General features: G+C 45.3%; 6 protein-coding genes across 14 annotated transcripts in view; 3 read left to right on the top strand and 3 right to left on the bottom strand.

The window, feature by feature from the left end:
- adrb3a (adrenoceptor beta 3a) overlaps window positions 1-9,914 on the bottom strand; it is a 17,705-nt gene extending 7,791 nt beyond the window's left edge. The window contains exons 1-2 of the mRNA XM_023802150.2: window positions 9,440-9,914; window positions 7,815-9,305 (exon numbers count right to left, since the gene is read on the bottom strand). Coding sequence (XP_023657918.1) covers window positions 7,815-9,085 — 1,271 coding nt within the window. The 5' untranslated portion in view covers window positions 9,086-9,305; window positions 9,440-9,914. The remainder of the gene's footprint in view (window positions 1-7,814; window positions 9,306-9,439) is intronic.
- Window positions 9,915-55,716: 45,802 nt separating this feature from the next.
- On the bottom strand, window positions 55,717-63,832 carry LOC111838767 (annexin A4-like). Of its 2 annotated transcripts, none has more exons than XM_023802062.2 (13): window positions 63,444-63,832; window positions 62,157-62,240; window positions 61,301-61,388; window positions 60,035-60,129; window positions 58,570-58,683; window positions 58,322-58,412; window positions 57,992-58,071; window positions 57,570-57,626; window positions 57,372-57,465; window positions 56,906-57,001; window positions 56,282-56,340; window positions 56,037-56,159; window positions 55,717-55,897 (listed from the first exon to the last, which is right to left on the bottom strand). In XM_023802062.2, the coding sequence occupies exons 2-13, from the start codon at window positions 62,163-62,165 to the stop codon at window positions 55,835-55,837; spliced, it is 969 nt and encodes a 322-aa protein (XP_023657830.1). In that variant the 5' UTR covers window positions 62,166-62,240; window positions 63,444-63,832; the 3' UTR covers window positions 55,717-55,834. The 2 variants fall into 2 exon arrangements, with proteins under 2 accessions (XP_023657830.1, XP_023657839.1); XM_023802071.2 differs by having other exon boundaries at window positions 62,157-62,236.
- Window positions 63,833-67,946: 4,114 nt separating this feature from the next.
- Window positions 67,947-70,058, bottom strand: LOC111838355 (acyl-coenzyme A thioesterase 1-like). The gene is made up of 3 exons (XM_023801231.2): window positions 69,468-70,058; window positions 69,026-69,228; window positions 67,947-68,802 (listed from the first exon to the last, which is right to left on the bottom strand). The coding sequence occupies exons 1-3, from the start codon at window positions 69,985-69,987 to the stop codon at window positions 68,203-68,205; spliced, it is 1,323 nt and encodes a 440-aa protein (XP_023656999.2). The 5' UTR covers window positions 69,988-70,058; the 3' UTR covers window positions 67,947-68,202.
- Window positions 70,059-73,148: 3,090 nt separating this feature from the next.
- Window positions 73,149-108,751, top strand: LOC111838901 (AP2-associated protein kinase 1-like). 8 transcript variants are annotated; one of them, XM_072704708.1, is made up of 21 exons: window positions 73,149-74,372; window positions 82,884-83,002; window positions 83,283-83,391; window positions 84,946-85,088; window positions 85,439-85,560; window positions 85,637-85,718; window positions 86,079-86,211; window positions 86,860-86,963; window positions 87,334-87,413; window positions 87,564-87,721; window positions 88,361-88,575; window positions 91,691-91,884; window positions 91,981-92,192; window positions 92,426-92,518; window positions 93,278-93,373; window positions 96,293-96,397; window positions 97,166-97,252; window positions 98,325-98,477; window positions 98,736-98,822; window positions 99,402-99,472; window positions 106,155-106,371. In XM_072704708.1, exons 1-21 carry the CDS (start codon window positions 74,213-74,215, stop codon window positions 106,230-106,232), a joined length of 2,601 nt encoding a protein of 866 aa, XP_072560809.1. In that variant the 5' UTR covers window positions 73,149-74,212; the 3' UTR covers window positions 106,233-106,371. The 8 variants fall into 8 exon arrangements, with proteins under 8 accessions (XP_072560809.1, XP_023658113.2, XP_023658104.2 ...); XM_023802345.2 differs by lacking the exon at window positions 99,402-99,472 and having other exon boundaries at window positions 88,364-88,575; window positions 106,155-108,751; XM_023802336.2 differs by lacking the exon at window positions 99,402-99,472 and having other exon boundaries at window positions 106,155-108,751.
- Window positions 108,752-109,755: 1,004 nt separating this feature from the next.
- Window positions 109,756-113,856, top strand: nfu1 (NFU1 iron-sulfur cluster scaffold homolog (S. cerevisiae)). Its single transcript, XM_023802189.2, has 8 exons — window positions 109,756-109,878; window positions 111,066-111,172; window positions 111,608-111,743; window positions 112,116-112,182; window positions 112,342-112,456; window positions 112,671-112,734; window positions 112,813-112,987; window positions 113,096-113,856. The coding sequence occupies exons 1-8, from the start codon at window positions 109,820-109,822 to the stop codon at window positions 113,135-113,137; spliced, it is 765 nt and encodes a 254-aa protein (XP_023657957.2). The 5' UTR covers window positions 109,756-109,819; the 3' UTR covers window positions 113,138-113,856.
- Window positions 113,857-114,457: 601 nt separating this feature from the next.
- On the top strand, window positions 114,458-132,144 carry gfpt1 (glutamine--fructose-6-phosphate transaminase 1). Its single transcript, XM_072704660.1, has 19 exons — window positions 114,458-114,664; window positions 117,031-117,138; window positions 117,390-117,497; window positions 118,093-118,218; window positions 118,488-118,546; window positions 118,724-118,858; window positions 118,949-119,010; window positions 119,417-119,496; window positions 119,626-119,734; window positions 120,266-120,429; window positions 122,958-123,053; window positions 124,778-124,875; window positions 124,964-125,084; window positions 125,580-125,737; window positions 127,399-127,513; window positions 128,163-128,290; window positions 128,943-129,110; window positions 129,201-129,362; window positions 130,297-132,144. The coding sequence occupies exons 1-19, from the start codon at window positions 114,658-114,660 to the stop codon at window positions 130,339-130,341; spliced, it is 2,049 nt and encodes a 682-aa protein (XP_072560761.1). The 5' UTR covers window positions 114,458-114,657; the 3' UTR covers window positions 130,342-132,144.
- The last annotated feature ends 10,166 nt before the right edge of the window (window positions 132,145-142,310 follow it).

Below are 142,310 nucleotides of genomic sequence, written 5' to 3'. Positions count from 1 at the left end.
AACCCATACAATGGACTTCAATGGGGTTTCAGTCAAAACATTTTCCCTCTCATAAATTACTACTTACTAGGTCAGTGGGCTTTGAGGGGTTTTTCTGGTATTTAACTACCCAGAAAGACAATGACATCAACCACTGACGTGTAAGGAAGACATAAAATCCCGAACTGGAAGAATGTTTTTTTGTTTTTGGGTTGTTTTTACGGCATGTCGTGCTAACGGACGAGCGTGCACCTGTCCCTCTCCTGATGCTGGGTCTTTCCTCTCACACTCCCCTTTCAGCTATCCTGTCAGACCGTTTCAAACATGGTCCCACAATCCTCTCTCACCCTCACAAACTCAAGTCAAAGTATCTCTTATTGTCCATTTTGCATATATGATGTGTGGAGTTGTGCACACAGAGCTGAAATATCGTTCTCGTTGGTCGTAGTGGAATTGAAAAGCAATACAAAGATCAAAGATACTAAGACACATAAACGTAATATTGACATGACATTTTAAGACATAGACAAAGAGATACAGGTAACCGACCTGATTGGTGGGGAAAGATTGTGCAAATTGGTACAGAAGTTTGGCACAGAAGCAGACTGTACAATGAATAAATAGATTTTGATAGATTCACACTTGTGAGTCCTGAGCTATCCGTCCTTGTAAGAGACCCAGTCTTTAGTTACGAGGGGTTTAACTTCAGCAAATAGTTTGAGGAAAATGAACTGTTTTTAGGCCCCACTGTCGTGTCACGGTTCCCTCTTGCTGCCCAGGTTTCCTCGCCTAACATCTCGTAGCTGCCGTAATCAGGCGTGTTTGACGCAGTTGACTTCGCAACAGAAATTAGTAGTGAATACACGGAACGCTGCTCAGTACTCACGAGTCCGTCACGAGGTTTAATCTCATGGACCAAACTGAACACGATGGGACAACCTTTCAGGCAAATGGAAAGTTTGATTTTTGTTTTTTCGTTTTCTTTTTTAGCTTTCATGGACGAAAACTCCAGATGTAGGAACGGGTCAAATATTCTCCCTTTGGTGTTTTTGTACAAAATGCCTGTCAGATAGTCATGTAACGTTACACTGGAAACGCGCAAAGCACAGTCCACTGAGGATGTATGAAATTCTAGATGCAGGAATTCGCTGGGTCGACTTCATATCCTTGTTTTAAAACTCGTCGCCGCCATCGATTGATGTGCAGCCGGTTTCCTGTCACAAACACGTCGCGCTAAGTCCGCTTTCGGCTGGCTTGTCCTTCGAGCGGCTCGCCGAATCACTGACCCCATGCCATTGAAATATTTTATTTATACATTTTTTTTGTTGTTTTTGTAGCATTATGCAGGATTTTTTCCTTCACCTCCCTTTTCCTTCACTGGCCATATAAGACACTTGTGAATGTCTTGCCTGAAAGGTCTGCTAGTTGATTTCCAAATTCATGTTACCATCCTAAGCCACAATGGAACAGTTTAGACAGAAGGGGACGGTGGGCGGGGCAAACGTGACAGAAACCCTATGACACTGCAAGGGGTTTCACTCACACTACCTGGTTTCTCTCTGCAAAAATAAGAATCCAGGTAGTCGACTCTTAGGCAGAGCCACTATTTACAGCTTATCAACTGAGCAAAAATAATATCGAGAATAATATTGGGTGGCACCAGTGCTAGAGGAGACTTTACACTGACTTTTTTTTTTTTCCCCCACCCATCGACTTGTGAGACTGGTGCAAGCGCACGCTCGGTCACTTTCACAACTGGTGTACAGTTTCCCTGGGCAGCTGGTGTAAAGGCCTTTCAGTCACAGCAGCGGGGAACGGAGACGGGCCTCCAGCCCGAAAGCCGCATGCTCCAAAACAAACCGCCGTCGCGAGCGGGAGAAGCCCCACGCCTGCCTTGCCTTCCCTTCCCTGACGCAGCCCAGCCCTCTATCTGTCTTGCTTCAGCTGCTCGTTTGTTGTTCATCGGTAGCTTTTCCACCACTTTCCGCTTTTGATCCTCTGATTTATGACTAAAGCCGGTCGTTTCTCTCTCGGCCTCTTATGGAGACGCCGCTGTGCTTTCTGACTTCGGGTTTGTTTTTCAACGCGGTTTTAATCATGGGACGTTCGTTCTCATTTCCCAGCCTGTCCGTCCGCCATGCTCATTTTATCTCTGCCCTCTGAATCCACACGTGACGGCCGCGAACGGCACGGCAAACGCAGGGGCAGTGGCCAGAAATGCGAAATTCCTATCTGACCGCTAATCCCGGTGAAAACGGACTCTTGGCTCACGCTGTCTGCAAGGCAGCCACCCAATTGGGATTCGTAGATTGCTTCAAAGATGTGCCACTGTCCCACAACCCCCCCCCCCCCCCCCCCCCCGGGACACCCACCCCTGCTACCTCATCCCTCATCCTGTCCAGACGTCTGAGTAGGATAGAGGCCTCGAAGTCTGGGCCGTAGCAGCCGGCGTAAGGTGGAGTGTCCTTTCTCTTTAAAAATCAAAAAATAAAAAATAAATAAAAGTTCGCTTGCATGTCTTGCAATCTCCAAGACATTTTTTTCCAAATCTAGCTCAAATCACTACACCATGAGAACAATGTGCGGTCCCTTTGGGCTGATGAATCACAGACGTTACTGTAACCCTTTTAAGGAAGCGTTTTGGATGCCGCCAAAAGTCTCGTGCAGAAGTGGAATTGATTTATGCCTGTGATTGACCGCAGTGTTTATGGCAGGTAGAGGAAAATTAAAAGACCTATGGAATACTGAAACAATATCCAGAGCTCGTGTTTTTTTTTTTCTGCATTGACAAATGCGTTGCTGCTTACTGACGTTTGTTCTGACCACCCAGCGTCACTGATGTGTCTACCTGCAGTTTATTATAAAGTGATTCATTTGAATATGAGTCTTTCACGTGTCTGGATACTACACCAGTAATCTGGGCAATAAAACATAAAACCATACTGCTTTTTTTCAAACAACTTTTCAAACTTTATGAAAGCTGTCTGTGAGGACGTTGATTGATTTTAATGCAATTTTACACGCAAGCCTGCCTCTCTTTCTGTCCCTCTCCTCCTTTCTCTCTCTGCCTGCCTCTCTTTCCGTCCCTCTCCTCCTTTCTCTCTCTGCCTGCCTCTCTTTCCGTCCCTCTCCTCCTTTCTCTCTCTGCCTGCCTCTCTTTCTGTCCCTCTCCTCCTTTCTCTCTCTGCCTGCCTCTCTTTCTGTCCCTCTCCTCCTTTCTCTCTCTGCCTGCCTCTCTTTCTGTCCCTCTCCTCCTTTCTCTCTCTGCCTGCCTCTCTTTCTGTCCCTCTCCTCCTTTCTCTCTCTGCCTGCCTCTCTTTCTGTCCCTCTCCTCCTTTCTCTCTCTGCCTGCCTCTCTTTCTGTCCCTCTCCTCCTTTCTCTCTCTGCCTGCCTCTCTTTCTGTCCCTCTCCTCCTTTCTCTCTCTGCCTGCCTCTCTTTCCGTCCCTCTCCTCCTTTCTCTCTCTGCCTGCCTCTCTTTCCGTCCCTCTCCTCCTTTCTCTCTCTGCCTGCCTCTCTTTCCGTCCCTCTCCTCCTTTCTCTCTCTGCCTGCCTCTCTTTCCGTCCCTCTCCTCCTTTCTCTCTCTGCCTGCCTCTCTTTCTGTCCCTCTCCTCCTTTCTCTCTCTGCCTGCCTCTCTGTCTCTTTTATCCTGTGTTTAATAGCACACGGTAGGAGAGAGGATGTCAGTCTGTGAGCTATGAGCTGCACCAGCCTCTTTTCTTGTTCAGCATTGTTTGATTTTCCATTATTTACATAATTTTTACGTCACTCTTTCGTTACCTGAGCTACTTGTTGCAGTTCAGGTTAAGCACTCTGCTGTAAGGGCGCTTAAACAAGTGACCTTCTCGGACCCCAGCCAATTCTTAACCGCTCCTGCTTTGTTGTACAGTTGTGTGCTCATGGGCTGATCTCATTCTCCAGGCACATCTACCGAGCGAGACCCTGCTGCCGTCCAGCTGGTCTCCGCCGGATGTGAGATGTGTCAGCGTTCTGCAGTCGTGACGCGATCGGCACGTAAGGGTCGGTGGCCTTCTGAAGCTTCACTGACAAGTGAAGATAAGCACGGAGACCACCCCCCCCCCCCCCCCCCCCGATAACGTCGTCCTGTGAGTGTCAGGCAGAAGTTCTGTGCCTGACTGGAGCTTCCTGTTTGACGGGCCGCTCTCTGGCCAGGAAGACGGCACACCGAGGCTGCAAAGGGTGCTTCCCTCTGTGCCCACTTGCTTTAAAAAACGGGCAGGTGGGAGAGATTACATTGCGTCATTTAACAGATGCTTTTATCCAAAGTGACATTCCTTTGAGAAAGCAGGGCCAGAGCAGTTGGGGTAGAAGGGCCTCGCTCAAGGGCCCAACGGTGAAATCACTCTGGCGACTCTGGGCCCTTGCGATCACACGCACAGTGTCCGAACCTGCTGAGCCAGATGCCACTCCCTAGGTTGTGGTCGGGTTCTGGCCGGCCATTTTTAACAAGTTTCAGCATGATTAACAAGATTTATGCAGAAAACCACCACATGAAGCCTATTTTCCGGGTGAAATTCATATATTTCACTGTAAGGTGCACTGAGCTAGTAGAGCCACAAGATCTCCTACAGACTTTATCCTGAGCTGTCATCAGCACAACAATACTTGATAGGATTTTGTGTGTTTCAAGGGCACTGTATTCCAGTCCGGTCCTTGGGGGCTCACAGATAGTTCACATTTTTGCTCCTTGCCAGGCACGAACCTCAGAGGGAGCGAAAACATGGACCGACTGTAGATTGGATTGCGGATTGGGAACCACTGTTCTAGGGAAATGTGTAATTTTCAGGTAGGTTTTGCTATAAGCGTTTATCGGCCTCCTTTTAACAGGTCTTTAGTATCTCTTTATAGCAGGAAATATTAATTACAGCCAGCCCGACTGATGGCTCATATCAGTGTGCCAAATGGTAAATGGCACCATTACTTATTGGCACCAAGGCGCTTTTCACTATAAACAGAACCCGGGGTCTGTGCATCATTATCTCAAAGCTGTGAGTGTTTCAGGTGATCTCAGCTGCGTTAAACGCATTCAGCTGCTCCCCACACTCAGAGGGTCTTCTTTGGCCCGTCAGAAGGGTCAGGCTGCGATGTGACGCCCGGCTCCCTTTCTCTGGGGTAGGAGACGGCGCACGGAAGCGGCGAGCTCTTCTCCAGGCAGCGGCCCACACCGGCCGTCCCGGGGCTCGCGCTGAGGCTCAGTTTAAAAACAGCCTTTCCTGGTAAGTGGAAGTGTGCCGCCCCAGAGATAAAGCTTTATCAGCTGCTAGCAAGGGGTGCTGAGGGGAGCCGGCCGGCCTGAGTGGGGCCCTGTCTGATGCATAAACAGGATCGCATTTTCAGCAAAGCCCCAAGCAAGCACACAACATGAGAGACCCATCAAGAACACAGAAGGCAGCAATTTAGAAACTGGCTCAAACAGACCTCCCTCTCCCTCTCTCTCTCTCTCTCTCTCTCTCTCTCTCACACTATTCTCTCTATATAAAGTATTGATATGTATGTTTGTATATATAACATAATAACATAAGGATACATATAATGAAATATATAAATATGTAGTTACATATATGTAAATTTCTTATATATTTGTGAATATATAGCACATATTTATTTTCCACATTTTGTCGCAAATGCGCCGTACAGTATGTCATTGCATTTCTATTAGTGGTCTGTTTAATGGTATGGAGCATAGTTTTCTGTGACGTGAAATAATGTTTACGTGAAATACAAGCAGAACTCCAGTAATGTTAAGGAATATATAATATGAAAATGATTCATATATTGAAAGATACTTCTAAAATTTATTATAAGTATTATTTATTTATTTTAATAATAAAAAAAATCTCATGCTTTCAAAATTGACCATATTTATTTTTTTTGAGCTTTATTATACTTCACGTTATTTTTAATTTGAGGAAAATTAGATGACGCTTTCATTCTGCTGATTTAGCTGTTGCTCTATAATTTGGTGACACTGTAATCTCTTCAGTCAAAAAGTCTTGATATAGACAATTTGTGTCTTATGTACCAAATTGCCATATGTAGAGAACATTAACTATTGTAGTTGTAGTTGAATTTTTTTTTTGGATTTCTTTTTATATCCTTTAAATGGTTTATTTTTCAGTTCCTGAATTTTTCACTCGACTTCTCCTGCTTGATGGTTCAGCACTGAAACGCTGAATTTTAAACAAATGCGGAATGATTATCCGGAATGATTCTGACATTTTTGCAAATGGGAAAACCTTTTTTTTTCGTTGCCTTTAAGACTCTTTAAAAGTTTACGCTGGAGGTTTTTCTTGAGAACGGTGTTGCCAGAGCGTGGGTTTAAGAACATCACCCTGTCCAGCAGTTTCGGTAATTAATAATCACTTTTAAAGAAATGATAAATAATCAGGTATGCATTTCATTAACTGTTTGTGTAATACTTGCAAGTATTCATAAAATGTTGAGTACAAGCTTTCCTAAGGTTGAGCATGAACCATTGACATTGGAACCAAAAACATTTTTTGTACATGCTGCACGTCAGTCAGACGTCTGTATTTAAAAAGTTTCAAGTGGACCGTGAAAACTTGGAATGAGCGGATTTTTTTTGGATAAATTCACATTATCAGTCAAGTTTTCGGTCCAACTATTGTGTCACTATACTTGTCATTTGTCCGATGTTATGAAGTGCGTTCCTGTTTTGAAAAACAGCTTTGAGTGATTGTAAAGAATTTTAAATTGTATCTGATAGTCTACAGACATGTTATTAAAAGTTCGTTTTTATTATTACAAGTAAGTTTTTAAATTATCATAATCGCTGACTTTCAGAATACTTGGCTTTTAAATTAAATTTAGTTCTGAATATTTTTAAAAGGCATATAGATAGGCTATAGATCTGTGTACACACATAGAGGAGAATAGAACGATATACTGACATTAGCCCAGGAAAAAATATATAACTCGTTTTTATGAATTTTTAAAATTACCTCAGTTATTTTTTAAATGAGTACATTTTAAAACCATTTTCTGTCTTTTTTCCAATGTTATGCTTTGATGGGTTTTCGTCTTTTTATCACGTAGGATTTTTTACAAAGAAAAACTTATTAGATGAGTTTGCACACATTTACAGTTTGCAACATGCTAATAACAGCTGTTTTTATAGGCACGTTTTGTCTTTAAACTGTCACGTTGCCTGTAGTGTACGGCCCCGACCTCTCGCCGTTTGCTCCTTCTATGGAGGCATCTCACTACTGACATCCCCTCATTCCTCCCTGATTTGACACCATTTGTTTTTGCCAGCTAACACTCGCACACCTGCTGTGAGCGGGCTGACGAGGTTCGGGTCTGTTGAGCACGTCGGGGGAAAGGGACACAGCTTCCCACGCTTCTTAGAAACATTTCTGCCCCGTGACTTTAATGTAAAACACCAGCTTGAATTATTTCATACTTTATTTTTGTTGTCCCTGCATTTAAAATTTTTTTTTTGAACCATGGAAAAGGAAGCTTAATCCTGTGCTGTCACCATAATCGCCGTATTTACATGTAAAATACACCTGTGTGGCGTTTTCCTGCACTGCTCCTGCCACGGATGTTACCTGGCCTTTGGCTGAAAGGAGAGTTAATTCTAACCGCATGTAAGTTAAAGCTACGTCCTGCCATGAAATGGCATCTCCATATTTAGCGCATGAGCTATTTGTACTCTTATAAAGGTGGATTTCGAGTTGTCAGCCCGGCAGCGTGTGGCCTGTCTGCTGCTTGCAGCGTGTTTGGTTTTAAAAACACATACTGAGAGCTCAATTACAATATGGCTGAATATATGACTGAAAGCAACACTTACAATTCTGTCTCAGGCTCTGAGAAGTCGCTGAACTGCGTGCTGCCGTTGGAGTGTGGAGGTCCGGGGGAGGGCTCCTCACTTCTGTAGCTACTCTGACTGCTGCCCAGGCTGTCATCTTGGTCTGGCTTTACTGCCTTCTGGAAGGAGGCTCCCATCCCGATCTCCGCCTGGCCCAGGAAACATGGGCACCGGATCCGCAGCTCTTTGTAGAGGCTGTTCAGGCGGTGAGCAGGTATCCAGGGGCAGCCCAGGAGACTTTTGAAAGCTGCCCGAAACTCAGGGCTGCGGCAGTAGATTATAGGGTTCAGGCCCGAATTGATGTAGCCTAGCCAATTAAGCAGGCGGAAGATATCCAGCTGAGCCTCGAAGAACTTCCTCTCGAAGACGTTGATGATGTTAGCCACGAAGAAGGGCAGCCAGCACAGAGTGAAAATGCCCATGATGATTCCAAGGGTCTTGAGAGCCTTGTGCTCCTTGACCACAGTCAAGCGTGATGGTCTACGCTTGGCACTCTTCTTGCGTGTTGGGCCAGTGCTAGTGCAGACTGGAAGGTTGTTGTTGCCGTGATGGTTCTGGGGCGCCGGACACTCGGTCTGGAAGCGGTGCCGGTCCTTGTCTATAAGGCGGACCTGCCGGGAGGCGATGAGGAAGACGCGGGCGTAGACGAAGATCATGATGAGCAGGGGGATGTAGAAGGACACCACCGAGGAAACGATGGCGAACGGCATGTTGGTAATGAAGTCGCAGCATTTTGGATCCTCGTGGCAGTATTTGAGATCCGGTTCCGTGGCTCGCCACATCTGGTTCATGATGGGCACGAAGGAGATGAGCGCGGACACTGCCCACACCACGCAGACGATGATGCGGGCCCGCCATTTGCTCAGTAGCGTTTTGTACCTGAGTGGCCGGGTGATGGCCACGTAGCGGTCTACAGAGATCACGCACAGCGTCTCTATGCTGGCCGTGACACAGAGCACGTCCACCGAGGTCCAGAGATCGCAGGAGGTGGTGCTGAGCTGCCAGTGTCCCGTCACCACTATGGTGGCCCCCAGCGGTACCACCAGGATGCCCATGATGAGGTCGGCACAGGCCAGGGACATGATGAAGATGTTGGTGGTGGTCTGTAGCTGGGAGGTGCGTGTGATGGCGATGATGACCAGCAGGTTGCCCACCACGATGGTCAGGATGATGATCACCAACAAGAACAACAAGCCTGGATTAAATTCCACTTCGTTAACTGTAGAATTTGAAGTGCCATTCAAACTCTCCATATTTGTCAGGAGAGCTTTCTGTCTCAGTTCAGAAGCGATCCTGTACAGAAGCTAGTTTTGTACGTCCTCCAATGTTGTTCTTTTAAGTTGAACCCCACATAGAGAAAAGGTCTGATCATTTTTCATCGACTCATCTTCTGCTCACCCAGCCCATTCCTAGTCCATGGGGTTCAAACTGCCTGCAGATGAGTTTTACCCTCTTTCACGCTTCCTCTCTGCCCTGCAAGTAAAACAGGTAAAAGTTAATACTTTTCATTGGAAAATGTTCACTGTAAAATAATAGAATAGCGGTATATAAGTTGTTTAAATTAATGCTTAAGTTGCCTTTTAATAAAAGAGAAGACAAAGTAGTACCTTCCCGTGAATGTCAGATATGTAAAAGCAACATGATGATGTCGTCATTGCATTTTGAATGTCAAAAAAAGAGAAACAACTTTAAATCCCTTTCGATGACTGATGTTCCCACTGGAGGAGCGGAAAGCTCGTGCTTCAGCCCCGTGGAGTAGAGTAGTCCAGGTCTGCTTGAGGAGGACCTTCCTGCTTTATGGTAGCTTTGGCGGTGTGGTGGTTGGGGCAGCGTGAAGCAGCGCCCTGCCCTTAGTTCCCTGTGCTCTCAGTAACAGCTGTGACACTATCAGCACACACAGACCAGTAGCATTGCTGTACGAGCCGGGACTGCACACGCCTCGCTTCCCCCCCCATCTCTCTCTCTCTCTTGCTCGCTCTCTCTCTCTCCCTCTCTATCACTCTCTCCCCCCACAAAGGGTTGGAGCCCAGAGAGAGCGCCAGTCCCATTTAGCCATTGCTGGCATTATGCCCTCTCAGCCCGCGGGGGGGGGAGGAGCTCTGTGAAGAGTGGCTTGTTGAAGACCACGCACCATTAAAAAGACGAGGAGAGACAGGGTCTAAAGCAGGGGGCGGGGCCGTCCCCCCCGAACCCATTGACTGCCTTGTGCAAGGGAGGGGGCTATTTCAACTTGGAAGAGCCGCCGTTAAGTCGATAACATATACAGGCGATAAACAAAATAACCAAAGCTCTGCATAAAAACTTTGAAAGTAATTAGATCGCAATTACGAATGCAGCCGCAAAGGTGAGTTATATTAGGCCGACGGCCAATTAACAGCATGTGTCGGCTATAAAAGAGGCCCGGCGATGGGCGCCGCGATATGCGAGTTTCCAAGGCCACCGGACACACATGTGGGAAGCAGAATTGCAAAAATGCTTTAATGTGTCGAGTGGAATCGTCTCAGAAATCATGACATCATCTGCTACGTATGGAAAAACTGCACCGGCGAAGAGGAACAGGGTCACGAGCTGAATCTCCCCGCCGGGGGATGGGCAGCCAATGGCCAGACACGAAAAGCACCTCAGAACTGAATCGGCACCTGTGTGACCCAGTCTCAACAAAAACCGCCTGTCGTGAGCTGCACAAAGCTGGAATTTATGGCATTTCTGTCATCCTGAAACCACTTATATCCAAAGCCGGTCGGCTACGAAACAGAACTTTATGTCAGCAGGACAGCACCTGGACCCCTGAGCGATGGAAAAAGTAGTATTATGGTCTGATGAGTCACCTTACACCCTTTCCTTTACATCCCAGATGCATTCGCATTTGGAGAGAGCCAACAGGTATCATCAGGCCGTAATGTCTGCCCCCAACTGTAAAACATAATGTGGTGGGGGGTGGGGGGGGGGGGGGGTTCCTGTAATATGTGCTGCCCTCTTGCATAGCTTGTATGACAGCATTCCAAAAAGGATTCAAACTGTTACAAAGGAATATGTTGGCTACTGACTATTGTTAGGTGTTTACATTAGTTTGTCCCACCTCATGCAAAACAAATCCATAGAGATGACCTTTTGAAATAAAACTATTTATTGTAATCATTTGTCAATGGTTCGGTGACCACTGACTCCAGTGTCATATGATGGTGCAGCTCACGGGAGCAGCTGAAACCAAAGCAGATGTCACTTGACCATATTCGTGGAGAACTCGAACAGGCTGTTTGCTTCTCGTCGAACAGATGGCTATCTGTGTTTTCCTTAGGTAGAAGTTATGTAATGGAGCCACAGAAATAATGTGAAACCACAAGTTCTGTCTTGCAGTGTAGCTGGTGTTAGACAGCTCTCCATACAGTGTAGCTGGTGTTAGACAGCTCTCCATACAGTGTAGCTGGTGTTAGACAGCTCTCCATACAGTGTAGCTGGTGTTAGACAGCTCTCCATACAGTGTAGCTGGTGTTAGACAGCTCTCCATACAGTGTAGCTGGTGTTAGACAGCTCTCCATACAGTGTACCTGGTGTTAGACAGCTCTCCGTACAGTGTAGCTGATGTTAGACAGCTCTCCGTACAGTGTAGCTGGTGTTAGACAGCTCTCCGTACAGTGTAGCTGGTGTTAGACAGCTCTCCGTACAGTGTAGCTGGTGTTAGACAGCTCTCCGTACAGTGTAGCTGGTGTTAGACAGCTCTCCGTACAGTGTAGCTGATGTTAGACAGCTCTCCGTACAGTGTACCTGGTGTTAGACAGCTCTCCGTACAGTGTAGCTGATGTTAGACAGCTCTCCGTACAGTGTAGCTGGTGTTAGACAGCTCTCCGTACAGTGTAGCTGGTGTTAGACAGCTCTCCGTACAGTGTAGCTGGTGTTAGACAGCTCTCCGTACAGTGTAGCTGGTGTTAGACAGCTCTCCGTACAGTGTAGCTGATGTTAGACAGCTCTCCGTACAGTGTAGCTGGTGTTAGACAGCTCTCCCTACAGTGTAGCTGGTGTTAGACAGCTCTCCTTACAGTGTAGCTGGTGTTAGACAGCTCTCCCTACAGTGTAGCTGGTGTTAGACAGCTCTCCCTACAGTGTAGCTGGTGTTAGACAGCTCTCCGTACAGTGTAGCTGGTGTTAGACAGCTCTCCGTACAGTGTAGCTGGTGTTAGACAGCTCTCCGTACAGTGTAGCTGGTGTTAGACAGCTCTCCATACAGTGTAGCTGGTGGTACGCACTCGTGTTGGAAGATAAAGCTGTTTGCCCTTCTGATAATTTTATACTAACATCTGCCAGTATAAGATTTACACCATATGTGAGATTTGGCTGCGTCTGTATGCATGTTTTTTGAAGAGTGCACACTCTTCAGCGGCATGGTGGTCAGGAACATGTACTTTTAAACGAAATCCAAAAGTTACGCTAATGTTAGACCTCTGAACCAGATACAAAACCAGAATATTTTTTTTATAATGTGTCAATCTGTCAAGGTCCATGGCAGGGAAAATACATAACAACAAAAATAGTAATTATAATAAAACAATCTGCTTAAAACTTTAAGGAAAAAGATAAGTTTTGATAAGTACAAAAAATAATACATAAAAGGCCCTATAATGGCCATGACTATAGTGTAACTCATTTAAGTGCTTTGAAGCTGAAAGAGAAATAAACAGCTATGGACTACAGATGCCTTCAGACGACTGACCCTTTGAAAACAACATTCTTTGTCCCTGTGGTCATCAGCGAGCACAATTGTCATTTTCACGTTGTTGTTGTCTGCCTGGGCACCAAATGGGTTTTAAGAGAAGTCCTGGGATAAGTATTCCCTAGTTCCTCGTAACGAGTGCTGATACACCGGACGTTAACCCCCCCCTCCACCCTCCCTCCTCTTCCAGTTGGGCAGTCCCCCTTGCTTAAGATCAAAGGAACTCGAAGTTCTCCTGATGGGTATCTCTGAATGTCACGCAGGCCATTCACAATGAGGAGACGCAATCTGCCGAAAGCTTTGGATGCCAGCTGATTTGTAACACTTGCACACCGCCGTCGATTCTGAAATCCGTACATCACCGGCTTGCATTTGTGACTCACCCGTTGCCTCATCCAGATCATTGTTAGATTTACCGTGATCCTCCCACATCCAGCTCACACTTCCAATCAAGGGACCCTTTTCCTGTGACACTCACTTCCTCATGTCTGTTTTATTGGCTACTCGCAAAGGCAGAAATGTTTCTGTTAGTCAGAGCAATAAGGAACAATCGTAAGCGATATTGGCACATTTCCTAGGGGGACGCACCTCTGTCTTATGACAATGGAAATGTGGCAGCTGTAAATTTAATAGTCTGCTTGTCACATTAACGCCTGCAGGAGATTCTAGGATGTGTTTATGTCACGCACATCATCACACTGCAGACCCCAAGACACTGGAGACAGGAATGACAGGGGTCAGCATGGGATTTACGTATGTGGTGTTTATCAGTTCTTATAACGGGCAGTAATGGATATTTTTATTTGAGCTCTAGTTAGTTTCAGCATATAATGGAATTCCAAAGGCTGTGTCATTGTCACGTCATCAGAAATGTCATATGACACAAACACCAGGCATCTTGATTTCTTTGGTGTCTTGGATCAGAATGAGCAGTTTGAGCAATAAACTGGAATATCATTGTGATACTGAACCTGCCACAGAAATGTCTACTTACACACTCCCTTGCTCACTTTCAGCCTTACTTTACAGCAGGGGTGCCCAACTCCAGTCCTGGGGGGCCGGAGCCCTGCACATTTTTGGGATTCCCGTCATTTAACACACCTGATTCAAGTCCTTGTGCTAATTACCACACAGCTCTTGAGCTGAATCATTTATGGTGGAACAGGGAAAGAACTAAGCTACACAGGGCTCCCCCCCCCCAGGACTAGAGTTGGGCACCCCTGCTTTAAAGTAATAGTATTGGCTTTCATTTTAATTGTGTGTTAAATGTCAGTCATCAGCCCTGTGTGTCTACAGGCTTCACCCTCTTCTGCCTTTTAGCACTGAGACGTGGGCGAGTTCCGCGGGATTCTTAAGGGGATCCTGGCCGTGAGAATGTACCTAAGGTCAGCCATCGGCATTGCCAAGTCTACCCCCCCCCCCACACACAGTCCTGTTTTTTGTGTGTAAAGTGTGTTATTTGTCCTCCTATTGGTGGGGATTACCAGTGGGAGGAGGGGACTGGTCTACTCTTCACTCTTTGGAGGTGGGGCTTGTGTTACCGCCCCAAGTTGGCAGTCTCCTTGGGCAGGGGGCAGCGCCGTTTTGTCAGGCTCAGGATCCACCCCTATGTCGAGGTTTCGACGAAGCAGCCTGTGGCCGCAGGCCTCCCTCACGTCTAAGCTGGCTCTGCGCGAAGATGGATCTGGTGACGCTGGATGCATGGCTGCGGAGCATGCCGGGATCTGCCAGCGGTGCTCGTCTGCCAGAGCAGAGACCGAGCATCTGCTGCCAGCCTTGGATTATGACGCGCTGGGTACCCAATAGCCGGCCACAAGCGGCACCACCTGCTGTATGGCTGCTAATCAGGACTTTTTCAGGCTTAGCTTTTGTTTTTTGAATATTCCCTGCTGTCATGCAGCATTTTGACCACAATCTCTCCACATCCTGGCTGGGGGATAAAAAAAACGACATCAGATCCGTCATCGAGAGAAGAGACGCTGCGGGGATGGCTGACGGCTCAAAGTCAGCTTGGCAGCTGTTTATTTGTCTGCTGTGGTAGATGGGGAGCTGAGTAATGTCCAGCTTATTGGGTGGTGGCTGGTCAGGGGGGGGCGGGAGCTGGCGTCCACCGGCATGTTGACGGGGAATGGGCCGGTGCCGCGGCGGGGAGAGCCAGGCGTGGCAGGTGGCGTCAGGGACTGCGGGCGGGGGGCCAGCCCGCCGCATCACTCACTACGCGGGGGCCCTGAGCTGCCCGGCGCCGCCAACTCGCTGGCGAGGAGGAGCTGCTGTGGCCATCGTTTTGGCAGCAGTGTCGGAAAGTGAGGGTGCCCCCTCGCCTCGGAGGCCCCTGGGAGAGAGTCCAGGGTCTCGACTCTACAGGCTCCTCTCCAAAATGGCCCCTGGGGTTATTTCATGAGGGCGTTTACGGGGGTGTTAAAACTTAATACCTATGGTTCGAAGGTTGTTGGTTTGAACCTCAGCAGAATAATCATATCTCCTATGGGCCCTTACCCCCCCCCCCACCACCCAAAATACTCCAGGGGCACCTGATAAATGGTTTGAACCCCAAGCTTTGCTCCCATCTTGTATGTGTGGGGGTGGGCTTGCATAGATCACATTTGGGGACCAAAATATCCCCTTTGGGGGTTACCATTTGGATAACCTCAATTTTATAAAAAATCTGTGAATGCAATCAAAAAAGTAAAAATGCCAAAAGTGTTGTATTTTGTTTTTGTTAAGGTTAGGACTGGGTAGGGGTTAAGGGTGTCGTGATTGGGATTAGGGTTTTTCCCATAGAAATTAATGGAAGGTCCCTTTTAGATAGGTAACGTGTGCGTCCGTGTGTGTGTGTCTCTCAAAGGAGAGCATCGTGGGATATGTGGAAAAAAGAGTTCCAATGTACCTGTGCAAATGGAAAATAAAACTTTCATTTCATGCAAGATATACTGTCACGTGCAAGACGGAAAGGGAGACAGCCAGTGAGTGGAGTGCTCATTCACTGCTGAGGGCTGTGGTTTCCTGGTGCGTCACCTCAGTGGTGCCGGATGATTGGGGCGTCTTTTTGTACGACCTGTTGGTCTGAGCCAAGTAAATGGGGGCCAGTGGCTAGCAGGGGTGCTGTTAGAGATTTTGCCCCCCCCCCCCCAACCCAGACCAATCTAATTATTTTAAAAAAATTTCAAGGGTCCCTGACAGCTGGTCCAGGGGGAAACACTCACCCAGCTAACAGGGAACGTTCCCAGAACTTTAGCCAACATTACGTAAAGGTTGTCTGAAAGTTGTCCGAGAAAGTTCCTACTGTAACATTAATGTAACATTATTTCCACGTTCTACATTTTAATAAATGTTAGCATGATGGCATTATTACCTGAACATGCTTTTAACATAATTGAATATGTTGAAATATATTGTTTCATAATAAAAAAAACATTATTTTATAAAAGAGCTGTGTGCATTTAAGGTAAATACTCCACCCAGTCTTGAACTCTCAGAGGTGCAAGTGAGGCAGTGTTAGCTGGAGATCTACCAAGCCCATTATTAGCGTCTGTGTTATTATTCTGAGTTGTAGTAATGGGTTAACGTTCTGAGAACAAAAAGAATACTGGATGCTTTGAACGTTTTCATACCTTAATCACAACGTTCAGTTAGCGTTCCTGGAACGAAAATTGTTGACTGGGCAGGAGCCCTAACCTTGGGGGCGGCGGGGCGGCGGGGCGGGGGTCTATAAAGCCCCAGGGACTGTCATCAGCTGGCTGAGGTAACTCTGTGCCAGTTAGGTTGCCACTGACCCCTTGTGTTCCACCCGCATGATGATGAATCTTCAGCGACTCCCGCTTCGCTAAGTACACAAATACAAAAACCGTGAAAGTATGCATGTCAGTTCCATTGAGTAAGAGCTCCATATTTCAGCGCTAATGATCGTGCAGTGTGCGGCCTGCTCCTGCGTGCGCCACGTTGTGTGAAGACTCACGCAATCCACCCTCTAAGTGAACTGAGCACGGAGCTGGACAGGTGCTCTGCAAGCGCATGTCACTGCTGTGAATCAGGCCGCTGCTTGTTTTCATTGCTGCCTTTTATTCCAGAAATACTTCTGCAGTGAATGGGTTCGGCACTCATAGTGAAATCTTGTCCCGTGCCTATTTTTTTCCGTGAAATTAAATCAGATTGAATTGCAAATTACAGTCATTACCGCTATTATCCTTTTTATTGTTATATATTTATGTAAAAAAGGGGCTTGATATGACCAGAGACCCTTTTTCCAGAAGCCTAACCTTATATTTATGACTGCGCGTGCTCTGTGAGAGAAAACACATTGAACCTGTTCAGATTATTTAACTTGAGCTGCCCGTGGCAGGATTATTTTACTAGTCCTGTCCAGTCACATTTCACACTAAGGTGTAAGTCTAGCCTTCATCCTTTCAGTTAAATGAACCCCAGTATACTTCCAGTACTGGGGCAATGGGCTGGTCAGTGGTACTTGGCCCCTGTGAGAATGTCAGCAATAGCTTTGAGAGTCTTACCGGCTTTTCTGAACTATTATCATTACTATAATCACTGAGTGTCCTTACATCTTCGGTATGGAGCAAACACATATAACTCTTACCACTTTATGTAATGTGTTCATTTCCTGCTTTCTCCCACTTTTTGTGGTCAGCTTGGATTGCCAATTTCAATAATGTTGTACAAATCACACCTGCTACAGCCTTTGCACTATTTTTTTTACATTTTTTTTCTCTTTATCATTGACTCCTTGAATAAATCTCCTTGCATAGATGTTTGTGTTTCTATGATTTATCCCTTTCCTTCTCTGTTTGTTAGAAAATGCAAGTGCACCAGTATTACCCCGTGTGTTTAATTTTAGCAGGTATGGCTGTGGATTTATTTATTTGTTTTGTCACGACTTTACATCCCCTTCAGTGGTCAGCTGGACTCCAGCCAGCGTGATTATTCAACATTCCTGACGCCGTCGAGGAAGTCTCCTCTGATTACCCTGCCTAGTGGCTTACAATGTAAAACAATCATTGGCCTGTAGGCTCGTCCAATCAGAGATGAGAACCGCACATGTCTAAGAATGAACACGGACCCCGGCGTCCTCTGGCTGGGATTCGCACCCCCCCCCCACCGGGGCCCAGTCGTTTTCACCTCCTGTGGAAAAGGCGCTCATTTCCTTAGCTTGCCTTGGGAAGCCTTTAAAAGCAGAACCCCTGGGAGATTATGAGCGGCCCTGTTCCCTCAGAGCAGGAAGTCCAGTTTATGAAGTCCAGAGCCTCCAGGAGCCGCTCGATCGTATCTGCAGGCCTATAAATCATGGGAGTTATGGCGTGGCGTCAGGGACCCCCTCGCACGTTCCTCCAGTTTGCCAGGGGATTGTTTTTCTTAATATCCCTGGAAGTTGCCGGGATGCGAAGACCCAATTAGCAGCCCTCTCTAACCATGGTCAGCGCCATTGCCCGACAGCAGACTGATGTGTGTTTTGGTTTTCTGAGAACGACGATACAGCTGTTGCGTTTTGTCAAACCGGGGTTGACGTTTGCTACTGGAACTGAGCTGCCAACGCTCATTCCCGGCGGGCCCGGGGGAGAGAAACACCCACCTGCACACTCACCTCTCAGAATTGACCTCCTGTTGTGAAGTCTTTTGCAGCATGGTCCCTTTGTTTAAAGGTGCAGTGGTTTAGGATCCATAACCTGAAGGTTGTTGGTTTAAATCCCAGGCGAGGCCTGCTTAAGTGCAGTCGATTAACATGAATTGCAGTAAAATGTTTATCTGCATAAATGGGCAAAATATGAAAAATAGAATATAAAGAATATTAAAGTATTACCTGCATGTAACTCCATGAGAAAGGCTGGCTAATGGCTAATTTGAAGAAACGATCTGAGCTGTTTTGACCACCTAAAATCGCTATGCGGGGAACTTGGTTAATCACAGCATGATTTTCTAAATATTCAAAAGAAACCGTATTGCAACAGGCTTTGGTTAAACAAAAAAATCCCTAATGATGTTTCTTTTTTGGTTTGTCTTAAAGGTCTTTGAAGAGTTCTGTTTATTCTACAAGTGGAACCGTATGAAACAAACCCAAGCAAGTGATTTACACTGCAAGAAATAAAGCATGAAAATTATAAACATGAAGAAAACCCTAAAGCACCAGTTTTCAGTGGAGTTCACCTTTAAAGTATACATAGCTCTCCAGAGTCTCTGCCCTTCCAAGCTGTTGTTTGCCATTATTATTATAATTGTTTAAAGCCAGTTATACGCTGAATTGTTAAAACCATTCAGAAATGATTGAACACGTCGGTCAAAAGCATAAATCACTGCAAATGAAAATTTATGCCACAGATTAAGACAGAAGTGGATTTATTTCATTTGGATTAAATGTATTGATACAAAGGCGTTGCACTGGCATGCTGAAATCAAAAGGAAAGGCACAGCCAAAGCCGACGGCGGCCATTTTCAACAACCTCAGCCTGCCGCTCCAGCAGTGGCTATGACCTCATTGTGAATCAGGAGCTAATGTTCCCTTCGGTGTGTGGGAAAGCTTCAGCCAGCTGAGACGCGGGGCGTCCATGTCCGCTCGCTTCCCGAGCGCTTTCGGGCTGTCGTGACTTTCCTCACTTATCTCCACTTTACCAGGGATCTGTCTCATTTTGTCCTAAGGCCTTTTCTTTACACAGGAAATTCTCCATTAGCTGGAGGGGCTAATCAGGAGCACGAGAGGGTGGGAGGACACTAATATGGCAAAAGAGAGGCAATGCAGCCCATTCTTGCGGCGGTACAGAGGAGCCCTGAGGCCCTTTGCCTACCTGAGTTCTTAATCGTGGCCATAGAAGTTTGACCCCATTGGCTTGCCGTAGAGGTGAACTGGAGTTTGCTGACTTGGCACAGTGAGGAAGTTTCATGCTCAACGTTACAATGAAGTTTCCATTATGAGTCCCGGCCCATCGTGGGCGATGGTCAATTTATGAATATTTTCATTCACAATAGACTGAAACTGCTTAACATTGCTTTAAGGTTAATCACCTTGACAACAGCCCAAGCGTAAAGGGTAAACAGTATTTTGTTTTCTGACATGTTGCTTTATCTGTGGAATGCTGATGACTCCTTACTTCAAATATTTTAAAAAAAAATTTTCATGATTTTTTTGATGCTTTAATAATCGATCATAGTGTCATATCTAAAATCTATGTTACTTTTAAAACTAGATGTTCAGCAAGAAGCAAAGAATTTTTTTTAATTTCCCTTATCACTGCCAAACTCATTACATAATGTACAGTCTATGTGATAGGCTTGATATCAGACCCCTAACTAAAAATAAAGACCCTTTTCATCATTCAACGACTTTAAATTTGAGTTTTGGTGCACAAGGAACATTGCAATTCCACCCATCCATCTGTTCACCCATCCATCCCTGGTCAGGGTTGTAGGGTGGTGCAGATTTAGTGGAAAAGTTTTCAGACCCAGACATTGACTTCACTTCACCAGGAAATTGAAAGGAAAAAAAAACAGAAAGCGTCTCTCTTCCTTTTACTGTAAAGGGACGGGCACTGGCAGCTTCGTACTCATTTTCCCCTTTTAGGTACTATCTACTGGAATGATTACATCTCAGAAACAGACCTTGTTTTGATACCAGATGCCGTTTGAGATCATGCAGGAAAATGTGAAAAGTCCCAGCGGCTCAGTAGATACCCCCCGAAAATTTCACTACCCCCCCCACCCGGCCCCGCCCCTCCTCTCCCCCTCCATGTACAGCACAGCGCTCCATGACTATCAAGCTGGGGGGAAATCGCTGTCATTAGCATGTGAGTAGAACCACATGGTTGATTCCTAAACCAGCCGCAGAGAAAGCTCTGTGTTCTGGACAACCCTGTGGGTCTCGCCACGTCTGCCCGTGGGCCGTTCTCTTCAACCCAGGTGAAACCACGCCGCTGACGGGGCTCTGGGTCGGAATAGACAGGCGCTTGCTGGACACTGCGTGTCTCACGGTGCTGATGATTACAGAATACATGCAAATGATCTGGAGGCTTGAGGCCAAATGGTTTCCCTCAGGATATTTGCAGATACAAACACAGAGTAGCCTACTGTTACCAGCCCTTATGGGCATTCCAGAAAGGTAATGGTCATGCATTAAATAACGTTTACCATGGTGTGGCATTAGCAGGACAGGTTCTCTGTTCATATATATTTTTATGGTAACACTTCACTTAAAGCAATCATATAAATGCATTATAATACCAGTATAATGCATTCATAAAGTATTATAAACACAGCTATAACTATTTATAAAAAGGCATAACCCATTATAGCCATGTTCACTGTGAATGGTCTCATCTATAATGCACTATAAATACCTTCATAATACATTATATTGACCATTATAATTCATTATGAAGGTCTACATAGTGCATTCTAGATTAGACCTTCACAGAGCATTCATAATGAATGATAAACATGGCTTTATTGTTATGCCTTTTTTTTTAATATTTATAGCTATGTTTATAATGCTTAATGAATGTAATACAATATGTCATGAATGTGTTCATTGATAGAATAAGCATAGGCTTCATAGAAAGTATTACAGTTTGTATGTATATATTTGAAAGCTAACAAAGCCAACAGACAGGGACTAAAACTGTGACAGTAACAGGAATAGCTGAGCTGCCGGGAGGCTCGTTAAGCGTGACTAGACCTAGACAGCGTGGCGCTACACTGTGTCATTGTCTGACTGTGACTGGTAGCGGGTGGCACGCTGGCTCGGTGGGTAGTAGTGTTGCCTCACACTTCTGAGGTTGAGGTTCTAAATTCAATCCACGCTGTGTGTTTGTGTGGAGTTCGCATGCGTTGCCTGTGCTTCATATGAGTGCTCCAGTTTGGAAAATTGCAACCCCCTGCCCCCCCCCCCCCCACTTCATAATGAATGATGGATGTTTGGCGGTGGTGGAAAATAACCGGCCTTCGGCTCCTCGGGGGTGTTAGTGGTGGTGATAGGTGAGTAAGTTGGCAAATGTTTCGCGTTGCTCCTCGTGGAGAGCTATCAGACAGCAGCATCTTGCCAGGTACCTGCGGGGGCAGGGCAGGCTGTATCACCATTCATACGAGCTTTATCTCTGTCTGTCCCTCGTGTTTATCTTTCATGTTTGCCGTGAGACTCAGACTCGGGGGGGAAAAAAAAAATGTTCCTAGCTGACAAATGTTTAAGTCCAAATGGGGGACATTCTCTGCATCAGTGCTTCCTGGCATGGCTATATTTATCTTACATATCACCCTGAATCACCCATTACGGGAAGAGTGAATTCAAGTGTTAAGCAGTTGCTACAAAACAAAATAAGCAATTTTTGAACACTAGAGGGGGGAAGACCTTACAAAAGGCCGCCAGACTTTCAGATGACTTCCAAAAATATTCAAAAAGAGAAAAAGAGATTAAATAAGTAAAACAAATACGCATGGAAATTGGACCAGTCTAAAACGTGTCTGTTGTTAATTAGCGGTAATAGATAATTCATGTTGTTCAGAAAATGGTCGCTGAGTGTGTTGTGTAAAGCAGTTTGCATTGGACCTGTGCAAGTCAGAGTTCAAAGATGTTTAGCTGAAGCTGAATAGACAGTAAGAGATCTGGTGCTCAGAGAGAAGATGGATATGCAGATAGTTTTTCTTGGATGAAATCTGAGAATGATGTATAACAGGTTCTGATGTTTTCTGCAAGTTACCTGAGGTTGTTTTGAACCCTCATACTGTTACCAGGATATATTTGGGAAACAGACTGCCTCGACCAGTAGTGCAGTTGACTGCTTTGATCATCTCTGCTGGTGCATTTTGAATGTTTTGTTTTTATCCCTGATGAGTATTTATAAAAAAAAAAAAAGTGACAGAAGCTGGTTTGCAGGCTGGTTCCTGGGCTGTTTGTCTGTTAGTTTCTGTTATTCAAATAGCAGGAGTGAAATAGCCGCCGCAGCGATGTGTGTTTCCGTTAAGCGCTCTGAGCTCGGGAGTGACTCGGTCTGCAAGCCGGCTCTCAGATCTGACTCGGGGGCGGCTCCAGAGTGCCCAGCTCCCCGCACCAGCTCCGGGTGAGCGACTGTAGTGGGGCAGGATGGGGCAGGACTGGTTCATTTGGTCTGGCGCCAGTGCAGTGACAGCAGCAGAGATGGAGAGGGAGATAAAGGCATAGAGCAAAGGAAACGGCGTGGTGGAGTTTGGTGCCTCGGCAGTGACATGTGCAGCCCCCACCAAGGCCCGCTGAGCGCGGCGGCCATCGCTCACCTGGGATTCGTAGGCTGACCCAATCTCCAGTGTGTCAAAAAATGAGAATCATGGGGTGGCTTTGTGGCAGGAGATGGTGACGGCCCTACAAACCACCACCAAGGAGCGTCCTGGATCTGCAGCATGAGCTTCAAGCTTCTCAGTCCAGTGTGATCATGTGACTCACTGCAACTTCCTGTCAAACGGAAACAAGAATGGAGGCCAGGGCGGATTTGACTAGTAGGAGTGGGAATTGTCACTCATCGTGCCAGCTAGACCCCCCACGGTGCTGACTTGGCCGACGCAGCCTAGCAAGAGCTTCTGAAAACCATAAACCTCTGCTGCACATTTTTTACAGTCTTGGGCATGTTTCTGGTGCAGAGTGCCAAACATAACCAGAAACCACATATCTTAAAAATGTATAAAATGTATAAAACTTCTGTATATATGTAGAAAGACTAACCATATGCCAACTAGTTGAATTCAGTACATCTGTTTGCAGACCCAAGAGCACATTGCCCTGCTGGATTTCTAACGAGAATTACTGCGGTTGTAAGACCACAGCAAATGAGATATCAGACGTGCTGACAGCCTTAAAGACAGGTTTGCTGGCGTGGATTTATGGAAAAGAGGGGGGGATTAAGCCTACACATCTTCAAAGGTTCCCAAAGAAAACAGCTCTTAATTAATAAAACATTCATGTTTTTTATATAACGTGTTCCTTACAGGAAGAAATCGGCCAAGTCATGGCTCGGTTGTGGCAAGACGAAATGCTGGAACGGTCAGTGCAGCTTTTAAGCAGATGAGTTTGTGTGGATGTGTGTGTGTGTGTGTGTGTGTGTGTGTGTGTGGTCATCCATCCATCCACCTTCCTCCCGCTTATCCAGCATGGGGTTCCAGGGCGGCAGTCCCAGGCAGATCACACCTAGATCACAGGGATCTATTTGTATTGCATTTGTGCAGTTTAAATATTTATCGGGTCTGTGCATGTCAGTGTGTGTGGTTTGTTTGTCCTTGGATTCTCTCTTAGCTAAGGTGTCCAGGCTGGAGATCTGTACATCCAGCCGAAAGCGTCCCGCAACCCTGACCAAAATGTCCTCCAGAGATCAGCTCGCCTAGATCCTGGACAGCACCCTCCACACCTCACCTCCCAAGGATCAGACACGTGCTTCCACTCTCCAATGCTCCTTTACTGTCTTCTACCTGAAGTAACTGTGACCCAGTAGCTCCTGGGTGCAAAGACCTGTCAAACTTCACCAGTTACCAACACCCCCCCCCCCCCCACCCCGTCTCCAAATTCATTAGTCGTTGATCCCAGCCCACCATGTACCCACAAATAAATAGAGATGCCCTCAGATTTAATGTGTTTATGGGAAGGCGTGCTGTCGCAACATCAACAACAGTCCCTTTGAGCAGCTGCACAGGGCCCCTTTGACTCCTGGGGTCCCAGAGCCCCCCCCCCCTCGCGAGCAGAGCGGCTCAGTGTTTCCACTGGCCAAGCAGCCTGCAGCTTGTCTGGTGTTCGGCGACGTTGCCTTATGTTTGGGGCGGGGGGGGGGGGGGGATGTGGGGGCGGGGGGGGGGATGTGGGGGCGAGGCGTTTCTGCAGCCACTCTGTTCATGGTCCTGCCTCTCTTGTTAAGTGGGCTGCCAATTTACTGGCTAGACCTCTTTCCACATAATTTTAAGGCTGCTTTAAATAAAAACCGAAAATGATCATCTCTCCCTGCCGTGGTGGTGCTCTGTGGGAGCCCAGGTGTGGGGGTACCTTAAGTCACTCATGTGACAGTAGCTCATTAATATATATATATATATATATATATATATATATATATATATATATATATATATATTTTTTTAAATAGGGACCATGTTTGTGGCATTTAAATCAGTGAACAATCGTTTCGGCCTGACCTGAGTAATTGTGTTTCCTGATATCGGGGTGAGGAATAGGTCCTCTGTCAAAATGTTCTAGAAAAAGCGAGTCACATGTCCTGGAATGCTACGCCACGATTGGCTGATCTGTGTCTTCACGCAGCCTCGTCCGCCCACCTTGGCCTATCTTGTTATCTATCTCTGCCCTGTCCTTGCCGTCATGCACGGCTCCATGCCTCTCGAGGGAGGGGCCCTTGCCTGATTTTTGTGGGGGCAGCATCATGTGATGCTTTTGTTTCTCCAGACTGAGATGTGATAAAGGCTCACATGTGTGTGAGTCTGTCTGTACCTGTGCGACTCCATTTTGTCGCCCAAATCGGTATCTGCATACATGTTTGTGTCCCTCCGTGTGCCGGAATTGCACGTGTGCCGGGCCCTTCTCCAGAGTTTTGGTCACTTCCTGGTCATCTGGTTGTGTTCACCTTAATCAGCCTGTGACCAGCCCGTGACCACTTTCCCCGAAACGTGACAGCGCACCGTTGAAAGAGGTATCGCTCACAGAGCTGTTTTCAGCTGCGTCCTGATGGCAGCTGGTCATAGTCAGAGCTGATGGTGGTCTTCACTTTGAGAGGAGTGAACCCAGAACTGTATAGTCCCGTATCCAGAGAGGATTCCACCCGTGTAAATAAATCTGCACCCCACCCTCTTGGTGGTCTCTCCTGCCCCCAGCCCATTCTTTGGCAGCTTTTTCGACTGACTTCCCTGATTTGTTTTTAAAAATGCCCATTTATAGACCATACCCTGCTTTAATGTTCCCTGGCCTCTCCCTATCGCAGCCCCATCAAAACAACATTGGCCCCAGTTTAATTGTGCTGCAACCCCCCCCCCCCCACCCCCCCCCCAAAGTAACACACAGAAGTCTATGCTTGCCCTGTGCTGCGCAAACAGAAATTCCCCCACCCCGGTCCTCAAAAACAGGTCTACAGGCTGATTGAAGGGAGCTGTTCCTACCACTCTGGAAAAAAAAACAAAACTATTAACTCTAAATATTTTATGTAAACCCGAAAGTTTCTTGTGTCACGGTTGACATGTATATAATACAGTGAAGTTTTTTTAAACAAATCTGAAGCTTAGCATCATGATTGATCTACTGTAAAAACTATTAGAAACTTTGCACAGGTTCCCTTGGTTACGAACAACATCCGTTCCGTAAGTCTGTCTTTAAGCTGAATACATAGCGAAGTTAGAATAATAATAATAATAATAATGATAACAACGCAATACAAAACAACAATAATAATTTAAAAAGTAACCACATCAGTACTGTACTGTACCTTAAGCTGCTGAACCGCTGAAGCCACGAAAAGCAGTGCCTGCATTCATTATTACGAACCACTGTGTTTAACCTGAATTTTTAATATACTAGGCTTTATGGCAGTCCGTTCGTAAGTAGGAGTTGTCCGTAAGTCAGACATTCTTAACCTGGAAACTGTCTGTATGGGGTGGCAGCTCTGTGTTGTTTGCTGACTGGGTTCAGAACCCCTTAAAAACTGGATGGATATTTTGCACAGTGCTGTTTGACACCCTGTGAGGGATGAACTGCCAATATGACACTTTTCTAACAGTGAGTGGAATTATAAACTCAGCTGATCCGTGACAAGGAATTTTTGGCTCAGTATTATGAATTGCGTGCATTAAAACATTAACTGTTGGTCGAGAATCTAAGTGACATCGGCCCCAATGATTCTGATGAAGAATCCTCCATTAAAAATGAGCCCGGCTGATTGGCCAGTGGTGGGAATATTATTAATATTAATATGATCCTGAACTGCCAGCCATACAGGAGACAGCAGTACTTAAAGATGACACATCCATCACTAATAAAATTGCAATTTACTGTACTTTTAAAAATAAAATGTACTTTAAAAAAAAAAAAAAAGTTTGAACCCCCATGAAATTTGCTGTAGCAAAAATGTACTGAGGGGGACACCCCTGCAGTACTGAGGGGGACACCCCCGCAGTCAAAAAACTCTCCTGAAAGGAACACCCCCACCCTGGTCGACAAAACCTACCTGTCAGCAGGGTCATTGGACCCCGCTGCTTTGATTTCTGCCTATAAGTCTGACCACTGACTTGTTTCATTATTTCATTACTCTGGAAAAATGTTATTATACATAATTTTATGTATAATACATAATATCTCCAGTAATGAGTTATGATCAATATAAATATTGCAAAATATTTATTTTATTTTCATTTCTATACACTTCACAGTGATTTGTATATAATTTTGATGTCTCTTTGGCCCTTGTCTGAGGAACAACATACACTTGGATGCCATTTTTTTGAGTCATCAATACTCTTTTTGGACAGAATAAGGAGCCTGAAGGCCTTTAGAGTGGAGGAAGTTCAAGTCTTGCTACTTCAGATCAGGACCTCCTTCGATTTACTGACAAAGCAAAGGTATCCTTATTAACACAATTCTGGAAATACAGACGCTCCTCTGCTTACGTTCGTAACTTGAAATGTTCGTAAGTCAACATCATTTTAAGGGTATACGCAAATACAAAGAACTAGGATGCTGGAGGTACGCACGCTACACTGCTGTGCGGCGGGAGTAGCAGCCAGAAGTCGTACTAAGTGGAATTGGCGCAAAGAAAAAAAAAAACTGATGTTGCAGACTGGATTACGGGAGCCCAATGAACGCAATTTGGACTTACAGTCCTCTTCGTTCGTATGTCTGAAAGTTCCTAAGTTGAAAGTTTGTAAGTAGAGGAGCGTCTGTACATGGGAATGAAATGGAAGACCGGATGCTGCTCTCTAACTGCTACAGCAGGAACATTGCTGGGATCTTAAGACATCAGGGGTTTAGCTCAGAGGCCTAATCTGTCCCAGGGTCATCATATTGAATTATCTCTCTTTGAAGTTAAAACTGTCATAGCACTACAAAGCTTTTGGGAAACGCAACCCTGGATTAGGCCTGTTGTGATGTTTGGAATTCTCAAACTGAGAGCATGGTTTTGAAAACATCTGAGCAAAACAAATCAGCCCTGAATGCCCCAGGCTCATGATGCGTCTGTGCCATGCTATTTGGGGAAACTCGTTCTCAGCGAGTCGGGCTTTTGTCAAAAATAGTCTCGCAACATTTTCCTTAGCGAAGAGATCAGCTGATCTCATGGTCCACCCATGACACTTTGACACTTCGGCGGCAGTGGCATTGCTTACATCACACGCCCTCGTGTTTTTGGTCACGATGAACTTATAATGTACGGCAACTGAGCAAAGCCGCAGTGAGAGAGAACCTGCAGGCCTTCGAAGATACCCTCGCTGTGATTGGCTGGTGAGCTCGGTGTCACTTTCCACTACGTGTAGTGCGGTAAATGAAAGCAATGTGTAACCATCTACATAACGTGACTCTTGTATGTTTTCGTGATGAGGTCAGTATGCAGAGACGTACTGTGGGTAATTTGGAACTCATACAGTTATTAAAGACTGTCTGTTTAAGTCAGCTTGCTGTGATGTTTTAGTTTTTCAGATTCATGATTTTACCAGCGTCGAGAAAATGTTGTTTGCCTCTTTTAATGTAAATATTACTAAATTCCTCCAGATCTTTTCATCAATAGGCTGATCAGTTCATCAGCACCAACTCATTTGGGTGCAGTATTAATTGCTCTGTATTGAACCCTGGAAAATTTGTAAATGTAAAGAGAGAGTGCAGATATATTAAAAACCAAACACTTTCTTACAGATGGGTCATGGGTGAAATTAAGAATTTGAATATGTAGAAAAAATGGGGGCCACATGGGTAATAAGGGAAATGGAATATCAATGCAATGTATACTTTTGCAAACGTTGACAATTAAGAATTCTTGAGTCTTGAGTCTTGAGTCTTGAGTCAGTAACATGAGTCTTTTGGTGTCATATTGAATGCAACAAAGATAAAGATAATTTTACTCAATGATAAGTGAAAGCAAGTCAATCCTACAGTTTTAAAATTTGTATCCCACCTCAGAAATCAAGGGTATGTGCTGGTCTACGGTTTATACACTGGTTTTGTAAAAATATTACAAATAAGGTTATTTTTTTTTTTACAATAAGTATTTAGCGTACCAGTCCAGTTCACATATCATGCACAATTTAATAGCACATCCAAGCAACAGATATACCAAAACAGCATTCTGACAGAGTCAAAAATGAAGAGCAGAATTATCAGTTTATTTTAATGGGAACTATTTTAACCAGCTATCTATATATTCTGGAATTTTGCAGTCGTACGCTTGACCTGAAGGCCTATCTTTTCATTTTTTCCTTTTATGACTTGGCATGCATACTGGCAGTTCATTGTTTAATTGATACATATCTTTACTATGTCGACATTCAGTTAAGTTTGTATATATTTTCATTTTCAATACGCAGATGGAGCCACTATGAATAAAGTGTATTTTGAATTTGTATTTTTATTGACAAAAAATAGTAACACTTTTTCCTTTTTTATTACCTGGTTCTTGTAACATTTTTAAAATGTTATTTGTAAGCTTTGTATTTACATTTTTAGTTTAAATAATTATTTCTATATGGAGGAATTTTAACATAAAGAATATTTCTTTAAGCAGATAAAAACCGTAAGTGTATCTGTTCAGGGCCATCTGTTAATATGGGCTCGTTTCAAGTGAATTGCGTAAAATGCCGGCCACCGTCATCGCGTGGAAGGTTTCCGGAATGAGATTCTGCACGTCAGTTACAGGCAAACATAAGGCGGCCAATGTGGATTTCCTCTTGGGACAGTGCATGCTGTCCTGCAGGGCTCTGCACCTCGAGGGTCCCCAAAGTGACTCTCTGAAGCTGCCAAAATGGCCGCGGTTGGTGCAGGATGTAGGGCACGGCGCCGCGTGCTTCGGCATGTTCGTGCACGCCGATCCGCGGTCGCTCGCTGCCCGCACTGCACGGCGGCCTGCTCTTTCTCGAGCCCGTGCCTGTGCAAGACAGGTCTGCTGAAAGGTTGCATGGAACCTGCTCAGGCTCCGGGACTTGCCCGTTGTAATGATGTGGAGGCGCGCCGATGACTGATAACAAGAGGGAATGGCAAGAAACATAAGGGAACGGGGGCGAAACTGGGGAAGCATGCATAAAAATGTTAAAATAGTCGTTTAAACTCAATTTTGTCCACTGCATTGGTAGTTATGTATACACTGCTTCTGCACATGGGTACAGTAGATTCACGGGCTACCACCAATGAACCAGGATATGATGGTTAGGGGTGAAGTAGGGGCACGGATACCAGAGGGCCCAGCACTTTACGGGGCCCTTGAATGCATACGACTATACAGAAAATTGAACAGCGGTGTCATTTTGTCCGAAATTCTAACTACGCCCCTCGGGATGATAGACAGGTGAGTGTGGAGGTGCTGTCCTTCTCAACGTAGGAACTTTTCACGCTACTCAAAGTGGCCGGTTTTAGTGGGATGAGGAACTGAGGAGAGCCTACGGGAGCGGGGGTGTCGATAGCATCTCTGCCGGCCCGCTCCTCTCTGGCCCGGCGCATTGCTCGCATTTCTCACGCCGCATGTAGGCATTCGGCAGGCACGGACCTGCTCGACGACTTTAAAAATAACACAAAGACTGCCTTTGCGCAGATCACACACCACGGAGGGCGCCGGGCCGCAGCCTGTCCGCCGAAAAAACAACAACAGACCCATCAGGTTCCAGGGAAGCGGAGTCATTCTTAAATATGACAAATTATTTAAATAGTTTTTCGGGTAGATGCATCAGTCAACGAGTCAATCGGTCAAATTAAAAAATGCCGTTTGGCACACAACCTAAGTCAGTGATCTGTGTAGGGAGACAAGGTACTCTCTATATGAACTTGGCGTCCTGTTGTTGGTTGGTGTTCCACCAGGGTGCTGTTGCACAATCTTCTTGAGCAGTGGGTCCCTGGCAGACAGGCTGTCGGGGAGCCAGGTCCGATTTGGATCTGATGTACCATAACAAAGCAGAAGCGAGATGGAGAACGGGGTCTGACCTGAAGCTGTCGCCGGCCTTGGGGGTTAATGCACCCGCAAATTATTGCTCCAGTTTCACATTTCATGGCTGGCTGATCTCATAGATTGCCTGATCTCATAGATTGCCTGTTTTTTTTTCCACACCGAGTGTGGCTTGAGCAAACAGACGGGACGTAATGTATCTGGCCAATCGGCAATTCATAGGATGGCGCGTCTGTGATGTCATTTGTGAGGCTTGCGAAGTGGCACCTGGGGACAGTGAATGGGACGCATTCTGGGAGCTACGGTTACCCAGTGTTCATTTAGGCACAGTGGGTACTTGCTGATGTGATTATGTGTCACTGAGCCCCCAACAGTTGTATCTAATTGCTGCCTTATCATCGCTAGACCGAAGATGAAGCCAGGTGTAATCGACTTGGCTGAACTGAATGTCCGTGTACTTTTGCTTATGAGCAAACATGCGCTCCACCACTGGATGGCTCCTCCGCCCAGCAGGGCACAGGAGGACATGGGCAGGTCTGCTGGCTGCTCTTCCAGATTTTACCCCTGTGCCCTGGCCTCGCCAGCAGAGAAAGTCGTAATATCCAACCCGGGCCAGAAAATTGGGTCAAGGCTCTGACTGGACATGGGAAGCAGCTGTGGCTGCCATTAGGTCACTCCAACCTCCAGTGTCCTCAGCCATCTCAGTGTTTCATGCTAATGGCTTGCTGTGGTCACCTGATATGTATTGTCTCCCGTTGGCCTTGGTCTTCATTATGAGGTGAGATCTGAGCTGAAAAGGTACCCCTGATGATAATGTGCACAGCTGAACATTACTGGCTATGGACCAGACCATGCAGCCCACTTTTGGGGGGGTGTGGTTGGGTAGCTTGGTTCTGTGGAAATGGCACGGCTTTCCTTGGCACTGTTTCATAGCTTGAATCAGCAAACACATCTTACGTCTTTATCAGAGCAGTTGTTTAGTGCAGTCCAGGGTTTTGTGAGCCATGTTTGGTGATGTCGCCAGCTGAGGCTCTGCTTGTGGACTCCACCCCCGTCCGTTGCTGCCAATGGTTTCTCTACTTCTAGCAGTCTCAGGGAAACCATACCCTTAAAATAAACCTGAAAATGATGCGGACTAGCATAGCACCATCAAATAAGTTGGCTAGAACTAAGGGGAAGTTGTTAATTGAGATATGAGTGCGATGACTGTTGCCTAAATTGGTCAAGGCTTCTGGTTAAAACTATATTAAACTTATCACTCAAGGAAGGGCTATGTACATGGGGGAGGACAAAGCGTGTCTGTTTTCGCAATGACCAAAAAAATTCAAAATTAGGGGTCTCAAAGCAATCTGCTTACATAATTTGCAATTTCCTGTTCCTGTTACGTGGCACTTGTGCCATTTGGCTAGTTAAAGAGTTGTTATTGTTTGCTTTGCATGCTTTTAAAAGGGCTGTTTTGATTCAACGTCAGCCTCAGTCACAGGACCAGCCAATGGCAGGCAGTCAATTAGCTCTATTCAAAGACGAGAGAAGATAAGGGGAGAGAAGAAGGCAGCGGATCAGGGGCCCTATTGATGGAAACCTGAGAACGAGTTTGGCGCTTTCCCATGTCAGTGCCGCAGGTTCAGGCTTCGTCAGTCGCTCTGTCCTGTCAGCTCAGAAGGGCTGAAGGCGAACCCATCGCAGGAAGTGCATCTGCAGTCGTGTCTGCTTCCCTCTAGACTACGCAGACGCCGTCGCAGCGAAGGTGAAGGCAGCTCATGTACATTCATCTGTCATCCAGCGTGCCGCCCAGGGCAGGGGTCCACAAGGAGCGCAGGCCCCCGGAGGCTGCCGGGAATGGCTGGTGCACGGCTGCGTCTGCGCTTGGCACAGATGGAGGTCCCCGGGCTGCTTTAGTCACGAGGCCGTCAAGGCGGGGATTTCACGTGTGGATGCCGGTGGAAATGAGGGAAAACAGACTGAAAACAAATATATTTGTCAGACGGCTTTCTGTTTTTTTGTGCATATCTGGGAGAGACGTTTTCGTAGAATTGGAGATGTCCAAAGAGACACATTAGCGTTTGGAGGAGGCTGGGGGCAGGGTGGGGGGCTCTGCGTTCGGTCCGCCTTCGGTGCGAGTCAGTCCCCTGTTGCACAAGACTGGGAGTTCGTGTCCACTTGAGGTGTGGGAAAAATGCTGGACAGTCCAGATCTGATGTCTGCTTTTCTGCCGTCAGGCACCAAGCTGAGATGAGTGCGTGAGGCTGAAACATCCAAAAGCAAAGTTAAATCCATATTGCAATCACGATACCCTCACGAAAGCCAGCATTTACCCCACAAATATTTACATCAAACATACTATTCCCATTTTTCAATTAAATCTAATATACGATGCTAAAGAAAATAGCTAAATGACACAATGATGACATTTCAGTTGACGTCTTTCGAAAATAATCGTTAAGAAATAGCTAAAAGTAAACTAAAAATGACAGAAATTAAATGTGCATGGCGAAGATTAATGAGGCCATTATTTGCTCTCTTTCAGGCAATGTCAGTTTGTAATAAGCTGTCCAGCGAACCGCATGTTTGCAAAGTGTCGATGTCGCATTTTAGCAAATCATTAGAAGCCGTGACGTCTGGGAATGGCTGCTTTTCTGGTTGAATATCTGCCTGGTCCATGTGTGTTTCTGTTGCTGAAAGTGACTCTGGCAGAGCACTGGGCGAATCTGCAGGACTGAAGGTGCGCAGTCTGCACAGATCACTGCACCTACTGGTGGGTCTACATTCACTTTACAAAAGGCGATCATGCATTTTCTTGCATCACACCCAAGTTAAGGAATTCATTACCTCTGTACATTAACCAGCCATATCAATCATGCTTTTTAAAACCTATTTGTTTTCACTCACCTATAAATAATTTTTCTGTGTCCCTTTTATGCATTTGTGTGTATTTTATTGTGTCGTATTACTTTATTGCTCTTATGAATTATCTACTCATGTGCAGAACTTTGGTTAGCATTGGTTGTTTTTATAAATGTGCTTTATAAATACATTTTTCTTTAATTACTAAAGCATTTTCCCTTTTTAATAGTGAGGGAACAGCGAGCCCCACAAGGCTAGTGTCAGTGGAGGTTCCACGTGGTCTTTTGGAGAAGAGCTGGCTTTTCAGAAGCTCCATGTTCTGAGATACCAGTCTGAGCCTGGGTGAGGTTCTCCAGGGTGTCTATGCATCCTGTCTCTGTATCTTTTATACCCTGGACCACACTGGTGTAATGATCCCCCTCACTAAGAACCACTCAATGTCTATCAAGGCTGCACTTAAGTATCTGTTTACGTTTTGATGATCTCTGTTATCCAAATCTGACATGTTCTCTGCACCTGTATGGTCATGACCTGTAAAAAAAACACAAATTAAGTCACATGGTAAATAATTAAATGCACATGTGCAGTTTTCCAATACTGGAGACTGACAGCTTCCTTTGAAGATGTAAATCTGATAGACCTGCAATGCAGCCAGCTGAGGGAACAGGAAGAGGTCTCCTGCGTGCTACAGTTTGTCTCCAGTGCAGCTGAGGGAACAGGAAGAGGTCTCCTGCGTGCTACAGTTTGTCTCCAGTGCAGCCAGCTGAGGGAACAGGAAGAGGTCTCCTGCGTGCTACAGTTTGTCTCCAGTGCAGCCAGCTGAGGGAACAGGAAGAGGTCTCCTGCGTGCTACAGTTTGACTCCAGTGCAGCTGAGGGAACAGGAAGAGGTCTCCTGCGTGCTACAGTTTGTCTCCAGTGCAGCCAGCTGAGGGAACAGGAAGAGGTCTCCTGCGTGCTACAGTTTGTCTCCAGTGCAGCCAGTTGAGGGAACAGGAAGAGGTCTCCTGCGTGCTACAATTTGTCTCCAGTGCAGCCAGCTGAGGGAACAGGAAGAGGTCTCCTGCGTGCTACAGTTTGACTCCAGTGCAGCCAGCTGAGGGAACAGGAAGAGGTGTCCTGCGTGCTACAGTTTGTCTCCAGTGCAGCCAGTTGAGGGAACAGGAAGAGGTCTCCTGCGTGCTACAATTTGTCTCCAGTGCAGCCCTATATATCTGGCAAATGTTTTAGTACAAAAAGCAGATTAACGCTGTAATATCTCCTGAAGCCTCTACAATATCAGTTACGGTTCCTTATTTTGCTATTTCATTCATTAAGTTCTTTATACTTTACATGTGTCGTCCAACTTAAAGACTTTGCTTGCCTGCATCTAGGCAGATATGTACTGCAACAGTCGCAAAGAAAGCACAGCCTCATTAAGTGTTATAGACCTGATACAGCTGACCAAAAAAGCTTCACTTTTCCTTCAGGCATGTCCAGTCACATCACTTTACTTTTACCTTGTAAAGTTTTCTTCTCAGAGTCTGGTGGATGTTTTTTGGCTGCGAGTCAGTCGTGTCTCAGGCTGCGATTGTTGTGGCTTTCTGTTGGCGTTCATGCTAGACGTCTTATTCTCTGCAAGCTACTGCACTGCATTTGCTATTTTCGTGCCATATTTTGCTGCTTGTTATCTGTTCGCCAGCCTCTTTTGAGTGTCCTGTAATTGGTTCTGTTATCATTCGGATCTTTGTGCAGATTCCTCCTCTATCTGAGAAGAGCATCTGACTTCCTGCCGATGACACACATTGCAGTCACTAGAGGACCTGAGCTTCTGTCTCATCTTTCTCGCTTCTGTCAACTAACCCGTCAGCTGTGATGTTTTGGATCTTTCCAACAACATTATTGATCTGGTCTTTTCCAGAACTTTCTTGCTAACTACTAATGTCACAGGTCAACATATGGCTATTATTTTAACATTAATCTTTATGTTCAGAGACAAAAACCAGAGCTTATGTAATGTGAATACTGCGCTAGTCAAAGGGGTTCTCAAAGTGGCCCTTGGAAATGTGGGCCTTGAGAACTACTGGCTCAGTGGACAATAACTAGTGGTCGAAATTTACACATGTGATGACTTCAGCCATAAGATTTTTTCCATTATGTGAGGAATCTGGGACTAGGGACTGAGTCTGGGGCACAAGCACAAGGGTCAGCATCACCTTGAAGTCATGTGACATCACCTTGAAGTCATGTGACATCACTGACTCCAATCACTGACTTTGGTGTGTTTAATATTTTTTGATTATACTGGTTTGTATATTTCTGATTATACTGGTTAACCAGTGCTCAAATATGTACCTCTCACCTTATGAAAGGGTGGATGAGCTGATAACTGCTTAGGGGGGAGAATCTGGAGACAGATTTCATGTGTGTCCATTCATCCACCTTCATACCAAATATAGCTATAATTAGCAGCATACAGAAATCGTGACATCAGTCTGTGACCCATAACCCAAGACCCACTTTGGTTTATTTTGACTTCTTTCATAGGTTTCAAAATAACAGGCGTGTTTTAATATATTTTATTTTTTAATCATTGTGTTTTGTTAGTCTATTCCTGGTTACATCCAAAAAGGAAAAAATGTTCCCATGTAAACCCTTTGCTGATTCTACAGGTCCTATAGATGCCATCCCAGCTCATTTCTGAAGCATTTTGAATTTCCTGGAACACAGAGAAATGCATGTAATACAGATTAAATATTTTGCACTTCCCGAAATCGATTGTCGGATATGGTAAGGAAGAAAGCGGAGGAACCATTAATGACTCTAAACCGTAGTAACAAAAGAATCTTAAAAATCTGTCTCAAAAATGTCTTTGTCATCTTTGGTCAGTTTCTCTCTTTCAGTTACACATATTCTCAGATCCAAAGAGATACTATGCAGTACTACAGTTGCATAATTCAGAAAAAAACAGGCATTTCACAGGCATGTGATAACAAATATGTCTCACTCTGCGTTTATTTCTGTCTCATTTGATATCCATCCATCAATCTCGGTGTCCACTGGTTATTCTGCGCATGATGGCAGGGCCCTGGAGCCCATCCCATGCAGCACTGGGCACAAACCTTGGACGGGACGCCAGTTCATCACATGCCATCACTATTTTGAAAAATGATGCAATATTGCTGCTCACTTTGGCTACCTGTAATTTATTTGCCATAATTTTACTGCCACTTCAGTTTGTTTATCTAATGTGACAATTTTTCCTATTTATTTAGCTGCATTTCATTTTGTACATCACTCTTTCACCACTAGACCATGTCACTCTCCCACCACTAGACCATACCATCTCCCACTACTAAACCACATCACCCTTTAACCACTAGACCACATCACCCGTTCACCACTAGACCACATCACACTAGACCATATCACTTTCCCACCACTAGACCATGTCAATCTCCCACCACTAGACCACACCATCTCCCACTACTAAACCACATCACCCTATAACCACTAGATCACATCACTCGTTCACCACTAGACCATGTCAATTTCCCACCACTAGACCACATCACTCTTTCACCACTAGACCATGTCACTTTCCCACCACTAGACCACATCACTCTTTCACCACTAGACCATGTCACTTTCCCGCCACTGGACCACGTCAGTCTCCCACTACTAGACTACGTCACTCTTTTACCACTAAACCACGTCACTCTCCTACTAGTAGACCATATCACTATAGCTCAATCATGCACATTATTTTTCATCCAGACTACATGAGCCCACCAAAAACTTGTTCTATGCTTTTCTCTGCTAGACCACAATCTTGTAGAGGAAATTTCCAGTCCTGCATAGAAGCGCTATGAGCGTGTCCTGTGACATATGCTCACGCTGTGTAAACCTGGCTCTCAGAGTTGGGCGTCCAACCATAGGTAGAGTCCAGATGGCTGCCTTTACAGATGACCAGGCAACCACCTGTCTGTGTGAGTGCAGGGTGGCAGTTTGTGGCCGTAATTAAACCAGTTTCTTTCTCCCCCCAAAATGGGCCTGTCGCAGGAGATGGCCTGGGTGTCACCGGAAACAGCACGGAGGGAGATTGCGAAGTTGCCACGGAAGTGCACGCTTATGCCCGCGGGGGCCTCTTCGCGAGCACGCAACCCCGCCCCCTCGCTGGCAGTGGAGTCATTCCCCTGAGGCCTGCCAGCACCTTCCCTCGGCCCCTTGTCAGCCAAGCTGGACTGGCAGACTTTGATTGCGCGTATGCATGCGACAGACACTGTTGCCTCCATTGCGATCAGGATGCATTCCACCTTCAGCTAGGATCTCCTCGTTGCACCGGCATTCCTCGTGCAATGAGTTGAGATGCTCTGGTCACGGATCCCGGTGCATTTAAATCAGGTGATGAAACTTTCGCAGGAATCGTTGGCAGGGGGTGAGGCAGCAGAGGCAGCAGAGGCAGCAGAGGCAGCTGCCTTGGTGTTGGATGCCTGGGCACATGGTGGGCATTTTCCAAGCAGGGAAACTCGGTGCCGTCTCCCTGGCGCCCTTGGTCAACGGCCACATGCAGGAGGGCAAGCTAAGCCTATCTGAACCGTATCAGGTGATCTGACATCCCCCCCTCCCCCCACTGCCCATCCAAAGCATCTATGTGTCCACCTCTGCACATATCCCACTCTGAGGTGGGCTGGTTCTTCAATGGAGATGGTTGGCATGCCTTTGTAGGCCAGACAGAGGATATATTGGAAAGGAATGCTTCAGAGGTTAATGAGACCTGGAGACAAAAGCCCGATGTTGGGGCTGTGGTTGCCAGGCAGACTACGTGCCGTGGTGGGAATAGAAGTGAAATATCTTGCCTTCAAAAATGTTGCCATTGACTACCATTACTGACAGAATAGCACGAGATGCTTCAAGTGTCATGTGAAATAACCTATGACGAATGCCTGGGGTGTTTGAACGGCATCCAACCCTCTGGTCCCAGTGCCAGTGCAGAATATGTCTGGACTGCAGCTTTTACAGTAAAATAATTTCGTAATGACTGAACAAATAATGCTCTGGTTATGTGCCTGGCATTATCTGCAATTTGAGATACATCACAGGCTGTTTTTACTGGAGGAAAGAATGGGAAAGACAGCAAACGTGGGGCGGGGTTCAAGAGGGCAATGGGGGGCCTCTCTGAACTGGAAAAAGCCTGAGATTTGCAATGCATGCATGATTAATCGCAGGCAGGCCTGGGGCGTAAAACGTGGCCAATGGCTGTCTGTGAGAACCTGCCTCGTGCCAATCAGAGCCTGTTATACTGGAGGGTTCCACAAATAAAAACAAAAATAATTTTAAAGCACAGCCTCTTGGGATAGAAGGCATGTTTTTACACAAGGAAATCCAGTGAGCTGTTTTTTACATCTACATATTTATTTATCACTCTGTGTAGTTTTATTTTAGTTGCTGAGCACAAATTCCGTTTCATTGTTGCATTCCTGTGATTTTCTCAGGCTCCAGGCCTGGTACTTACTCCGCACCCCCCGGGGAGTGGGTACATAAGATCGGGGAGTGAGCTGGACCCAGCTGTCATGGGTGCTGGGGGAGGGGAGGCGGTTGAAAAATCAGACTAGTGCAGTCAGAATTAAATATGACACTCCCCAGGTGAAAGCAGAGGGGAGTAAAATTAGTCGCTCTCGTGTTTGGCGTGTTTTTTTTTTTTTTCCTGGGATGGCTGTTCAAAGACTTTCCGCCTTTCCAGGCTATTCGGAAGGCATGATGTCAGCGTTAGGTAATGCCGTTTCATACCGGCGACGCTGGTGCTCGTGAATTCTTGAGCAGTGCAAATGCCAGCATTTGATCACTCTCGCTTAGAGTAAAAGCCATTTGACGTCGTTGGGCTGAATGGAAAACAGATTCTACGGGGGCTTCCGGCGACATCCGTTGGATCGGTCAGCAGCCTGTCAAGCTTTTGAGTCCCAGTGTCTCCGACTCCGATTTTTGGAGGGAAGTGTGTTTGCTGGTTTTCATTTCAACCCATTTTCCTGGATTTGGGAAATGGCTTGCAATTAGCCTAATCAGTCATAGCTGACTGCAATATCTGTATATGCCCATTTCATCCAAAAAAAAAAATCCACAGTAAAATCATTTTTTGGTTTTGCTTAGACATTGGGGGGGGGGGGCCCACTCTCACGGGTGTTTGAAAATCTTGCTGCAGACAGGAGAAAGGCTTTGAATAGACACAAGGTCCATGGGAATTTTAACCAAAGTTTACATGTTGAGACCTGTTTCAAGGTATGCAACTGTCAAAACTAAGCATGCAGGCTTTTATGGGTCAACCCTCATGTTTGTTTAGTAGAGTACATCTTCTTTCAGCTCCACTTTACAACGGTGGCATCAATTTGTAACCATATAGTCTATTTTGACCAGTGAACCTCCTTGACTCTAAACGACATTTTTAATGAGTTACATTTGCATAAAACATATATGATTTAGGATTACTGGATTTTGCCGTTGTTTGATTAAGCTTAGGCATCACTCACATCACTCTTCAGTGTGACACTGAGTTTTTTCTGATTTTGAACAGCCGTGAAATTGTTTTTTTTCCCCCTTTGTGGTTTATGGGTATTTTTCAGGCTGATGTCCAAACAGCAATGTCAACACAGAAAGTTGCCGTGGAGACCAAAGCCAGTAATGTATAACATGTAAGAGGCGGTTTGGAACATCCTGTAAAGGATTTAATCAGCGTGAGCCAATCCATGTACAGTTTAAACTACTAGTACTGAAATTAGGAAACCATGTTAGTAAAATTAAAGATGAATAATTCATTATTCCACTGAGTACACTACGGATGACAGACACTAACACTGAAGGGTCCATGTTGTATCCCAGCACTGGGATACATACAGTAGATACACTGAATGTTTTAGGAATCCACACCAGTGCTCTTAGGCTGTACAATGCAACAGTGAGATCTCACTGCGACGCTGCCAGTGTCCCTCTCTTGCTAGAGACGCTTACCTCATTAACAAGTTCAGGAGCAAGAGTCAAGAGTGATATAAGGACAGATTAGAGACTCGATCCCTTTAGTCATGGGACTTGACTAGCAGTTAGTAGTGTTGTTAGCAGATAAAATCACAGATTATAATTTGGTAGGTATTAGTTTATATCAGTACAAAGAAAACATATTTAGAGAAATGCTGCCGGAACCAGCGATTAGCTTCCATATCTACGCTTAAAGTTATTAAATATCTGACTGGTGGGGCCAAATTGGCTCTTTTTTTGTTTGAAATGTTTCTAACATTCCAATGTGGCACATTTTTATTGGTGTCCAGAGGTCTTTTTGGTAAGAGAGATTCAAATATTTTTATACACAAAGGTATGGAAAAAAAATTAAGAGACCACTCCATATTTTTTAAGAATCTGCATTTTTAAATCCTGGTTTAATCCTGGTTCTGCTTTGCTGAGCTGCAGGTTGCTTCCAGGCTCAAAATTTCTAAGATGACAGTAAACAAGAATAAGGTGAAGCAGGAGACATTGGGAATGATTAAAAAACCAGCCAGGTAGAGCACAGAAGCAACTTTCTGATGTCAGAGATGACTGTCAACTTACCCAACAGTGCCTCATAAATCGGAGGACGACCTTAAGTGGCCTTCAAAAAGAATGGGAAACATTAAGTGCAGGTGTGAAGTGCACTGCTAGAACAGTTCATATCAGGATCCTAGAAGCAGGACTGAAGACCCATAAAGCAAGGAAGAAGCCCTTCATTAATGACAGACAGGGAAGAACCAGGCAGAAGTTTGCAACAAAAATAATGAGAATGTATTGAGAAATGAGCTGTGGTATCTTAATTTTTACCAGAGCTGTATGTATGTATGTATGTATGCATGTATGTATGTATGTATGTATGCATGTGTGTATGTATGCATGCATGTATGTATGTATGCATGTATGTATGTATATAACATTGCTATGTGGAAGTGCATGCAGGATGTATAATCTGAGTTAGAATGTATATAATTTACATCCAGTTTCAATGTGGCAATTAAACATGTTTAAAAGCTTAAAGTGTGCAATATTTTCAGTTACAGGCACAAACTTATTAACTAGGCCAGTCTGTAGAGCTCAAACCATTACCGACAGGTGTCGAAGTGTTTATGGTCTGACACCTGCAGCAGAACGTTGCCAACGTTAAAGCACCGGGCCGGAGCCAAACAGACGCAGAATAACTGCGACAGTGTAATGAACGTGGAAATCGCTTATCGCTCCCAATGATCCCACTCTCTTTAGTTACACATATATGCACACACCTGCCTCTTTTCCTTTGTTCATTTATTTATTTTTTTTCCATCAGGGGACAATTAGCTCATATTGTGTTGTAATGGTTCTTTCCGAACCACAAAACCACAAGCTCTCCCTGCAGGAATAAATGTAGCAAAGGACAATGCTGCCTGGCTTTCCTCTGATTGACTGTGGCAGTCAGAAGCACAATTTTTTCTTCTTTCATAATCTTTAAAGGCCTTTGGGATGCTTTGATCCTGACTGATCATAGCTCCCTTGTTGAGGTATGACACCACTCTTCACTTCGCTTTCAGATAAGCTGTGAAGTTTGATCCTATAATTGACACTGTAAATATGGACAAGCGAGAGCTTCTGCAGCCATTGTTATTATTTTTTTCACATTTTTTTTTTGGCTTTAAAATGACCTTACCTTCTTGCAGTCGATTATGACCATTGGTGACATACCTTTACCTGTCTGTGCAGGTGAGTGTAAGTTTGCATGGTTGCAAATAACGCACTGAGAGGGACCTAACATTATTTCATTGTTCTTGGCTTACTGAAGCACTAATTACATCAGTGGATTCTTTCTAGTGGCTATAACATCAAAGGCAGATATGCAGGGGCGAATTTAGAGGGGTGGGGGCCCTTTGGCTATAGACCTTTATGGAGCCCTACCTAAAGCATAAAATGCTGGTGTAACAACCAGAAAAAATGAGAGAATCCTGCAATTCAGGATCCTGGGATGCAGCCCAGGTTAAGCATGTGAATCAGTCCAGCCTTGCAGATACCTCCCTACACAAATTACGAGTTGGGTTAGGTTCTCCATTACATGATGGAGCATCAAAGATCATATGTAGCTTTAGAGAACTGCTGCAAAGGTCTTTTGATATGGGCACCATACAAAACAGAAGATGTTCCAAAATCTCAAGGAACTTTTTTTTTTTTTTTTACTCTTTGAGAACATGAGGGAGAGAGACTCGTCGGATTATGTAACCTCACCGTGTTAATCTAGTGGAGCCATGTTATCAGCAAAAAGGCTGTGGAGCCTCTGCATTATTCTGTCCTGGGGGATTCGTGTCCCTTATGGTAATTTAGGTGATTACCCAGCAATTAGACGTTCAGGGCTGGGAAATGACCATCTATTATTTTTGGCATCTCAGAAATGTTCTCTAGTATTATTATGGACCGTCGGGGAGCTGTATGGGTGAATGTGCAGAAGAAGGCAATGCTGCAGCCTGCTTCTCCAGCCCAGCCTCCTCATAAGCGCTGAGGAGGATCGCCTGATGCAGGATGTTCCAGCTCTGTCTTCCTTGCAGGTCCCCACGAATGTATTTTTTTTGATCTTCGATTGTTCCCGGGTTCTGCCGGTACCGGGCTTGGGGACAGCTGGGCCTTCAGCCCAACATTATACCTCATTAATCCCTCCCCAGCCTGATGCTGGGTGGATGATAAATTGGGTTGGTAATTTCGAATGGTTACTACTTTGCAAACTGATCTAAGCACAGGATTGTGATTAATAAGCCACGGGGGCAGAGGAAAAACACAGGAAAATTGCTTCCATGTGGTGGGGTTTGGAGAACCTTGTTGACTTGTCATGAAGCAAATACCCCCACCCCCACCCCCCCCCCAAAAAAAAAAAGATCCCACTTATACTTTCCCTTATTTATTTAATTGTGGTGCCAAAATGAACTTCAGCAGTGATGTTGTTTAATACAATAGCTACGGTACCAGATACTCGCAGGCTCTTGGATGATGTCCCAAGATTTCCAGCCTTTGTTGCAGTTCGCTGCCCTTCGCATCCCGATCCTCCGCATCTTGTGAGAGATAACTGGGGTATTATTATTGAGATCCCACCATTTCTGTGACTCTGGGATGGCCTGGTCTCCCTGGCTACTCTTTATGACCATCTATCATGTGTGATGGGCAGTGTTATGCTACAGTCTCAGACGTCAGACTGGTAATAGCTTCTCCAGTGCTAACCACTGTGATTAAAATTAACGTAATGGGGTGCCCATCCCCCCCCCCCCCCTTTTGTATGGCCAGGACACGGCCATTTACCTGAAAAGTGCTGAAAAGTTATTTCCTTTCCGAAACTTTTGATGACAATAATGAATACATTTGCATGATGGGCTAAGCTCTCAAAGTGAAGTAGAACCTCATCTCATGGCCGTACACACAGATCTTGCGTGACAGCAGGACAGGAGGGATCTATTTCCTCAAACTACCAGCCCATGGGCCAGATTCCAATCCCCTAGACAATTTTATATGGCCCATTACATGTTTTTCATTTATTAATATGGCCCACAGGTCATTTTTTCATTTTCCATTTCATTTTAGTTATCTCCATAGTCTTGCTTTTCTTATGGATTAATGGAATATCACTGTTTCTCTCACGTTTGTCTTCCGGCTCATAAACGATATCTCCCCCTTGGGAGAAGACTTCCTATCCAGTGGAACCCAGTTAATTTGGGTTTGAGGCTCCAGCTGCAATAGATAACTTAGACTGGAGACCAGTTTGCAGCCACCCCGACGCTTTCATCTTGCTCAATAGGAACAGGCAGCTACACAGAGCAGGAATTTCGTGTTGCAGGCCCTCTAATTATGTATACTGCGTCAAGGCACAATGTTATATTCCAGTCCTAAGCCTCTGACAGGAGGAGTTGAGAGATCTCATCCCTTTGCTCAGCCGCCTAATGTGTGAAGAATCACAGGGTGTGACTTGTGCACTCAGCTGCCAGTGGGCACGATGGAATCACACAGCTGGGCCCCAGTGTGCCCTCTGATCACGGCCCCACCACACAGGGGAAGCGGAGTCGGGGGGCCCGCTCGCACGGAGTGAACTTGTGTACGATGGGCCATACAAGGGTGCAGAGCCGGAACGCTTTTCTCCGAACAGCCGCGTGCTCCAGGAAAAGCAGACGCTGTTCGGGGTGACATCACCGCATGGAAAAATGGGCCTGATTTCCACAGAGGAGAAGAGATTCGGAGGACCCAAGGCGCCAGGATGGAGAGGTAGCGAGGATGAGAAAACGGTGGGGCGACAAGGGTACAGCTGGCACGTTCTTCAGTCCACATCTTCAGGAAATATTCTGCTACAGAATTCTAAGTGTGAGAGCTGCAAGCAGTTTGCATCGGCACAGATTTGTCACACGCGACCAAATAATAGCGAGGAGTGAAGTGGTGGACTTTCTGTAAGGAAGCGACCTGCCCGGCGGTAGATCCTGCCCACTGGCTCCAAAATACATGCATGTGATGCGGTCCACCGCGGAGCAGCTGATAGCCAACAAAGACACGATCGGTGGGAGCGCTGGGGGTAGATTGCGCACACGGAACCCAACGACAGCTCATGTCATCACCCTACCACCTGCGTGTCAGTATGGGCATGACAGATGGCATGCTAGCTGTCTGCCAAGTCAAGGAGCAAGGGGGGGGGGGGGGGGGGTGATATTTTGTGGATCGCCACCGTCGCTCCCTTTGCTGTAGCGGACGGATTCTGCCAGACTGCGGGGGCAGGCGGTGCTCGGAATGGCTGAAGTAAGCCCACCGGCGGCAGTGCAAGTGGTCAAAACGCCCAGATCAACTTGACAATCTTGAGCTGAATGATATGCTTCAAAAGGGTAGGAAGGAAGCAGAATGAAAGGCTGATAGGAAGAAGATATGAATGGCTCTGCTTCTCCAGACAGTGAAAGTAACACTCTGCACAAAATTCACGTTTCATATATGTTACAATGAATCTTTGTACTATACATCAAAATCCCATATGTTTCTGACCCATACAATGTAGACCCACATGCAAATAAACACCATCAAACTAATGTGAGCAAATTATTTCTTCTGTGTTGTATGAGTTTAATTTCCACTGTGAATAGAACAAGCCAAAAATGCTGTATTGCTGTATCTGGCCCTTCACTGTCGATTACGCCGTTGCATGTGAAAGCGTGTTGCACTATGGGCCGGCGCTCTCTCACCAGCTAATGCAAGCTGGGGCTGTGCACTCCTAAATGAGCTACTTCAGTGAAATTTGGTACTTCAGTTCCAGCCTGATTTATCGCTGATTTGCCCTCATATGGCGAAGTTAGTGTGTGGTAAATTGGCTATTTATAGCTACCAGCACATCCTCCCACCTGTACTCTGCTTATGTCCGGTAGCAGGCTAGCGGCTAGCGGCTAACCCAGGGAGCAAGTAGCCGGTTTGCCAGTAAGAGGCTCGGGTTCTAGTAAGGCCTTGTTTTCTTGTTCGTTGGGGTTCCGAAATTGACAGGATTTGGCATAACATCCAGCTGTGTAGAATTGAAAGACAAGTTGAGGGCGACTAGATAAAATGTGTGACTGTAGCAATGATGACAATTTGAATTTAAAGAATCTTTAAGTATTCAGCTGCTGACAGAATCATTGATACGGTTCCTTCCTGTGTCAGACTGGCAGTTGCAGAAGCAGCAGCCCTTTCGCTTCCTCACTCTCTTATTGGGCTCCTAATTGTATTGTCACCTGGCCTGACATTTGGCTGCCAACTGCATATTTCCTTCGCGGAAACATGAGTAATGGCACAAATTTTCTCTGAACACCAGAGCAAGAAAAATGCCATTTCTAACACGCTGAAAATCTGGCTACCACGAGTGCACGGCTCACTATTTCAGATTTCACACATTGTTCTCATTATTGTCTTGATTACGGCTCCAGGTTCAATAAGCAGTCAAAATATAGTGCATAGCATGACTGAGGTAGTGTTGGCTCGCAGCTTTTCGAGGTTGTGGTGTAATAATTTGGAGTAAAGTGCAAGCATCCAGCACACAAGTTCATCTGTTGGCTGGACAATCTAAAATAACAAGTTCTTAGAATATTATTGAATTTAAAGTTTATATGGGTCAGGATCAGCCATAGTGGGCTGGATCTGTTTTAATGGCAGTGGGGTAAAAACCCACCAGAGTGGAAATAATGGCTTCCTAGTTGCAGACAGTGTTCTAAAGCAAAGGCACACCCTGCTGATGTCTCAGGCCAGAGGCGCTCAGAGCCACAAGAACTCCTGTTTTGTTGTTTTGTGTGTTTTGTTTGTTTGTTGTTGTGTTTTGTTTTTAGTGCCATCACATGGTACATGTCTTGTGCACAAGCTTTGTTTGTCTGGTGATGGCAAATCCTTCGTTTCTGGATGCCAGGCAGTCCTTCTTCTGGTGACGTTAATGCCAATAATCATTTTCAGATTGTTCGGCACGAGCACAAACCATTAGACGCGAGGTGCTGCAGACATGTATCTTTTTAGCAGTTTTCTCCATAAATGCAAGCCAGCTGGGACCGAACAAACCCCAAAAGCCCCAAAACAGCGGCTACCTCAAAACCAAAGCGGCTTTTGTTTGTTTGATTGGTTTCTGACTGAGCGATACTTTATTTTGTTTGATTATTAATTTGTCTTCTTATTAAGGTTGTTCAACTTGATTGTTAACAAAAAGCACTTAATTAAACATGCAATTTCTTTAAATGCCCCTTTAAGTACTTTTCATGAGATTCCACATCTGAAAATAATTTTTAATAATTCATTAGCGCAGATATTGTCTGTCAGCTGAAGTAATACCACCAGGCAGACTTTAGAAAATGGAGACAGGACCTTTTTTAAGATTTACAGATGCTCTTCTTTTCATTTTCTGACTGATGGGCGCTTGAGACATCAAATAACTTAGCATATTGCCACACGATGAATTTGAGGGGGGGCTGAGCCAGCACAATATTCATTATTTTTGGAAAATCAGTCTTAATCAGTGAAAGTGAAAGGAGTGCAGCATCTCCTTCTCTGCGTGCGACCGCCAACGGACCCGGGGCCAATCTGACAGGTGCTGGTCGCTTGTAATAGCTGAATATGGGGTGACAGAAAGCCATCCTCTTTTTGCCTTTTCACACAGGGATCAAGTGGGTTTGATGTTCAGAGGAGTCCAATGTCTTGAGCGGTGCCAGTTGGAGTCTGTGAAACAATCCACAAGTCAAGTACTTGTAAGAAGAATGGGAAGGCATTGCTTTCTAACAGACCCCTTGATTAAAAATAGCATTATATATATATATATATATATGATGACCCTCCATCTTCAAACACTTATTTAGTGTAAGGCCACAGAAATACTAGGAAGTACGGAGCACAAGGATTCGATTGATCTAATTGGGTTGGCATATTGATGATGTTTTACTGGTACTGTTAGTTTGATTAAATACCCAATAAAAGCTCGATGACTCCAGCAAAAGCGGATGGCACAGTGTAGCGGAAATGGGGGATGGCTTGCTTGTCCATCCTTGCTTTTCGTTTGTAGGATGCACCCAAAAGAATGTATACACAGGTTAATTTTCTTTAAATCATTTCTGCAGAAATTGAAACAAATTACAGTCCGTCTTGTAAATGCATTGTACAGTGGAAAGTTCCTGAATTTTAAACTTTTTGACTAATGATCCGAGGAAAGACGACCAAGCCGCTGATGAAGAAGTTGAAAGAACATCCTCTTCCAAATTGTTATTTGAACTTGGAGAGATGTTTTGGCAGACGGTGTCGCCCGCGTGCGATTCCTTCTTGAACTGTGGGTCCCGGCTACTGCGATGTGTTTGATGCATGGATGTTAAACATGTGCTCCGTGGCAGTCCTGATATAGCACAGATCCCTTTGTCTAATGTCTGTCATCGGCTGGACGCTCCGGATGCCGCCGCCCCGCATTTGTGTCGGACGTGGCCGTCTCCCGCCGGGACCCTGACGCGCCGAGGCACATCCGCGGTGTCTGCCTCTTACGGCCTTCACACTTACTCCTCCGGTCCAGTGGCTCTACCTTAGCCTCAGGGGCAAAAAGGACATTCCAGACAGAGTGGAGACACACTGAAGAAAAGTATAACCGTGGACCCCTAAATAAATACCGTACGTGGACATAGAGTATGTGAAGTATGGAATAACAAAGCACTTTCGCTCACCGCACAAAAGCAAAGACTTGTCAAAATTGAGCCATCGGACGTCGTGAACGGCGGTCCGCATATCCCACATATTGACATTTCTTTGTCCCGGGGGTCTTTTATTTTAAAGCCATAGAGAGATCCCCCCCCATGTACTTATTAGTGTGGTATTATAGTCTTTGCAGGGTCAGGTTCATGTGTGGCATGCAGGGGTTCTGCCAGGACTGCGGATGGGGATGAAAGAGCCTGTATTAAATCACTGGCTCTGGGGAATAATCCAATCTATTGCTATTAATGGACCTTCTTGGTAGTAAGTTTCTGCTTACGACGAACTCGGCGCCCAAAGCCCTGCACCTCTTTATATCTCATAGAGGGTGCATGAAGTTTCACATACATTTCTTTTACCATGTGCCAGGTCTGAGTTCACAGATCGTTATGTTTAAAGAAGTACAATATGGTCTAATTGCTTTCATTTTATATGCTGTACAATAGCGTATTTGAACTTTCAGCCCAAATTGTTACCTTGGAAATATTTTGTTATGCGGTCCCTCAGAAGTGACTGTATGATTTATACTGTACTTCAGATTTTTAATTAATTAATAAAGACTGTTTCTTGAATAAAGGTCCTGGAACTCTATAGACACCCAACAATGTCCAGAACAACGAAATGAAACATCGAAAAAATGAGAAAATCCTGTTTTTTCAATGAATATATATATGAGACCTTCACTGCAGATATATAAAAGGGGTCAATTAAAGCGAGGACTTATTTTGTGTTTAAAGACACATGAAATCTATTCGGAGCTAAAAATAGAACCAACAACAAAATCACCAGTGATTGCTTTACCTAAAATGGATATTTAGTCTTTGATTTTAATTTTATTTATTTATTTTATACAGTTTTGTGAGTTCTTTACATTCCCTTAGGTACTTAACAATCAGCTAATTCCGCATTTGAAGTCCATTTCAAACGGCTCTGTATGTTTCTCCCAAGCATGCCGTTGACATGGGCCTTTGAGGAAAAACAACCGGTGATGAATATGCAAGTGAGCGTGCGGGGAAGGGCTGCTTTATCTGCTGCCACAGCTCCTTCTCTTACATAAGGGCCATGAAAGGCGCCCAGGTCTCCGCTCCTTCCCAGAAGTCCCTGCTGCTTCCCTTCAGTGGGCGGTGAACGGTGCCACCCTTCTACCTGATGCCAGGGTAAGTTAGCCACGTTGCCAAGGTGAACCTGGGGCGCCGCGTGTCCTGCTCGTCGGGCGGCAGTGTGCGCCGGTCACAGCCACAGCGGAGGCTTTGTGAACCTGGCCAGACGGTGAGCTTGTAATTCACTTGAATCTGAGGTAGCTTCCTATCGACCTGCTTGACCCATTTCCTGTGTCTGTTTATCCGAAGTTTTCCTCAGATCATTTTTAAATAGTGCACACAAACACATGACTGTAATATGGAAATGTGCAGCCCCTGCATATTTCTGCAATTTTTTTTTTTATTTGGCTTTCTATAGACCTAATCCTTGCTGGGTAACAGGTTTTAATGGGGTGTCCATCAATAAAATGCAACAATTCTTCAGTCAGTGTATGTTACATATATAAAAAGGAGTGATGAAATATCCAAGGAAAAAACAACAACTTCTCAAAACTCATTGCATTTGTCAGGGATATGATTTTTTCAGCCTCCACAGAGCTTTCCGGAAAATCAATTACCCAAACTCCTGAATTCCTTTATGCCACTCAGTTTGATTGGTTTATGTTGTTTGATATTTGTGGCATACTTGAAGAAATAAAGTTTGGAGTAAAAAAAAAAAAAAGGTTCTTGTAAATGCAGAGGAGCTTAACTCTCCTCATTTCTTGATTGGTTGTGGTCACTGTGTGGTTGATCTCATAAACCACAAAAGCTAGCAGGAAATGGTTCATTAATTGGATGAGTAATATTTAAAGATAATATAACTGCAGACTCAATGATATTCAGAAATCTCAGGAAGATGGACAATCTTGAACTTATAAAAGGGTCTAATTGCGGATTCTGAGCTAACAGCAGGAGCCAAAGCAATTTTCTTTTTCGTTCTCCTTTCATAGGGAAGTCCTCTATTTTGAGCTGACTGTAGTGACTGGAGGCTTTTAGAGTCTACCTTGATGTATCTTTATCTCTGCCCTTTCTGTTCCTTTTTGTGCTATTTTCGCCTAACTTGGACATTTTCATTGGAGGCCGTAAGAGGTGGTCTCTGCTGACGGTGGCTAAATCTGAAGCTGACAGCGTGGCTGGCCCTGAGCAGAATAGAGCTTGTTATCTGTGCTCGCGATTGCGATCGAACATTGGCCAAAAGCGGCTTTGTATCCCGAGCCAGGTCAGATACGGATCTGTAAAGGTAGGGGACAATCATCGCAGAGAGACGAGCGACGCCGGGCGAGCTCTCCGCGGCACCTGGGTATGCTGTAAACAAGCCTGTCGCTGTCGGGAGTTTGGGGGAGGGCCTGTGGGGATGCGGGGGGGACGGGACGCTCGGGCCACAGCTTGCTGCCGTAGGGCAGGGCCCCGGGTTCCGAGTCTAAACTGTGGTTTGCCTGTTCCTGTGTGAAGGTTTTAGTCAACAAACGCCATTCATAAAAAATGAGCCCAAGCCCCACCGAGTCTGTTTTCATGCCCGTGTCGACTCATAACAAGCAAGGAAGAAACCACACCAGCAGTGAGAAGGTGAAGAGGTCAGAGCCTGCGGTTTGCCTAACGAGCATCTCCTGCCGCCGACGGTCCTGTGAGACACTGACACGGTTTTCCCGTTTGAGGAAGGAGGCGCATTCCACAGGAAGTTTACTCTCCCCTCTACCCGCTGACTTCCTGTCCTCTGTGATTCAAGCTAATTGCTGTGGGCCGGGTGGTCTGATAAGACTGCGTGTGGGGGGGAGACCCCGCCACACGCAAACAAACACGCACACGCGAGTGCGGGCAGCACAACTTGGCACGCTATTCCACAGGCACGCGGAACTAACACAGTGCGGCAAGTGCGCCCCGTCTGTCGGAGTTTTATAGGGGGATTAAAAGGTTTACGGGCAGCTCAAAGCAATCAAATCGCTATGTAGAGCATTTTCAGTCCTCTACATAGGAAGAGCCTCACTGGGCAGAGATCATTATAACTGTATGATGCTTTTATGTGAATTGAATATGAACTGCAGGTTATTTTGGATCTGCGCTGTTGTACGAGAGGGATCCATGCAGCGTCTCTGGAGTGCTGCCTTTTTAGGACGTCTCTTCCACTTGCAGCCTGACGGGGGCGTGTTTGTGCAATGGCGAGGCACTTCCCTGCCACCTGCTCCTGCGCTCCTGTTGCACGGCACGCCGGCACCTTTACCTCCTTTAGATGATTGCCACTTTTGCCTGTAATTGCATGCTACAAGACATCCACAGTACAGACTGACACCCCCGTGACGGCAAATGGTGGGAGCTTACCCTCTGCCTTCATTCCACTTGTCAGCTTAGTAGGCAGCAGCTCAGTCATCCTGGAAGATTACATTAATCACTTGATAACGGGGGGGGAACAGTGGGAGAGGAAATAGGAGAGCGTAGCAGCTATATCTGCCTAAAGGCCATGTAAACTGCAACTTCGGTCTGTGCATTATAATTCCTTAAAAAGTTGCACCAGTAAACACTGGCTGCATGCCACCTTTTCACTCTCGTCTCACTTACATTTTTGTCACGGTTGGGTCTGTATTTCTTGATGTCTTATAGAAATAAAACACAGAAATGCAATAGATAGAAATGCAACGAAACCTTCCAAGATTTATACGTGCAATAGCTGTGGCAGGCAAACAATCATCCAGTGGTTAGCGGGATGTGAGTTCCAGTGTGATTCATTTCTGCAGCAGCGTGCATAACTGTGTGGGGTAATGCACACACCACAGAAGTTGTTTACAGGGATTTTAGAAAAGGGTGGGGCCACATGACCTTTTACATGGGGGCTCCTATAAGCCACAGATCATTTTCAGCTATATATACCTGAAGTAGAAGGTGGGAAAATGTGGTAGGGCCCTTGGCGCTTGTACCTTCACAAGGTGATAAGGCAGGCGCTCACATTTCTGCAGCGTAAGACCAAGAAGAGTAGAGCAAAAGTCCTTGGGTAGTTAAGGAGATTAGCTGTTGGGTGGTCAAAGGGAGGAAGACAGCCAGCTTTGGCTGTGAATGGTTACTCTAAACAAGCAGAGCCTGACTCTCCAACACACTAGTACTGGATGAGACACAGGGAGGAAATCTGCGTTCAATTTTCTGCTCAGTTGATTTTTGTGTTTAGCTTGAAGCTGCAGTGTGTGTTCACGGGTTTGGAGCCTGAGAAACCACAAATTGTTCAGAGCTGTTGAACCTCGAGCTGCAATGATACAGGTCTGTTTAAAAAGTGCACTTCCGCGAGAAACCAGGGGGTGGCTCCCTCACACTCAAGGTTTCCTCGGTGTCTTCAGCCAGGAAGGCCTCTCGGACGTCACAGATTGAAAGAAATCCCAAAATATAAAATGACGTTGTGAACGACGACGCTGGAGCCGAAAACCTGCTCGTGCTGAACGATGATATTGGCTTCGGGGCCCAAGGTATTGATTGCTGTAAAGCCGCAGTGATTTTTCAGAGGAATGTCAGGTTTGGGTTGGGTCTGTGGAAATCATTAGCTTCCTGACAAACAGCTGAAGTAATCAGAGCCTGGAGCATGGTGCAGAGGAAGCCCAAGTCAGAAGCGGGTGCTCAGGTATGTGCTGATCGGGACTCTCTAGCTAGAGGATGAGATCCAGATGTGGCTGTGGAGGGAGCTGGAGGGGGCTGCAAGTATGGTGGTGATGGAGGGGGCGGGGGGGGGGAGCAATATCTCCCTGACAGCAACATTATAGGCCAAAGCAAACCTTGGGAGAAGGAGTCTGACAGTGCACGGTCGATCTCCGTGGAGAAGATGAAGAACGGTACGAGATCAGCTCCTTGAGAAGGAATCGCAGCCCCTGAGTGTCTGAGAAACTAAAGACCAACAACATCACTTACTGAATTTCCTTTAATCTCCTCATTTCATCTCGACTTTCTGCTATAATTGTATATTTAATGCGGCTGGATTTAACTTCGCATAAAGTAACAGGTACATTAGAGACGTAAAAGCCACCTTACATCATTCTTAGTGACGGCTAATGTGTTGCTGTGTTACAGTGATATTTCTATTTCGCAAGTGTTAATGTGCTATCCATTTAGTAATCAATGAAATGATAGTGACGTAATAATGGCAAAGATGATTCGCATAAAGTCACTTAATTTCTCAGTGTGAAAAAAGTGCATGACTGCAAGTTTGATTCTTACTTTCCCTTTTATCTATAGAGAGTGAGGCGTTATCTCCACAACCCAAAACCCAGACTTTCTACATGGACATGGTGTGTGTGTGTGTGTGTGTGTGTGTGTGTGGTCCAGGTGTATCTTATGTTGTGGGGTCCAAATATCCCTTCAACATGATTAAAAACCTGTTACTCTGACATTGTGGGGACCGTTTTTCCAGTCCTCAAAAGGCTAACCTCAATTTTGTAAAAATCGGTGACTGCAATCAAAAAACTAAAAATGCCTAAAGACTTGTGATTGAGAGAGATATTTGATGCACTTTCTTCCTTGTACAGATCCTGGGTCACCTTGATGGTTTGGAAAAGGAGAAGTCTGTATCCGATTAATCCAAAACTTAGCAGAAGATTTTTCAAAAATTATTGCACATAATGGTTTTCTCTGTGAGGGAGTCGGCGACGTGACGTCAGTGCGTTCTCCACTTTCGGGCCTCCGTGTGGAGCGTGCCGCCGCACGGCGAGCTTTTGGGAGCATCGGGGGAAGGTACCGGCGTGTGTGAGATCGGCGAGTGCAACCCGCGTCTGATTAGCTCTGTCGCGTGAAACGCCAATGAGAAACTCAAAACAAATGTGGACAGCGCCTGAAAACAGATCTAGCTTGGTTTGGGGCCATGCAGAAATGCAGTCTGAGGTTGGATGCTCAGGCCGTTTCCATGACGGAGCATTGATCAACTGGCTGTACTGGGCCCCGCTTGAAGTCTCTGCACCACTAAGCTCTTCGTGTTTAAGCTGCATTGTGACGGATAGAAAAATTCTTGGGTTGAGATTAAAGGGAAACGAAAATTGCGGGGTACTTGTCATGCAAATAAACGAAGTAAAGCCCTGATGAATCAACTGGCCAATGAATGAGCAGACAGGAGGCATCGAAAACAGCTTCCCAATCGCATTTGTTGTCTCCACTGTTGTCTGAGGCTTGATTAAAGTATTTTCAATAAAAGGATGTGCACTTTCTTTCTGTGTTTGCCCATCAACAAAAATAATGTCAGTTTAGGCCGTTTCTGGGAGTTTATTGAGAACGGCTTGCCGTCTTATAATCCTTTTTATTTGTAAAAGAAGGCTGTAATCTTCCAAATTCGTTAGGGCATTCTTTTACTGCCCATTGCTTTTCCTTCAACCAGACAGCATTGGGTTAACTGTGGTGAATATGTATGTACTCGCATCCTAAACATTTTTTCCTTTTGATTTGATTCAGATGGTATTGTGTGCAGTACAAAATGGTTTTAATTGCCGCAGAAATATGAAACTACACTGGATTACTATAAAAATATTCTCACTTTCTTAATGGTTGAAGTAAAGACAGACAAACAAACAAGCATACAAACAGTAAGATAATTCATTGTGACTTTTTGCCCAATGCTGTACTTTCCAAACCTGTAGGCTCCACCAGCCAAGGAAGAATAAAACGTAATAACTAATCACTGTAAATTCTTTGGATAGCGACTCTGAGGCATGATTTTAGCGCTGTGGATGGTGGGAAATTAAGTGGCACTATGAGAATTATGGTCTGGCATTGCCCCCTAGAGACAGGAACAAACAGGTTGCAAAAAAACAAACAAGAACACCTTTTTAAGTTTTCCATGCACCATAAAGCAGCAGCAGCGCCCTCTTGTGCCTAGCATAAGAGGTAAAATGAAAAATACTGTTCTATTGCGTTATGCATACGTGTGTGTTTGCATTTTAAAGCCTTGTAGCTTTGTGAAAACACAGTGGTTTCTGCAAGTCTTTGGCTATAGATCATCAGTCACCATTATTTTTTTTAACAAGTTTTATTAGGCTACCAAGTAGTAGAAAAACGCATCAATAATCAAGGTAATGGAAAAGGAGAGACTTCTGGGAGCCTCTGGTCACCGACAGTAATGACATCACAGCTGCCCCAGGGTCAATCATTTGCCCCCTCCGCCGCAGAGCTCCAGCAGAATGGTGCGGTAATCACCTGAAGTGTCGTCCTGCCAAACAGAGGAGCACCTTTAGGGCAGGGGTCAGACAGGGGTCAGACAGGGAGCAGGCTCGCGCTCCGGATGCTCAGTGCCACCCTGTGACTCAGCTGTCACCCTGGTGCCACAGAGAGTGCAAACAGCACCACACCTTGATGTAGGAGTGGAGGCTCTTGCCACACAACATGGCAAACTCCGGTTTAATGTACATCATGTCGACCTCGGCACGGGACACCATGATTCGGATCAAGGTGCTGTCGGCGGTGCCTGCCCCCTGTGAACACAAAGGTGGGTGGGGGGTGAGGAGAGAAGCTCTGCTCTGACATGCAGCTGGGTCTCCGCGGCTCCAGCAGCTCTACATCTGCGTCCGCAGGAGCAATCGGGGAGGTATGTTACCTTCATGGATTTGTAGAGCTGCTCCGCGAAGAAGGCCGGCTTTTTCCTGATGCAGCTTACTGAAACAATAAAACCCTTAATGAGAGCCCTCTTCTCTGGCATCACCTGTCGTACTAAACTTCCACTTACATCTCTGAAATAACAATTTCCCAGAATTCCAAATGTAAAGCATTGCTCACGCCTGTATAACAGGAAGATGAACAGATACTGAAATGGATTCTTTCCCCGTGTAATATTTGCAAATTTTATGGATACGGTTTTTTTTTGTGTGTGTTATGTGTTAAGGGAATTGCAAGTGAAGATTTTGGCAAAGTCAGTATTTTAGTAAGTATGAATGACAGGAGTGATTTGAGGATTTGACCTTCGGAGAGGATCAGCCCAGATGTTGTATGCAGATGTTCTATGTTGAACGGTAACATGGACCTTAGCCCTTTATCGCTTTCATTTCCTGGTCATGTTACTTATCTCTTATTATTTTTTTATCAAATTCTTCTCTGATTCTATACATCATTAGCAATTGCTGGGATTGACTTGCAGGGACTCCTAAGAGTGAATGTTGGGTTGGTATGGACAGATCCGGATGTTTTTGCCACTCAGTTAAAGAATATTCATAAAAACAAAGACCTATAGCCAGGAAGATGTTCTCCAGATTGCCAGACATCTCTCTCTTGATGCTCTCTTCAATGTCCCGGCCAGAGATCCTCTTATACTCCTGAAACACTACGCAAACAGGCAATGAGAAAGAGGAAGTCATCAGCACAGACCATCAGCAGCCCGTTGCCCAACGGCATGAACACACACCCATAATTATGTGATCATTAGTAATGTGGTCATCAAGCTCCAACAGTATTAATATATACCTACACTTTTAAGTGGTCATCAATAACGTGGTAATCATAGCCCAACAGCATAAATACCTACACATTTAATATCATGGTCATTAAGGGCAATTAGCAGTTGCTTAACACATGAATCACTTAGTGGTAGGACTTTCTAACCATTATTAACTGCAATAAAAGTCCAGCAGACTGGAATTACCCAACGCTGGCCTGGTGCCATTGCGGAAGACCCGGCAGGGGAGGTCGTTTACCTCGGAGGAGGTGGTTCCTGTTTCTAACGCACAGCACGGTCAGGAATGTAGCCTCGTCTGTGCCCCATTGGGCCTCTCCAGCCTCAAAAATGTCCTACAAAAGCAAGGAGGCCAGTTACAGTCAGGTACATCATTTCGTACGTGGCGACGTGTGCTTTGCTGCATGCCGGCCATGCGATGCTGCCTGAGGATTTGCACCTTGGCGTCCTGCAAGGCCTGCGCCTCATTGACGAAGGAGCCTCGGTCGCGTCCAGCCTGACGTGTCGGCGAAGGAAAAAGAAACATCGATCGGTTTTGCAGTTAGCAGTTAGCAGGCAGGTGCAGAAACAGGTCTGCATGGCTACATAAGGAGGGAACGTTCTATCTCTACAGCGAGGCTTCGTTTTTTGGACTGTGATATCAATACGATTTTCAGTTTAACATGATTTGTATTTAATCAGGCTAAAATAAGTATTTCCTTATTATTACAACATTATATTATATAATAATCATATTAAGTATGGGGTTTAAGAGTTGCAAATTACTTCATTCATCTAAAACCAAATTTAAGTTTTTAAGTATCAGCATAGAGGATTTTTCGTGATCTTGGGATTCTGGCCCAGCGTCAGGATGACTTTTACCGTCAACAGGGACACCAGGACTCTCTGGAACATTCCGGAAGTGTCCCCACAGATATCCTCCTCCAGGCTCCTGCCATATTCTACACAGGGTATCACAATGAGGTACACATCTCGGCATCGGGGCAAATTTCAGTTCTTTCCCTATTTAAATATATTTCTAATGTTTAAGTACTTAAAAAACATTACGTGTCTAGCACAGGAAAGGAGCAGTCAGACTGACGGGAAGAGCAAGGCATCTGCAATGATGCAAAGCACCGCGATGGTCTTACCATTCCATCATCATCAGGGTCGTCTTCCATTACAGATTGTCACATATCAAACAATGTTTACCTTTGGTGTATGTGGCTTTAATAGCCTCTATTTCTTCACCACTTCTAGAGGCTAGGATTTCAATGAGGCAGGCTTCCTCTGTCCCAGCTCCCTGTTGGGGTATCAGAAAAGATCCCACCTTTGTTCCATGCTCAAAAAGACTGGCAGGTAAGAAGTAATGATGGCTTTACAAGAGAAATAACAGAGCTTTGCATACGGCGTTTGTGTTATATGAGCACATCCCTGCATCGTACTGGGCGACCTCTGACCTTAATGGCATTTTTCAACTCGTAGGCGTCATAGACAGGGGACGGCATCAACAGACCCAGTACCACTTTCTCAAAGTTTCCAGACAGCTCCGACTTCAATTCATCCACCAGGTTCTGGAGAAGACGACATGCGGGGGCAGACATGTGAAATCTAGGGTAGCTGACATGGAAGAATGGATGAGATGTGGATCCTTCTCTATAACCACAATAGTAACGTTGACATCAGGTAATAATATCATGAAATGAGACACTCATTTCCTATTATATACCTCCTATTATATTGACCATTTTGTTGGTTTATCAATGTTTCTTTTTGTTGGGTGTTTAGTAGGTCAAGCAAGCTTAGTACCATAGAAAAGATTCTGCACACTATTTTCACTGTTACATCCAAGTGGGTCATTGACCAGGACTCCAACCATGTTGCAGAAGGTGGATCTAGTCATGCAGGCCAATGAGACATAATACAGAATACCTTGGTTTCACGTGTGTTAAAAATAAACTGGCACTCAGTTTGCGAAAACATTTTTGCCGACAAACTGCTGATCCAGCATTGTGGCAATTTCTTATGATATGGAGAGAAACTCAATCTATGGATTTATTCAGAAGAAACACATTAAAACTGGGCTAGGCATATCTGTTTCTCCTGGTTAAATCCATAACTCAGTGGCTCCATGCTTCTCCGTATGCGCTGTGCCACCTCTTTCAACCTTCGATACGATATGCAGACTGAAGGGTATGTCCTGACTGGCTCATATGTACATGACAGCTAAAGGTCTGCAAAGCTCTTAATTGAAGGATAATATTCAATGTCAGACACTTTCATTTCGAGGAATTACCAGGCTAAGTGTGAAAAGTCTTTTGTAGAAGAAAAAATTTACCCTGGATCACAGTGCATGACAATGAACTTATTTCATCCCTATTAATCATTATAAAAGTCTTTGACTAACTGTTGAAAATAAGATACGTCCTACTAAACAGGAGCTCTTGTGTTACAACCGGGACCCAACCTTCAAAATGACAGCCTCAGTGTCTTGTTTTGTTGGATTTTAGATAAGGCTGCTGACCTTTGACCTCTTGATGGATGGTATTTGTTTAATCAATGTGGCCGTGCAAGTCTCCACCTGTACGGCACACATCCCCTCTCTGTTAGGATTAATCATTAACCCTCCCTGCCCCTATAACAGCGCTCAACTCTCTGTCAACAGTACGCTTCTATTTCCTCATTTAACAAGAACTCAATTTCAATTTCCCATCCATAAACTGCTGCTATCGCTGACAGAGGGAGAGGATTTTAGGTTCCTCTTGCCTAATTGACTTGATTTCTTATTTTCTTACACATCCTGATAATAAGACACACTTTACTTATAATCCTGACAACCAAAGTGTCCGACCTATAAACCATCCATTTGCTAATAGGGTAAGTTCAGGTTAAGCATCAGGCTCAAAAGACCAACATGTGCTGTACCTTCCCAAATGAACGTTTGAAAGCCTCCTTGATGAGCTGCCTCTGTGCATTGGTGCGGTGGGCCAGCACCTCAATAATGGCCCCCTCATTGGTGCCTGGGGGAAGAACACTCCGTTATCCTGGTCCGAAGCAGCATCAGAAGCCTGACTATGATGTACTGCTATGTCATATGGCTCCTAGCGCTGTCGGCTTGCTAATCCTCGACGCAGTAAGCAGGCTTAGCTTATGCTCCTTAAGAGACTCGCGTTTTTATTATTATGGACTTTGGAAAAACAGTCTGCATTAAGAATGTTTTTGCGAGATGCCGGATGACTTCTGCAGACTCTCAGAAACCGTATGTTAAACCAATACGATGAGCTGGAATATGACAGCTCTGACTGGGATCTAGTAAACAGTGGAAAAAACGGAGAACAATGACAATTAGGCTGAAAGTCCAGCATCTGCTCTGTTTTTCCGGAAATCTTTACTAAATGACATCTGTATGCTACTGTGTTTGTCCGCCACGGCATCGGGATTCGATTTGAGCCATGCAAGCAATTACAAGTTGAGAGAGTGCTGGCTCATTCTTCAATAAGGAGCAGGGGGATAACTGAAGGGTAATAACACACATACACAAAGGAACGTCCGTCCGAATGAGTGCAACGGGAGTCGCTGTCTTGGCACCAACACATGTTTTCTCAGCTGTGTTTCTTTAGCATTTAAATCATCCCACACGGTCTACACGAAAAGGCACACCTATGGCTCCACATACCTATGGCTCCACATACCTATGGCTCCACATACCTATGGCTTCACATACCTATGGCTCCACATACCTATGGCTCCACATACCTATGGCTCCACATACCTATGGCTTCCCCGACACCACTTTCTAGACGTTTGAATTTATTTTGAACTATCGTACATTTCTATGGTAACTTCAACTCCTGAATAAATCCCCTTTTTTGTTGGTGAAACCACGAAACTGGATTCAGAAGCACATGATGATCAGGGCTTCAGGGTAGTGGATGTTATGCATTGTGGTTTAACATTTAACAAAGATACTTTGACTAACATGGACAATGGGGTGAATATGGCCGATAAGAAGTAGATAGTCAGAAATAAAACGAAATATCACATGGCAATTAGGGGGCTTGTTCCCTAAAGTCTATATCATACAGGTTTGGCAGGTGCAACAATGTCACTTCATGCCCTTTCTGGTTCCCTTAACAAATTCTCAGCAATCCTGCCACTGCTCAATGAAATGACCTTTTGTTAATCACTCACCTATTCCCTTCATGGCTGCCCTCAGCTTCTTGGCATCTGCCTCAGGGTTGAAGCTCTCAGATACAACAATTGTCCCATGAGTGCCCATCTGTAGGTACGAATTTAGTGGCACGCAGCCCGAGGACAACAGTTTAAAACCACTCGATTCTGAATAACTGGGATAACACTGAACGGTTGAACTCACACTCATTCAACTCATCTAATTACTCATGAAATAATTTTCCATCTCTCCATCTTCCAAAACCATGTATCCAGTGCAAGTACTTTGTGAGACTGGAACTTGTCCCAGGAAGCACAAAGTACGGGCACCCAGTACAGGATACCATCAATTGGGCTAACACTCCCAAAATCACACACTATGGGCAATTTAGAGACGCCAATTCAATATAATTGCATGTTTTGGACTGCGGCAGGAAACCGCCGCATGTATGGGGAGAACATGCAAACTCCATCAAGTAATTATACTGTAATTTAATTGTATTCATAGGATGAAGTATCGTCTGCTTATAATGAACATATAAAAACAGAAAATAAGTGCTGCAAACAGAAGAGAAATATATGTCAGAGGAGGAAGAGTGGGTGGTTGGCTTGGAAATACAAGTATTTGTACTCATTAGAGTGATTATGGGGCTGGTATGTAAAATTAATCACATTTACACAGGAGGGAAAATAAACATACAGTAAGTGTATAAGTCATAAAACAATATTTTAGTTTGCAACATATGATAGGCCTATTGGGACACAATGAGGGTTTGTTGTCTGATTGTCATAAGTACTGTACATTCATTTAAATTCTGAGATTCACAAGATAAACAGGAAAATATACAATGACAGACGTCGTTGAAACAACACTTACCGCTGCCATGTTGGAAAAGATACTGTCACAAAGGTTGCAAGTAGATGGTTCTGGATTTGCTGGAAGAGGCTACAGCCTGACTGACTGGAGGAAACACAGAATCTTTCATGTCCCTGAATATAATCTGCCTTATCACTGTATTTATGATTCAGGTCACATGCAAATGCAACTGGGGCAGTAGTGCTACTCTGTACTTCTGCTGTTGTTCGGCACCAGCTTATCTGAAAATTCTGGTCTGCATCAGACTCGGTACACAAATAAGATTGATATTGAACTGATAAAATTACTAATTTACTTTTACAACTTCTCGTATTATTTGGGTAGAGCACCTAGTCTACGCAGAAATTCTACTCAGTCATATAGATCTTCTGCACAGCATGGTGCTCTGTATGGTGATTGACTGCAACCTGTTACATGGGACATTTCCTTCAATACATCTTTCACTATTAATTAATACCCAACAAAAACTATTGATAATATGTTGATAATATGTCTGGGGGCTGTTAGATGAAACCTGCATGAGAGCAGATAAAACATGCAACTTTCTTACACCCACAGATGCAATAAAATAAGCCTACACAATCCAGGAGGTGTGATGTGGTATCTATTAAAGGACTCTGCCACTAGATCTGAATGATATTACATTCCTAATGGCAGCCAATTTGAAATACACTGTTTTTTGGCCGTAATGAATGTGCGTTCGCGCATTATATGAAATTAACGTAACAAATTTAATGGTCGACGTACGTGCTACACCCTCTTCCCTGGGAAAATATATGTTTTTTTTCCCTGTAATTTAATGCTAATGAATGATGCTTTTAACTCGTTACATCATTTAAATTGGTAAGCCGGCAATTTTCATGAATTACTTCAGAATAATCCACAATGTTATTTTACAAAGATATTACATATAATTCATAATCGTTTGGCACTCGTGAATGAGCTGTGAAGGTTATTAGAGAGTACTGATGTTTCAGCAAAGCTGCAAAAATGAAGAGCTTAGAGGTGCACCGTCAACAGGACAAAATAACACATTAAATAAAAATGAAGCTGAAGAAAATATCTCCACAATATTTCTTAACTAAATTTTGCAAGTATCGAATTTCATTAGTTTTTCACAGTGAAGGAAATGAGATTGGTTTGTGCCTGTTTCAAGCATAGTGTTGTAGAAAATACAATTAGGAATAATACAATGAAACTGATAATACAATGCAGAGAACTGACATTATACAGTAAATATAAATAAAACGTATGTTTAAAAAGTGAATTAATTGAATGAGTACTCACTTTTCTCGTTCTTTATTCAGTGAAAGTCTCGGTGTTGTAATTTAATGAAATGATGAACGGGTTTTGAAGTAATATAGGCCGGGGCGTGTATTGACATAAGAGCGACAGGTTGGGTGACCGAGGGGGCGCCCGGGGAAGGAGGCGGTTTACAGACGGCTGTAAATCAAAACTTGGACGCGCTGAAATAAACGGATATCGATTTTCCCCACCGATTCCATTCAGTTAGTATTGCATTTCATTAAATATTACATGAGAGACAAAGAAACCAGACCTGGATAACAGAGGTTAATAGAAAAACTGGTAGGCCTAAGTGTTTAACACGACGGAGTTAATTTGGTTTTGATTGCATAGAAGAAAGAACTCCCAAGAAACTTTGGGGTCAAATACAATTTAACTATACGCGTCCTTTTTTTTTTTACTATGATTGATACACCTATCCCAGTTAAAATTACATTATGTGATGTATCTATGGTAAACATATTTAATTTAACGTTATATTAAAATATAATAAATATAACCTTAAAACGTGAAACGTATCACATTATTATTATAACGAGATACCTAAATATTACAATATCTCGTTATAATGAGATATGAAATTATCTCTTCAAAACGAGAAAGCTTGGCGATATAATGTAATACTAATTTGGTTAAAATGAGAATCTAAACGATTTTGTTAAACGAAAAACATTTCTCCTTATAACGTAATGGATATGTTATGTTGATTCCTTTACATAATTTGATCACATTTTACTTCATGCTGGGGGCGAAACTGCGGTCAAGCCATCCGCACAGTGTCACTGTGCATGAACACTACGAGTTTTACGGTAGTAAATTTATTTGTTCAAATCTTTGTTTGAGATATATTGGGTCTCTCATTTCAGTTTGAGAATGTTCTTCTATATCCGACAAGTAGCCACATAAAGTTTCATCCAGTTCTACGGTGAAATTTAGGAATTAAGCGGAGGAATTGCTTCTTCCCCTCAGCTATCAGTGTGCTCAAAAGTACCTTACAGCGCTGATTCTCCACCCCGCTCCCCTCCACACACAACTTGGTGCCTCGATTAATTGAACACTTTTGGTTTGCACCTGCTGCTGATGTTGTACATTGTATCTCCTGTTTGTACTGTTCGCATCTTGTCATATTTCCTAGCCCAGTCATTCTCACTGTACTTCCTGTGTGCGCCTTAAGTCACGGGCCACCTCGTATATTTTGCACAGAACCATACTTTACAGTTTTACACCATGAGCATCGCTTGGTCCAATCATTAGGTTCTATAGTCCGAGTATTTTAAGCCTATAGCCTCCAGTATTTTAGCCCCGATGCAAATGATCCTACTTCACAAACAAAAAAGTGAAACCCCAGGCTTTACACATATATTCATATCTATCATTTGATATAATTTAATGTATTTATATGTTTTTGATTTGCACCTGGTTAGATTCATCTGCATTTCACTGACTATGTACCTGCCCTCAGCACACTTACAATGAAGCTGAATCTTATGGTCATTGAACCCTATATACTGTAATATAAAATACATGTATATACACATCTCATAATAACGAGATAAATATCACATTATAATGAGAAACTGAAGAAATTTTATCGGGGGGAGGGAGTATCAATACGCTGCCTTAATTTTGCAGTTATTTTATGCATTTTTGCATAGATCCATAAAGTTTATACTTAAATGCTAAGAGTAGCTGATTTCTATACATCAACTCAGTGGCCATTTCTCTGATGCATAAATACACTGAACTCCATAGCCATGCATTACATACCCAGCTTTTAACATATATATAACAAGCAATTAGTAATAATAACTTTTAAAAATGTAACACATATCTAAACTTAGCATTACAGTATAGCTCTTCTTGCCAATTCAAGATTTCATCGTGCCAGTCATGCCATATTTTTGAAAAAATTCTCACTGAGACTTCTCAGAAAGTCCCTTTTCCATGGATGTGTTTGCAGTTTTTCACACTAATATGCTGTCTCCTTTCTGGATTACATAACCCATCACCAGTTTCAAATATCATTTTTCTATGGGCTAAGTAATATGCATATTTTAAGCTCCAGATTTCAAGAACTGGGGTTAGGAACCATTTGTGTGGTTATTATTGAGGATATGAAATCTGTCATTGAATTTGTTTATGGTAGGAGGGTTCTGAACTTTTTATTCTGTGTAACCAATTTGCTGGATAACCTTGAACAGTCCTTAGTGCCTAGTTAGAAATTTAGGCTATGTGGATGTTTGGGCTTGGAAACAAAGTAAAGATTCTCAAGATATCAAGATTCTTTATTGTCATTTCTTTCATGGAGCAGTATGACAGAAATGAAATAACATTTCCCTAAGTCAAGTTGTTGTGCCAGATCACATATACATTAAATTTACACATTAAACAAATACAATAAAATTACATATTTACTGTTTACACAAGTACATGTACATTGGAATGCTTCTCTCCATCTACCCCGTCTCGCTCTCCATGAGACACACAGAACACATGTAGGCGAGAGCAAGCTTGGGGGGGGGGGGGGGGGGGGGGACTCAGCCAGTGTGCAGCACTCCGGGGGCTGGAGGCTAAGGGCCTTGCTCAAGGGCCCATGGACATGTGACTATTCTGCAGAGGCCGGGGCGAAAAACTGGTGGTCCTCAAATCACAGACACAGGCACTAATACTTGTGCAAATGGCAAAATAAAGGATTTATCATTTCTATTTATCAAATTACTATAGCATAATATACCCTAGAACAGAAATTACCCAATGAAAACCGTGATATGTTTCTTTTTAATATAATATAATATATTATATTATATTATATAATATAGGGCTAGTATTGTGAAAATGGGAAACCAGGCATTAATGTATTTAGAATGATATCAAGTTGGGATTCAAGACATTGAGATGATTCTGTACATTTTTCCAGAAAGCAAATTTTCAGAGTGTCCCATTGTAACAACCCTAACCACAATATAATATAATAGACATTGTATTTGGTGCAAGGTAACAACCAAACAACAGTTGCAGGGCGCACATACGGTTAATTTAAGGCATTTAAGTTGCATGTTTATGGACAGTGGAAGGAAACTGGAGGATCCGGCGAAAAGCCATGCACACTCAGGGTTAACATGCAAACTGCACGCACACGGAGCGGCGGTGTGCAGCGACAGCGTTTCCCAGTGCGTCACTCTGCCGCTAGACTTGTATGATGTGCTGTGTAAATATTGACAGGGCATTTCATACACATGCAAGTGTCACATCACAAGGACTGTGACAGTCTGCTGGGTTTAAATAATCAGTGAGTTCTGATAAAACATTTTTACTCATAGGAAATAAAATGTAACAATTTTAGTGATGTTCCTTTTCAACATTATCTAGTATAAGTTGAAAAAGAATCAGTGTAAAGTTTATCGCAGCTGCTTTTGCATGAGCTCGGCATTCGCGCTCCGAGACAATCATTATTACCCTCATCCTTGCTGTTAGACTCATTTATAGTCCGTGTGGCACGTTTGTGAGAAATTTAACAAAAATGAATGAAGAGTAATTGAAGAAACACTGGTCATGAAAAGACATTAGACTTCAACTGAATGATAATATTTAGTATTCCATATAGACAATATTGAGTAAATGAAAGTGACTGGTCAGCCCTGCTTTGTGGTCGCACCACCAACTTATTCGACAGACTCTGGAAGTTCTATTTAGCTGCAAAGCTCATTTTCGACTCCTATCACAAAAACGTCAAACAATGCAATGTGAACTTTTTTTTAGTATCGTTCAGCTCTACGTCAAAACACACATGCTCTCAAAAAAATAATTATGTAGTTATTATATATTGTATTACGTGATATCATGCAGCGATTCTTTTGATATGCGGGAATCATAGAAAGTAAATTAACCAAAATGTTTTAAGTAAAAGCGATGACAAAGACCGGCTAGGCTACTCCGAGAGGCTAAATGGCACGTATCTACAGATAACTACGCATTATCGGGTATGTACGTCAACCTTAAACATCTTCTTTTGAGGTGCATCTGCATTGCAGTCAGGCTGTAGTGATATTTAAATTCTACTTTGCAACACCGACGGACCGCATTTTCTTTCACTTTTAACGTGAAGTGCTTCCACATATATGATGCTTTCGCTCTGGATTCAGACTCTCATCCGCTATGCAGTCTTATTTCCACTATATTGCCGAGCAATCAAGAAGGAAAATTTTAACTGATGCTTTTTAATAATGGCATAATTGTGGTAGTTCTACTTAAGTCCACAACAGACTATTATTTGTATATGGCTTAGGATGCTTCTTCATAGTATGCAAGATGCTGTGCAACCTTTGGTCATACAATAGAAAATACTGCATATAAATTAGAATTAACGCTTATATTTAAAGTAATGCCTATCTTTTTTGCTTTCTTGTTTGACTGATCATAGACCGTAAGTTACACTTAATATATAGCTAACTAGTTAGAGAGAATCCACACAGAGAACATGACACGTTTAGGTTATAAAGAATTACATTTATTAAAGTGTTTGACTTAGTTAATTTTGAAATAGCTAACCCATATTCATATCACAGCAAAGTGTTGAAAATATTACAAATGTTAATGACACTGATTGTTCCATACAATACTGGTATCATAATATTTTACAAAAATTCCAAAGTTTTCTGTTGTGAATGTATTATGACACACTCATTATTAATCACTGCATTGATTCCCGAATAAACATACCAAGGATGGAAACAACAGCATGTTACAGCTTTGCTTTATGGGAGTTGCTATTGAGGTGCTTGTGGAAAAACCGCTGAATGCGTCTCCATAGGTCCACGTGTGCGTCTGCATGCACCTTCGCATTGCCGCCAAAAGAAACTACTTGCCCTACAGCAGCATGAATGCCGGAGGGATAAAAAGGCATATAAGGAACCTCCAGAAAGTGCCCTGCCTTTGGGTACTTTACTACCTCAAAGTTGTCTTTCCCATGATCCTTCAGTCTCTTGGTAGCCTGCTCCGCAAAGAGGTAGCTATTCCAGTTCCTGTCATCCTCTGATGCCACGAAGAGGAACTTACCGTTTGCTTTCTCGATTGGGATGAGGGAAGCTTTATTCACCTCTGCCATGGGGTCAGTCACGACATCCTTGATCTCTATAAGTCCAAACCCGTTGATTCTTATTTTGCTGATGTCAACCGCGACTGCAGGGAAGATCCTGTCTTTGCAGTGCAGGGGGAATACAGTAGCGGCATTACAGCCATTGATCCACACAGTGGCAGAAACGTCTGGCAGGAGTGATGCTATAGCCAAGGCCAGATCTCCACTCTTAGAAATCGAAATAAGGCCAACCCCAGGACCTTTGACCTATCATTAAAGAACGACGCAAAGTGTTACATCAAAGCACAAGTGAAGTCTATGAGGAAAAGAATTTAAAGGAAATTTCTGTCATTTACAGATGGCAATGCGATGTACATAATACAAAGGCATATAAAGGTTAAAAAGCTCAATTAAGAATATAAAAAACTGCTGCTTTGGTAGTTCCTATTTTAACATATGATGAATGACCTTGCATGTTCTGAACACAAACCTCAGGCAGACTCCGCAGGAATGTCAAGGCCTCTTCAAAGTATTCCAGATCAAAGTGGGTAACGGTCTTGGGCAAATCGTCATATCTATAGAAGGCCAAACACAGGACTACAAAGCCCTTGTTTGCCAGCAGACTTCCGCGCACCTCTGTCAAGCCACCGCCTAATGTGTAAAGGTCAAGAACCCCTGGGAACGGACCTGGCCCTAGTCCACAGGAAACAGAAAAGGCAGTAACAGTCTCATTGTCACACACAGAAAATAACTTGCAGTCCTTTAAGAATTAAGTAGTGTTATAAAAGCACTTCATAGCAGAGCATTTAACATTTGCTTATTGTAAGAATTCTTGCCTTTTATAAGCATTTTAAGAACACAATCTTATGTCTTCAGTCGCCAGTGTCACAGTTCATTTTTAGAAAAACAGAAATGCATTATGAAAAACTAACCAGGTGGGAAAAACAAGGTACCCCTTACTCTTCCAAATTTTACAGGTACCCTGCGAGCTCCTTCTACCATGAACCGCCTTTCCACTGTCGCGTTTCCAAGCGTGTGTCCCAAATCCGTGGTATCAGCCACCTCGATATTAACCAAAAATGGACTCGATGTATCTCTTTTTATAAGTCTGCTGTGGGGTGTTTCTGGTGCCATAGACCAGAACAGACCCATAGGCTCAACACCAGTGTAGCTGCCACTCAGAGAACTAGAGGTTCCTAAATCAACAGTACCACTGGTGTCTGCGCAGTATACCGCAGATGATTTAAAAACTACGCCTTTGTCGTCAGTAAGTTTGGCCCTCAGCTCCACACTTTGCTTTGGAATCAGTCCCTCCACTTTCATTTGCAGCGGCTCATCGAATAGAGTCTTCGAGCTGGGAAGTATCTGTACGCGAGCCCGAGCGCTCATTATGGATCGTGTCAAATGAAATGACCGAATGCAAATCCGCGTTATTAGCACACTAAGGTGCATGTTTACAGAATCGCGTCCTCGGCTGAGTTTTCAAGATCACGTCACGCTGCGCAGGAACTAACATGAAACGTACGAGGGACGTCTGTAATTTTGCTGCCACCTGCTGACGTGGAGGTTAGTAGCTGTTTAGAGTTCAGTGCCTTGGAGTTTTAATGCGGAATGTAACTGTTTTATTTCCTCTTGCCACAATTAAAATAATATTGCATTATTAAGTTACAGAAAGAAACACTGCAGATATTAATACACTAGAATCGCAAAATGCAGTTAAAATGAGTTCATTGACTTCAAAATATGCTTCACCAATCCCTCGTTGGGTTACAACTGGTTTGTAACAACATTTAGGCACTTCCAAAAGTTGTTCAATAAAATACATCAACCAAATGAAATGTTTTTAAATGTTCAATCACTGAATTTCTTTAAAAATCCACAAACGCATAAATGTATGTCTGCTAATAAGCAATTTAATGTAATTACTTAATTACATATATCGGCTGTAAGATTAAGATAAAGATGAGGATGCTTGATTGTCATTGTAAGTACAATGAGATTTAGTTTGGAACGCGGCAGCAGATGCATAGTAAATACAATTAAATAGAACCCGAAGCATAAAATAGAATCCTAGAATAAAACATGTACACACACACACACACACACACACACACAATAAGGTGCTGGTAAGTTGGTGGATGAGCAATTTCACAGAGGTAGACTTTGTCAAGTGGATTAAGTACAGATAAATGTGGATATTGCACATATTAGGGTAGTGCATTAGAATGTTTGAGATCAGTGCTGCGAGTTCAGAAGTGTGATGGACGTAGGATAAAAACTGTTCCTCAGCTGGCTGTGTATGTACAAGGTTCTGTAGCATCTATCAGATGGCAGAGGTGTAAAAAGTTTGTGTCCATGGTGGGTTGGGTCCTTGATTATTTTTTCAGCTCTGCGGCTGCACCGGGTGCGATGGATTCTTCCAGTGATGGAAACTGGGTGCCAGTGCCACTGGGCTGTCTTAATGATGTGCTGCATGGTCTTCCTGTTCTCCGAATATATGATTCGGTAACATTTCTGTAAAACAAAGAAATCATTATGGAATATTTGGGGTTCGAGTTGTAATGAGATGCGCGTGGATGCCATCCCATCTATGGAAACAAATTACAAAACAATTTCTTTTGAAAATGTGCACTTCCTTCTCACCATCCCCGCAAATTGTGAAACTTTCACTCACATAAATGTAAATCTACCGACTATATCAGCGGCACTCAACTGGCAAACTCTGTGTTAATGTTTGTGCAGTATTGTGCAGTAATGGAACGCAGTATTATCAGAGTGGAGGGGGTATGTTTTGAGTTGATATTATAAGATAGGTGCCACTAGTGATTGTATGATATGGGGCACAACGCTATAGCTGTTGATAGGGAAGAATGAATAAGAGAACCTGAGAGACCGGATATATGCAGCGTGCTGTACAAGCCAGTTCATTGGTGGCGCCTGTGGGCTGGAGTCCCACCTCTTCTCTCTATGTGGATTTTGTGTTCCCTGTGTTGCCCATGGTTCCTCCAACAGTTCAAAGACATGCTAGGCTAACTGGTGTCTATAAATGTGCCATGATGTGTGAGTGTGCGCATCTATGGGCCCTGCTTGGACTATCATTCCATAAGGAGGACCGCTGCCCTTGTACCCAGTGCTGCTCAGGATAGGGTCCATCCCCCCATCACGTGACCCTGATTTGGCTAAGCAGTTGGGTGATAGATGGAGCACGACAGCGGGCTACAGGTAAAGGGGATGTTATAACCTTGTGTAAAATCGTTTCTAAAACTAAATCCTACCCCCTAATGGTCATAAATGAAAGTTAAGAAGTTTGTAGACAGCTGCTTCAAAAAAAGTTAAAATGTAACGTGGTTTTGCTTTATTTAAAGCGATTTTATTATTTTTGAACAATTTTGATATTTTGAACAATCAGCCTCCGGAACGAACAGAAAATAATACAACCAAAGAGCTTAAAAGAGCAAAGAGCAACAAAACCTTATTTTGAATTTTTTAAAAAACAAAATCAAGTGTTACTTTATAGGCCAGTGTCCATTTGGTGTTTACATATATTTTTTTCTCTTGAAAGCATTTATATTTGCTGTTTTGGATCCTCCCAGTATTTTCCTCCTGCACATAGTATATGTGGAAAAGAACAATCTCCCTTTCCACCACTTCCTTCGAAAGGTTGTTTTTTTTGTGCCAGGTAATTATCATACAGAATCCGCTTCGTCATTCACAGCAGACCTTTGCAATTAAGTCAGAGGTTGCACATAATTATTTTTTTTAATCAACCCCGACACTGACCAGTATAAACGTTTGGAAGATAAGAAACTTTTATCAAACTTGCTTTAATGCTAATGCATGGCATATGATTATAGTACAAATTGGGTGATATATTTCAACCTTTAATCTGAATCTATGTACGGAAGAGGATTAGGGCCACCATGAAAATATTATTTGAATTCTGACTTTAATGTCAGAATTCTGACTTTAATCTCAGAATTCTGAATTTAGAAAAAAAAGTCTGAATTCTGAGATTAAAGTCAGAATTCTGAGAAAAAAAAGTCTGAATTCTGAAATTAAAGTCAGAATTCAAATAATATTTTCATGGTGGCCCTAATCCTCTTCCGTAATACAGGCTAATTTTCAGAAAATGCCACTTCAAGATTGATTAATTTCACATACATTTCCTAAAATGCACATGCATATAGCTGGATGGAGATAGGTTTAACAGAGATATAGCTTTCTAATAATTTTTTCTTGCTCTTTTAGGAAGACAGGATCGTATCATTATGAATGACAAAAAAATTCCAGCTGCTTAGTACGTTTTGAACTAAGTATCAATAGAACCGTTTTGTTTGATAGGGAAATAATAAACATCATGCACAACTAAGCGGATAAACTTGACCACCGTGGCTCTGTGCTGGAATTAGGCATTGTACTCACATGATGCACACTATAAAACGTAATTTGTGGCCGGTACGCCTTGTGTGTCGATTGGAGTTGTAGTTCAATATTTTTGCCGTTTGTTACACCAGCCAGTAGCGTCTGATCGGGCATTTCGTAGGGAAGATCTGTACACCAAGGACTACAACTGCCGAAAATCCGATTATCTACTTATTTTTATTTCGACACCAGTGAGACACCCACAACCTTAATCTGAAGTGAGAAACAGTCACACACCCCCCCCCCCCTTTGTCAAGTTTGCTAAACACGAATTATATGGTTTCTCGCTTCCTGTTTGGTTGCGTTTCCTGGTACGAGGATGAGCCACTCAGCTGTTTTTACTGGAGGCAAACGGAGCGCGGCGTTAGCCTGTTAGCCTGGGGCGGCAGCTGCCGGAGGAGGGAGACCCGCCGCTTGGCTTTACGCGGGAGAGGAAGCTGACGGAGCGCCTGGGAGAAGGTGCCTCCCCGGGAATATCAGCGCGGATGACCGGCCGGTCACGCCGATGAAGCGCCGGACTGAATGGAGACGCTTCCAGTCAGCAGATTAGCTGCCAACCGCTCAGACTGGAGCTGGGGTTTTAAGTCAGTATAGCCAGCTGGTCGTCGCGGCGGTTTTTACTTGACATGAAGCCGGTGTCTTATTTGCCAAGACGCCATGGGCAGCAAATGATTGAATGTATTTTTTAACCCGAAAAAAAGAAATATCTGCTATCGTTTTTGATAGCGTGTGGTCGTTACCTGGTTAGTCCAATGAATATTTTAAATTAGCTCGCTAGCCTGCTAAATGTATACCTAGCAAGTGCTAACTGGCTAATCATCAAACAATCACGAGTAGCAGCGTTTTTTTAGCTTTATTTTATGTCCACTGTTTGTTTTCGGTTTGTACTTTGAATTTCGTCTTGCTGGATAACAACATCATTGACCTGGCCAATTTAACCTTGGCTTGTAATCACATAAATATGAAAGTGACAGGCAAATATTGACCTTATTCCGTTTTGTCGAGCGCCAGTAGACTGGGTTGACTTGACATCCGTTATAAGTACTGGTCCATTAGCGTATAAGCTAACTAGTTACCGTGTTTGGGCGTAAGCTGTGTTTCTAAGATAGCTAGCCAGCTCCCCATCATCTTTTGGGCCACGTTGCTAATATCGGAAGCTGGCGGCAGTGAATCATATCGTTTTTCTTTAAACTACTTATTTTGTGATTTTATTTTTTTTGTCCATAACAATTTTTTTCCTACGTTGTCACAAACAATGAAGAAGTTTTTTGACTCTCGCCGGGAATTGGTCGGTTCCGGACCCGGTTCTGGGGCGAGCTGTGGGGGCAGCGGGTCTGGCGGCGGAGGCAGTTTCATAGGGAGGGTTTTCACCATCGGCCGGTACCAGGTCACCGTGGATGAGACGCTGGCAGAAGGTGAGGTTTGCTAACTTCTTCCTTTTTCTGCCTTTTGTAATCATTCGCTTTCTGCCCCTTTCAGCTGACCACCGTAGGCCCCTAGGACTGGCAACCAGCAAATTAGCTTGTGCACTTTGAATAAGCTGTTATTGAAATACAAGAAATGAATTCCCACAGGATAAAGCCAGGTGGAGGATAAAACGTGTTTAACTTGTTTAATACAGCAAAACCCAGGTGCATTACTGTAACTGAGCCTTTAATACCGTTGTTGATCATTCGACCATCTTATGCTGATTTATTTGGCCATTTGACCCTTATAAATGACCTGTCTGTTTCTGAATTGTGAATACTCATGCTATGGAAAGTGTCAGCTGTTTAGCTTTCAACATATGTGCATTTTTTCCCTGGCAGTGCGGTTTGCAGATATATTGGGTGTCTGTTCACATGGGTTGTTTCTCCAGCTGAAGAAATGCTTTGAATTCTTTGGAATCTAACAGAACATTTCTGTTCAGTGTCACCTGTGAATCTGTGGTGTCGGGGTTCAGGTGGCAGGGACAGTTTGGTTGATCAATGTCTGTATTACATCTTGTGAATATTTGTGCTTTACATGTTGTATTTGTGTTTGGTTATTAAACTTCTGTGAACAAATAATATTCACACACAACTATATACCTTATCATTGTATAAAAGCATATATTTCCTTGGATTTGTAGCTAGTTTCATGAAGCTATTTCTGATTAAGGTGTTTAGATGGGATGGTAAATGCTGACGGCTCACTGCTGTTTTCTTGCATCTAAAGCAGGTTTTATTATAGTTATTTTTGTTAAGCGTCATGGAATTAAAATGCTATTGTTGTTATAATTAAGCTTTCTTTGGAGCACAGGTCAGCATCACGAGGAGTAGCCTGCATTTTACAAAGGTGTCTGCAGATGGGTGACACGTTGACGGGCTACACACGGTGTTGGCTTTAAAGTGAGCATTTGGGAGGCAAGGTCATGATGTTGTGCTTTGCTGACTAAGTACCCTTTGGATGATGGGAAGGGGCGAGAGGAGTAGCTCTGCATCCTCGAGAACGCAGTGCCAAGCGTGTCTGCTGACCACAGTGCCCATTCAGAGATAGCAGCAGCCCATTCTGTTTTTCCCCCACTACGTTGTGTTTCCTGAACATTGGTTACTCAGACAGTTTTCAGCACCCTAAGTTTCAGACATCAAAGGGTGTCCTTGGTAATAGGGCTCATGTCCTTGGTAATGTGGCTGTCTGTTAAAAAAAAAAAAGCCCCCCCTCACCACAGACTGGAGGAATTAGGATTGCTGCAGCAGAACATTGCAAAGGGCTGTCCTGTATAGTCAGTTTTCAAGGCTGTGTCCTGTTTAGCTCTGCTTATCTTTATTGTGTTGTGAAATGTATAGATACAAAATCAGCCAATTTGCTACACTAGTTTCTTTATGTATGATATACAGGAGGTTTAAACTTTGCTCAGCTTAGATGCATTGCTACAGACCCAAGCATTTGTTTCCTGTCTGGATCCCTCCTCACACCCTCGTTAGCAGTGTGCTGATCCAGCCTCATTGGTTGCGCAAGCATTTGTGTTTCCCTGCGTCTGTGGTTCTGCAGCACCTAAGAAAACAGGGTCTTTGTGAGCATGTTATGTTTTGAGGTGCACCCCTGGACAAGCGTGCAGTTGCTGTGAAGGGTTGTTCATTTCTGTGTCCAACCCTTCTTTGTCCTTGTAATGAAAAGACCAAGAGTTTGCATAACAACATAAAACCAATATATTTAAGCCTGCAGGTGTCTTTTGTCATTGAGGACAGTTAAGGGTTTTAGGCTGTACTAGGCTGGCAAGCAGACAGACAGGGTGTGTTGTCATCCTCCCTCCTGTCACTGTGTTGCTATGTGTCTTCTACATTAAAGCAGTGCTGAGTCATAAATCTCCAAATGGCCAGAATAAGTGAATGCTGGGAGCATACATTGAGCTTTGGTGTGTTTGTATTTCTCTGCAAGATGGTATAAACATAATATACCCCAACCCCAGGCACTCGGAAGCTATTTATTCGTTGAATAGGTGTTGATTAACATGATAGATCTTAATTTACATTGGCTAATGTTTTACAGATCTTTTTATGGCTCTGTGGGATTTTGGACTGTTGTAGTAATGTGTATTTATATTTGTGTGTTTCTTTTTTAATGTTTGCTTTATTATAGCTAGGCCCTGGTTACATTGTAAAGAACACCCAATCATTGAGCAGGGCTGTAGGTCTGTTGTCCATGTAGGAAGTGTGGCCCATTTGTGATACCATGTAGAAACCATGACAAGCTGTTTGTTGTATTTCTGTCCTTGTGCTGAAAATGGGGGATTTGCAGTGCCTTTGGAGACAGTCTGACAGTAAGCCTCTGTGTCTAGTGAAGTCCTTTCTGTACAGTCGACTTATCTTCTGACAGCTTAATTTAGCTGCAGTAGATCTGTTCCAGTGAAAGCCCCTTCCTTGTGACATGCTGATTAAATGACTGGCTAGTGCGGCTTTGGCCATTCCTGTATGGTCAGGCACCTGGACCACTGGCGTTACAAATCCGGCTCGGCGCTGCAGGAGAGAGTGAACATTGATGAGACGCTTGAGGTCTCAGCTGGGCATAAAAGTAGGCCTAATTATTATAATAATCCTTTACTTGCCATTTACACAAGTATGGGTACATTGGAATCTAGGGATGTAACGAAACATTCAACTAACGATTCGATACGATTCACGGTTCTGAGTTCACGATACGAATGAGCTGCAGACAAATTTATTCAAAAATATTTCTTTATCTTTCTAAACTGCAAAACGTGTCCTCTTAATAGTGCAGCTGAAATTGAATAGAATACTAAAAAAAAAAAAACCCTAAATAAATAAAAAAATTCAAATAAATGTTAACGCTTTACATTAACTGCACCTTCATAATGCTTTTATATTGCATTCATAAAACGTTCAGTACACTTTCATAATGTATTCAGAAATCATTCATAAACATCGTGCATGTATACCTTTACATCCTAATATCCCTTAACAGCAGTAATAAACATTAATAACAAACATTATAATTGAATAATCATGTATTGTTTGTTATTAATGTATATTAAAGCTGTTAAGGGATGTTAGGATGTTAAGGTGTACTGGCATGCTGCTTATGAATGTTCTATGAATGCATTATGAAGCTGCACTGAATGTTATATAAATGCATAATGAATGCATTATGAAGGTGCACTTAGTTTATATGGTAACACTTTATATTAAGGCTTGCATGTGCAGCTTCTTACCGTGGTTTGCCCTTTTAATAATCTTCGCTCTGACAGTGGTGAATTGAGCTCACTGTGGTGCCGGTGGACATGTTGAAGCATGTTCGTTGTGCTATTTGTGTATGTTATCAATCTTTTACAATGTTTGCACGCAATTTTTGTCATATCTGTGCTTTTCTCGCCATTTTCGTTTGTGTTTACCGGAAAGTAAAATGCTGCCACACCGCCGATTTAAGATCCGGGGGGGGGGGGGGGGGGGTGTCCTCAATTTCAAATTCACTCGCCATCTCGTGTTCGGTCAAAACCAAAAACTAATGTACGACGTTGACGTGAGCACACAGTGACATCTGACGTCGAACTGACGTCGTGAAATCAAATGTAATATTACACCAGTTCTTCTGTTGAGTAAAGTACTGTGAAGTACTCCTAAGGTAGCGATTCATTTTCCACATCAGCCGCTTTAAATTGTCATACATTTGCATCGATTTTTAACCGATTCGCGATTCAGCCTATTGGAATCTTCTCTTCCACTACCCATTTTGCTCTCCATAGCTTGAGGGCCACAGTTCAGGGACAGCCAACGAGTGGCACCCCTGTAGCTGGGGGTTAAGGGCCCACGGACATGTGACTATTCTGCAGAGCCGAGACCCGGCTTGAACTGGCAATCTCCTGATCACAGGCATGGAGACCTAGCCCGCTGTGCCGCTCACCGCCCCCATTTACGAGCGTGTGTGGTGGGCTGTGGTAAGATCATTTTTGAGATTTGAATCTAGTTAGTGGTTCTCCTCACTTAGCCAAATGCCCTGTCCTTTCTAGGCAGGATCAGTGAGAAATTTATTTAAATGGAGTTATGAGTTATGTTAAGTTCTGAGACCCTGGCCTCTCCACCCGTCCCCCCCCCCCCACCGTGCCCCTGCCGCTATCATTTACGTGCCATCCTGTGCCCTTGCTCTCTATCATCACCTTTTCTCCACTTCCTGTTCTGTAGCTCCGGCCTTACGGCCTTACCCTGCCTGGTCACTGCGGCCGGTGAGGGACGTGTACTCGTGGGGAGCGCGCCACTCCCTGTCAGCTGAGTTGGTCCCTTGCTGAATAATAGATGGATCGTGGGTGATTTATTCATTGCTGGTTTGGATGGGCACCATCTGTCAGGCAGGCTTGTGCCAGCTATGTGTCAGTTGGCCCCTTGGCCCCCTCGTTTTTATCGCTGGGTATACAGAGGGCACTTGTTAGCTGCGGTACCTATGTGTGTCTCCCTGAGGGGTTTGAATTCTGCCTGCCTGTTGAGAGTGATCCATAACAATTTCCTTTAAGGTGTTGTTTTTATCTTTTGTCCCTCCTCCATCTCTGCTCCCTCCTAGGCATCAGGCTGATTGCCAATATCTTAGGAGCCGTGGTCAGTAAATGGATTACGCTAAATATGAGCATTTCACAAGGATTCTTATCAGCAACTTGTAAATGATTCTGTGCTTTAGATTTCCCAAGTGAATGATAGTTTATTTTAATTTTATGAATTAAAAATTGTTGTCCACCCTGAGAATAAAGTTAAGTTTCTATTTGTGTGAGTGACAAGAAAGTGTGATAAATCATTAATGATCTATATAATGCCTTTGTAGTTTGAAGTTGGTATCATTAGAATTGTTTTGTCAGTTACTTTTAACTTTTCTCAAATTTCAAAACAATTTCATCAAACTTCTGCCTGTTTGAGCTTTATACTGCTGAAGGCCACTGGACATACTTACATCTTGATGTAACGTGATGAACTTTATAAAATATTTATGTTGGAATGAACATTTCTGCTGTTATTTTTGTGCTGGAAACCAGGTGAATTTGAAATGAGGAAATTTTAAGTTGTTAACCGCTACCGTTGGCCTATATGGCGTTGCTGGTTCAGCTCCAAGTTATACAGACAAAACATTGGCGAAAGAAACAGTGTACATTTAATGAAGGCCATGAAACATTCATCGTGTATGTGGCTTCGGGTGAACTCATAAATTTTCAAGTGAACTACCACAGAAAGCAGAAAAATGTATACAGGGAGTTCTCAATTGTATCATGTTGCAACAATATCAATGAAGTAGCTAATTTTCCCCCCTCATGTAGAGTGGCACGCTGACTGTGTAATAAGCCCCCCCCCCCGTCTGGTCGGTAAGCCGAGGGCCGAGACACACGACACCGACATCCCACCCTGTGACACAAGGACACGGCGCTGTGTTCTCTGATTGCGAAAGCATCATTTTCAGTTATTTCACTTAAAGCATATAGTTAATTGTAATTTTGAAAATGATTTCAGCGTAACAGGTGTAACATCTTGCACACGGGAAGCACTTACTCTGTAAGTTAATGAATTGTATCTTTCTTTGAGCCCTTATTCTGTCTGTCTGCGGCATTAGCAGTTGGGGTTTATTTAAAGTCGGTGGTATGTGGGCTGCTGCCACAGTTTCTCGTTTTACAAGTTTCACTCGCCGCCGATGAACATAAAAAGCTCTTGCAGGCAGTTCCACGAACTGCCGCCCATCTCACCATTTTGCAAGCAATTTCTTTTGTGTGTGCCCTGTGGCAGTTGATATGTGGTTTTGAGAGTTATTGAATACATGGATTTAAAAAAAGCGAATGCGGTTAATGTGAGCCGAATATGTTTTTGGAGTTAATGAATAAAAATGCGGCACGAGGGCCCCCGTGCTGCGGGAAGTCGGCCGCGTGACTCGCATCGGCGCACGGGGACTGTGTGAATGCACACCGACGCTGTGCTCTGGGTTGATTATGTGTCGTGCGAGTGAGTGTGGAAGCCCGCCGAGGTGAAGGTCAGTCTGATGAGCTCAGTGAGAAAACATCCATCCATTTCACTAAGAATGTGCTCCTTTGGAAGCATCATGTTATTGTACTGGTGGTCAGAGAAGTAGAGATCTCCAAGGACACTTAAAACGTAGGCTGATGTATAAAGAGTTCAGCCATGGTAACTAGTGTTTTCCAGTGCGCATTTAGTTATGAATGTTTTTTTGGTTTGTTTTCAGCACCTCCTGTTACCTACATACTTTGTAGCTTCTGTAATTTGTCACCGCTGTCAGACTCATACTGGCTCCATTGTTAAACTGTTAAGCTCGTTCTTAAGGCTGGCAGAAAATGGTTTTATAGGTGAGCATAAAAGCCCTGTGGGACAGAGGGAGGAGGCAGGGGGGGGTGGGGGTGCATGATGGTGGTGTAGTTTGTCTGCCGAGAGCTTCACCAGGGCAATGCAGCAGGCGAGGAGGGCAGGAAAGTCAGCTCCAGCCGGTGTCCATATGCTCTGCTGAATGGCCGACCTGCAGTGAACCAGCACCTCAAGGTCATCGTAAGTGTTCTGCTGTATCTTGGACCCCAGATGCAGATCATAAATGCAGGAATATAGGCATTAGCCCAGCTGACAGTGTGTTTGTTTTGGGGGGGGGGGGGGGCGCTGCTGCTGCTCCGGCCTCATAATGAAAGTTGCACCATGTTGGTGATTCAAGCTGTGCTGCTCACCGTCATGATACCGGGTGCGGCTCCTGTATGGATGTCCATCCCGACTCTCTGAAAGGAGGCAAAACCGCGCCCTGCTGTGGCGAACACGGGGGGGGGGGGGGGGGGGAAGCACAAAGGAAGTGATCTCAGATACTAGAAAATGGTGAAGCTTCTCTCCAGAAATTTCTGAATCTGTGTGAGCTGAAATAGGGAGCTGGTTTGTACTGGGGCCAACTGTGTGTTGCAGCTTCTTGTAAAACATTGTTTAAGGGAGCAGAGAGGGAGTAGGATGTCACAGTTGACAGCATAGCAGCAGTGTCGGTCGTTCGAGACACTGTCCCTTGTACCTTGTCCCGTGTGTGTGTGTGTGCTCACTCAGGTGATTAGGGTGTGTGTGTGTAAGCAGGGCCGTAACCTCTGACTGGCTCCATATAAATGATTGATGGGCTGCCCTGTTCCTGTACTCTCTCTCCTTGGGTGGATGGCCCTCCGCCATGCCGGAGCCTGCCCCATAACACAGCACAGGTTCAGTCTGGTCTATTTTTGAGCCTTTATTAGAGCTCTAACCAGCTTGTCGCCAGAGCCGGCAGCTCCAGTGGCCTCACCCTGGCCTGCAGCGGTGTCGGTGCTGGGCGGGCTGCCACGTGCCAGTGAACTTGCAGCTTGTTTGTTTGCTTTGTCTTCTAAAGGAACACACCTTGCAGCCTTGTAACAAGCAGCAGATAATCTGTCAGGACTTTCCACCCTTTTCCAGCAGTCGAAATAGGAGCCTTTCCCAAGGTGTCCTTCCTGGATCGCTTGTAATATCTCTTGACCTGGAGGCTTCTGGCGCAAACTCTTGGGTGACGTTGATAATCATTTGCTATAATCATGCGTGCCAGTGGGGCAGTGCCAGTGTGGCTGGTCCTCAGTGCCAATAAAGAGCCTGCCTTCTGTTTCACTGGCCGGTGTCCCTCATGCCGACGCACGTCCTCTGCGTCACTGCAAGGATACTGTAGTCGTCTGTGGCCTTTGGGGGTTGGGGGCTTTTTGTTCTTTTGATTAAATTTGCTGAAGTGAAACGTTTCATTCCTCCTGGGTATTCATGACACGTGACACATTAGGGCAGTGATTGGACAAATGAGACTACAGACCCCCTGGGTTGGATGGTCATGCATTTTTAATCATCATCTGGTTTATCCCCAGATTGATGTTCATATCCAGGCACTACCAGAGATATACAAGTAGTCAGAGCAGTGCTGCAGGAAGGCTATTTAAAAAGTGGTTGTCTTGTTTCTTGGTTTAAAGCGGTGTTTCCCAGTCCGGTCCTCGGGGACCCGCAGACAGTCCACATTTTTGCTCCCTCACAGCTCAGAATTGAGCTTGGAGGGAGCAAAAATCTGGACCGACTGTGGGGTCCTTGAGGACCGTATTGGGAAATGCTGATTTAAAGAGATCATGCGAGTGTAGCTTTGTTCACTATGGCATACCTAGTCACCTGTTATAGACCTTTTGTTTTGACTCTTGAGATACCAGGAGCTTAGACCTTGTTGGATCCTAGCAACTGTTTTCCGGACCTGATTTTTCCATTCCTTGAGTCAAATGTGCACATGAGTCCAAACGGCTGTCGGTTAAACTTGCACCCATTAAAATCCCAGCTCCTGTCACCGTGTCACATCCCTCTGATAGGGATGTGACATCATGTACATGTCATTATGATGTGTATATGTTATGTGGGAGTAGGTTAAAGGACAAGTGATTCTCATTTCCTGTCTGTTTCTTCCTGCTTCCTGTATAGGGGGCTTTGCCATCGTGTTCCTGGTTCATACTCACCAGGGCCTCCGCTGTGCCCTCAAGCGCATGTATGTCAACAACGAGCACGACCTGCAGGTGTGCCAGCGGGAGATTCAGATCATGGTGAGTGTTTCTCTTCCCTGTTTCTCTTTCCCTTTTTCTGAGGGATTTTTCTCAGGGATCTTTTTCTACTGCATTAGATTTTGTTATGGGTGCTAAGAAATGGGTGCCATGTTTTTCACGTAAAATAAACCTGTCAAAAGAGCCTTTTATGTCCCCCCCACCCCATAAGTTGTTCAGCCCCTCCCCCCAAAGCAGTACCTTTGGCCTCACACTGGAGTCCTGCATTGCATGTGGTCCCCATTAGATAATCTTTACTTCCTGTGTTTGTCCATGCACACAGAGGGACCTGGTAGGCCACAAGAACATCGTGGGATTCCTAGACTCCAGCATCACGGCAGTAGGAGCAGGAGATGTGTGGGAAGTCCTTATTCTCATGGACTTCTGTCGCGGTGAGTCTAGCCAGTTGATTTGCCTGTTGGGCTGTTTTTGGAGATGCATTCTGACTCTACTCACCCTAATGCTCGTTATGCTCAGGTTTATGTATGTTGTCTCTGTTGCTATCGGCAAAAGATTAATTATGTGTGTGTTTTTTGTATGCATGTGTTGGTGTTTGTGTGTGGAATTCCCAATCTGGTGCTCGGGGGACCTAGAGATAGTCCCCAGGAGGGAGCAAAACTGTGGACTGTTTGGCAGGGAGAACAGAGGGAGCAAAAATGCCTGTGGGTCCCGGATTGGGAAACACTGCTCTACTCCAAGGACTTAACCAGCACACAGAAATAGTCTTAATCTGAAGAAAGACTAAATAAGTTGTACTTTATAACTCAACAGTCTGTCTTCTCTGTTTTGATGTTTGTTCCCCCTTTCTGTCAATCAAAGCAGAAAATTGGAAGGCAAAAATAAACTGGTTTAATATTAACATATGACACGCATTAAAGAGAATGAACTTGCTTAAGCTTGCTAGTTTGGAAAAATGTAGGTAAATTAATATATAGCACAATAGACAGTAGGCGATTTTCAAAGGCAGGCTTTTTTGACAGTATACTGTACAAAATGACAGACATCTTAATATATCCCATCTTTATAGATGAGACAATAATTTTCATTATTAGCTATCAGAATATTATACAAAACAATATAAATATTAATATATTATATTCCTAGTGGAGACTCTCCAGCCTGGGGGGGGTGTGTACTGTCTGCTGTTTTGTGTCTCACTCACGGTGAGTCTGGGCAGAGCTTTTTCCAGAAGGGACTCGGTGTCCCAGTAAATTAGTTCCACTTCAGCATCAGGAGGCTGCATCTTTCCTGAGTGGCGCGCCATGTCCCCTGCTCTGTCTGAATAAGCGTGACTTTTCCCTTTGCATCATGGGTATTGTGGACCATCTGGATTGTTATAATTCTGGGTAAAGATGTGTAATGTTGGGATAATATTAGCGTGGCTTTGCTGAGTGGGATACTCTGCTGTGAGGGATCCTGCCGGAGCTTCTGTGTGTTTACAGTGATCCTGGTGTGTCTGCAGCATCCCCTTTTAGGGCACCAAGTCACCAGCTGCTCTCCAGTTTTATGGATAAAACATAATAGTTATGTTTCACCTCCACCTGATCAAGCCAGCGATGAGCTCGATTTATTGATTTGTTTACTCAGGCTGCCCCGAGGTGATTTATAGCAGAGTTTTGGAATTGCTGAGGCCGATGTTTGGCTGGGATAAATATGCCTTACTGCTGAACCGAGAGTGTTTGCTAGCAGGGGGATCCATTTACACTATTGGGATGCACTGCTCCGTAAATCCCCGACCTCAGGGAGCGAGAGTGAGAGCTGGGTGTCTGCCTTGGGGGGGTGGGATTGTGGATTGAGTAGATGCTGTTACTTGGGTAATGTTTCTGGCCTTGGCCTGCTCTAATGAGGTGTGTGTGCGCGCCTGTGCCTGTTTTTGTGTAAATGTGTGTGTTTACATGTGTTTGTGTGTGTATGCGTGGGCGCATGCATGCGTTTGCTGCCTGTAGGTGGCCAGGTGGTGAACCTGATGAACCAGCGGCTGCAGACGGGCTTCACCGAGGCTGAGGTGCTGCAGATCTTCTGCGACACATGCGAGGCAGTGGCCCGGCTGCACCAGTGCAAGATGCCCATCATCCACCGTGACCTTAAGGTGCCGTCCTCATTCTCTGATGCTGCTTGGTGTTTGAGGCCTGTTTGTTAGGGCCTCACTGGTATCTGATAGCTGTTCTTCGTGATGCCTGACTGAAATCTGCCAGGACCTTGTCCTCTCAGAGACCCCCCCCCCCCCCCCTTCCCATTTCACCTGCTCTTCCGTGCGGTGCCGCCTCTGAATCGCGTGGTCTCTCTAGACGCCCCCCCCGGGGAATCTTAGAATCTTAGAAAGGAGCCGTAAACCACTTCTAGAGTGGATCACCAGCTGGATGCGTGCCAGGGTTGGGGAGGGGGGCGAGGACCAAGGTGACCTGCCTTTGCTCACTTTCCCACCCCCCATCTACCCAGGTGGAGAACATCCTGCTGCACGACCGCGGTCATTATGTGCTGTGTGACTTTGGCAGTGCCACCAACCGCTTCCAGAACCCACAGACTGAGGGCGTCCCTGTGGTGGAGGAGGACATTAAGAAGTGAGTTTTTTCACGACCCCCCCCCCCTGACCGACAGTACGTGTGTCAACCGCACATGACGCTCCCTTTGTCTTAGGTACACCACACTCTCATATCGCTCCCCCGAGATGGTCAACCTCTACAGCGGCAAGGTGATCACCACCAAAGCAGACGTCTGGGTAAGGTCACTGCAGGGTCACCACCGCGTCCTGATACTTCGCGCGAGAATGTGGCATTTTGGTGATCCTCAACTTCTGCCGCTCCCTAGAAGGATGTTGTTAGGCTTTTATTTATTGGTGAGCATGTGCACCAGCAGTGTTCCTGGGATTTCCAAATCTATTCAATTCCTGAGCACCATGGTTTAAAAGTGATCCTGGGGAGGAATGAGTTTACACGAGGGTGGCTGAAAGTACTGATTTTGGCAGCCGAATTGGGCAGTTCAGAGGGGTCAAGCGCACGGAATGACGTGGGGTTTTAGCGGCGAGGCTCACGGCCATGTCTCCCCCACCCCCCCCCCCTGCCCCCGCCCCACCCTGTAGGCCATGGGCTGCCTGCTGTACAAGCTCTGCTACTTCACACTGCCCTTCGGAGAGAGCCAGGTGGCCATCTGTGACGGCAGCTTCACCATCCCCGACAACTCCCGCTACTCCCAGGACATGCACTGCCTCATCCGTGCGTACCCTCTCCCATTCTTAAACACCTCTCTTAATACAAAGCTGTCAGCAGTGGAAGAATTCGCCGCAATGGTGTTTGACCTCCGTCTGTGGCGTCGTTGTGTCGTATTGCACATTATTGTTCTTCTGTGCTTCAGCAATATTTATTTTACTGTCCTGTTCTCTGTTTATATCCTTATCCTCACTGCACATATTTACTACTCACTATTATTGTTTATTCTTATATTGCACTTTTTTTATCTTGTATTGCACTACTGCTTGTATTAGACTGTTGTCTTGTCTTGCCCAAGTGTTTGCACCTGTCCCCTACCGTGCAACTGGGGCATAAGACCGTGTAATGAGTTTTTTTCCAAGCTTGTCCCCTATGCATCCTGTTTTGTATGTGTACAGTACTACTCCCCATTAAGTGTGTCATTACGAGCTCTGGTGTGATTCTGTGTGCCCCCCTATTGCTTTCACTCTCTTGTGCGCCTTATGCTAAGTGTGCATGTGTCACTGTCCTCCTCCAGATCGCTGGTGCGGTTAGTCACCCCAGACTTCGCGATCTGAAGTTCGGCCTTATCAAGCACTCTGCTTTAGCATTGATTTTTTCTTTTTTTTCTTTCCCGTTTTCCCATCGTCCGAAACGTGCCCCCTGGTCCTGCAGGTTACATGCTGGAGCCAGACCCCGACAGGAGACCGGACATCTACCAGTTGTCCTACTTCGCTTTCAAGCTCGCCCGGAGGGACTGCCCCGTCCAGAACGTGCACGTGAGTCCCGGTGATCCGTAAACGGCAGCCTGTCGCCTCACACTGCCGGAAGGTGTAATAACTGAACCCCCCGCCGCTGTGCATTATGGGTTTAGGCCTTGGGTGCCTCCCTGCTGGAGCCAGTAATCGGGGCCTGTAAGTGGAGTTTGTTCTACTCCATTTTTTTCCCACATGATGGTTTAAATCGCTGAGCGTATACGTGCTCCGTCTTACTAAACACCACAGCGAGGGCAGTGTAGTGCGCCGTACTGGGCGCTCTGGCCCCCAGTGCTCTTTGTATGGGGGACGGGGAGTGTTTAAACAGCTGCTTAAGAGTTTACAGTAAATTTTTATAATTTTTTCACCCTTACCTCTATCTTCCTTGTCTTAGAATGTTCCCATTCCAGCGAAGCTTCCTGAGCCAATCAGAGCAAGCGAAGCTGTAGCCAAGAAGAGCCAGACCAAAGCCCGGTGAGCACGTGGGGGGTTTTCTGGAAACTCGAAAATGCCTTTATACCTGTGTGTCATTACTAAGCTCCCGTTAAGCACAGCTCTGCCTTTTTGGGGGGTTGATCTGAAACGTGGCCAAGAGCCCCAGCCCATTTTTCCTGCCCCCCTCAGGCTGACGGACCCCATCCCGACCACGGAGACGTCCATCGCCCCCCGGCAGCGCCCCAAAGGGGGCCAGGCCCAGCCCATTGCCGGGATCCTGCCTATCCAGCCCGCCCTCACTCCCCGAAAGAGGCCCACGGGTGCCCCCGCGGCTGCCCCGCCCGTTGGTACATGCCCTCCCCTCATCTAACTAATGCTTCTCATGTAGCAGCGTGTTTATCATCCAGATCATCGCCGACCATGAGGTGCTCTGAGCTTGCAGCCCTCACTGCTGATGCACCTTTGTACGTACGGATCTCAGGGTGATCTTAGCTATGGAAGTTCGGTGCTTTACTCGGCAAAAGCACATGCGTGTAAGCGGAAGAGTTCAGCCTACTTAGCCTCCAGTGTCCTGAATTAACGAGCTGGTGAAGCCCTCCAAAACAGCGGGCACATACCTGCTAATCTGGACAGAGACATGGATACCGGCCAGTTGGTGCTCAGAGGCCTGCTGATGCATCCTCCCGCTGTAAATGCAGGCCGTGATTTCCATCCGCCTTCTCTCCCTAATGCAGTCTGTAATCCCACGGCGCCACAGTAGATTGTGCTGAAAGGCCTCTGCATGCTGGGTTGTTCTTGGCGCGTCTCGTGTGAAAGTGCAGCTTGCCTCGGCTTTCCTTTTGTGGGTGTCCTGGGCTGCTGGGATTCCTGCCTGCAGAAGGATTTTAGCCGTGGGTGTTTTTGATAACAGTTAGACGCGAACAAATAGTTTCTTCTTCCCTGCTAATAGTGCCGTGCCGTTCTCTTACTTTTAAAACGGTCCACAGCAGTCGGTCTCGGCGCTGGGCCCCCGGCCTCGGCCATGCAGCCGCAGAAGGCGACGCTGCCCCCCCTGGCTCAGCAGCAGGCCCCGCCCACACAACCCCCGGCCCCTGCGGCCCAGGCTCAGGCCACGCCCTCTCACCAGCAGCTCCGCATGAAGCAGCAGCAGGTGGCCGCCTACTTCAGCACTGTCCCACAGCAGCAGGAGGCTTCACAGCAGGTGAGCTCGAACCCGTCACCGGCGCACGCAGACCAATTATCATTTGCCTTCAGCTGTGCTGTGAGTAGGCCTGCAGTGCTGGGTCGGGTTGGTGGGACCGCTGGGTTCTCTCATCGCCACAGCCGCTTTCAGGGGGGGTACCCTGATTGGAGAAAACTTTGATAAAGGGCTTACATATATATATTTTAAAATACTGAATTATTAGGTTTTCTTAGCTTCATGCTAAGCACCTTTTGAATGGTTGGGAGTAAGAGAAGATAGCAGTATATGTATGCCGATCTGAGCGTTAGATCACATCTGGTCATGATTTATTTGGTGGCACATGAACTGGTCTATTGATGCAAAGCACATGAGGCACTTGATGAATGTAGCAGGACATCTGCTATTTAGTGTGGATCATGGTCTTCACCTGCACACTAATGTCTAAAAAAGCATTTCAGTGTAATGGTATAGAGCAGTATTTCTCAACCTGCACCTCGGAGATTCCTAGATGGTACAAATTTTTGCTCCAGTGTGGGAGTTGGGAGGGAGTAAAAACATGGACTGTCTGGGGTCCCTGAGGACCGGGTTGAGAGACACTGCTCTAGTGACCTTCAGCATTTTACAGTGGGGGGTGGGTGGAGCCATCTAGGATGAGTGGCAGCTGATCGGCTCCATCACGGCCAATCAGTGTGTGTGTTCAGTTTATTTGTGTTGAGTGCTGAGAGGTGCTCTCTCCGTCCTCGGGGTCGCCTGTACGTTCGCGGTAGTCCTCATCTGGAAGGATAAAGGGGGGGCATGTCGTATTTCACAGGTGGATTCCTATCATTTTGGGGGCATTCAGTTTTATCACAGCATCCATAAAATGTAACTCAAAGTTCGTTCATTGATTATTGGAAAGTCAATGGCACACGGGGAGATGCTGTGAATAGGGCTGTACCATCATATGCTGTCAGATAAAGGTACCTCAGTCGCATGCTGACTCTCTGACTACAAATAGAGACAAAGCCAGAGTAATGTATCTGCGCATAAACAGTAGGCTCTATGTGTAAAATACTCTGGGCGGACATGCAGACGGGGCCATGTGACTCGAAGGCAGGAAAATTGACTTGCTCTGAGGACAAACAAAGGCAGCGGGTAGGAACCAAAATAAAACGGTTGGCATAAGCGGAAGCCCTCAGGAAAATGTGGCATCAGGCCGCGGAAAAGGCTCCAGCGGGGCTCAGGAATGTGGCTCCGGCTGCGATTCCCCGCCCTGAGACAAAGCGGAGCTCCATTTTATATAATGAGTCTCTGTAGGGCCGTGCTGATGTGAATGACTCTGCTCATCAGTTAGCATGCCTGGCCCATCTCATGCTCAGGAATGCACATGTAAAGAGCTCAAACTTAAAGACTGCTAATGTTTAGCTACCTGGCATGAAATATGCAAAGCTGGTGTGCAAATTAACTTGCTAATTGTATTGTTTGATGGAACAACGTACCAGTTGTGATCAATCTGTCCAACAAATTAGTAGTATAAGGGACAGTTGATTGGTGTTTCATGCTGCCCACTGTCACTGCAGCTGCTTACAGTGACTGTTTATCCTGTAAGTGTTATCGATGGATCCTGTCCGCTTCTCTCTCCTTCCTGCTGTGCTTTTCCTACTTGCTGACTTCGAGCTCTGTGACAAATGGTCAACCTTCCATTTATTTTTAATATGCTGATGGTTTGTGAACAACTTGATAAAATTTGGCTTGGGGGTGTGTGTGTGTTTTTCTCTTAAATTGCAGCTTTGCTTGTGAGTTTTGTGTGTACCCGGTTTGTGATCAGTAACTGTGTTTGCTTTTAGATATTCTCCGGTGCAGAATATCGAACATTAGCAATTCTGCTATATTCTTGCTGGCACATGAAAGGGAGAGCTGGGGATTGGTCGATTTCCCAGCCAATCAGATAGCTCGGGTTGCATCCCGTGTCCATAATTGGCATAGAGTTGTGAATAATGGGCAGGCAGCCTTTCTTAGTAAAATGAGCCTCCAGGACAGGATGCTGACGCAGTTTGGGTAACTCGACTCCCCCGGTTGCAGCTGCACACTGATCATCGATAACTGTGAGGCCGCCCTACCTGGGCCAGCTGCTGCTTGGCCTTGATGCAGATGGAACAGATGAATGGCTGAGAGAGCGATGGGGGCTGGCTCTGTTCCATTGGGGAAAACAAAGTCCTTTGATGAGGTTCAGATATGTGGGTTTCCTGTTCATATTGATGCCTGTCTCTGTGCGCCAAAAGCACCAGGCCGCTCCTCTGCTGCCAATCCCTACAGACCGTGGAACTGTGCAATGCTGCTTTTCCCAAACGTCTCCCTGTCCCATGTACCCGGTAAGCCGTATGGAGAGCTGGAGCGTCCTTTCCGATTCTACATCATTCATGAGCAATAGAAGCAGTGTGGGACGTTACCTTATGGGCCTGTGTGAAAGTCGGCGAGGTGCTCATGGGCTGTGCACCTCCTTTTACGGGGCACCAAGGGCAGGGTCAGCCCCCTTCTCAGTGCCAGCCGTGTTTCCCTGCAGCACACCTGGGGCAGACGGCCTCTTGTCCTGTGTCGTCACTGGAAAGCAGCATGGCTGCCTTGGCTGTTTGCTGGGTACACAACAGCTTGAGTAGAAAGCTGTGGCAACGAAATACGTGGTGGGATTAAATTACAAGGCTTGTTATCTTGAACAAAAAGTTTTTAGATACCCAGGAAGTTGATATGGTTAGCCTGGAAACCCATGCTTCTGGCCCTTTGTTTTCAGGGTGGGTACATTTCGCGATAACTGCTGTAATCGACTCATGCCGCCTCTGACTGTCTATATAATGCTCATCATCTGCTTTGCCTCTTTGAACTGGTGCTTGGGACTTCCTGTAATCTTGATCTCGGCTTCCTGTAATCTTGATCTCGGCTTCCTGTAATCTTGATCTCGGCTTCCTGTAATCTTGATGTTGTATTTTTCCCCCCTCACTTTGTTTAGTGTGTTTCCTGCAAATTTTTTTTTTTGCTCTGCTGTTTTAATCCGTTTTAATTTCTTAACTTCATCAACGTCACCTTCAGTTTGCGCCCAGTTTGTCTTTTTATCTCCTTCCCCTTGTGGCGACCTTGTTGCTTCTCTCTGATTGGCCAGCCCGTCACCCCTACCCGCGGCATCCACAAGGTGGGCTCCCTGACGCCGCCCTCTTCCCCGAAGGCTTCGGCCCGGGGGGGCCACCGGCGCATCCTCAGCGACGTCACCCACAGCGCCGTGTTCGGCGTTCCCGCCAGCCAGTCCACCCAGCTGCTGCAGGCCGCGGCCGCCGAGGCCAGCCTCAACAAATCCAAGTGAGCGGCAGACCTGCGTGGCCTCGGGTTCGAGGGAGAAAACCGAACACAGCTTCATGGTTTGATGGTGTTTTTGTGTGTCTTCGCGATTCCCAGGTCAGCTAGCACGACGCCGTCGGGCTCCCCGTGCTCTTCCCAACAAAGCGTGTACCAGCCTGCTGAGACCAGTGCCCCAGTAGCCTCCACGGCGCCCCCAACTGTTCGCAACTCTGCGGAGCAGCCAGCCTGGAATCCCTTCGGCGACGATAACTTCTCCAAGCTGACCGCAGAGGAGCTGCTCAACAAGGACTTCGGCAGACTTGCCGAGAGTAAGCCCCCCCCCCCCCCCACGGGCAGTTCCTGGCTGCCGCCTTTACAGTAGGGGCTTGAGCGATCGGCCATGATCTGCCTTCTAATTGGACTGATAATTGCCAGAGGAGCAGCATTAGCTGTGCGCTGCTGTCTGTCTATCGATTGCGTCAGTGGTGGCTAACTGGTGTGTCGGCACCTCCTAGCTTGAGACTGCTGTGGTAATTGTCCTGCTTTTCTGCCCGTGTGACAGGCAAGGCAGCCGAGAGGGGCAGCGCCCCCGCAGGAGACCTCATTCCTGGGCTGTCGATGGCACCAGCCCCCAAGGCATTCACCCAGCCTGCAGGTAACACGCAAGACCCCCCCCCCTCTCCTTCATCATGCCGTTTCTCCCATCAGTCCTCAGGTTTGCGACTCAGTAGTTACATAATATTCTTAAAGATTCACCATTTTATGTCTTAGACTTTTATCCATTTTTTTAAGTTCAGTGTGAAGTTCAGTGTCTCCCTTAGTAATACAAACGCGATTGTCCTCCTGCCGCTGGACATTAGGCTTGTGGTGTCACGCCCGTTGCTCCTCGTGCCGCTGGACATTAGGCTTGTGGTGTCACGCCCGTTGCTCCTCGTGCCGCTGGACATTAGGCTTGTGGTGTCACGCCCCCCTTGAGTCCCGGCCTTCTGGGCGCAGGGACTCTCTGATTCCACATCTTTCTGTTGCCCCACCCTCTTTCACTATTTGCTTTTTGTTACCCCCTGATTCAGCGTTTGCTTGACAGGTTTCCCCTATAAATGCATGTTCAGCCCGTCCGTGGTACAGTGAATAGTCCCATACTACATCTTTGAAGTCTCATGTATCAGTGTGTCCCAGAGTCTCCTAACAGGCAGGTTCTCAGCGTTGTGGTAGAACATTATCGCGATGCATCCTGTGTCCCATAACCTCACATGAGCTTCCGCATCTCTGTAGCCAGTCATTAATCCAGCTGGTAGAGCTGGAACAAAGTGCTTCTCTGAATCTTAGCTGTCTGATTTCTTTTTACTCCTCTCTCTCTCTCTCTCTCTCTCTGTCCATTCCTCACGCACCTGTCCCTGTCTCTCTTCCTGCTAAGCTGAGAGACCCTCTGATACTCTGTGTCTGGATTCGGGTGTGCCGCTCTTGACTGTCCCGGACCCATTCAACTCCCAGTCCCTTTCCGACACCCCAGGTAACAGCCACACCCCGACTTGCCTTTTCGCTTATACCTTTGTGGTTCCCAGGCCCGGGTGGCTGAGAGCTTAGCCCCGGAGCTCTCTGTGGTCTGGGGTATGTAGCTGGGTGGTTCCTGGGTGGTTCCTGCTAGCGGTTTTTAAGCATTGCTGCGTTTTCCTCCTCTGAACTGTCACCAGTGTGTGGGAAATGTGGTCTGTCCCAAGTTTCTTAGTGCCAGTCAAATCAGCTTGGTGTCTGTTGCTGTTCATTGCTTTGTTTTCAAGAAACATTGTTACTGACTGTTGCCCCTGGTAGGAATTTCATCCTGCTGTTCCATTAAGGCACAGGAGCATGCAGGGCCTATTGAGTGTCTTTCTGTTTGTCTCATGCTCGCACTCTCTCGCTCTTTGTGGGGTGTGTGTGTGTGTGTGTGTGTGTGTGTGTGTGTGTGTGTGTGTGTGTGTGTGTGTGTGTGTGTGTGTGTGTGTTGCTGTTTGTTCAGGTTGCAAAGGCAGGGAATTTTCCCATGTTTTAGAATTCACTGAAAATTCTAAATTTAGAATCTGAGTATCGTGGCACCTCTTTAATCTCACATGTGGCACTTTATGATGATGTAATCTGCCAACTACAGGTGAATGTTTCAGTGTAAGTGGAGGAGACCCACAAAGCACTTAGGCACACAGTAAGCATCTCTTATTTCACATGGGGTTTCGAGCCTTTATGAAGGGACGCGATCTCCAGGGACCATGGACACTCCCATGGAGTGGATCCTGTCTGATAAAGGTGTTGGGTGTGCCCCAGTTGCACAGATCCTGTGTACTGGAGGGAGAGAGTCATTCTTATTTTAGAAAGAGAAATCGGTACAGCCCCGAATATCACATCACACTAATTCACGGAGGGGCCTCCGGCTGACAAACACCAAGGAACGGGAAGTGGCAGCAGTTAGAGGCTATCAGAGATGAGTCAACACAGCTTGAAAGACTGATTGTACATGGGATGACGCGCTGCTTTATCTTGATGAGACATGGTTTGGAGCCCATGCCTAAGGAATGATCTCCTTTGGGATTTCTTATTAATGCTCAACCCAATGGAATCCTGGAACAATGCTGCCAGTGGCTCTCAGTCTCCATGTTTGAGGCCGGGTGGTGCACTGAGGAGTTATGTAACCGTGGGCATGTCTGCAGCCTTCTGAGTGTTTGAATTAAGGAGGCATGTTCTCCTGGTATCATGGGGGGGTGGATTCTAGCTTCTCCAGTTTCCCCCCCAAAGTCCGAAGACATGCAGTTTGATGAATTGATGTCCAGCACTGGACTTGCGTGGGGTCTGGAGTGTCCTCAGCCTTGAGCTCTATGCTGCTTGGGATAACCCCCCACCCCCAATCCCCCCCACGTGATGCTCTATTGAATAAGGAATTGGGTGATAGATGGATGGTCTGCACCACGATGTTGAATTGAAGGGGCATTAAGATGATGATTCAGACGTCCTTTAGTTATGGATTTGCACCTAATGGTTTTGCCCGACACGTTGCTGTGATGTTTGCCGCCTCCTCAGTGGGGACATCGTATGGTCCTAAAGGGGGTGACCTTTGAACTTTCTCCCCCAGTGAAAGGGGCGAGGGAGCACCTGTGCTGTGCCATGTTCTGAGATCCCCGCCAGCTCCCAATTAGCCCTGAGCCCAGTCAGCCGCCCAAACTGTAAGTATAGAGAAGCGAGATGGCTGAGAAGATGCCCCTACGCATGTACGCATGCCCGTTGGCCAGCCTCCACACCCACGGGCGGCACTAACTGATGTGCTGTGAGCAAACACTTCCCTCCGGTCCAGCCGCTTGTTTGCTGGGTGGTGCCGACCTTCCCTCTATCCGCACGAACTGATGGAGTTCATCAGCATTGCATGTGCCAGTCTCGGCCGACTTCCAGAAGACGAGCGGGGTTGGGGGGCCTAAACAGAGGGCCCCCAGTTACTCTGCGTGCTGGCGTTTAACCCCTGGCATGCTGGGCTCCATTCCCTGTCTGTGATGCCCCGTGATCTCTGAAACTAACGCCCTGCGACCAAAGCTCTTCAGGAGGGTATAGTTGCCACGTACAAGACTAACTGTAAAAGAAGTGTAATCTGCATCCTGTCTGGCAGAACTAACCTAGATTATAATAACAAAGTAAAACGGCTGGTTCCTTCGTTTAGCAAGATGTTGCTTTCTTTTCTGGTTTGTTATGTATGTCACTGCCAGTCACTCGACTTGAAAAGTTATTGATTTTGTGGGAAACCTGCAGTACCTGGCAAAGGTAGCATGTTATTGCCAACTTACAGCAGTAATATAGTTAAGTGTATTTTCAACAAAGGGGAATTAGTGACCCGGACCTTCAGCTTGAGCGTTTCCCTGTTCTACATGCATGCAGTGCTAGTTTGTAACCAGTAGAGGGCGTTCTTTTGAATGCACGCCGTCTCATCATCCTGTGGGATGTACATGGTGTCAACGCAGTGATGTCTCCTGTACAGACTGACATATAAACACATGGTGAACTAAAGGTCTAAATGCTCTTATTCTGTTTCACTGTTGATGGTGTGCTGCTGGATGAACAGTAATATTCTTTGCATGGATACTTGTATTTTATGATTTCCTTTTTTTTCCTCCTAAGCTGAAACCTTACTGAATTTAACTGAGAGCCCCCAAGTCGATCATTGCTTTGTTTGAATATCGCCTCTTTCCAGTCTCCTTTCTGCAAAAACACGTGCTTTGCGCTATAAATGAACGGCTAGCTGCCCCCCCATCCCCTTCATTCTGCAGCCTGCTCCTCAGTCACACCTGACCACCTTGCCGGCTCTGCTACTGATCGCTCTCCCTCTTTTGCCCCCTTGTCATTGTCATTCACCCCTCCTCTCCGTCACACCCTCCCTCCCATGCTTCTCTCTCCCCCTCCCTCTCTGGCCGCCTCACAGAGAAGCTGATAGAGGGCCTGAGGTCCCCCGACGCATCTCTCCTGCTCCCTGACCTTTTACCCCTGACTGACCCTTTCGGCACTCCTGCAGAGGGCCCCGGTAACGGTAATGGGCACCTTCCCAGCCCCCACGCCGTCTGCCCCCTCTGTGCCCCCACCCCCAGCTGCCACTGCACTACTCTCGGCGTGCTGGACTTATGGTCGTCCATCATGCTGCCACTCTCTCTTGTGATCATTCTGTTTCTCGACAGGTTGTTAGCCTGACTGTGTTGTATGTCTCCAATCACTTCCCTTCATTTTCGACTAGGCATGACTATAACCGCCCCCATGCATGCCCCCCCCCCAGACCATGCTAGTTAAGCCTCTTAGGTCTATAGGCATCCTTCCTATTTCTGAAATTCAAATCTGAGGTGATGGACTAAGATCATCGGCGAGCCCCGCCGTCACATCCCCATGTGACCTCTGAAGCTGAACATGTGACCTCTGAAGCTGAATTATCTCTTTCCCACTTCACATGGCACTTCACTCTGCCAGCCCACCCCCATCCCTCCCACCCTCACTCGTTTGCTTGCTGTCTCCCATTTTCCATTTCAGCGCCTCACAAATATCACTTTGCATAAATATTTACTGAACATCAAAATAGTTTATGAATGGCTATGAAGAACAAAAATTGCACACGTACACTATCAAAACAAAAGAAACAGTTTCAAATTTATAAACTGGGATCTTCAGTGAATAAAGTGATAAGCTCTTCCTCTTTGTTTCGGTAGCAGCATATTTCATCGCCAAACTGTGCCTGGGCTCCAACACATGATGAGGTCACCGGAGAGGAGCGTTTCCTTTACTTGCCGTCATGAGTCGTGCTCTTTTTCAGGCAAGCCGGACGTGTGCATGGACTCGTTGATCCCTGGTCTGGAGGCTCCCAGGCTGCAGCCGGAGCCTGCATCTGCAGCCCTGCCAGGTCAGTGCATCCCCTGTGCCCAGCCCTGCCCATCCCTGGCCCTCAGCCGTCTGTCAGTCCACTGTCTGGCCCGTTTGCTTGGGGTCCCTTAGTTGCCTTTCTGGAGTCTTATGACATCAGAGCAGTGTCTCCCAATCCGGTCCTTGGGGACCCACAGCCAGCCCACGTTTCTGCTCCCGTCCAGCCTCCCCAAGGAGCCAGTATGTGGACTGTCTGTCTGGCAGGGAACATTGCATTAGAGGACTGATTAAGGTCTCGCTGGAGCTCTGGACGGGCAGCTCTAGCAGCCTGGGCTCCTTTTTCTGCAGCAACAGGCTTGGTGTGACATTGTGGCTTCGTCTACTTTTCGCTAGACCAGCGGTTTTATTTTTACCTCCATATTGAAGGCCCTCAGCTTCCCAGCCCATAGGCGACACATGACTCGCACAGAGATACATTTTCAGTTTTCAATAAATATGGCAACAAGCTTAAACTTCTTAGGTCAGGGTTTCAGTTTTCAGTGTGTAATCCTACAGTAAAGGTTAGCAGATGCTGTTCCTGAGTTCTGAAGGTCAAATCCACGATCACCTGTGGTCTACCTACACCGGCTAATGCAGCCAAGCAAACTGCCGTCACGAGCAGCTGATCTTACTGCAGACAGACAATCTTCGCTTCCTGTGTTCCATGTGCTCTGATATTAAGTCTGCAAAAGGAGTTTTGCATATTGCTGGACCTCTCTCTGGGAATAACCCTTGTCAGGGGTGGGAGGGGCATCCGTGGTGGCTGGGGAAACTCAACTCAAGTATAAAACAGCTAATGTATCATGAAATGGCTTCGTGTTTAGTTAAGGTTAAGGACAATTCTGACTCTCTGGCCTGAAGGGTGAAGGATCAAGTCTGAGAGGGCACTACTTTTGTACCTTTGAATGGAGTTTAACTTGAATTTCTCCAGTTGAATGTGTCTGCATAAATGGGAAGAATATCGCTTTGTGGGGACGGCAATTATTATTGGTATCTCCATCGTCTTATTACCTTGTTTTCTGATTGAACCTCATTCCTTCACCTTCTCTCCACACTCACCTCCTTTGTTCCAGACTCTCTGGCTGGTGAAGATGCTCATTTGGGCAGCTTGCTGTCCCACTCTTCCAACACGGGACTCCCTCCTGCCTCCACACCCCCTTCTGGCTCTGCCTCCTGTCTGGATGAATTTGCCCCCACATCCCATGGTGTCAGCCAGCCCCTTGCAGGTAAAGAACCCCCCCACCCCACCCCCACCATTTGCATTAGGCTTCTTCTCCATCCAACCAAGACCTTCTCTCCGAGTCAATCTGCTGTGACTCCCGTAACGCACGACGACATGCCTGCCTTTTGGTCCAGTGTTCAGTGCATGAGCTACTGGAGTATCGGCTAATATCTTGGTCATAGCCCAGAAGTAAACAGCAGCTTTGACGCCTTGGCTGTTTGTATCCCTACCCTGCATTAACACCCCTCCTGCCTCATGCCAGGCTTCCAGCGGCCCGAGTGTGTGGAGAAAAGCACCGAGGACGAGTTCGACCCCATCCCCGTGCTCATCTCCAAAACTTCCAACCAAGGTAAGGTTAGCAGTCAGGCATCAAGGTGGGGGCAGCCTGGAATCATGCGGCCCTGACCTCTGACCTTCCGCAGCCAGAGACTCCCCCCACCCCTTCCCTCAGCTGTGGGCCACTGCTTGGAGCTAGTAAGCGGGCGATTGGCGTGCTGCTGGGCCTCGGCTCCACCCTGCCAGGGGAGCGGGCGCCACAGCTCCGACTCCGCAGTAGACGGGCCTCCTCATTTCCATTCTCATTCCCAGCATGCCCGCACTCTGCACTCTGCACACTACAGAACTGCACTTAACTTCCTGTCATCATATTTGGTTAATGCCCACTGTGCCACCTCAGGTCTGCTGTAGTAACTTAGTCTCCGTTTCCCAAAGAACTCTCCCTTAAATCTTCCGGGGGGGGTAACCCCTACTTATTTTCTTTCTCCCCTTTTTCTCATCCTACCCCCATCCTTTACTACTTTCTGACTGCTGCACTTCACCACCTCCTCCTTTGTCCTGTATCTATCCCTCCCTCCCTCTACCTTTCTTCCTCTCTCTCTCTCTCTCTCTCTCTCTCTCTCTTCCTCCCCCCTTCTTTGGTACGTTTCAGGTGGTCATTCACGCAACAACAGCGGCAGCTCAGAGTCCAGCCTCCCCAGCCTGGCCCGCTCACTCCTACTGGTGGATCAGCTCATCGACCTGTAGAGGGGGTGGGGGGGGGGGGGCGGGGGATCAGGGAGGAAAAGCATTTGGCGAAATTGGGGTAGAAGTTGGTCATGTAAGAATTTTGCTGCAGTCCCTCCCCACCTCCCCAACCACTCACTCAATCCCTGAAATATTTGGCTGATTTCACTCTCTCTCTCCCTGATAATCACCTAACCATCATCCATAAGGACTGGTCCCCTGTCTCCCTCCATGTATCCCCATTCCTCCTTACACTCACATCACCCCAAACAGTCCTGCTTTAGAGTCCAGCCCAGTGGGATCAGCCCAGTGGGATCAGCCCAGTGGGATCAGCCCAGTGGGATCAGCCCAGCCCTATTGCCGACGCGGCCTCACTGACGTTCCCTGTTGAGTTTAGCGCATTGTATGTTTTCGTTTCCTCCCGGTGGCATTTTTTTTAGCATCAGAAGTGCTTGAATGCTGTTGGTGTAGCACTGTAAATGGTGTAGCACTGTAAATGCTCCCAGGGGTTTCTGTTCCAGTGTCGCTTAGCACTGCAAATGCACAGGAGCAGAATGACGCACGATGCTGTTGGGTTACTGCCACGCCTCAGTCTTTTGTACCCTTGCGGTATTCGTAACGCGACTACCCCAACCCCGCCTTTTAGACACGGCCAGCTCGGAATGGCCTGATTAGCCGTAGCCGGCGTATCCCCTCCGAGCCCCGCATTGTTCCCTGTTTCACTTGTCCCTCATGGCCTCCCTCTGATCACCCTCCTGTAAATACTCGTGTCCGGGCAGCATGTGGTGCTTTCAGGCATCTTACCACTCCTACAAGGACGGGCGCTTTAGACCAGAGCGCTGGCAGAAAGGGAGGCTGCATCCTTGGCATATCAGCATGGTAGCTGCTTATTTGTGGGTGTTAAACAGGGACTGTAACTCGAGTTTGTGCAGTTAATAAATAGTAGGGAATAAATAGTCACTCCAAAACTCTGTGTGCTGTGTTAAATAGAAATGTAGCTAGGTTTGTTTTTCTTTTAGTGATTTAAAGAAATAGTCTGTGTGTGTGCTTTTCTGTCTAAACCCGGCAGGGCTTCTCCTGTAAATTTCCCCATAAGCACAAGGCGCATGCTGTACTAATGATAAATGAGAGCAGTATTGCCCAGTCCCGCATGCCCACACTGGGCCTCGCCTCATCCCCTCCATCATCATCAATGCCTTGCACTTGTCCGTGTTTGCCGTAGTCTGTTTGAGCTTTTGCTCATGCTGTTGGCAGAAACTTTCGGGGGATTCTAAGCAGTTTCCTTTAGGAAGAGTACAGGGGAGCAGCCAGTCAGGCTCATGGGCGTTTTACTTGCGCAAAATTGTTCTGAGGGCAGAATGAAAAATGATTGGTTCAGAGAGAGAACCAATAAGATTGTAGAGGAGGTGGGGCAAGCAACTACAGGAGGCAGGACCAAGACATTTTGATTGGTTTGTCCCGCCTCCTCTTGCTGGTTGGACCAACCTCCTCTATAATCTGATTGGTTACCTCTTGGAACCAATCTTTTTTTGTTAAGCCCTCGGCAGCAGGCCTGGGGCCAGACTTTTAACCAATATGATGAAGGACCAGGGAGTTGGCATGGTGACTGGGAGGATCACATCGTTGGGCTTGGTGTGACCGCTGACTGTAGAATATCCTGGGGGGCACTTTCTTTTTTCTGATTTTCTTGTCCCGTTTCATTCATTCATTCCTTACAGACTGAAATGCCGCTTCATTCATACTGTCCATTGCTGTCCAAAGCCAGTGCGCAGTTACGCTCATTGTGCTCGTGTGTTTGACCTGAACAGTGTATATTGTTAAACTGCCATCAGACTGAAGTTTCTCACCATGTGATCACGTGCTCTATAGCCCCTGTGTGCAAAGCCGCTGATAGTGTGATAAGTGTTGAAAATATTACAAAAAACTTTATCATTGTAAGAATAAATGTGACTATAGAGTGCTATAGAATGAATATCATAAATATAAATTTAGAATATTCTCATTGCAGTTACACACATATATATTATAGTTTAAAGAAGAATTCTTTATTTCTCTGTGTTCTTATCACAATTGTATTTGCAAGCGTGAAGTTCCAGTGTTCATTTTATTTCTTCTCATTTTGTTTCTCTGAAGATAACCGTTTATTCCTCATTGTCTGAGGAACACAGAGAGACACAGAAATGTGATTTTTATGTTTTTAATGTCCCCGCCTTTGCTGCTGGGTGTGCTCTAAGTATATCTTATCTGGGATTGATGGGACAAGCTTGTTTTTCCCCAATAATTTAATAACGTATTTAAGTATAAGAAAATAACATTAAGCCGTTTATCATTTCCAGCTTAGCCTGGAGTGCTGACTGTGTCAGTGGTTTGCAGATTGCAGATCTCGGGCTGCTTTCATGTGCGCCTGACTGCAGAGCTGCAGTTACGGTTCTTGCGGCCTCCGTCTGATGCCGCTGAATTTGGGGACGGAGGGGTGACCCGGTGACGAGGCCGAGGGCCTGGAGAGGGTTTGACAGGGGAACTGGTCAGCACACGGGGGGTGGGGGGTGCGGGGGTGTCGTTATACTGATGCTTCAAGGTTCAGATTATTTTTTATTTCATTTGATTTTAATTACTCTGCTTGGGATGGGCGCAGGCAAGGCAACTTCTCCCCCGAATCTCTGATCTAGAATATCTAGGAATCGGAATGATGACAGAAACTTAAGTTTATAACCATCACATCCCAAATGAAGGACTGCTTTCATCGTCATATCTACACCCTTTACCTCCACAGCATGGAAGTATGAGAGAAACAGAGGCGCCATGCTGTGATCTTGAGGAAAGTGCGTAGATGTCAGACACCCATCGCACACGGTTCATTTCCCATTGCCATCGGCGTCGCTCTGGGCTTCCGCTCAGAGATTCCTCTGAGGCATTCCTGGGGGTGACGGCAGCTCTTCTGCTCTCGTGGCGCTCTCCCGTCCACCGAAGGAGTAACGAAGCCGTGTGTGGATTTTACACAGTAGCTCTGTTATTGCTTAGCGAGTCTTACTGTTCATAGGGATGATTTGCACGACTCCCAAATGCAACCCCACAGTTTAGTCACTGCCTGTGGGTCTAGGCCTTGCTAACATGATTAAAAGGGACCAGCAAATGAAAACACATTCAGGGCATTTACCCTCTTCCTTTGATACGTGGAGGGGATTCGAAGAGCTGCTGTTGCTGGGTTTGTTTATTGCCTGTAAGTTGCGGTGAACTTGCATAGTGGATCTTGCGGTCAGGCTCCAGGTCATTCTGTTATTGTGATGTATTTGTTTGGATTTACCTCCAGAGTTCAGTTGTGACTTGTTACATTTGGCTGTTGCTGTTCAGGATTTAGCAGATGCGTCTGTGAATTTGTATCAGGATAGTATGCAGTCTTTTTTTTTTTTGTGTTCATTGTACAGCAACCCATTTCACATCTGTGTGGGTTTAAGGGTGGAAGATCCCCCACGAATGTGACAATTTGCAAATAATACTTGGGCCCATAAAAATGCAAAGTTAATGGTGCTGAGGTTTAAAAGTTAATACAAGAAATGCAGGATTGCACAGTCATGAGTGAAGCTGACGGCCGAGACAGATGCGTGGCGAACCTAAGCCAAGACGCATAGATTCCTGTTTTTTAATACCAAAAATAACTTGTAATATTAAAGATTTAATATGCACTTACACTAACACATATTAAACAACATTAGCATTTATATATTGTATGACCTTATGTAATCCAAATCATTTTCAGTATTTATAATTCTTTGGCTTGTGTGTCTTGTGAGTTTCTGCAATTTTTCGGCATGCTCGAAAATATTCCCGTTTAATTGCTCAAGGCCAACTCGCGATTCACTAAACCGCGAAATCAAATTCGCAAATCTGTAAGGGCGACTGTAATTGTGTATGTTCACCCTCGTGCTGTTTTTGTTGTATCAGTAAAACTGCAATTCAGATGTTCTTGTGGTCACGTCAATAAACTGAAGTTGTCTTCTTTGAAATCCAAAGTTTTAGTGAAATAGTATGACAATATAGGCTTTCTTTCAGAGGTAGGTGTTCAGAAGTATGCAGTTGCCCCGCCCCCGATCCAGGGCTCATGACAGTAATTTCTTCCTGATCTCTCACTCTCTCTTTTTTCCCCCTTTGTTTCTCAGACTTAGGGCAGATAATTTATAGCTTCCCCCCCCCCCTTCCCAAGTTCAGCCTTTTAAGCAGAGTGTCCTTTTGTCTAAATGAGTGAAAGATGTGTGTGTTGTGTGTACAGTGATTAAGTCATCATTTGTTCATTCATACCTGAAATAGCAGGCACATTTGAAGCACTATGATTGGGCGTATGGCAGTACACAAGTCGTTTGGACCTTCTCAGTCTAAGTGGAACAATTGATATTTCCAGCCTTCTTTATTTGCTCAGATTTGCATTTACGCACATAAGTTTGTTCTTATAGTATGGCTCTATATCAAAAAGCTCAGTAATTCAATTTTTTCGAAAATATTACGTTTCATTAATGTGGTAAAATTTGATTGGCTAGAATTTTGGGGAGAAGAAACTTACACCATTGACTGTAAAGCTGTTCATTTCCCCAGGATTTCTGATGTGTGTTCTGAAACCTGTCTATCCATTTTCTCAGTTTACCCTGTAGTGGAGTTGATTTATTTTCCCATGTAGCTAACCTATGCAATCTCAGAGCTTAACCCTATTCTTAGACACCACAGAGCTGTATTCATTGGAGGTCTAGCCTTGCCAGTAGTGTTTTACCTGTGTTGCTGTGCAAAACCTTCTGTACCCAATGTGTTTTTTGGATGGGTGGGGGGGTGGGAACCTGAATATATGAAAGTGCAGCAAAAGTGACTTTGCAGCAATATCCATTTCTGGGCTGGAGTAGCTATATTTCGATGTTTACCTTCTATTTTTATGAAATGGAAAAATGAGAGGGGATTTAATTAAATAAATATGTGAATGTGATATAAGTGTACTGGGTTTTTTTTTTGCTGGTTTTTAACTTTCAGTACAAACGTACAGTACACTCTCCTGAATCCATAGTCTTCTGGATCACATTGCAGTCTTGTTGTTTCTTCGGTTTAGTCTTTTATGGAATCTATGGAGTCATAATGGGCAGGAGTCAGACGTCACAAGACGGACTTGTTAACAATCTACACGATTGAAGCTAAATCCTGTGATTTTCAGTGATTTTGCATCTTTATGTTCAGTTTTCTTTTCCTTTGTTTCAGAAGCACAAGGTTTAAAAGTATCCCGAAAAGAGAAAAATAGCACTTGATAATGCAGACGGGTTTTATTCGCGGAAATTTCAGGCATTTGAGACGCCTGTATTCAGGCAGAAGTTTTCGTGGCGAATGACCCCCCAACGCCTGGTGTCTTGTGCCCCGAGCAGCCAGCTGCTCTTTCTGCAGCCACACTTGCTCCTGCAGCTGCTGCAGTTGTTTGGCCCCCAGTCAGGCCATCTGCCCCTTCACAGCTCCACAATATAATTAATGATCTCCGCAGTTCCTATGACTCATTTGGGTTCCCATATTCTGTGGCACTTTATAAGTTGCTGGACCCCCACAACAATACTCCTTGATTCCCACTTTGCATGCAGTTTGTTTCCTCACTCCAGCAAATATTAAAAACTGGTGAATATTATTCGTTATAAGTTCTCTGGCTTACCGTGGCTAGCAGAGTCTTTCTTGTGCCACTGTGAAATTTTAGGAAAGCCGTTGCAGGGAAATGCTCATCTTTGCTGGGGTACTTTTTTTATTGCATTTATCACCATAAGCCTGAATAGAAAGACACACACACACACAATCTCTAGCTATCTCACCACCCCACACTGTGGTTGACTGTGGGCTCTGTCCTAGCGGGCTGCTACTAACCCTGCCTTCCTGGAGATGCTGGCTAACCTCTGCTCACATCACTGTCCAGGTAAGGTTGCCTCTGCCTCTCCTATGCTCTGCTCTGCTCTCACTCCCTCTCTCTCCTCCCTCCCACTGTGTTTGTCTCGCAGACTCTGAGGGGACCTGGACAGTCCCCTCAGTCTTCCTTGTTTCCACGAGGTCACCGCTCTAAAAATGAAGTCCACCTCTGTGTTTCGCCCATGCTTCAGTAGCCTGAATCGTTTTACACTCAGGAAAAGAAAAATCATAGAGCGTGATCTAGGAGACCTTTGGAAATGGTCATCCGTTCTGACTGATGATCTTCAGTCAGATTAATCCACATGAAAGCCGTCTTTGTAGAGCAGAAGGAAGTAATGGGTTATAGATGTGCTTAACTTTGTGGGAAACATACTGTGGACTGACAGAAGAAATGTGTGGAAACAAGGCTACTGGTCTGTTGTAGTTGTTTGAAGTGAGTAGCTCATTGTTGTAGTTATTGTACATAGTATGTGATTGTCTACAGAGCATTGGCTGGTATACTTCTGTTGAAAGCTGGTATGGGATTGTGCATTTTCATACAAGTACTTTTCCTCCTTGTTTCATGAGAAATATGAATGGTGCTGTGTCACATGACCTGATGTGTTGTTGGTTGCTGAGAGGATTTGTTCCAGTGATTCCACTTGTGTGCTTTTTGAGGTTTGCCGTGGAATTTACATGGCATTTACAGTGTGCAGGGGGGTTGTGTGTTAAACTGCATTTCATCTGAATATTAAACCCTCTCACTCATCTCTTCTTTACTCCCCAGAACTCCAGAGGCAGACCAATGGCTATAGTGTGTTTTGTGAAGGAGGAAGTGAGGTGCCTGGAGATATTGACAGCATAGACCAGGGCTGTTTGCACTCAAGTGAGGAAGAGGATGATGAAGAGCAAGTCGATGAAGGTGTAGCTCTCGACTCCAGCGGCTCCAGGCCATTGCTACTAGATTCCGAGGAAGAAGAGGACCAAGTCCCGGAAGTCGAGCAGGAACCAGACCACCAGTTCTACCAGCCCTCTTTACTCCCCCAGCACCAGCAGCATTTCTCCCCTCACCTCTTGCCTCTCCAACCAGGCAGGAAGCATCACACTCCACCTAACGTCTTCTCAAACGCCCCCTTTGGAACTGGACAGGAGGAGGGTAGTGACGTGTTTGCCAAAGCACCCTTCCCACGGCACCCTGTCCCAGCTCAGGAGCCAGACATCTTCCTACAGGCCCCTTTTGGCAGGAGGATGGAGACGGCCAGAGGCTTGCAGCAGCACTCCCAGCCGTGCGTACAGCACCCAGTACGTTCTGCTGTCCACCTCCCTGGTCACGAGCAAGCCTACCTGGGCCAAGCACCTTCCCACCCCATACATCCACAAGCCTTGGCCAAGTATTCCCGGCATTTCGAGGCCCCACTACCCCAGTCACTGATGGGGGTCCAACATCCATTGCCTTCTGGGGCCAGATTGGGTGCCATGGGGCCAAGCCCTGCAGGTCCTTTGCCCTCATGGACTACAGAGGCTGTTGCTGTGGATCCCTTTATTGCTGCACCCTTTCACCACAAAGGTCCACAGGAAAAGCTCTAAAGACAGGGGATTGGGCAGGATCAACTCTGAAAAGGAAAATGGCTACACCAGCTATGGGTATCTGCAGTGCGCTATGGGCAGCACCATCACCTCCAACCCAATATTTCACAAATTCTGAAACTGATATTGGAACAAAAGGTAGAATGTTTGATGGTAGTAGTTGTGAAATTCTGCCCCTTAATCCAGAAACAGTTGTTGATCTTGTGCATCTGCACCCTCCTTTCAGTCTGTCTACACCATGTGACTCCATCTCGTTGCTGGTGCTGCATTCCATCCCCCACCACTTTATCTAGATACAGCCACCTCTGTTAAAGTTAACAAGACCCCGATTGCTGAACAAGTCACTCAAGATCTCTCGAACATTTGGTTCCCTAGATGGGACAGTGCTGCTCAGAAAAGTTTACCTTTTTTTATTATTATAGTATCCTCTGCATTCAATCATGAAGTAAACACTGATAGCACTCTCCTTTGCACAGTAGACTGTGGCTGGATTAAATGATATTAAATGATATGAGATCATTTGGAACCTCATCAGATTTTGTTTTCATTCCCTCTGATCTTCTTGAGAACCCATACTGATATTTACTTGTGCTGTTTGTAAAATGCTCCTGCACATGAAAGTGTGGCTTAAACAATTTTTAATACTCTGCTAATGGTTTCCTTAGTGTGTCCGCTTAAATAATGTAACTACCATATACCAAGTAATGCTAAAGGATGACAAGTTTGATTTGCTAATAATATTCCTGCCCCTTTTTCCGTTTTAATGAATCCAACACCAGCGGTGCACAAGGTCCTTTCATTTACGGTGCCTCTAAAAGTGATTGATTTCATCTTGGGCACCTGGAGCTTACTTTGGCATTTTAATGAAACACGCCTCTTTGATTCATTTTGATCTTGTCGACTTCCTTTCTCAGTATAGGATTTGGAAAGATGGACTGTCTGGCATCATCTGTTATTTCTATATGTTTTCATCACCATAAGTCCTGTGTTACTTCCTCCTAGAACCATTTTTTGCCCCCCCCCCCCCCCCCCAAGTATGCAAACTATGAGTATTCACCTTGGTTTATGCTACACATGGCAATAACCCTGAACTTTAACGTAAAAATATTCTTTGTGTGTGTCTGTATACACTCTGAATCGATGAGGCCATATGAATGTATAGTTCATGGTTTTCCTGTGTTGAAACCAAGCCCACCGTAATGCCACTGCTGTCCAGTTTACTGAAGGGATGATACTGGCATTGTCCTCTGCTTCACAGGGTCCTTAAGTGCTTTGCAAACATCTACTGTACCCGTTTACTACACCGTCAAACAAGGAGGACAGGTGGCATGATTCTGTACACATGGCCTTAGGTAGTACTACTAAACAGTGAGGCAGGACAGCAGGGTCTCAGTTATGCTCCCAATAATTATTTGCAATTATATTTTTGAATGTTAGAATACTGAGCCCTGACCAGTCTCCCTCCACAGTTTCTTTGCACACAACTTGAAGAGATGATGGCAAATGTCTGCCTTTATAAGTTTCCCTCATTTGACATTGGTGTGTATTGAAATGGTCTTTACATTATAATTTCTGAGTATTTATACAGAAAACGGACTCTGCTGATTTTGGAAAGTGGGGATTGAAGACACGTGGCCTCTTACTGCTGAAACTGGAGGCACTTGTCAAATATACTTGAGTAACCCAAAGCACTTTGTGAATTTTTGAAAACCGTCACAGAAAGCCTTTGTTGAATTGCTGAATGCTGTCATGGCAAGTTGTGTATTATAAAGAACATTAAATAAATGATTGCATTTATTTTGTCTGTTGCCAATTTTAATCAGGTTTCAAAGCATCCTCATATACAAAAACAATAATGCAGCATGAGGACGAAACTAAATTCCTAAGGGTTTCAGGGAGCCTGGTGACTGTCCCCTAAAGCAAGGTTTCTCAACCCAGTCCTCGGGGACCAGCAGACAGTCCACGTTTTTGCTCTCTCGCAATTGGCAGGGAATTGGGAGAGAGCAAAAACGTGGACCGTCTGGTGGTCCCCGAGGACCGGGTTGAGAAACCCTGCCCTACAAATGGAAACAGGAGGGGAGCATGAAAACTCCACAAACTGTGCTTGAGACTGGATTCAAAAGTCTATTTTTTTTCTCCTGGTCACCTATGGGAAGTCTGTTCCTGGAAGCAAAGTGGTACAGCATGGACAATCATACACTATAGGTGATTTAGAGATTGCATTTAATCTAACTATGCTTGGATTGTAAGAGGAAACCCATACCGTACGGGGGACAACTTACAAATTCCACAATTAAGTAAAGATCCAAATCCCCAGCAGTGTCGAGTACTTTTCCATCATACTGCCCCCTACAGTTGTTAACAAAATACATGTGTAGATTACAGCCACTCTTAAATACATAATCAGGGTCGCCAACGCTCACGCTTCTGACCTGATACGCTTTCTTGCTCACACAAACGCAAGAAATATTACGGGAAATCTATATTATTCCAGTATAAACCTAAAATTATCTGCATCGAAAGCGTTGGGCTAGTTCGCAAACTATACAGACTTTTCACAATGTAATATAATTGTCACATACATGTAAATGACTGTGCAGACTTGTCTCGAATTGAAAATCACATGCCAGCCCGCTGACCAAAGTTGACAACACTGCATGATTTTAGTGCAACGTTATAAGGATAAAATTTACTATTGAATACGGTAATTTTACTAAGCTAACGGAATTTAAAACTTTAAGCCTCATCTTAAAGGGTAATGTCTGTTCATACTCCCTGACGACCTAGGCATACAAAGGGTTAAAGTTACGGGCTTTTGGCCAAGGCTGGGAGGAACTGCGTCACGAGACGCTTTTTCGCCTAAACATGGCGTCCTACCGGCAGTTCCGCCTGCTGCTGCCTGTTGCCACCTTTATATCGAGGCGGTAAGTACATGCCGACTGGTTGCGTGCGTTTAAGTGAAGCTCAGTATCTGAGCGTTTATGGAGATGCAAGAGAAAGATATCTGTTCATACACATATGGAGCAGCTCGGGGTGTTCATTGGCGCGGCGCTCTGACGTATATAACATGACCATGGGGGGCAGCAGGCTGCGCACGGCCCATACCTGCTGCCCGATCCTTTATCAATAACGGGGGTCCGCAGACAATCACGCCTGATTTATGGTTCTTCATAGGCTCTACGCAGAGCTTACGCCGTGGCCTGCGAAAGTGTGTGTGTGTGTGTGTGTGTGTGTCTGTCTCTCTCTCTCTCTCTCTCTCTCTCTCTCTCTGTCCCTTCTGCAATTTCACCGCCAAAACGCTAGTTGGTAGTGTGGTTTTTATGCCGTTCAAAGAAGAAGAAGGGTCTCACTGTTGTGTTTCTTCGTGTTGTAGAATAACAGTAACATTTACCGAAATTAACGCAGAAAAGAGGGAAGATGTCGGGGAGATGGCGTGTATGACCACTGAACCGACTGAATCAGTGCACAACACAGGCTTTGCGTTTTTAAAGTTGCTTTGGTGTGTTATTTTCGACACTTTTACCACCTACGTAAACTCTTCGAACTTATCTGATGCGTGTGTCATGTTAATAACCTTTATACGCGCCCCTTTACGGCAAGGTAAATCCCGTAGTGTGTGGAATACATCAGGCTTCCATGAATCTTTAAGTTTTTAGGGATACAGACATAAACATATTCTGTTCATCAAAACTTAATCAACCGTGTACAGGCAGCTGCTGTCTGTAAATTAACTTTAATTATTCATTTGTATATGTCTGAAAAGAACATAAAATGGTCAATATTTTGAACCAAACAAGCAAGGCCTTGATTTTGAAATCAGACTTTCCACTGATGGCACAGTAACTTACACTAAAAAATCTTCCGAGTTTACCTTTTTGAGTAAACTGTACAAACCATTGAATTTCTTAATACAGCAGGGAATTTAAACGGCAGTATTAAGTAGTAAGTGTTAATGTAGTAGGTTGTCATGTTTTGCTTGGAACTAATTGTAAATCAGGCACTAAGTGGATAAACAGCTTCTTGCTGTGCAGGAAGGCTCAAAAAGACTTACCCTAGTCTGAACTTTGGGTAAATGTTTGGTTAAACTTGTCCATACCTTTCCTCCACATAGGATACGTCCCATATCCCTTCCTGATTGTCAAGGTCCAAGGCTGCTTTGGGCAACACAAAAAGGGAGAAAAGCAAGATGGCCACTTATGCCCACCACATATTTTCCAGGTTAGTACAGTAGATCATCAGTGATGCAATAATTATGTGGGTAATGGAAGGGGCATGCTGGGTAATGGGAATGATTGGACCCTCCTTGCTCTGAAATATGTTAAATTCCACAACTTAAAAATGTCACAATATGTCTCTATGGGAATTTTATTCTCGTATTTTGCTGGCTCATTAGTTTGTGCTTTTATGTTTGGTCTTCTGGTGAGGTACGAATTGCTTCTTTTCCACTTATCACTCTTTGGATTTTAATCATGGGGATTTCATTAAGGCAGCAAATTACTTTTTTTTTTTTTTTAAATAAGGCACTCAATTACGGAGAGAAGCAACACTATCCTCCCCCAAGAGGCATTGTGAAAATGTAACGGGGCCAAAGGAAAGCTGTTTGGCTCACTGTCTGCATGAAAAGTCTTTTTTTTTTTCCCTCCAAATCTGTAGTGAGGACCGTGTTCATTCAGACCCAAGACACTCCAAATCCAAACAGCCTGAAGTTCCTGCCAGGTCGCATGGTGCTGGAAATGGGAACACTGGATTTCGCCAGCCCCCGCGATGCACACTGCTCCCCATTGGCTAGGTACACAAGCATGTGACTTTGTACCTTTCAAATGATTAATAAGGACATTTCAACTGAGGAAAAACTAGTTTTATTTTAATGAATTGGTCCGAAGAGTTGAGCGATTTAGCAACAGAAATTTCACAAGATTCTTTAACAGGAATTAACAACTGATAGTGATAAAATGACCTTGACTTCCCCATATAAAATAAACAAAAAGACTCTTATTTTCTCATTTATATTTAAAGGTCTTACAGACCAACTACTGTTCTGTAAAAAAGGGAAATTACCATACAGCAACATGGAAAAACAATCTGATAAATGCCATTTTCTCATTCTGCACATTCTCAGTTCTTGAACTGACTCTGCACCTCTTGGTCCACTTTCTTTTAGACAGCTCTTCAGAATCGACGGTGTGAAGAGTGTTTTCCTGGGTCCAGATTTTATCACTATTACCAAGGTAACATGCTGAGTCACAGCCTAAGTCAGCGATTCTGTTTACAAAATAAACAGGGTTATGTATGATCACAATCAGACTTATAAATGGTATTTAAAGTAAAGGAAAGTGCTGCAGCTGGCTAACAGTTAAAATGTTTGTTTGTTTTCCTTACTCCCACAGACAGATATAGATATTGAGTGGAAAGTGATTAAGCCAGATGTTTTTGCTACCATTATGGACTTCTTCACGTCGGGCTTGCCCGTCGTCAATGAGGACGCGCCTCGGCCGGATACAGGTGACGGCTCCCAGCCTTGAGCGCTGCTCTTGTCCACGTATGCCAGTGGTTCTCAGTCAGGCTTAAATGGTCCTTAATAGGCTAATATTGAATATGGTAGGTTGAAAACAGTGTGGGTTGAACAGGATTAAGAGCTATTGGCTTATACTTTGAAACTGATCTCCCAGAAAGCAGGATTTGGTCATGGGCGGCGCCCGCATTTGTGTTTCTGCAGCCCCCTGTGAGGATGACGACGAGGTGGTCGCCATGATCAAAGAGCTGCTGGACACTCGGATCAGGTAGGGGGCGGCGAGGGGCGACGATCCGGGGCTCCATCTGCACGTCTTCGTAGCTCAGACCTGGCCTTCCCTCCCCAGGCCAACAGTGCAGGAGGACGGCGGCGATGTGCTGTACCGTGGCTTCGAGGACGGCATTGTGAAGCTGAAGCTCCAGGGCTCTTGCACCAGCTGCCCCAGCTCCATCGTGACGCTGAAGAGGGGCGTTCAGAACATGCTGCAGTTCTACGTTCCGGAGGTAGAGGGCGTGGAGCAGGTGAGTACTGGGGTTGGACAGGGCTTTAACGTCGTGAAGCTGGGCCTTGTGCACCTTCGCTGCCCTGTCTGCTCATTTGAGTCTTGACCCCATCTTGTGTGGTTGCAGGTGACTGATGACGATGGAGTAGAGCGGGATGCACAGGCATGAGTGTTTTGGCAGCCAGTCCAAACTCTGCATCCAGACACTGCCATCATCGGCCTGGCTTCAAAGACGTCTCAAAATCGACAGCGACCTCCTTGCGTGCATTTCGGACTATTGGGAGAGCAGTATGACGTATTCGCTTGGAAGACCACAGCTGTGTTTCATGCATGAGATTGCTGAGCAGGCAGCAGTGACATGTCACTAGTGGTCTGTCACTTAGTACACGTACTTTATCTGTCAAACGACTGGAGAATTTAACAGCAGTGGCATTCTTAACTAAAACCTTGGCTTTTTATTGGCTTTTCTGCTTTTTTTTTTTTTTTGCAAAACCTGCAAACAATATTTTCCACATTCATTTTTATAACATTACTTGCTGCAAACCAAACTGAAAGAAGTGAAGGTCCTCAAGAGAATTGTTTTCCATGACGACCATAGAAGCATATACGAAGAGAATGTCACTAGATATAGTCACATACACTTGGTCTCTTGTCCTTTGTTGTCTTATAAAATTAGTAATCAGAAAATTATTTGCAGATATTTGGGTGATGTACCTCAAACTATAGCTGTATTTACAAAGTACTCTAGTAACTTTCATGTGAAGTATTACAGGATGATAAAAGGGTACTATCTGAAAATGTATAAGATTTGTGAAAATTAAGAGAAATAATGCAAATACTAATTCATAGATTGCTTAATAAAGTAAAAAAAAAAACAAGTCACAGTGATTGGGATTAAACACTTTTTATTCCTCAATCTTTTCACTAATAAAACTTACTTGGTTAATTTTAGGAACCTCTCTTAATTCCATTAAAATTTGGGTTCGAAGTAATGGTTATAATCCCCGAACTGCGATGGGTCAGCGCCCCGTCCTGGGTTATTTCCCGCCCAGCGCAGGTAGGGATAGGCTCCGGACCCCCGCGGCTCTGAAGAGGACAAGCTGGTATAGAAAAGGGTTCTATAAATGGACAATCTCCAGAAGCACCAGACACTGGCAAATAAACTAATAACTCAAAGTTACATATGGAGGCATATAAAGCGGTAGTAGTGTTAAACATTACCGGGATATTGTGCTGTATTCCAGGTTGTGAGTTTGGTTACTGTGCTGGACATGTGCTTCGTTCAGATTTTTATCTATGGGTCACGGTATCGAATCGCACTGACGAGGCAATGTTAATACTGACGTGAAGTGACATTCATCACATTATCGTGCTGCCCAGTGACTTTTTTGGATTCCTTATTGTAAAACACGTGACTCTGACACCGTCGCAGCAAGCTCTCGTTTTTCTAAGGGCGGGTCTCCTCGGGTGGGTCACCGGCGTCTCTTACGGATGCGTGTATCCTGCTGCCACGTCTGAATTGCCGTCGTCGACAGGTAGTGGCCAGAATGACATCCTCTGCGCCAATCGGAAGGCCTCGTTTAAGGCGCGCCCTGGCTTCTGTCCAATAGAAGTTTAGAAGGCGGGTCTAGTGTACTATAGTCATTCCGAAGAGGAACTAGATTTTTAGTTGGAGACTGGAACGTAGTCATGTGTGGTAAGTGAAGTTGTCCCGATAAATAGAAAAATAACAATGATATATGTATCAGTTTGCAGATATTTATGTATGTTTTGAATAAACCATACTGTCATTCAGTTGTTGCAGCCTAGCCGTGGTTAGCTATGAATGGGTCCTTAGTGTCTCTCTTGGGTAGCTAGCTAGCCTGCTAACGTGTTTACCGTGACTCGGTTTACCATTAGCGTCAACAACCAAGCGAAGGAAAAAACGACATATTACCCTATATTCCCATCCCTCTGCTAGCTTGTTTGTCATTCCTACTGCGATACGCGCCAGCTTTTTAACTAGGTGTACAGACGTGCCGGAGATAACACGGCTAACGAGGGCTAGCGAGAGTAATGCCGCTTGCATTGAGTATGACCCGATGTGGGTGGCGTGCAGCGGCTATGATTTCAGTCTTATAATGTGTATCTGGTGTTTTCTGTTGTGGTCCCAGTTAACGTTATAGTCGCTGTACCCTGCCTGTCTGTCTCAGGATGTATGTAATGATGCGGCATGACGGCGTTTAACGTTAATTAAAAAATGAATGGGGAAAACAGTAGTATATTATATATTACATGTATTGTGATGCATTTTTTGTTCATTCATTTAACTAAATTTGAATTAAATACATAAATAATATTCTAATAAATTTATGTATAAAAATGTCTTTTAACTGAAGCTGGGCACGGTTTTGTAACCCCCACCGGTAGGTTAACATCAATTTCCTGACTTTCTTCTGTCATTAGTATAATTGTGTGCTTTTTATATTGGGGAGTAAAATGCAGATTAGGAAAATGCATTCTTCCACATTCATCCAATATTATGTTAGTCAGGTTTCTATAATGTTCTGTATTGCACAGGTACTTTAACTTAAGTTATAGTTGTTTGTAGAGTCTTTCAAGACGATTGTCATACAACAGTTAGGTTTTTACCCTGTTTTACCCAGGCCTAAAGACTTGTGTAGCAAGCTTCACACAGAGAAGTGTATTGATTCACTTTCCGTTAGTGCATTCCTTTGCTGAAACAGTTCTGTTTGGGAGGGGCCTAAGGTGTGTGTGTGTGTGTGTGTGTGTGTGTGTGTGTTTGTGTTTGTGTAGGAGGTAGATTGGCTTTGTTAATTTTGCAGGCTTATGAGCTCTTAATAAAATTCAGGTTCAGATAAAGATTGCAGGGAGTCTGGCATCAAATGGAAAGAGCTGTACTGTCTGTCCCAAAAAAAATAAACTGTATCGCTCATCTGGATTCGTTTGAGGGTTCTTACTGTTTTACAATCAGCATCTTCAGGGGATGATGTGAGGTCTGTGTTTGGAACTTGTGCCTCTCACCACATTAGGAACCTCCCCCCTCCCACACAAAGAGGGCTTTTGTTTGCTGCCCCCTTGTTTGGGCCACCCTTCCCTCCCTGCTCTCAGTTGGGGCTCTGTTCTGCCACTCTGGAAGGAGACCAGGTGCATGGCTGCCATTCAGGCCGATGTCTCCGCCGTATTCTTGATTAATCCCGAGTTTGGTTTAGCTGACTTGGAGAGCAGAGGAGCCTATACCTCCTGTGACTTGGTTTTTTTTCACTCTTGTGTTGTTTGCAGGCAGTATTTTATGAAGGCCCTGTTCATAAATATAGTCTGCTGTTCATCCCCTAAGGTGTACCACTGTTGACCAGCAGGGGGCGGGCAAAAGAGCAGCTCTGCTGGCAAGCTTTTTCTTTTTGCTGTTACGAGACCTGTGATTCAGTGTCTTAAAAGCCCATTCAAGCAGTATTTTTAATTTTGAGCACAGCGGAGGTGCTGTTCGCCTTCTCCATACTTTTCTAAGTTTTTCTTTCGCTTGTTTGCATCAACATAGTGTGCTGTGAGTCACTGTCTACTTCCTACATTCCATGACCTTTCTTTCCGAGGAACTGGAAGAACTAGACCTTGAAAATACTCTGGTTCTTTAACATTTCTTTCTTTTGTTACGAAGTGTCTGCGTCAACATTACTTTGATATTACCTTAACGTTGATATTAATGTAGTGAAGGAGTTGGTCTTGGAAAGAATGTGGGTTTTCTGTGTGTTATTTTTCTGACCCTTAACTGAAGAGACTGGAAAGTGTATTTATCAATCTTAGATATGATCATTTGTGACGGCAACATTTGTATGAGACAGCATGACGTCAGCAATGGACACCAAAAACAAAATGTATTGCTCAGGGAAGGTGGTTCATCAGCCCTGATTTGCATGTTGGCTGACTTGGTTGTTGAAGGCACTGAGTCAGTGTTGAATTGTAGTCTAGCCCTGTTAAAGGGCATCTGATCTTGGCATTCTCTGCCTTCATTCTGTGGATACCTGTGCGGTACCTACCCATGTCCTTCTGTTATTTTTGCCACAGGAATCTTCGCCTACCTGAATTATCACGTGCCGCGGACGCGCCGTGAGATCTTGGAGATCCTCATCAAGGGCCTTCAGCGCCTGGAATACCGAGGATATGATTCTGCAGGTGGGAGCGTCGGGCACCCCCACGGGGGGGGGGGGTTATCTGGCACTTTTGGTGCCGAAACCTTGATTTATCTGGAGTGCAATGTTGCACTCTGATTCTCTTCATGGGTGGGTGCTAAGATTCTGCTGGTCAGAGTGGTAATGAGTGCCAGGTGGTGGTGGTTGAAGTGGTTCCCCGTTGGTTCTGTCTTGAAGTCTTTAAAAATGTAACGTCCATTTAATGTTTCTTCATGCGATCCCTCTCTCCGTTAGGTGTCGGCATCGATGGGGGGAACAGCAAAGAATGGGAGACCAATTGCAAGGCTATCCACCTGATAAAGCAGCGTGGGAAAGTGAAAGCCCTGGACGAGGAGATCCACAGTAAGTCTCTGTACTTTTCCTTGTCTGTGTATGCAGAAGATATTAATAACTCGCGCTATTTTACCCCTTAAGCTTGTTCCTGGGTTTCTTTTTTTTTCCCATTCTAATCCATTGTGTTTTCAGTGTTGAACAAACGCTATGGTTGTTTTGGCGCCATGATAAATGATCTTAGTGCTCTCTGCCAGTGGTCCACAGTGGACCAGCTTCACACAACAGTCGTATGAAAATTGAACCCAAATGCAAATCCAGATGAAACGGTTTCATATTACCTTTGAAGCTGCTATTGTCAGTTCCTGGAGAATCCGCCTTACCCTGTACTGTAACTTTGCATGCATATTTATTTACCGTATCTTTTTTTTTTCCTTTGTGTGTTAGTCATTTCTTCTTTCTGGTTTATGCTGCACCAGTTTTTCAGCACCTGCCCCTATACAGCTAATTAAATGCATGCAGTTCATAAAATTTGTTTTCTGCGGCATGGACTATTCCATATAATTAACAAATGGGGGTGACGCAGCAACACGGACACCTCCTGATGTCCTGTGTCTCTCTGGTTGTGTTCACCTGTTCTGTGCCCCCCCCCCCTCTCGCACTGCAGAGCAGCAGGACCTCGACCTGGATGTGGAGTTTGATGTCCACCTGGGCATCGCCCACACACGCTGGGCCACCCATGGCGCCCCCAGCCCCGTTAACAGCCATCCCCAGAGATCCGACAAGGGAAACGGTCAGTCTCGCTGAAGCTTGTGGCATGATATTCCAACCCCAACCCCCCGCCCCCGACCAACTTGCAGCTTCAGCCAAACGGATTCTCTTCTCATCCTGATGCGTTTCTCGCACGACTTGAGAGCTGCAGTGAACCTTCCTAAGGAGTAGTCACAGCTGAATTTACTCAGTCAGATATGACATATGTTGACAAATGCCTCAATAGGACGAGTTGAACCGTCTGAGTTGCAGCCTCACTCTGTCCATGATTTCTTTTTACCCTCCTCACAGAGTTCATTGTGATTCACAATGGAATCATCACCAATTATAAAGACCTGAGGAAGTTCTTGGTAAGCGGCACGTCGATTTTTGTCTGTTTAGACCCATGGCTCTTGGTAGTAAATACAGCCATCATGGCGAGATGCCTGATTTCCATACTGTCTCACCTGTGGTTTGTCACGATGTAGCGACTTACCGTAGACGTCTCAGATGTGAGCTTGAATGTGGCTGCCTGTCATCATCTCCAGGAGAGCAAAGGCTACGACTTCGAGTCGGAGACGGACACCGAGACCATCGCCAAGCTTGTGAAGTACATGTACGACAACCGCGAGAGCGGCGACATCAGCTTTGCCACCTTGGTGGAGAGGGTGACTCAGCAGCTGGTAGGTTCTCAGGCGGGCACCTTAGCTCTTGTCTTGGGGGGGATGGGAAGACCAGCTAAAGCACCAAAAATGTGTGTCCCCCTGTTTCAGGAAGGAGCCTTTGCCCTGGTGTTCAAGAGTGTCCATTACCCTGGTGAGGCAGTTGGGACCAGGTAAGCCATATGCTGCTGAATTTGTAAGGACGTTACTTTTCGTTTGCTGTCCTACATCCGCATTGTTTCTTTGCCTTATCAGTCACGTGACCTGAATTAGCACAGGTGACAATAAGGCTCTAATTTTTGTATTCGCGTTAAATTGAACTTGTTTAGTAGTGGAACAGCTGTATCTTCATGGGTGATGTGAGACTTCTATTGGTAATTCATTCAGTCAACAGTCCAGTCATTGAACAAAATGCATTGAACAAAAAGCGGGACACTGTAGACTACCAGGACTGTGATGGGAAGACTGTAGACTACCAGGACTGTGATGGGAAGACTGCTGTCCGACGCCTGGGAAGGACTGTGAAGTTCCTTATGTATTGGTGTTGCCTGAATGTGGGGTTTGTGTCTGTCTGTCCAGGAGAGGGGGGCCCTTGCTCATTGGCGTGCGTAGCGATCACAAGCTGTCCACAGACCACATCCCCATCCTCTACTGCTCCTGTAAGTTGCTGTGAGATCTCGGCACATCTCCCAGTACCTTGTGTGCTTAAACCCCCCCGGTATGTGTGTGGTGCAGCTCTGTGGGGAGGCAGCAGTGCTAAGCTCCTTTGTGTCTCCCCCCCCCCCCAGCTGGTAAGGATAAGAAGAGCTGCTCCACCTTGCCCAGAATGGACCAGGACACCTGCCTCTTCCCCGTTGACGAGAAGGCTGTGGAGTACTACTTTGCTTCTGACGCCAGGTTTGCCTTCCTGCCGTGGCTCCCTAAAGGTTATAATGGAGCTGAAACCTGTCGTGACGTTGTTGCACAATCATTACTCGTGTTTATGGTGATGCTGGTGTAAACAAATCCACTGCACTGCCAGTCGTATAAAGGAATAGCTCATAGAATTATGTACAGTACATTATACTTGATGATAAAGAACTATATAACTGCTTTGTGCATTTATTATACTGTATTTTTTTTAAGTGTTATTGTTAGTATATAATTAGAAAAAATTATTTCCTGTAAAACGATATGCTGTGCTACGCGTAGTATGTAAACGCTCTCTGTGACGTTCCCACAATGACAAAACCATCTAACAATGCATTTCTCAGAACATCCTCGTTGTTATGCATGACTAATGTGGGCTACCTGATGCCTTAATGGAAGGTCACCCATAAAGCCCTCACTCCATCCTTTGCGAAAACCGTTTAGCTTTAATTTCCCCATTGGGTTTTGGAAGGCACTGCAACTATATTCAGGGTAATACGGCATAGTGTCTCCCGGCAGCGCCGTGATTGAGCACACCAACCGCGTCATCTTCCTGGAGGACGACGACGTGGCCGCGGTGTCGGACGGACGCCTGTCCATTCACCGCATGAAGCGCACGGCCGGGGACCACCCTGCGCGTGCCATCCAGACGCTGCAGATGGAGCTGCAGCAGATCATGAAGGGTATGTCCGTGCCCATGGTGTCCACCAGAGTGTGGCCTTCTGGGATTTGCAGTTCAGTTTATTTCCGTGTAGTCTCTTCCCGGCAGGGAAAATAATTCCCAAAGCACTTACAGTAGACATAGTGGCATTAGAGGCATTACCAACAGACAAATGTAAGTGTAATAATTGCCAGAAATATTTGAAAAACAGCTTGTATTTTTTAAAGGGTGTTTCAGCATGAGCGCCAAACTTGCCAGCAGAAACTATCTGCTGTACATCCCAGGTCACTGCAGTTGTGGCCGTTTCCTGCTGTCTCCTTCCTGCTTTCAGTGTCGTTCTCCCAGTGGGAGGAGCCCACTGCGTCTGCCGCTTGTGCAGAGGTCCATCCTCCTGCTCGCCCGGTTCACTGCACTGTGGTATCTCTGTCTGGGTTGTTAGGGTCGCTGCCAAAACAAACAGGCTGTTTTGATCCTCCACAGTCCTGCCGGATACAGCCGCTCAGTGCGTTTTAATCAGCGTCGAGCCAGTAAGCGTTCATGAATAATGTTATTGGGCCCCAACAGTTCTAGTGCTGTGAAGCCCTGGAGAAAACTGTCAATATCTGAAGCTTAAACAAAGCCTGTTTTATTTTCATTTTCAATGGGAACACGTAGCAGTTGGTCTTAGAGAGAAAGAATTGAAAAATCTCTGGAATGGGTTAAGCACAAAACCAATTTTGAGAGCAGCCAAATCCTTCACAAGAGCCTTTAGTTAACTGTTATTGTGGAAGTTTAGGTGAATGGAGCTTGATTCAGACAAGCAGCAGTGCACTACAGAGCCTAAAATCTATTAACAGCGTAGTTTTTCAATGGACGTGCCTTTATAGAGTTACTTCAGGCTGTTGTATGTTCTACAGATGTATTCATTCCATTAGTACAGATCAGCAGCCGCTGAAATTAAAAATGATCTCAACACGCAAGCAATTCTGCTGTTATGCTCATATGTGATTTGGTAAACAGGGGAGAGATGTTGGCTTGTGTGCAATGTCAACACTGACGTGTTTGCGTTGTGATGTGGAGTAACATCCCGGAATGAGCAGAAATGAATGCACTCAATACTCAGGTTAGTCAGGCCACATGCTCTGCTTGTCACGATACGACATTAACCTGCCAGCTGATTCAGGCAGCGCTGGTAGGAGCGTCGCCGCATTAATGAAGATGCACCACCGTGTCTCAGTATAATCGACAGCAAAACAGGAAGTGCTCATTTTTAGGGGCATAATGGAGATTTAGAGGTTTAAATCGGGAATCTCAACCGAGTTTCTGCAAAACTGCTGGAAGAAGAACAAGTCATTGTGAAGTTTGCCTGTAATAGAATGTATTCTATATTCTCCCTATGTTCTGACATTGTCCCTGAGAGCTTGTGTGTTCATCATTGTAAAAACCCCAGATCTGGCTTACATTTTGGAATAAGAAATTTGGTCATTATGGGTAAGGGGATGACGAATCGGTTTCTGTAACATTTTAAGATCAACTTCAGTGAAGTGCAAAATAAATACAGTAACTTGTATTAAAAACATATTCAAAAAGTTTCTTCTATTTCATTAGTAAGACACTTCAGGACTGTTGAATTGATCTAAACCATAACTATTCGGCTGGCTGGAGTGTGTCTCATTTAAATCAAATTGCTGAATGAAATTGTCCCATTTTAAATGTTTTATTTCGTATTGTCTTAAACCATGTATCTAGATGCACCTGTATCATTTTCGCGGGGGGGGGGGTGGTACCCCTGGCATCCCTGGTAATTCTCACATAATCTGCTGCATCGCCATAAGTGTGTGGAAAAAGGATGAATGGAGGCGGTTTGAATGTAGCACATTAAGTCAACAGTTAACTCAATATCTGACCAAACCATCATCCGGCCCACCCCCCTCTTTCGCCATAAGCCCTGTTATTTTTGTGTAATGCACCTTTATAGCAGAAATACCTATATTTGATGATTCTGCACGTGACCGCTATTCTTTTTCTAACCACCAGAGGGCTCTATGTGACCTGACATGGCTCTGAATTTACGTAAAATTCCATCACTGTTTGCTCATTCAAAGTTCTTCCTTTCTAGCTGTGTTCCTGAGGCTTCTGGTGAAGTAACTAATTCACATGACCCAAATTAGTCAGAGGCAGGCTGCAGAATGGTTACTCTTGTCTGCTAAATGTCACTTCTTGGAAACGGAGAAGGCCGAGGTTTTTTTCCTTCCTTCCTTCCTAGAAGGGTTATTACGTAGCTCCTGAATAAGCAGCAGACTGAAAACATATCTGTTGTTCTCAGTCGATTATTTGTAAGCACTTGTACAAAATGACACTGAAAAGGGTTTTATTCCCTATTCTAACGCGTTCATTTTCGTGGCTATTCCAAATGGTGGTGCCCACACATTACTGGAGTTAGTTGTGGCAAACTGGCCTTCACAGGGAAAAATATTATGGTTATGTAATGGTATAATAGTATTAACAAGTAGATTAAATAAGATTGGAAATTCATGGTATTGTTTTTTTGTGGCTTGTGATTCCCTACAGGAAACTACAGTTCCTATATGCAGAAGGAGATCTTCGAACAGCCGGAGTCCGTCATCAACACCATGAGGGGGAGGGTCAACTTCGACGACAACAGCGGTAAGACCTCTGGAGCCTATTTGATTTGTAGCTTTGTTCAGGCTGGATGGAAATGGCTTAAACCTTTACGCTACTTTCAAGCTAAATACATTCATAGAAGAGATTCAGCTTCAATGGGCTTTTGAGATATAATCTGGTAACTTTCCAGGTCACAGGCCATCAGCAGTGTTGTTACCTGCCCTCCAGGCTCATACATAAACCACTTTAGGTGCAAATTTTGTGCTTGGATTTGCCAGCCATCCAGTTGTGCTTAAAATGCATCCCGAACCGCCTGGTAGCCAACAGCTCACTTATTTCCTGCGTCGCACCCAAATAATACCATCCTTATTATAAAGGGACACATTTGGCCTGTAGGGGGTGCTGCAGTGCTGCAGTTAGTTTGATGCACTGTGTATACATGCTTGAAAGAAAATCCAGCAACCAAAAGCCAGCATCTAGTCCCAGTCACCATAGCAACTTTCTGAGGAGAACAAAAGTTAAGCATTATTATTTTTATGAAAACCCTTGTGCTTTTGGTGTCATTGTAGAATCGATTACAATCTTGGCAAGTATGCCCACGTTAACATTTTTTGGATGTGTATAATGCTAATTTGGCACATTCAGGAGGCTCTTTCTTCATTAGTCATCTGGCGACTTCCAGTGCAGCAATTCTGAAATCACTGTGGAACCATCCGGAGGGTTTTTTTTAACCACACGCGTTCATGCCGCTCTTCACTCCGCGTGTGATCCGGCCCCTAAGTGCCAGCCTTTCATACAGTGACTGACACCGGTGGAATATAATACCCCGGCAAGGGGGGGGGGCAGCTTCCTGTGGGACGGACCCACTGCTGAGCGGCAGTGGAAACATGATGTAATTCACTTGCCGTGGCGGCACACTGGCTCAGTGCTGCCGGTCCATTCGGAAGAGGGGAGGATTGTATCTGGTGCAAACAGCTGAAATGGTTTAGGTGTGTTTGTGTTCTGCTGTGTGGAGAAGCTGCCTGCTATTTCTGATGTGACCCCCCCTGCAAATAAAGCATATCTGAAGTGCATATGTTAGAAGATGATCAACTCGTATGGTAGATTCAGATTTTAATTCCTGCCCCCCAGTGTAATTGTTTGAAGCTCTTGGAACTTAAAAAAAATAATAAAATCTGCATCTGATTGGTCAGGGAGAGTGGCATCTGCAGAGACCCTGGATTTCACAGATTGTTAGGCTTTTCCCCCCCATGTAAAATATGAGAGATGTTGCCATGGATACGTCCATGGCTAAAGTTTTTAGCTTGTAAATTAAAACAGACAGGACTGTTTTAAAAACATTTATCTTTATATTCACTGTACAGAAAATGAATATATGCTGAAAATATCTCAGTGGCTTGAATGGAATTTGAAATGTGTAAAATTTGAAATTATGCAATGAAATAAACCTTTTGATTAACCAGATTAAACTGTCAAGCATAGTCACAGGCAGGAATCAAATTAAACTGCAGTGTTTGCTAATGCCATTTCCAGAAAAAACAGTTTGTTTATGAATGAGCGCACATTCAGCCAGGCCAATTTAAACCATCTCCTCTTTCTCAAATTCCACTACTTGATTTTTTTTATTATTATTATTTTGCTTGCCTCTGTGTTAATGGAATGACTTGAAGGGCATCTTCACGCAGCTGTAGTGGCTGTTGGCCGGGTGTCGCCGTGTCTCGCACGTCGCCACCTGAGCGCAGACTGACCTGCCACTGCATTCACAGTGACCCTGGGCGGCCTGAAGGACCACATCAAGGAGATCCAGCGCTGCCGACGGCTCATCGTCATCGCCTGCGGGACGAGCTATCACGCGGGCGTAGCGGTGAGCGCCCCCTGCATCGGCACGCCGTGCGACGCGCGGTGCGTGCAAAGCCGTGCTCACGCTGACCTGCGCACCATCTTCCCCTTAGACCCGACAGGTGCTGGAGGAGCTGACGGAGCTGCCCGTCATGGTGGAGCTGGCCAGCGACTTCCTGGATAGGAACACGCCCGTCTTCCGTGACGATGTGTGCTTTTTCATTAGCCAATCAGGTGAGATGCTGTCTCTTTTTCCTCAAGCTGCTTAGTGTTGTCATTGGCTAGGCAGATGCCTCTTCACATGCAGTTTTGTAGGGTTACACCAGTGGATGGCTATCGACCAGTCAGATTTGAGGTTACTCCTGTAACCATAGCGCACACACTGGGGCACATTGTCCCCCGTCTCTCATTCGCTGACAGTGTCAGGTGCTTTTCTGCTGGTTTTACCCTGCAGACAAGCCAACATAAGGATTAAAGATGGAGATTTTTTGTGATATATCTGCTGCCTCCCTGCCTTTTATTAAGCTGCTGCCATCTGGCTTCCATGTCTCCTTCCATGAGGCTTGTGTCGCTGTTGGGGTTTCAGATGGGGCGTCGTTTTTTCCTCTGTCCCCCCTCCCCCGGCCGGGAGGCCGGTGCCGTATGAAGCATGTGGATCCTTAGGGCACTGCGTTTCCACATGCCCGCCCCCCCCCCCCATCCCGCTGACCCCAAACTCGCACCTTGCAGGTGAGACTGCAGACAGTCTCCTGGCTCTGCACTATTGCAAAGAGAGGGGGGCACTCACCGTGGGCATCACCAACACCGTGGGCAGCTCCATCTCCCGGGAGACCGACTGCGGGGTGCACATCAACGCCGGGCCTGAGATCGGCGTGGCCAGCACCAAGGTGAGGCAGTGCTACGGGGTTCCCCGGCCTCTCACTGAGGAACGACAGGGGGGTGTCGAATTTGGGACAGCTGTCGCTCCTCCCTGCTCAGTACGGCCTCTGAGTGACGGTGACTGGCCAGTGAATGACTGCGGCTCTTCGGGATCCGGTGTTGGCCGTTGTCAGGATCTGCGGCTTCTGACAGTGGGGGTGGTCCCTCTGCTTTCCCCTGGGGAGGCCTGTCACCGAGCACCTGCCAGTATAATCACCGTCCTGCATTGCTCAGGGTAGTGATCAGTGTCCAGGTTAGGGCTCTATGCCAGCCTGCTGTCCTGGCTGGCTGGCAGCTACGGGCCCCGGCAGAAACTTGACAAGCGCCTCCTGAAATGCACCCGCGATCGGTGTCTCATACGGGAAACGCATTTTATTATGGGCCCCTTTCTTTGGAACCCCGGTGCCGGTTAGTTAACGGGGCCGTGCTCATGTCAGGTGAGCTAACCGCTGCTAACCGCTGCTAACCGCTGCTAGCCGACAGGCACCAGCTGCAGTGAGCGTGGGCCCATCTCTGATTACGGAGCTGCGGAGCCGGGCCAAGGCTTGGCTTGGCGTAAGCGGATTGGAGACGTTCCTTCCGGGCCTTTCTCAGTCCCAAAGGTGCTGCAGCCTCCCCTCCACATCTGGAAGCCATCCCATCCTGTGTATCCGCTTCTTAGGAGAGAACGTGCTTTCATACACTCACTGCTTCTTCATTCAGATCCCATTTTCTTACATCTTAAACACTATGGCGCGTGACTATATGAATGCTAATAGCGGAAATTGAGCCGGTTGAAATGGATGAAGAGGCCAGCAGTGGAGGTTTAAGCTGCTCGATGCAGACAGATGGACTGTCGGGGTCGTCCGGTCTCTCTGGAGGGCTGCGAGACGGCGGCACTCAGCTTGCCGGTTTTGTCTCTCCACTCCATCCCTCTTCCATCTCCTCCTGAACCGAGAGGTGGGTGTGATGGAGCCTCCGGCCTGCGTCCCGTGGGGGTTTCTGGGATCTTGTGTGACGGGCTAATGGGCCGCTCACTCTGGTCCGCCTCAGGCGGGATGGCAGGACCTCGCGGTCACGGCTTTGGCTGGCGACCTGTCAGGACCCGCGTCGCTGCTCATGTGGCGGCTTGCATCCTTTCAGGATCTTTGTGGGGCAGGAGCGGGATGGGGGGGCAGGGTATACAGCACTGGAGGATGAACTGAGCACGCAGACACTCCGTGGGACCCTGACCAGCGACGGAAGACCTTGAGGATCTAGACAGGAAGATTCTTTGCTATGAAATGTTTAGGATAGTTTATCTGCGGATGATGGCGAGGAGGATTGGCCTGCAGGACACAGAACTGAGGGAGCTGAGATGTGGAGGTGGAAGAGGCAGAACCCGCGTGTCACCGAGGATCCCCACCGTAACGTCACCTGCTCATGCTGACACATCCTAGCAGCATCGTATCGCCAGCCTGTTTAATCACATGAAGAAGAGGAGGAGAAGGAATATATAATAATGGGCTCTCAATGAGCGTAAAGCACATAAGCTTTAAATATCGTCCTGTTTAGCTGTTTGTTTTGCAGTTTGCAGGTTAGGTGGGGGGGGGGGGGTTTGCTTCTGTGCACGCCTACACGCCCCTCCTGATTCTCTCCCCCTGTCTTGCAGGCATACACCAGCCAGTTTGTGGCCCTGATCATGTTCGCGCTGCTGATGTGTGCTGACCGGATCTCCATGCAGCCACGGCGCCGTGAGATCATCCAGGGACTTCGCATGCTGCCCGGTACCAGGAACTCATACATGTGCTTAAAGGCGTGTGCCCACAGGAACTCATACATGCGCTTAAAGCTTTGTACACACCCACAGACACAGACTTGTGCACCACTGCCTCCGCGGTCCCGTGTGAAGGAGCTTGGAGAGCATTATCGATTTCTCACTCCATGTTTATGTGATGACTGGGAGAGTATTGCTCTGGCTTTATGCAGTGGGGTTATTTAAGGACTCCCCCTGTCTACCCTGGGCGGGGTGGGGGTGCTGTGGGCCCGCCAGCTGCAGCTGTATATATGCAGGCTGTGTTTGAAAGCCCCCGGGGGATTGGCAAGTCGTCTCAGCCGAAGTGTGTTGAAATGGTGATCTTTGGATCAGTCCCACGCAGTCTGCCTGGCTCTGGGTGAAGCAGACAGCATCCAGGGTGCAGCCCTGACCTGGTGACGTGTGCACATCTGTAGAACAGACTGTATGTAGGTCAAGCGGGATACAGTTCTAGATGTACCGAGAACGCAGTGAAATTTGGTCAACGCTTTGTATAGTGACATCCTTATGCCAAAACCGCTGATTCCAGTACTTTCGTTTTGAATAGCAGACTAATCCATTGGTATCCATGTCTCTTGACACATGGTGTGTGTGTGTCTGTGTGTCTGTGTTCATTCCAGAACTGATTAAGGAGGTGCTGAGCCTGGATGATGAGATCCAGCGGTTGGCCACAGAGCTCTACCAGCAGAAGAGCGTGCTGATCATGGGCCGCGGCTACCACTATGCCACCTGCCTGGAGGGGGCGCTGGTCAGTGAGAGACTCACTCAGTTACAGGGGAGTGGGCAGTGCAGACTAGGTGACATAAGGGCTTTTCACAATGTTTCTAGCATATCTTTGTGATTAAGAGCGGAATGAGATTAGAAGATGTTTTGATCTGTACAAATATCAAAAATGTAAGAACGTTTTGGGCCAGAACATGTTTCTGAGCTCCGTGCCATGGGTACAGTAAACTGGCCTGGAAACTTTGAGTCATGCATCTCTATCCACTTGTCCCTTTGATTACAAATAACTGTGTCTTTAAACTCCCAAAAAAAACCATATGTCCGCCTTTTGAGCCAAAGTGTCATTAAGTATGGCAGGTGGTCCCAATCTGTTTGAACAGCCATGAAACCTTGTTATTTGAGGTCCTTTTTTCAGAGCTGTAGTGTGAAGATGAAGCTCCACCTACTACCAAATTAGTATATCAGGGCGAGCTGCTGAATAAGCAACATAAGATACAAATGTACAGCTTTAGAAAGGGCTGTACACACTGTCTGTAAATGTCTTGTAGGCAGGTGTTAATCGATTGCATGGCAACTAGTGTTGTGCTGAAGCCCATGGACCTGCTTCCATGTTTGCTTCTTCTTGCTTGTGACGTTAATATATAGCTCCTCACCCCAAACTCCACATTCCTGCGCAGAAAATCAAGGAGATCACGTATATGCACTCGGAGGGCATCCTGGCCGGGGAGCTGAAGCACGGTCCCCTGGCGCTTGTGGACAAACTGATGCCGGTCATCATGATCATCATGAGAGACCACACCTACTCCAAGTGCCAGAACGCCTTCCAGCAGGTGGTGGCCCGCCAGGTGGGTTCGCCGGCCCGGCCCGCCCTCCCACACCCCCGTAAATAAAGACGCGCTCTCTTAAGCGTGGCGTGCGTCTGTGCCCGCCTGCAGGGCCGGCCCATCGTCATCTGCGACAAGGACGACTATGAGACAATCAGCAACTCCAGCCGCACCATCAAGGTGCCTCACTGCGTGGACTGTCTGCAGGGCATCCTCAGTGTCATCCCACTGCAGCTGCTCTCCTTCCACCTCGCCGTGCTCAGGGGTTACGACGTGAGTCTGCTCCCCCCCCCCTCGCACACACCCCCCCTCGCACACATCCCCCATTCCCCCACTTAAATTAAACAGGCTGTGAGTTTGCTTCCCTTTCCTGCTGTGTGTTTTATATGCTGGTGTGCGTTAAACAAGTATTTACGCGTTTTAATTTCCTTTCCCGTCCCCCTCGCACGGCAGACACACACGCGTAGCGGTGCCTGCTTTCTAAGGGAGTCCGCCTGGGATTTCTCCTGCGGTCACACCACGGTCACCTCTCCCTCCAGCCCGCTTGGAGCCCCCTCATCTCTTGTTAAATCAGCTGATTCTCTCCCGTACGCGGAGGCCACTACCCCCCGCCCCCCCGCCCGCATAAGCCCTCCGGTAAAGCTGTGACTTTGGTCATACAGACCTTCCCATATGAATACATACAGTCCCCAGGTGAGGAACGAGATCCGGTAGCCAGGTCTGTCTTAGTCAAATTTGTATGTAAGCAGGGGAACAAATGGTACAAAATAAGTTATTCGGTAAAAACAAAAGTAAGTAAATGCGTTACTGCACTGTACCTCAAGCCAAAGAACTGCAGAATCTGCACAGTGTTTTCATGAGCATCACGGAGGTGTGTGTGTGTGTGTGTGTGTGTGTGTGTGTGTGTGTGTGTGTGTGTGTGTGTGTGTTCATTATTACAAATCACTATTCAATCCAAATTTTTGTATGTAATATGCTTTATGGTGGTCCGTTCGTAAGTAGAAGTTGTCTGAAAGTCGGGCATTCTTAATCTGGGGATCGCCCGCCTGCCCACTTCGCCTACCTGCCCCTAGCCCCCCCCCCCAACCGCCTTGCTCTGTGGGTTCAGTAGATGTATCCACCTTTTTGGGGCGATCGAGAGGCCGCACAGCCGCCCCGTAAGCCTGCGGCTTAAAGGAGCCTCTCCTCTCTCTTGCCGCTCCCGCAGGTGGACTGTCCGCGGAACCTGGCCAAGTCCGTGACGGTGGAGTAAGATGGCGTCTCAGCCCTGTGCCCCCCCCCCCCCTTCCAGCCGACTTTTCCACGACTGTTTGTGCCGGCCGCAAGCCATTCGCACAGAACGGAAGAAACCAACAGCAACAACAGTTTAAGACCCTTTCCCTCTTTTATACACAGTGTATATCATGGCCATTTTAATGAAATGTACTTAATTGTCTGAACTTCCTTTCCTTGCAAATCACATACGTGGCTGCTTCTTATCGCCATGGTGGCAGGGTGTGACCTGGTGACCTGGCAGGCCTTTTCGAATGCTAAGCTTCCTGCTGTGGGCTACATGAGCAATGAGCTGCTAATAGTGTGTATGCATGTCTTACACTAGTGAATCTCGGGCCGGTGGTGAATGGGCGGGTCCTGCTTTTCTCCAAAGCTTTTCGTTGATTGAAGAGTCTGAACCGCGAGGTGCTGAGCAGGTGTCTTTGCAGGTGCCGATTGGTCCCTCGTTAGGGTAGCGATCCAGCCTGAGATGCTGTCGGGAAATTGCGGGGTTGATCTGACCGGCGTCGGAAATGAAATGAAATGAAATTTCCATGTCGGGTGTCCCGTTGTCGTACTTTCTGTGCTGTATCCTCTCAGGTTTGAGCGCATTCCAAAGTGCTGTTATCTGGTCTTTGTGTGTTGCCTTGAAATAGTGTTTGTGTCTTTCCTACCCCCTCCCCCCCCCCCCCCCCAAGCATATACTGTACATTGCGATCAGAATTGCACTATTAAGGATGAGTGAAGGTGAATATAATGTCAGCACTGCTGAAGGAAGATCTTCTTGGTTACATTGTTTATTTGCTAGACTCTGATGCGTCAGTTGCCCCCTAAGTGGTTATTCTTGTCTACAGATTTGAGCCTGCAAAATAATGGTGAAGTTTTCACTACACATGTCTGTTTATTGGAGCCACATCACAATATCAAAGCTGTGCTGGTAAGAGACAGAGCTCTCGATTTCTAAGGCTTCTGTGAAAAGTTACACAGGGAAGAACTGACTCAGAAGTGTTTTAGTTTGTGTGCTTTTAAGTATATATATATTTTTGTGAGCTTATCTGAATTAAGAGCTTTTTATGGCCCATTGCTAGAAGAGTCTGACCTGCCAGTTTCTTGACACGATCTTGAGGCGTAGTTTGCACAGCTGGGACTTTGACCATCAACGCTCTGTGATGCTCTTCTCGTGTGTTCAGAAGACGCCAGTTCGATTTGGAAGGAAAGTAAGCTGGCTGTGCTCTGGCTGGGGCCCGTTTGTGTAGACTCTCTGTGATCCTTTGAAACTTTTGGTTGAATGTTACTTGCTGTAATGATCCTTAATTTCGTCGTGATATTGAGGAGGTCCGCCTATGAGGACCAGGGGGTTTACTGGAGAACCGGAAGGTAAACCCACGTGAAAATGAAGTATCTGTTACTGAGAAGCCCACAGCAGGTAGCCAGGCCAAACACTGTCACCTCGCCGTCTTTTGGTTGTAATCGTGGGACCATCATGTTTCTCTCTACTTTTCATGCCTTCTGTTTTGTTTTTCATATTGTGTGTAGGATAGGTTTGCTGATTGATGGGGAAATGGCTGCTGTAGTGACAGCGCTCTTCCCCCTCTCTAAGCTGTTCACAAGATCATTGAATTTGCCCCCAGGTTCAGTTGCTTTGTGTTACAAAGGTGGTTGCAAAAACCAGAAATGGGAGAACATATATGTACCTCATACACTTCTCTGGTAGGAAACCAACCTGAGACTGGCTCCACTGGGGGAAATTGACCAGCTTGCTTCATATATGACGGAAAATGACATTAAAAATAAATCTTCTTGACGTGGTGGATGTTTTATTTTGCACATATCTGCAACATGCGTTGCAAGACCTTTTAGAAGGATGCTGAACAGTTTGGCGGGCAACTGCTACTATCCAACATGAATGACATTTGATCTCGATGTCATGGTGCACACTGACCCTGAGTATGGGTCTCCTCATGGGGGTCCAAGCCCAATGCTGTGATGAAATAAAGGTGGCAGGCATGTGTTTTACACTAGATCCTGTTTTCGTTCTCTTGAAATCGAGTAACCAAGCTGTTGAAGCACTAACACTTTGTTGAATGTGAGGAACAGGACACTGGGGAAGACCAGATGGAACGTATGTGAGAGAGATCGATGCTGACCTTGTCTCTCCCAGCTCATGCATCCTCGTTTTGCTCCTGTCACGGGGCAGGGGGGCGTCACCGTTACTAAACCCCACAGCAGAATCTCGACGTGACAAGAGGAACAGGAGGAGGGTTTCAGTGTTTGAAAGTCCTGCAATAAAATAAACATTTTGCTTTGTTTTTGTGCCATGTTTCATTAAAAATGGCGGGAGGGTGACTTGGTGCGTGCGTGTGCGCGTCCTATCCAAAGCAGAAATAAGTTCATGGGTTTCAGGCCTGTTGTTTGCCAGGGAGTGAGCAAGGATGCACTGCTTCAGATATAACTGCGAGCTGTTCATGGTGACTTCACTAATTACTCCAATGAAAGAAACATCGTAGTGTAAGATGGTAGACTAAACATTTTAATCCACTCGCAATGCTTGTGGTGCATTTTATATGGCGACTTGATCTGTAGTGCTCTGAGATGGGGGGGGAAAAACATATAGTTTGACTAAAAATGCTTTTATTATGAAATAGTCCCACATAATACATCAACATACATCATAATATCATCACTGAGATTTGGCACGTCACAAGCATTTCATCCGAAAGTTAGATATGTATGCATACTATTATAAAACTCTTTAAAAACAGTAGATAAAAAAAAAAAAAATTTAAATGTTGATAAAATTCCGTGTTACGCCCTTGTTAGTCCTCAAGGTAAGGTATTGGCGCCGCGATGGTGGACGGTGCCATCAAAGGATAGCATGATAGCAGCTGAAATTAGTAAGCACCAGCATTTGCTGATGCCAACAGTAGCTTTCAACACGGGACCGGAGCACCTGGCGAGGGCAGCAATGGCCTTCACCGCGGGGCCGCTGCATTTACCGAGAGCGGCGACGGCCTCCAGCATGGGCCCAGAGCACCCGCCGAGACAAACGGCGGCGTCAAGCACGTGTCCGCTGCATTTTCCGATGGCGATAAAGGCTTGAATCGCAGTCCCAGGGCTTTGCCCTAAAGCAGCAGCAGCCTCCAGCACGGGTCTCGAGCATTCGCTAAGGGCGAAGACGGCCTCCGCAGTGGGTATGGAGCATCTGCTAATGGCAAAGAGGCCTTCCAGGATTGGTCCAGAACATTTACTAAGAGTCAAGATGGCTTCCAAGATCAATTCCAAGCATTTCTTAAAAGCTATAGCAGCCTCCAGCGATGGCACTAAACATGTCTGTGATGTTATGAGAACGGAACTGAAAAACAGTGGCATGTTCTCAGTCTCTGAGAGGTGTTTACTTGAAATCATTGAGTTGGTTTTATACATCTTTCTTCTGACAGTCAGCATTGTGAAATCTGTGGGTTTTGATCTCCTGGCTGCCCAAACTGTCATCTTACTGAGACCAAACATTGTAGAAAGAATGGGTCTTGATCTTCTACCCAGAGCATATGTCCTTTTACTTAGACCAAACACTGTGGAAAGAATGGGTCTTGATCTTCTGCCTAGAGCATATGCCCTTCTGCTGAGACCAAACATTGCTCTGAGAAAAGGTTTCGATCTTCTACCAAAAGAATATGTCTTTTTGCCGAGACCAAACATTGCTCTGAGAAAAGGTCTCGATCTTCTACCAAAAGCATATGTCTTTTTGCTGAGACCAAACATTGCTCTGAGAAAAGGTCTCGATCTTCTACCAAAAGCATATGTCTTTTTGCTGAGACCATACATTGCTCTGAGAAAAGGTCTTGATCTTCTACCAAAAGCATATGTCTTCCTGCTGAGACCAACCAGGGCAGAAAGGATGGGTCTTGATCTTCTGCTTAGAGCAATTAGACTCCTACTAACAGTACGTACTGCAAAAAAGAAGGAATTAGATTGTGGTAGGAGGAACATCTCTTTGTGCAAGCAGAAACAAGGGAAAGGCCACGTCTCAAGCTTCTAGCAGTAATTGTCCACCAGAAGGAGGCTTCACTCTTCTGGCCAGAGCAAACAGAAACAGTGAAATTTGTTCTTCTGAGCTATGAGTCATGCCACAGCTGAGGGCTTTGAGCGTTTTACTTTATAATCGCCAAAAGTTTAAAAGATATTGTCCTGAAGGTACCCAGGAATTATATGACAACATAACATCAGAATCACTCACAAGGCCGGCTTGGTCTTAGCTGTGCTCAGAATTGAAACTAAATGAAAGTATCTCTCACCAATACTAAGCATGCAAAGAAAACCCACCTGCTGATTATAATAATTGTGTAACAGGGGTGTTAGATTGAGGTCATGCCACAGCTGAGGGCTTTGAGCGTTTTACTTTATAATTGCCAAGTTTGAAAGATCAAGTGAAAGCCAGTTCTGGTAGGAATATGGTGGCGTCTTGTTGGTCTTTGAGTTGGTTTCACTCAAAAATGAATGTAAGATGTTTCAGGTGTTATTTCACTTCAGCAAGTTTGCGCATAACATTGTAGGTTTATGAATTTCTTTGAGAAGAAAATCTTATAACTAGGTGTAAACAATTGCTGTACTGTTTAAGTCATCTGTGTATGCATCTGAAGTATCTGGTGGAGAAAATGTAGGAAAGCAAAGGATTATCTATGTGAAAACAGAAAAAAACAGAGGAATCAAAAACTGCTGTCAAATACAGAGCGTATATGAATGTTCTTACTGAATCTGATTGTGTAATGCATATAACAATGTGGACTGATGCACACTGCTCATGCACTCCTGGGGGGGGGGCAATCATTCACAGAATCCATCTGTAATTCTTTGGTGGGGGACATGAGTACATTTCCCCTCTCTGTAGTGTTTCTTTCATAGCTGGTAGAAATGTCTGGGTATTTTTCAGTTGACAGAGGTGAATTTACATGGGGGGCTACTTTGTCAATGGCATCTGCTTGTGTGTAGAGTGGAAGCAGCTTCTACCAGTGTTATTGCAAAGGAAATCACTCTTTAATATGCATAGAATTTAATTGTGCATCTTAATTATTTTTGCTTCTCAGTTGAGTGGCTGTAGCGTGATTTGTTTCCCATTCTCTTGATACGGATCGCTTGATATGGATTACTTTCTTAATTTGCGGTTTGTAAATGAACACCAGTCGCTTCTTCCCAGTGCCGGAGTCTCACCCATCTGCCTGCACAGTGCATTCTAAGATGTTCTTCATTCTATGGCAGGATATGTGCAATTCTAAAAGTTAAGACAAAACTAAGCATATGTATATTACATATTTATAGGCCATGAAATGTAGTTGTTGTATGAAGGATTCTCCTCCATGCTTTTTGCACCTGACTTTCGTCCCTGAACTCTGAGTCTTGATTATTATTGAAGCTGGCAGCTGTGGGTATATCAATCAGTTGACCTGTCTCAGGGCAAGATAATGTCATTAACAAAATAAGCCATTCAGAACCGTCTTTCGTTTTAAGCTTGAATAATCTTTCCCCTGATGGAAACTTCAAAACAATGTGATGATTTATTCATTATGTCATCATTCCTCTCCAAAACTAATCCGAAATGTTTTTGCACTGCATATCGCATATTCCCAGCCATCCGTTTTCAGAATAGTGCTTGATTAATACTCGCCTGGATGTGTTTGTTTTTGTGCCTTTCCAGTGCCTATAATGTGCAGCACAGATCAGCTCAATGGTTCGCACTCTTCCTTCACCCGCAACCCCCCCCCCCCCCAGGGTTGGGTGCTTGAATCCTGATTCTGCTCTGAGTGTGGAGTTTGTACAATATTTTCGTGTTTTTCTCTGCAGTCCCAATGTAGATTTGGGTTGCGTGGCATCCCTGAGGCGGCAGTAGTAAATGACTATGTGTGTGTATTTGCCCAGGGAAGGACTAACATCCCATCCTGGTTGTGGCCCTGCGTGATGTCCTGCGATGTCTGTGGCATGCATTCTCAGTACAGCAGTGGTCTTAATGACATTCCTTTTTTCGCCTTATCTGTAACACAATCTCTCTAATAAAAACACACCCACATTCCCCGCTGCGTACAGATTATGCATAACAGTTTTTGAAGTATTTGTGCAATTTTTCCATAAAAATGTGGAGGGACAGTAAAAATATGTCCTTTTATCCTGATACCTTAAAGATCAGATTAGTGTTTAATCTCCATATCATGTAATTTAGCATCATTACTGTTTTTGAAATGCCAATTATTAAATCAAAATTCATTATCAAAATGTATAAGCAATTTTTCGGTGCTCTAGCCCATTTGGACAGTAACTGACCCCAATAACCCTCCATTATATATTCATATGTCTTCGGTTTCCCTTGGCATAGAGTCCTGATTAATGCCTTATTTAAAATTCATTGGACCAATAATTAACTTGGCAGCGCCTATATACAGCCAACCAAAATATTTTTAGCATTTCGATATGAAGGGTGGAGGGCAGTTTTGTATTCATCTGTTATTGCTGCTGAGTCACCATGGAAACTGTCACTCCTGGGCTTACATATAATGTATTTGAATTATTATACAGATGTGGAGAGGATAATGGGTTTTGGCATCTCAATTTGGCATCACGGTTGATGGACGCTTCATTTAGTTTTTGGCTTCATCAGCAGTGTGAATGAAGTCACTGCTTCTGGGTTGTTGTCCTGTTGGCTGAAGGCGATCTCAGAAAGAGGTTTTGACAGCAGTGTATTGCTTTTTTGAGATCCAGACCATCACTTTCTTGCTATACCATGCTTCATGCCCCATCTTTCCTGCCTTAGCCCTTAGGCTGACAGAAACCTGCACTGGGACACCAAAAGATGGCAGGATCTCTTGAAGGGGAGTTGGACCTCTCTTTGTAATAAAAAATGGTGTAGGTAAACACTAAATTCTCTGAATTCTAAAGAAAAAGTAACTTTCAAATGAATATCTTAGTTTTTAGCAAAGAGCTAGTTGTGCCCTCACCTGCAAAGATACATCTGTACTTGTATACCTACATTCTTACAAAGTAAATGAATCTCAGAATTTATAAGCATCACCATGAGCTATAATGGGATACAAAAGCAGAAACAAGATTTCCTAAATGTACAAAACATATCCACGTTAAAACCGAAAGACTAGTGCTGTATTTAGGGTATATATACCACAGATAACGAAAACGCTTTTTAGCAGTTTAAGGAATACAATAAATTACTCTATGCATTGTTCAGTTGGGTGACTATTGAATAAGAAGAAGGACACAGCATTAAGGGGGGACCAGCTCAACTCCTCTGTCCACCCATCGTAAGCAACAGGGTGTTTGTATGGCAAACAAACTGCTTAACACAAAACTTGCCTGTTTATTTTATGTGCGTATGCCAGTAATTAAAAAATGTAATGCTAGCTAGATAGGGTCATAAAAGCTTGCAACAATGAACTGTTTCTGAATTATGGGAAATGTAGTAGTTGTGGTCTAGTTAATCCGTGTGGTCCTAAAGTTTGTTCAGTCTAATCCAGTTGTTAAATATGTGATGGAATCTTTCATGGAAAAATTAAAATGAATTATGGGAGGAAAATAACCTTCCCCTTTACTTATTGAGGTTCTTTTCTGTTTTTAGAAGAGGCACAGAAACATTTTACCTCTGCAATTGCCTCCATAAACTGGGTCCAACAAGCCTCCGAATAAGAGATTTAGAGAGAGACTGTGTTTTGGCTATTAGAGTTTATGAAATCTAACAGTTTTATTATAAATGACTAGTGTTTTGAGATATTTTTTTTTCCGCAGCAGAATATAAAATGGTTCAGCATCCCAGCTTATGAGGGATGTAACGTTAACCAAGTGCGATGGGTTGAATACACTATGGCAGGGAATTGATATAACCATACGGACACCAATGCATGGAACTGCAAATAGCAGTGATCCCATGCAGTGCCAGTGTGACAGCCTGGGCGGCTTAGCCAGGCCTCAGGGCTGCTTGTGGTCAGGATCCATGCGTTACGTTTTAATGCGTCGCTTGAATACACAGACTTAAATCCCAGACATGAGAGGGCAAAGTATACCATAACACCAGAGCTCTGTAACAGAAGTCCTTGGTGTAGGTTTTTTTTGGACTGCACCTTCTGCATGAAGTAATTGGGAGAGTACGGAAGATTTCTAAAATACATTGGCAAGTGTTTGTTTCAGACTTTAATATTGAGTAGTGCTCATGTTATATTCCGCCCTAAAGTTGACAGGCAGCCAGTGTAGCGAGGCGCGTAAAGCCCTGCTGGTTTGTGTGTCTGAGTTCTACTTGGATAGCAGAACTTCAGAAAAATGTAACCTAGAGGTAATATTATGCAGTGGCCGACTTTTCTGTCTCATTCCAAGAATGATGGTTTTCATCTGGGATATACAGGGAGAAAATCTGGGGGCTCAGGAGTGAGTCTAAGAACACTAAAAGCAGTCAGAAGACATTAAATTCCTCGTTACTGAGTGCAGTATTCTTGTTTGACCCTAGCGGAAGAAAACAATTACAGGAAAACCATCACTGTATTTTAGATAAAAGCAAGATTTGAGGTATCTGTAGCTGTGTTGGTATAGGAGTCTGTAAGCAGGAAAAGTGTTTTGAAAGTTTAGATTTTAAGAAGTACAAACAAAAGGCAGAGAAAGTGTAGATATCTCTTATATATCCATGCAGATGTATCTTAACCATAAAGTGTATTTCGGACACTCTGTAAAAACCTGGTAAGAAATGCTATTAATCTAATATCATCAGAACTTCTGCAACAAGAAAATCAACAAATCATTGGATATTTTAAAATTTGTTGTGAGATTTTCATTTGTATCAGCAGTTTATGGGCTGTGGGTCTGTCCTTACTGTGATCTGTTAGACGGAGTACACCTGTACCGCGGTATCCAGTTCAAACACTTAAGAAAAAATATTAGAAATAATTTGTACTCTCTTTACATATAGATTCTGTTTCACTTAACTGACTATTAACCCTTTCAGGCTCAAATTAAGTTTTAGTAACAGGACAGGACAACCAAGTCCTGTGGTACTTCTGAGTAAAAAAAACTCATAAAATATGCATGTGGGGTAATAAGGTAGTTAGTTTGTAACTATTGCAAATCAGCAATGCCTGCCTTGAGAGGGTTAAATGTTCATTGATATCACAGTGAAATGTATGATACAGCAAAGCAAGTGACTGTATATGACATATTTATTACCTATGCTCAAATATTTTGAGTGTTAGAGATATTTTGGATGGACTTGAAGCAAATTTTACTCATAAGGAAATCATGGAAATCGTTTCCTGATATTTGAGCTTGTGCTTTTGAACAATGTACAAGGCTGAATAAAAGACATTGCAAAGCTCATTGATAAGAGGAAGAGGTAAAAAGTGCACCATTTATAAGGCATGTACTACTCCAAAGCCAGCATGTGTACGAACCTCTGAGGAAGCACACCTACAACTGTCTTTTGTATCCTCCTTATGTTAAGATTTCCAGAAGGTTTTATGTAGCGGCGAGAATCAGTGTATCAGACCTTAGCCTCAAATCTGCAAAACTGTGGGACTGGAACTGGCCCCGGCCTTATGTATTATATAGAGTATTAAATATTTATTTGAGTTTAAATATTTCAGCTGGTACCTTTAAGGGGCTCCAGCTTTCTGTTACGAGGTGTGCAATTCAGCGAAACTGGTGGCACTAAGTGGTCTAACTGTGGCACTGTGTAAATATTTGTGTCCCTCAGGTTACCAATGAATCTATCTTGCATGATCCTTTTTTAACCCCTTGCTTTCCAGGGCTGGTTATTGTTCTTACAGCCCAGACTGCATAAAGCGGTACTGAGTAATTTGAGACTTAAGTACTTCGAATGACAGGATTGTTTAGCAGCCTTGCAACTCGTTTCTTACGTTTATCTTCTAGACTTTCTGCGCCTGCCTATATTTAAATAAAACTGAACGAGGTACCTGTTTCCTGAAACCCACTGCTCTCAATAATGAGATCAAGTAACATATAAGGCTAACCAATGATTATGACATTGTTCAGGATCGATTTGTTGTAGATACGATCCTCTACTTACGAACTTTCAACTTACGGACTTTCAGACATACGAACGAAAAGGACTTTAAGTCCAAACTGTGTTCCTTGGGCTCCCGTTTCCTGTCCACAACATCAATTTTTTTTTTCTGCGCGCCAATTCCGCTTAGTACGTCTTCTGGCCGCTACTCCCGCCACACAGCAGCGTAGCGTGCGTACTCCCAACATCCTAGTTCTTTGTACTTGCACATACCCTTAAAATTATGTTGAACAACGACTTACGAACATTTCAAGTTACGAACGGCTGTTCGGAACGTAACTCATTCGTAAGTAGAGGAGCGTCTGTATTAGGAAATGCCCAGTATGGCGTGAAGTTGATGTTCTCCATCTTGGATGGATGCTACCCTAAGATGCAAGCATTGTGAGGGAGGATTGATTGAGTGCTGATGATTGATGCTCACCTATGTAGTAGATGGTCATTTTGGACAGTGGAACATCACAGACTCATAATGTCAATGTGGGACTGGGGAACACTGAAGAATAATAAAACAGCCAGTGATATGTTTTTTTTTGTGTGTTTTTTAATTTCGTGTGTGTGTGTGTTGGCTGCCTTAGGTGGAATCAAAAACTATGGTCTTTTTCATAGTGGTTGACATGACACAGCAGATCTTAGTTTAAAGCATTGCTGAGAAGAATCTCAGAAAAAAAGTGTAAAAAGCTTTCTTTTAACCAGACACTACAGAGCATATAATCACCAAGGATGTATATCTAAACCCAAAGCGTTTTGGGAATGTGAGACTCTTCTGGAAGTGTTATGAGTTAGCTGGTTTTTCGTTTTCCCCTTGGGGATCAGTGAAGTTTCTGTCTCGGTCACTTTCCCCCAGTGCTGCTTCTGGGGTCCAGCTGGTCCTGGATCAGCTTCCCTCAGGAAGAGTAGTGGCTGAGATCCTCATCCTGCTGTCTAAATCCACAGCCCCTCGTTTTCCCTTTCTGGGACCCAATCCTTCCACCATTACATGATGTGCAATGGTTTCTGGGGTGGTATTCATGTTGACCATCCAGATAAATTAGCCTGACCAATGTGGGCTGCTGTATATTTAATGTGGGCTTTCAAACTACAGGGTCACAAAATCTAGCTACCCGAATTAACAACAAAATATACATCATGTCTGCTCTGATGAATGCTAGCGTGGGAAGGACGTCTGATGACTGACCACATGGTAAATTGCATAGCCTATGATGTCACAAAGATGTCGGGGATTTTTGTGCCGTTTTTCAAAGTTTCTCATCAAAGTGTTGTGACGTTACAAAAATCTGTGCCACGTTAGGTAAACTGTCCTTCATGTATAATAATCACACTTGAATCTGGGTCACGGCATTTTTGCTTTGGAGCTCCATGACACCCCCACTACCACCCCCCTGAGGAAAACAATATTTTCCACGATACCTCATTTGTGTGTGTATGTGTGTGTTTGTGTGTGTCACATAACATATGGCCATCTGGAGGTCGTTAGCTTAGCCCCACTTGGCTGCCAGAGTTAATCTGGCCTCCTCCCTCTCTGCTGGGGAATGAGCACAGTTAATGCAAAGTCAGTTCTTCATGCGCTCCAGCAGCCCCCCCCCCCCCCCCCCTGTCTGAGCTCAACAGTGAACAAATATCTTTTTTGAACTTGCTGAACCCAACTCCAGAATTTTGGCGTTTGGTTTTGGAAAATGGCCTGTTTGAACCATTAAAGTTTTTTGTGTTGTGTTTTGTGCTTAACATGGGGGTGCTTGTAGATTTAAGGGATGACTTCATCCATCCATCCATCCATTTTCTGTAATGGCTTGTGGGGGGTCCGAAGCCTATCCCAGAGGTTGTTGGTGCATGACTTTGTACTGCTGAGTGTTGATTATAATACCTTATTACACGGCTCTCTGGAATGCTTGATTCTGATTGGTCAGTTGAGACAT

Source organism: Paramormyrops kingsleyae, chromosome 2, assembly GCF_048594095.1.
Source record: "Paramormyrops kingsleyae isolate MSU_618 chromosome 2, PKINGS_0.4, whole genome shotgun sequence".
NCBI classification, from domain to species: domain Eukaryota; kingdom Metazoa; phylum Chordata; class Actinopteri; order Osteoglossiformes; family Mormyridae; genus Paramormyrops; species Paramormyrops kingsleyae.
The sequence above is the reverse complement of the archived record's forward strand: the minus strand, read 5'-3'. Positions and strand labels throughout refer to the sequence as shown.

Excerpts from the sequence above, each read along its gene's own strand:
- LOC111838767 (XM_023802062.2), bottom strand. Across the intron at positions 58,684-60,034 it reads TCAAACGTTCATTTGGGAAG|AACCTGGTGGATGAATTGAA; the intron begins GTACAGCACATG and ends CGTCTTCTCCAG. Across the intron at positions 58,072-58,321 it reads TAAAGCCACATACACCAAAG|AATATGGCAGGAGCCTGGAG; the intron begins GTAAACATTGTT and ends TACCCTGTGTAG.
- LOC111838355 (XM_023801231.2), bottom strand. The coding sequence starts at position 69,987 with ATGCACCTTAGTGTGCTAATAACGCGGATTTGCATTCGGTCATTTCAT. Across the intron at positions 69,229-69,467 it reads TACCTTGTTTTTCCCACCTG|GGCCAGGTCCGTTCCCAGGG; the intron begins GTTAGTTTTTCA and ends CCTGTGGACTAG. Across the intron at positions 68,803-69,025 it reads TCCTGCGGAGTCTGCCTGAG|GTCAAAGGTCCTGGGGTTGG; the intron begins GTTTGTGTTCAG and ends CTTTAATGATAG.
- LOC111838901 (XM_023802336.2), top strand. The coding sequence starts at position 74,213 with ATGAAGAAGTTTTTTGACTCTCGCCGGGAATTGGTCGGTTCCGGACCC. Across the intron at positions 92,193-92,425 it reads CTTCGGCAGACTTGCCGAGA|GCAAGGCAGCCGAGAGGGGC; the intron begins GTAAGCCCCCCC and ends CCCGTGTGACAG. Across the intron at positions 97,253-98,324 it reads TGCATCTGCAGCCCTGCCAG|ACTCTCTGGCTGGTGAAGAT; the intron begins GTCAGTGCATCC and ends CCTTTGTTCCAG.
- nfu1 (XM_023802189.2), top strand. The coding sequence starts at position 109,820 with ATGGCGTCCTACCGGCAGTTCCGCCTGCTGCTGCCTGTTGCCACCTTT. Across the intron at positions 111,744-112,115 it reads CACTGCTCCCCATTGGCTAG|ACAGCTCTTCAGAATCGACG; the intron begins GTACACAAGCAT and ends ACTTTCTTTTAG. Across the intron at positions 112,183-112,341 it reads ATTTTATCACTATTACCAAG|ACAGATATAGATATTGAGTG; the intron begins GTAACATGCTGA and ends TTACTCCCACAG.
- gfpt1 (XM_072704660.1), top strand. Across the intron at positions 120,430-122,957 it reads GCTGCAGCAGATCATGAAGG|GAAACTACAGTTCCTATATG; the intron begins GTATGTCCGTGC and ends GATTCCCTACAG. Across the intron at positions 127,514-128,162 it reads GGGACTTCGCATGCTGCCCG|AACTGATTAAGGAGGTGCTG; the intron begins GTACCAGGAACT and ends TGTTCATTCCAG.